Source organism: Euleptes europaea, chromosome 7 (assembly GCF_029931775.1).
Source record: "Euleptes europaea isolate rEulEur1 chromosome 7, rEulEur1.hap1, whole genome shotgun sequence".
Classification (NCBI taxonomy): domain Eukaryota; kingdom Metazoa; phylum Chordata; class Lepidosauria; order Squamata; family Sphaerodactylidae; genus Euleptes; species Euleptes europaea.
Window position 1 is genome coordinate 12,980,976 of NC_079318.1, and position 144,179 is coordinate 13,125,154.

A 144,179-nucleotide genomic window follows, 5' to 3' on the forward strand; every position below is an offset into this window, starting at 1 on the left:
AAGGATAGATGATCTATACTCCTACACTGGAGAACACTTACAGCCCATTTCTGAGAATACAGGTGGGCTTGGGCAGGTGGCTGCGGCATAGCCGCGGCGCAGCTGGGAGGCCTCCTAAGGAGTTTCATGGTGGTGCGCAGTGCCAAGAAAAAGTCAAAAGTTTCAAAAAAAGTGAGAGGCCAATGTGCGGCGCGGAGGCGCAGGAACACTGTGGCACAGGAATGCCGCAGCGCAGCCTGAGGCCAGCCAGGCCCTGCTGAGACCGCAGGACAACTTCTGGGGGAGAGATTTTGCTGGGGGGAGGTGGGCCATGGAATGGGGATGGGAGGGGCAAGCTGCGAGATGGGAGGGCCGCCTCAGGGGGAGGAATGCAGGGGGAAGGGGGGGCTGTGAGGGAGGCAGGGAGAGCAGGGCGGGAACAGGAGGATGGGAGAGTTCCCAGAGGGGCCGGGAGAATGGCAAAAGCATGCATCCAATGGCTCGGAGACTACTGGCGAGTAGTCGACAGAGCCACAACCAAGGGCTGCCGCACACACCCCAAGTTTGTTTGAAACAGTATAATCTCGGCCATGACTGAACCTCCAGGGTTTGGTGGGAGCCACCAGCCACAGCCCTCTGGCCGCCAGAAGTCCGCCACCTATGGGCACCCTCAGTGTGCAGGGGCACGTGCCCTGCCGTGGCTGTGGGTGGCGGGGGTGGGCCGGGCAGGTGGTGGTGGTGGCTCCATGGTGTGCTGAAGAGTTTGCACAGCCCCCAGTAACCCAGCCTGCCACTCAGACATGGCGTGGGTCAGCTCCAGCATCATCATCAGGAGGCCCTGGGAGGCATTCACATCGCCAAGCAAGATCTCCATCCAGCGATCATCCTGTTCACAAGTCTCTCTCCAATCCCGTCTGGTCTCCAGCCAGTCCCTCTCAATGGCATCCCACATGGAGGATAACATGGGGGGGATTGGGCAGGGATGGGCGGGGGCCGTGGGCACGAGGGCCGGGGGTCAGCCCATCTCCCAACTGCTCCTCTGGCCAGGAGTCAGCTCCCACCCTGGGGGCATCACGAGGAGGGTCCAGGAGGGGGGCCCCACGACATCGGCAGGGCACTCCTCTTCAGAAGACAGTCCCAAGGTATTGGCTGGAGGCTGCTGCTCCCATAGCAGGTAGCGAGACTTTGCCATGGCCATGCCTCTTCGAGTGATGTGGCCGGAGTATCTGTGGGCCTCATGGGACACCTCCTCAGGGCATTACATTGGCCCCAGTGTCTCCACCCAAGGTGCGTGCACCTGCAGAGAGAGAGGAGATGCCATCACCTCCATGCCATCCCGAAAGGTCCCTCCTAACTTCTCCTGACAGCCCCAGCCCTTCGTTCTCAGTCCCAGGGCAGCTGGCCTCCATCGGAAGGCTGACGTCTGGGCAGACCTCCATAGGCTCATCCGGGGCGGACTGCTGGATCTTGAGAGAGCAGGTCTCCCGGGTGAGAACCATCTGGAAGGGCTGGTTGCGTGAACATCCAGCTGCAGGCTCAGGCTCACTAGCAATGCCAGCCTCATTTCTGGGAGCCGTCCCAGCAATGTATAGCCCAAAGCATGCTGCTGATTACTTCTTGGCCTCAAAACATATACACAAAGAAAATACACCATGTAAACACAAGGTGAAAGAAATGTTGGTTCCAAACACCATTTTGGAGCCACAAATGACTCCTTGTTAACAAAAACGTCAGCCACTGTTCATTACTAAAACGAACTGGGCGAAAATAATGTGAAGCTTGCCATTGGCTTTATCCTGCACTGATTACATGAGGGTTCATTGACATGGTATGGTTTCTTCTGAGTTTGTTTTGCAAATTTAGCTGCGAGGATTGCTTTACCAAGGAGGCAAATGGTATGGGGAGAGAAGGAAACTTTCAGCCTTTCCTCCCTTGCTGGGTAAAAAAACATAATTGCTGAGCTGCTTTTACCCCAGCTGGGGAATGCAAATGTAAACAAGCTTGGGGGATGTAATGTAGCTCTGGGGTAGGTTTTTTTCCAGCACAAAAATGGTAGTGGAGGAGCAGGTTATATCTCCGCCTTCTCCTGCTCCTCCTCCCTTCCATGCTATTCTCCCCATTGACAAAGCAATCCTGGCAACTACATCTGCATCAGAAAAGCCTTAGTCCAATGAAGTGGACCCAATCCAACTGAGCAATAGGACGTGAATTCTAGATAATTCCAGCGTTTCAATGTTCTTCTTCAGCTATCCTTTGTTGGTACTACACAAATCTACTGCCCGACTGTACCTTGAGTGATTCAATTTTTAAGCACGACCTCCGTGGGTTCAAACTTCATTCTCATCCACCTTGGAGAATGAAGTTTGATGGGCAGGGATGGGTTTCAGGATTCTTCTTTTAGCGAGGGATTCCGGTGCAAGATCTGGGAAAACTTTGATTTTCAACTGTTTAAAAAGAAGAAAACCTTTAGCTCTGGCCTCGTTGTAAATCTTGTTTTTAGTTCTGTTGTCTGATATTTTCACTATAATGTCTCTCCTTAATGATGAGTCTGGTTTAGGAATGGGGCCTGATCTATATGCTTGAGCAATATAGGGAGCTACCCCATCCTCCAAGTTAAATATATTAGCTAACCAATTAGCTATGAATATTTCCAGAGGTTCGGATTGTTCCACCTTCTCAGGGAAGCCTCTAAGTTTCAAATTATCTTGACGCAGTTTATTCTCCATAATGATTATTTTTTCTTTCAAGATGACCTCATTTGACTGCAAAGCTCTGATCTCTTCTTGAGCAGTTATCCCCAGCTCTAATGCTGTTTCTGCAGTTTTATCTGTTTGCTTTAAGTTATTTTGGAGCTCTAGAAGAGAAGAAGAAATAGGTTGGAGTAATTCTTCCATCCTACTTACGATTTTGTGCTTGAGTTGGCGAAGGGCAGTCGTTATTTGATTTTCCAAGGCTTCTGGAACTTGTTCTTCGCACTTTTCTTCCAGCTTAACTTGTTCGGTGGCCATTTTGCCTGCCTGGCTGCCTACTGGAGGCTCTGAAGGTCCTCTACGCAGAAAAGACTTCAAATCCAGCGATTTCAGGTTGCTTTTTCTGTTTCTGCCTCCCCCTGATTTTCCCATAGCTTTTAGGACATTTTTTGGCTTAGCTAGGATTTGACTGCAGCGATTTTAAAGATTGGTGCAGCTCAACGCCCCTCTCCTCCAGGACCTAACTCATTACACCTTATTCTGTCCTCTTTATACAGAGCCCAGACTCAAATTCCTTGGAGTGATTCTAAAGGGCCTAAATCTTTCTCCAGATCCAGAGAAGCTGCTCTTTCTCCTATCAGATGCCAATTCTGATGTTTCCTACAAAGTGTCACTCTTTGCTTTAGCAGCTAAGAAAATCTGAGCTAAAGCTGTTTTTAATCAGGGATCTTAATATATTTAAATACTAGTTTCTTGTGGGTCAGACTGTTTTAAAGTTATTTTAATGTTATTTTATGTTATTTTAATGTTTTGTATGGTAGATTGTGATGGCCTTCAGCTGCAGACAATAAACTTTATCACTATCATTATCACTATACACAGTGGGACTGTGTTAAGCGATTTTGACTCTTCCGATATAATTTCTCAATATTGTCATATTTGTACATGTGGTTTGGTAACTTTGTGTGCATGTATTCTCACTTTGTTCCACCTGCACTTGGTTTTTGTATGTAGCTGTGTTTACTTGTTTGTTAATGTAGTGTTTATGATATTTTGAGCCTCCGTGCTGCTTTATATAGTCTTAACCTCCAGGTAGTGACTGGAGATTTCCTGCTATTACAACTGATCTCCAGGCGACAGAGATCAGTTCACCTGGAGAAAATAGCCACTTTGGATGATGGACTCTATGGCTTTATACCCCATTGAAGTCCCTCCCCTCTTCAAACCCCACCCTCATCAGGCTCCACCCCCAAATCTCCAGGTATTTCCCAACCCGGAGCTGGCAACCCTGATGGAGGATGAAGTGGCAAACGTTAAAGGGACATTCTTACATTGTTTATGTCTCTCAGGAGTAAACTTTGACCCTACAAATTGTAAGTAGCTTAAAAAGAAGTTTGTGGTTCAGCATGCAAATGGCCCAGTTGAAGCACTATGAGATTAATAACACCTATAAAATGTAAATACGAAAATGATTACAACATGATGGAAGAAATCAATAAATGTCTGACCTTAGGTGGCGGATTTGACAATTATTTAGAAGTGCAGAACTGAGACAAAATGTTACAGGGTGGGGGGGAGAAGGCCAGGGCAAAGAGGAGGATTTTTTATTCTCCTTATACTACCCGTTTTCCTTCTCACCCTTACTCCCCATGCTTGGTTCCATTGAGGCAGTTGAGGAAACAGCTCCTGGCACAGCCACCCTCATGTTCCAGATGTTCCCACACCTGGTCAAATCACAGTGGTTACAGGGGGGGCTGACCGAGCCCCTTATGGCTTTAGAGAAAGAAAGCTTGCTCCCTCGCATTTGACTCTGAAGTCATCCTAAGAGATTGTCTTGGGTTTAGGGGATGAACATGACCAGGCAAGCTCATCTCTTGTGCTCAAGGTGCTCAGACCCCTATAATGGCACCAGAGGTGAAGCATGGAAGAAAATTTACCCCCTCTTCCCTTTAACCGCCCCCACAGTGTAAGTAGAATCAACTCTGTAATGACTTCATTTTATTAAAAGAACATATATCCTAACAAACTAAAAGTATCTCTTCATGCTAATCTTATTTACTTATTACATTTTTATACTGCCCACCTTCCAAGTTGTTCAGGGGTGTGTACGTTCATCTCTCTTCTTTCATTCAATCCTCAAAACAACCCTGTGAGGTCCTTAGGCTGAGAGAGACTGGCCCAAGGTCACCCAGTAAGCTTCCTTGGCTGAGTGGGGATTTGAATCTGGCTCTTCCAGACCTTAGACCAACACTTTAACTATTGACACCAAATAGGTTTTAATTAGTAAAAGCAGCTAGTAAAGCATACATACAGAATCTAATTCTTTGCTCCACTTGACCAGTCTAGGTTGAAAGAAGAAGAGAAAGAGTTGGTTTTTATATGCTGACTTTCTCTACCACCCAAGGAAGACTCAAAGCAGCTTACAATCACCTTCCCTTCCCCTCCCCACAATAGACACCCTGTGAGGTGGGTGGGGCTGAGAGAACGTGACTGGCCCAAGGTCACCCAGCTGGCTTCGTGCATAGGAGAAGGGAAACAAATTCAGTTCACCAGATTAGCCTCCGCCGCGCAGGTGGAGGAGTGGGGAATCAAACCCGGTTCTCCAGATCAGAATCCACCACTCCAAACCACCGCTCTTAACCACTACATCATGCTGGTTGTAAAAAAAAAAAAAAAGGACTGGATGAAGAATGATATCATGGTCAGTGATTCTGGGAACACTTTCTGCCCTCATAAATGTCTTAGTTAGTTATTGATGCAAAGTGTGGGATTCCGTAAGACCTAGCCAATTAAAGCCCCTGTCTTTGAACTTTCTGTAACTCAGTATATAGCAATAAAGTGGATGTTCCCAGTGGAGGTTTAGAATATGATGTGCATGATCATCCTGAGGTGCTCTTGATGTCTCTGACACATTTGAAGTATGGGATGTGAAGTATGCCTGCCTTGCTCTGTATATTTCCATTTGACAGCCCCCAAGACTGATGATATGTACAAAGAGTTGGTGTGATACCATCAAATGTGATTCTATATAGGGTGCTCTGGTTATTTCATCCACACTCCCTTCAAGGAAATGTGGTTATATGCTGAATTCATCATTCTGAAAAAGTTTCTGGAAAAAGAGAAGGATCACTTTACCAGGAAATGTAGTTTTGGCTTCCTTAATGAAGTGAGCCCAGATACTTCACTTTTGCCCCACTCTTCGTCCAAAGAAATCTAGGCAGCATACATTTGGACTTCAGGGTGCCTCCTTCCATGCATCTAGAGTTTCCATTGCTATTGCAAATGATTTGTGGAATGTGAATTTCCAAGGATCACTGCTTACTATTGGACAGTGACATTTCTACTGATTAATGGTGCAGCTCCATCCACTACCAATTGAACTATTTTGTGTCCATTAAAGGATATAAGTGTATATAGTGCATGTGTATAAACGCTTCTTCCAGACTGAGTGGTCTCCCAGTGTATCACTCCAGTGATGGAGAACTCATCTTTCTCAAGATGGCATCATTATATGTTATAATGAAAACTGATATGAGCAGTGAGGTTTCCTTGAAGATTTATCACATCATCTATTGACATGTGCTTCAATATTCAAAGTCTGGGGAAATTAATCACTCCATCTACACTTCAAAACAATTAGTGATTGTTTGAAGATAATGATCTGAGGATTGATCAAAAAGTGGCTGCATTTACTACTAAGCTTAGAAATGACTTTGTCTATGCCAGCGTGGTTTGCTATCAAAAGGATGTTGTTTGACTGGGCAACTTTATCAGTGTTTTTATTTTAATTGCCGTTCTGTGTCAAAAACTGTAGTACATGCAGGATTCTATGTACAAGGCATACAGTACCAATTGCCTGCCCTCCAACAGTCCTCCAACATGGTGTTAACTTGGAATTTTAAAATACATATATATTTGATCTAGCTATTTAAAGATTGTGTGATCTTTATCTCTAGTGCTGGGGTTCTCCTCAAAGTGTTTTTTTGGAGTGGGGGCTTTTTAATGTGCTCAATGGCAGTAAAACTAGCCCAGGGCTCCCCAACCTTTTTGAGCTGGCAGGCACCCCTGGAATTCTGACATAGTGTGATGGGTGCAGCCACAAAGTGGCTGCCACAAAATAGCTGCTGCAGGAGGTGCAACCAACCATATGATGGCTGCTATAGCTTACCTTCAGTAACACAGTGAAGATCCTTGTGCTGTAACGGCAGCTGCTGCCAAAGCAACATTTTTCTAAAAAAAAAAAATCTGCCCAGCCAATCAATTCTCTAATGCTCAGTCAGAAGCCTTGCTGGGCAGAAGTACAACCTGGCCATGGTGGTGGAAAGTACCGTGAAGTCACTGATGACTTATGGTGACCCCATAGGGTTTTCAAGGCAAGAGACATTTGGAGTTGGTTTGCCATTGGCTGCCTCTGCATGGGCTGAGAGAGTTCAGAGAGAACTGTGACTGGCCCAAGGTCACCCAGCAGGCTTCATGTGGAGGAGTGGGGAATTGTACCCGGTTCACCTGAGTAGAGTCCGCCACTCTTCTTAACCACTACACCACACTAGCTCTCATCCTGGTCCTACCCACTTTCTAAAAGCAATTGGTGGGAGCCAGAAAAGGTGTTAGCGGACATCATGGCACCCACAAGCACCATGTTGGGGACCCCTTAAATCGCCTCTGGCAGAAAGACAGCCCCACCCATTACTGCAAGCTTGTCTTTGGATCAGGACTTGGGAGACTACAATAATATAGAGAGAAAAGAACACAGCTGAGGTACGCTTTCACAGATCAACATAAGAAAGGCCATGCTGGATCTGACCAAGGTTCATCAAGTCCAGCAAGATCGTCTTGACAAGAGCCTCCCACTCCATCTCATGAATGCATGAAGCTGCCTTATACTGAATCAGAACTTTGGTCCATCGAAGTCAGTATTGTCTACTCCGACCGGCAGCGGCTCTCCATCAGAGGTCTTTCACATCACCTACTTTCCTAGTCCCTCGAACTGGAGATGCCGGGGATTGAACCTGGGATCTTCTGCACACCAAGCAGATGCTCTACCACTGAGCCACTACCCCTCCCTTCTTTGAAGTCAACAAAGCACAAGTCCATCGGCAGACGCTGTGCTCGACAGTTGTTGGAACAGTGGAGCATGTTTTTTTCAGATGTAGTTTTTATATGGAGATGTGTGGAAAGATATTAGGTCCTCTTTTAGAGAAAAGCACAGGTTTTAATGAAGTAGAGTAGAAAATTTTCTCAATGATGCTTCACCAGAGATAACAAAACAGGTGGCTAGGTTTTGCCCTGACCTGGATGGCCCAGGCTAGCCTGATCTTGTCAGATCTCAGAAGATAAGCAGGGTCTTATTTGGATTTAGTATTTAGATGAGAGACCACCAAGGAATACCAGGGTTGCTGTGCAGAGGAAGGCACTGGCAAACCACCTCTGTTAGTCTCTTGCCATAAAAACCCCAAAAGGGGTTGCCATAATTCTGCTGCAACTTGAAGGCACTTTATACACACACACACACACACACAGGTTTTGCAGACTGGTGTGTATCACTAGGAAGGCCAAACTGAGCCATACTTTTACCCCAGAGCAGGACGGGGACATATGAGATTACTAGTTAGTTTTCTTTTAGGGCTTGTTGTTATGCAGTGTGTGAATTTTAAATATTACTGGATTTGTACATTTTATGTGGGGGTGGGAAAACTGAATGTTGTGGAGTTTTAAAGTCTGTGGTGAATTGGTCTTTTGACCGCAATAAATGATGATTGATTGATAGATGATTGCAGAAGACCTGCGTGAATAGAAGGAGTGAAGTTTCCCAGTCTGTTGCATAACCCAGGAGAGCAGCATCCAATGACTCATGTTCGGTATGAGTCCATCGTCGCCAACCCTCCCGCTCCCTCGCCTCCACCGGGTAACTCCCCTCCCTTCCACCGACGAGTCCCTTCATCATTTCTCGAGCCATGCCTTCACCCAGTGGAAGCACTTAGGGTGAAAACGCACGGGAGGGCTGGCCTGGGCTTTGCCCCTCTCCAGATGCACATTTCCCCCGTCCAAATGCTCAAAACTCAACAGTAAGCCCCCGTGCAGAGGTTTGAGAATCCAGATGGGGGAAATGTGCATCTAGAGAGCGGCAAAGCCCAGGCCAGCCCTCCCGTGCCTTAGGCAAGCCAGCCAGCTTGGAGCAAACCTCGGGGTCCTGTCTCAAAGGAGGCAATTCACAGTGGGTAGCCGTGTTAGTCTCTCTGCAGTAGTAGAAAAGGGCAAGAGTCCAGTAGCACCTTAAAGACTAACAAAAATATTTTCTGGCAGGGTATGAGCTTTCGTGAGCCACAGCTCCCTTCTTCAGATACATCTGAAGAATACATCTGAAGATACATCTGAAGAAGTGAGCTGTGGCTCACGAAAGCTCACACCCTGCCAGAAAACATTTTGTTAGTCTTTAAGGTGCTACTGGACTCTTGCCCTTTTCAAAGGAGGCAGTTAGGACAGCCTTGGCTGCTGGGGGGGGGGTGTCCACCTGCCCTTCACCCACAGCTCGCCGGCCTCGCGCTCGCACAGGTGGAGTTAAAAAGAGGAATCGCCCCGACCCGACCCCTGGCTCCTCCAGCCGGAGGCTCCTCCCCCCGCGCTGATCCAGCCAACTCGCACACGTGTCGGCGGGGTAGCCGGCTGTGGGAACGCACGTGCGCGCGCGCACCTCCGGGGGAACGGGCCGCGCTGGGCTGCTTTCGGCGCGATCCTGCTCCCCCCGCCCCCCAGCTGATCCCGTCCTCCCTTCGCCGCCGCCGCCCCCTCCTTCCCCGGGCCTCTGCAGGCGCCTGGGAAGGGATGCGGTGGGACCCCGCGGCGGAAGGTCGCTTCCTCCCCGCCTTCGCCTCGGAGTGGGGCCGCTTCGCCCTCGGCCTGGGGCGGCTCCTGGGCAGCGGCCGGGCGGCTTCCCCCCTTGTCTGACGCCCCCTGGATGGGACTTGGGCGGCCGGACCCCGCCGCTGCCGTCGGGAGGAGCGCGCCCCGCGCCTGCCTCTCCAGCACCACGGACAGCTCCCCGGCCGCCTGCCTCTCCAGCACCACGGACAGCTTCCCGGCCGCCTGCCTCTCCAGCACCACGGACAGCTCCCCGGCCGCCTGCCTCTCCAGCACCACGGACAGCTCCCCGGCCGCCTGCCTCTCCAGCACCACGGACAGCTCCCCGGCAGGCAACCCCGCCGCCTGCGGTCCCCGCCGGCCCCTTGGGGCAGACCCACCTACCCGCGGTGATGGAAGCCGCATTCTGGAACCGGAGCGACCCCAACGGCACCCAGCTCCCCTGCGGCGGCCCCAACGGCACCCAGGGGGCAAGAGGGGGCGGCCTGTGTCCCGGGGCGGGGGTCAGCCCTTCCCTGGTCACCGCCATCATCATCATGGCGCTGTACTCCATAGTGTGCGTGGTGGGACTCTTTGGCAACTTCTTGGTCATGTATGTCATCATCAGGTAAGGGGGCACGCCGAGAGGGGGAGGAGCTGCCTGGGATCCGGCTAAGGCCGTTGAGGCAAGGAGACCAGGGCGGGGGTTTAAAGAGGTCCGGTCAATCTGCTGTGGGTCCCTCGGGTCAGGGAAGCTGCAAGGGCAACGGTCCCTTGTCAGCTTCAGGGTCCTCCCTTCTACCAGGGTATTTAGGAGACACTGCTTCGAAGGGGTAGTCATGAGTTTCCTGCATTGTGCAGGGGGTTGGACTTGATGACCCTGGTGGTCCCTTCTATGATTCTATAAGTCTAAGAAAAGGCAGAAGAACAGTGTAATGTGGCTCCTTATGACTGGACTGGAGGGTTTGCTTGGGAGAGGTTCTTCTCCCAGGGTAGCTTTTCTTTTTTCAAACCCAGTGATTCTCCTCTAGGCATGCCCGGTCACCTGCAGAAATACTGCTTCGCTCCTAGGAGGGGACAGGACACATTTGTCTATTGTGGACTAAACCACTGCAAAGTAGTAACCCACCAAAGTCTGCACCTTGCCGTAATCCTTCCTCTCCTGCTTCTTGCAAAAAAACATCGAAACCCTCAGAGGTTGGCTTTTTCTCCCCAATATGTCTGGTGCTGTCAAGGGGAACAAAGATGGAGAGATTGGTGGTGGAAGGAAGAAAGGTATTGAGAAGGCATGTACCTCTTGTTTAGATGCCAGAGGTTTGATGTGAGCACTGACGCCTTTGGGTTGGCAACAAGAGGAGGTTTGTAATCAAAAAGGAAAGTAACGGCAGCAAGCAGATCTGATCATGAGAATAAACTGGGGGTGGAGGGGGAGGCAGTGGGACATGACAGTTTCTAAAGGAAATAAAATATTCTTCTTGATCAACAAAAATAATTTTCTAGTTACAGGTAAGAGAAAAATATAAAGGGATGACTCTGGATCATATTTCTCGTACCCACAGTCAGACAGGAGATTTCCCCATGGATCAAACAATGTTTGAGATAATAACCATATTTATAAATGCATTACATTTTAATGCCAAGATGTTCAGGACAACATGTATAGATGTAGTTTTCCCCCTCACAACAGCCCTGTGAGGTAGGTTAGAGTAAGAGACAGTGACCTAGCCAAGATCACCCCAGAAAGCTTCATGGCAGAGGGGGTATTCTAAACAAGGTCCCTCTGTTTTATGCACAGCTCTCTAACCACTACACCCCGCTGGATCCAAACTGCCTAAAGTAGGGCTTGGTATTCTCAGGATGATATTGACGTAGTAAAGTTCAGAGCAGCCCTTGAAAAGGACAGAGGTAAGGTTTCAACAAACAGTGCTAACTCAAAAGTAAGTCCCAAGGTATTCGGTAGGACTTCCTCCAAAGTAAAAAGACTTAGTAGTGCATGGATCAGTTTATCCGTTTATCTTCCTCTCAGGCAATTTTATATTAGCAGCTGAACATGAACAGTGCAAAACCAAATATTTCCATTAAATCAGCTGGGAATGTTGATTTCTCAAATCACTTTATTCTTCACTCTCCGTTCTGAATTTCATACTAAAATGTTTTCTGTTTCTTTCTAATGAGGAAAGATTCAAGCCTATTAAAACCAAAAGAACGTGTTTTTTTTTTTTGCCAGCAAGTAAATTCCTTTGATAGGTATAGTAAGTTCTGGGACAGAAATTAGTGCATGAACATCTGTCTTAGCTTTAAGGGTGATTTGTTGTTTTAAAAGAAGCAATCGTTTATGTCACATGTAAAATGGTTTTCTTTTTACAGGTGTTAAATTAGATTTATTTAATGAATGTCAGGTAGGAAAGTAATCCAATTTGCTCCTAGCACAAGACAGTTAGGACAGCCTTGGCAGCCGAGGGGGCACCTGCCCTTCATGCTGTTATTTAAGAAAAATGAGATTACAATTAATTTCAATGAGAGCACAGCACCATCTATTGAAATGAGTGATAACAACAGGTGGAAATTGCTTGAAACCACAGTTTCAAGGGCCAAGATGCTTCAAGAAGAACAGATCTGTCTTTTTCATTGCCCCTCCCCCCCTTAACTCTTTCAGCTTAGAATGAAAGAAGGCTTAAGGAAACAGACTCTGTATATTCTAGTAATAAAATAATAGATCTTTGATCTCAAGTAGATGATCTTTGAAGTTTCATGCTGTTATTTATACAGTGCTATAAATGTCTAGCAGGTTGACTTGTATATCTGTGTTATTTCTGTCCCATGATTATTTACAGTTCAGAAATAACAATACTTTTAGTAGGACCAACCATGATTTTATAATGTATGGGGTGAACTTTTGCATTCTGCAAAATTCTTCCTCAGGCAAGACGTTAGACAAAGGAGACAAATGTACAGGAAGGGGGGGGAATGTTAAAGAGCATGCTGGCAAGTGCCATTTACTTATCTTAAGAGGCTATTGGAGGAAGCCCCCTGAAGACACACAGTGGGTATAGATTGGAATTACTCTGTCCAGGATTGCAGGAACAAGATGGTAAATTGCAGGAACATGATGGGGAGGTAGTTCAGAATTTCCTGCATTGTGCAGGGGGTTTGACTAGATGACCCTGGTGGTCCCTTCCAACTCTATGATTCTATGATTCTAAATAATAGAGTGGAAAGGACTCTGACTGCAGAGGTAAAAGCTGGGACTGAAAAGCAAGGGAACCCCCCCCCCCTTTAAATATTATTGCTAGTACTATAAATTATTTGTACTGCTTTTGAGAGCCAGCATGGTGTAGTGGTTAAGAGTGGTGGTTTGGTGCAGTGGACTCTGATCTGGAGAAACAGGTTTGATTCCCCACTCCTGCACATGAGTGGCGGAGGCTAATCTGGTGAACTGGATTTGTTTCCTCACTCCTACACATGAAGCCAGCTGGGTGACCTTGGGCTAGTCACAGCTCTCTCAGCCCCACCTACCTCACAGGGTGTCTGTTGTGGGGAGGGGAAGGGAAGGTGATTGTAAGCGGGTTTGATTCTCACTTCAGTGGTAGAGAAAGTCGGCATATAAAAACCAACTCTTCTTCTTCTTCTGTTTACTTTCTGTTTACCTTCTTTATGAGGGGGTCTCATGATGGCTCACACAGACAATTTTCTATGGAAGCAATGATCAAATCTTTACAGTTTCATTTATCTATACAACTAATTATTCCAGATGTTCCTTTCATCCCGTCATCAAATAATACTCCATTGCTTTTCAAATACGAGATGTAGTAAATGATAGGATATGATATACAAACATGAAGCAGGTTTACAAATTTAAAGTAGGTAACAGCAAAATTGATTTTGGTCTTGAATTAATGTTCCCCCACTGAATCCATGGCTATTTAAGCATTATGTTTTGTCCTGCTGGAATCATGCAGCAGACAGCTAGCTGAAATTCTGTAAATGAGTATTTTTAAAATGAGCTAACTTCCATTCATTAATGCATATCATTTAATAATATTTATGCTTTCCAAGGCATATGAGGAAGGCTACTATAATTTCTGATTGAGCCAGATGAGTACAATAAGAGACAATTAACAGGCCCAGTAAGATCTGATTGCTCTCATCTGTGGGTGTGATATGTAGCAGGCCATTGTTTACAATGGAAACAATACCATGTATTTTAGTGGATCTTGAGTACTCTTTTTTATATAAAAATCTTGAGGAAAAACAAGAGACAGAAAGGAAGCATCTCTAAATCAGCCATTTGTACTACAAGAGAATTAAAAAAAACTAAGATCATAAATTGTCTGCTAGATCCACAAAAATAAAAAGAAACCTCAAGCATAAGAAGCATGTGTTGTGCTAGTTGAGGAATTACAAAATCAACGTGTGGTAGCCACCAGATGCAGAGATTATAGACTGTCTTCAGGTTTGGTTCAATTGATGGAAAAATTGGTATAATTTAGTATAGTGCATTTGGTATGCATTCCTATCTGTGCTTGACTATAAAGTTCTTGGAGGCTTAACATGAGACAGCTGATCATGTGTATCTTTCACCCCTTTCTCCTTAATGAAAAGCACTACAAGCTGCAACCTTTTTGAGCAGAACATTGGGTGGGGTAGAGGAATCACTTGTGTCTTTTCCATCTATTTATGCACTCAAAATCCTCTCCTGAGTTGCTTCCTGTCAGTGAAGACCCTGACATTCTTCATAGTGTGGAGGCATTTCCTGGAGGGGGCTGACGTTCTGTTCGAAGTGTGGACAGACCATAAAAACCTAGAGGCTCTGAAAGGGACTAACAAACTCACTGCCAAACAAGTGCGCTGGGGCGAATTTTTTTCCAAGTTTCATTTCATTTAAAAGCATGTACCGGGCAAGCAGAACCACCTGGCAGAGTAGCTCTCCCACCCACCCCCCCAGTATCAGAGTAAAGTGGACCGTCCCACGGACTTGCTCTTTACTCCAGAGCAGTGGGGGACTTTGCCCGGACTGGCGGTTCTCACCCGTTCACAGGCGGGGAAAACATGCCCCTTGGAGGGGGTACCAGACTCCTTCAGAACTGCAATAATTCAAGCATGTCAGGCAGAGGAAGCCACGAACAGTCTGCCTGACAAAATGGTTCAAAGGGACGGGTGCTGGTTTTGGGAAAACAAATTATACGTCCCTGCGACTCTCTGGAGAGAGGTGATGGGTCGGGGCCATGGATCAAAAGTAGTGGGACATTTTGGGTTCATCAAGACCTTGCACCTTTTGCACCGGCAATTTTGGTGGCCGGGAATGAGGTTGGACTTGGACTCTTTTATTCGCAGCTGTCCCACTTGTGCCTCTGCCAAACGGGTGATGGGGAAACCGCCCGGACTTTTAAAGCCTCTAGAGACACCTTCGGCTCCTTAGGAAGATATAGCCATGGTGTCAGGCCTTTGCTGTTAGCAGGAGTAAACGCTCTTGACATGAGTAGGCCAGTTTCTGGTTACACGTCAAGTCCTTGGTTCTCATGCCTGTAAACTCTGTGTACAGTTTCGCTCATACTGTTTTCCACAGCTGCGCTAATGTTTAGTCTTCCTGGGAATCGCTTATCTCGGGGTTGCTTAGCCATGTTTACCTTCACAGCCTGTAATGCTTTTAAACATGTAACCTGCCTATGTTCGCCATTACCAGCCTCACCTGCCTGTAGGCAGTCAGTCCTTTAATCTGTCTTTTTGCTCCTAATAAAGTATTACTACTTCAGAGCTACCTGCCTGGATGAGTTTGCTTATGGGAAGCTAGGGACAGACGCCTGATACTGACATTAGGCTAGTAATCCTTTTTTGGGCTGCGGTGCCATGTTCTCCCCAACACCATGGGTGTAGCTCCGGACACCAAAGTGCCCGATACCACGAGACCGCTGATTCCTGACCAAGAGCCGGTAGACCCCAAGGTACTGGACGAGGAACCTAAGCAACCGGAGAAGCCAGAGGAGGCCCCCAAGTTGCCGTTGGGACAACTGAGGCCTCGGGGCATGGACGGCACAATGCTCGGACTTCTGGACGTTCATCCGCAGCTCTGGCTGGAGTCTCCGTGGGTGCCTCCACACATTAATACCCGGCGGTGGTGGGGAATTTGCTCCGACTTGCCGGAGGAGGACTGGGATTTTACAGTTGGCTCTTGGATGGGAGCAACGAGGGGTTCTGAGGAACCACCTCTGCAGGGCACAGGATTGCACCAGATGCAGATGAGGCGAGAAAGGGACGAGGACTACCAGCCCCAGTCGCAAAAGTGGCGAGAGCGGGACAAGGACTACCTACACCTCCAGCAGCAAAACCATGAACTGGTCGAGCAGGTAGCTACGCTGCAGGGCTTATTGGAGGGACTTTGGCAAGAGGTGGCCGAAATCCTTCAAGGGCAGCCTGCACAACTGGCACTGCTGTCACCCCAGCAACCGGCTTCACTGCCGCCTCAGCAACCACAAGCCCCGCAGGCGCACGCACCTCTGGGGCAACCCGCGCCCCATCATCTACCACCTGCTCCGCAGAGGGAGTTGCGAGCCTCCTTTGATGGCTCAGGGGAGAAACTCATTCAAGTGGATGGTTTTATGAGAGAACAGGGGCCCACTTTTGCTTCGGAGGAGAGTAGGGTACGGTACGTAGCTTCGTTGCTGGAATGGGAGGCAGTGAGCTGGATGGCCCAGCAGTACGACCTCCGTTCCCATGTGCTGTGGACCCTAGATGACTTGATGTTTGCTCTCTGATGGCGTTTTGAGGATCCAAACCAGAGCGAGAGGGGCCAAGACGGCTCTGCTACAGCTTCACCAGGGTGCCAAATCGGAGTTGCAGTATGCGAGTGAGTTTCAGTTGCTCGCAAGCAAAGTTGTAGATTGGAGCGAAGGCACACGTGTGCAGTATTTCCGTGAAGAACTGAACTCAGAGATTCTCCACTGGGCTTTCATGCAAGGAGACCCCCCTGATTTTGAGGGGTGGATTCTGCTGGCGGTGGAAGTGGAAAACCACCAGCAGTTACTGAACTTGTCAAATCAATGAAAAGCATGAGACTCGGGGCCGCAACCGGAGCAGGCAGGAGCGAGAGGGGGCTCCTGGCCACCAGAGAGGACAGCCGCCTCAACAGCAGAGAAAGCAAGGTGTTTTCAGAGTGGGGCGTGCCTGATTTGTGGCGGAATTGAACATTTTGCTGCCGCTTGCCCTTCCTGGCCCAAGGGTCCACCGGCCACTTTGTGCCCGGCAGCACGAGCAGAAGGCAATGATTGTCGAGAGAGCGCGGCTCCCAGAAGGTGAGAACCCTCCGCTCTCAACCTCACCCCAACTGGCCAAGAGGACCAGTGCCAAGAGGACCAGTGTACTACACCACTCGATCCAACGGGATCGTGGATTACAAATGTGGCAGTGCTGAGCCAGGACAGCTTATCAGCTTTGGAGGAGGAAGAGGCTTGGAATCACCAGCCCAAAAACATGCCAGGTCTGCTGTAACTGGGGCTCCGCAGCAGACCTCTTCCGACAAAGAGCGAGGAGCTCCAGTGATGGTGAGCGATATGGGAGAGGCTTTATTTTTAGATGTTATTCTACAAAGTTCCAAGGGGGCCCCTCATATTTCAGTGGAGGCTTTAGTCAATTTGGGTTACACATGAACTTTGATCAGTGAAGAGACTTTTAACGCTTTAAAAGTGAAAGCAGTGAGCTTGCCCCAACCCATCCACTTCGCTCAAATGGATGGCAGTGACTTTAGAGGGGGTCCGGTTAGCAGACGCACAGGCTGAGTGGCGCTGGGAGTTGGGACTCATTGGGAACAAATCAATTTCACCATCGTTCCCAGCAGCCAGTACCCAGTGGTACTTGGAGCAAATTGGTTACAAGGACACTGTCCCACCATAGATTGGGTGGGCAGGACTATTACCTTAGCCCAGCCACAGTGTGACCACTGCTGGAGGGAGGTGGCCGTCCGGGGGTGTGCTGCCATGGCTTCGAGGAGTCGGGCTCCTATACCCCCCCCAACTACCTGAAGACTATGCCCAGTTTGCAGATGTGTTTAACAAGAAGGAGTGTGATGTTCTACCTCCTCACCGAAAGACAGACTGTGCCATTGAGCTGGTGGGGGAGGGCAAACTACTGAAGGAAAAGGTTTATCCCATGAGTCCAAAGGAGAAATCAGTGTTGCGGGAATTTTTGGATAAAAATATAGCCCATAGGTTCATCCGACTCTCGTCAGCATCTTGCTCCTCTCCCTCCTTTTTTGTGCGTAAACAATCGGGGGATCTTCGCTTATGTATTGATTTTCGCAGACTCACTGCAGTCACCCAGACTAATGCCTATCCCCTTCCATTGATCCCAGATCTGCTCAGCCAACTGAAGGAAGGTCACATCTTTACCAAATTGGACCTGGTCGAGGCGTATTATCGTATTAGAATACGCAATGGAGATGAGTGGAAAACGGCTTTCTCTAGTTGCTTTGGAATGTTTGAATACCTGGTCATGCCCTTCGGTCTTAGTGGGGCTCCTAGTGCCTTCATGCAAATGATTAAAGAGGTGTTACATGACTTACTTTTCAAAGGGGTGACATTTTGATTTATTCAAAAACTTACGAGGAGCATGTGAAATTAGTCAAAGAGGTACTGAGACACCTCCGGGGCAATCAGTTGTTTGCAAAGTTGTCCAAATGTGAGTTTCATCAAGATAAACTGACCTTTTTGGGGTACGTGATTTCGCACAAGGATTTGGCCATGGATCCTGAGAAAGTGAAGGCTGTGTTGGAGTGGGAGCCACTAGCTACATGCAATTACAGCAGTTCCTAGGGTTTGCCAATTTTTACAGAGGGTTTCTCAACAATTTTGCACAAGTGGCGTTACCCATAATGGACTTGTTAAAAATGAAAGGGAAGGGGAGTTCGGCAACTCTGCCTTCGTCTCAGTTGAATTTGACCCCAGAATGTCAGTGAGATTTTGATACTCTGAAAAAACTGTTCACTTCTGAGCCTATACTCAAACACCCTGACTGTGAGAAACCTTTCATTATTCAAGTGGATGCTTCCGATGTAGCAATGGGGGGAGCACTACTGCAAGTGGGGGAAGTGGGGCAGCTTCAACCCTGTGAATATTTTTCTAAAAAGCTTTCGCAGTCAGAATTGAACTGGCCCATTTGGGGAAAGGAGGCGGCCGCAGATAAGTGTGCTCTCACGGTGTGGAGACATTTCCTAGAGAGGGTCGACATCCTGTTTGAAGTGTGAATGGACCATAAAAATTTAGAGACTTTAAAGGGATCGCGCAAACTCACGGCAAAGCAGGTGCGTTGGGCCGAATTCTTCTCTAAGTTCAGTTTTGTTTTAAGGCATGTGCCCGGCAAGCAGAATCAGTTGGCAGATGCGGTTTCTCGACTCCCCAGTATAAAAGCAAGATGGATCGTCCCACAGATTTGTTGTTTACTCCCAAGCAGTGGGGGGATTTGCCTGGCCTGGATGATCCAAATGTGTTCTTATTCGCTTTATTCCAATGGGCAATTTTGGGGGCTACCCCTTCCAGGACCCATATCTCAGAACCCCCTGACCCAATCTTTACAAAACTTGTGAGTTCTTGCAAGAAGGGTCCCCTGAAGCTACACTGAAATTTTGGGACCTCTACCTCCAAAAATGCCCCCCACATGGGAATCTCTCTCACACACAAACAGACAGTCTCTCTTCCTCTCTCCAGGCAGCTAGGCTCATGCACTCAACCACTAATGATTGGCCAGAAGAAGACCCAGCTTGGCCACTGATTGGCTGTGGGAGAATGTTGCTTACTAACTGATGGTTATGCTGCTGATTCTGAGCCCCCGAATTTGCCAAATTTATTCGGTGTGCCCCGAACTCGCTGAATTCGGCTCGTCATTTTCCTGCCTTTTTTTGAATTCGGTTCCATCCGAACTGAAAACCGCTGAATCGGGGGAAATTAGACTATTTTTCAGTTCAGGATGAACTGAATCGACAGCCCTAAATTCAGTGCTAGAATGTTATTTGCATTGCTATGTAAATTACCACCAGGATGATTGCGTGGATCTTTTGCCTTTTGCAGAGTATGCCTATAATAATGCCTCCCATTAGTCCACAGGTTTCAGCCAGTTCCATGTAATATATGGTAAAGATTTCGGTCCCTTTGGTAATGTGGATCTTTTGGGGGAGGGGGCTGACAAAACACTTGGCCCTGGTTGCAAAAGAATTTAGAGCGGGCCAAGCGCAAATACAAAGTACAAGCGGACAAACACCGTTCTCTGGGGTGGAACATCAAGGTGGGGGACCAGATATATCTATCCACAAAAAACCTTCACTCCCTACGCCCATGTAAAAAACTCAGTGAGAAGTATGTGGGGCCTTTCCCAGTCTCACAGCTCATTAATGAAGTCACAGTGAAACTCAGCCTTCCGAAGTCCCTGAGGGGCATCTATCCAGTGTTTCATGTCAGTTTGCTAAAGAAATACATGTGGGAGGGAGGGGGGCTTAGGGGGAGCAGAATGTCAGGCCTTTGGTGTTAGCAGGAGTAAACACTCTTGACATGAGTAGGCCAGTTTCTGGCTAAACGTCAAGTCCTTGGTTCCCAGGGCTTGGAAGCTCCTGTGTATACTTCGTTAGTGCTTGTTATCACAGCTGTGACGTGTTGTGTCTTCATTCATGGGAAATGGCTATCTCGCTGTTGCCTAGCAATGTTTATCTTGCTCTCTTTTTTAAGCAGGTAGCCTGTACTTGCTTTCCATTGCTATCCTTGCCTGCCTGCGTGCAGTTAGTTCTTTTAATTTGCTTTTAAGTTTTACTGCTTCAGATCTACCTGTCTGGATGAGTATGCTTGAGGGATGCTAGAGGCAAACACCTCAGACTGACACTTCCCTACCCTCAGAATAAAAGATAATATGGGAGAAAGGCAATTTGGTTGTGTTCTGCTCAAAATGGTGGCCTCCTGCTGCAGCTTGTCATATTTAAAAAACAGGGAAACATTATATGCAGCTGGATTATCATGTGTAGCTTAAACCTAACTGATGGGCAAATCTTACCCTTCTCTCAGTATAGGACTACTGTAAGAGTGAAACTTGTTACATCCTGAACAACTCTATAGAAATGATTGATAATCCCATAGGGGTTAAGACTGTCTTTCACACAAAAGACTTGCAGACTAGTTTGCTTGCGTATTGAATTGAGTCAAATGGGGCATGTTCCTATAGGATTACAGTCCTTGATTGAACACTGCTGGAGATTTTATGTATTTGCATTTCTGTAACCATCATATGATGTATCTTCTTGCTTTATGTAGGATCAAATATTAACATTTGTGCACTGTTAAAAATTCTAGCGCCTGCCATATATGTAGTAAATGCTCGCAATAATGAGATTTTACATTAATGACACATAGCATTCATGTAAGATTTCAATGGTAAAAATGCTTCACATACATTATCTCATTGTAATCTTTACAACAGCCCAGCAAGGTGAGTCAGTATCATCATTCCCTTCTTTCAGAAGAGGGAGAGAAGCTGTGAGAGATGCCACCTTGTTCATTGGTGGCAGAGAGAACCCTTAGGCCACAACGAAGTAGCCAAATTTGCAGATTACACCAAATTATTTAGGGTGGTTAAAACAAAATTGGACTGTGAAGAGCTTCAAAAGGATCTCTACAAACTGGAAGAATGGGCATTAAAATGGCAAATAAAATTCAATGTGAGCAAGTGTAAAGTGATGCATATTGGGGCAAAAAATCCCAACTTCACATATACATTGATAGTGTGCTGGGTAGCTGCCAACTCCCGGGTGTCAGTTTACAGAGTCTTAGGGCAAAAACGCATGGTCTTGTTTGTGGGCTTCCTAGAGGCACCTGGTTGGCCACTGCATGAAAAGACTGCTGGACTTGATGGGCCTTGGTCTGATCCAGCATGGCTTTTCTTATGTTCTTAATATAAGCCACTTTGCGTCCCCACTGGGAAGAAAAGTGGGGTACAAATTAAATAAATAAATAAATAACTTTTTAAAGAGCACAAGCTTCTCACAGTTGTAAACTTTGCTTCTCTTTTTAGAATGCAGAGAGTGGAGGTACAAAGAGGAAAATGTTTACTACTTCTGTCTGGTAGACTACAAAACAGCATATATGTGAGAAATATCCCTCATTATTAAGCCTTCTCATTTCTGCTCCCTGATTCTGGATGCTTCCTTACCCTCCATGCCTGCAAATTGCTCTAAGTTGTGAACCAGGAATACTCTGGCAATGGGCTGTGGCAGATGTGAGACAGCCATCCTCATGTTGTCAAGCAGGAGTCACACCTTCCGGGGGGTGGTGGTAGCAGTCTGGTTCAGAAGGCTCAGCAAAGATGGTGCTCCTTCCCTATCATCTGCATTCATCTTCTGAATGGTACAGCATATTTGCTGAGAATGGCCCGAAACTGTTTTCTGCATTTCCATAATGTGTTTGCATTGCAACTGATAGAGATTGAAGAGACCAGGAACTGAGCTTGTGAGAGGGCAAGGCCTGCAATTTAATTTTTAAACATCATAATCTGTAATCATATTTAAATGCATTAATCTGTAAAGTGCAATAGGCAAGTCTTGTGTCTATTAGGGAAATTTGATTTTGAAATTATTTAACAAGCTGGAGATGTCACTTTAAAGAAAACAAGCTGCTCAACATTTTGACTTTTACCTCTCTTTTTAAATTGCATAGAGTTCAGGTGCATGCAAAGACCCTGGTTAAGATTTCACCACAAAAGAGCATGTGACTGACTAGGGCTGCAGTCTTAAGCATACATAGTATGGGAGGGCCCACAGCTTAGTGGTGCAGCACATGCTTTCTTTGCATAGGTAAATGTTTCACAGGTTTGCTTCTTGACATTTCCAGCTAAAGGATAAGTTTACTTCTGGATTGCCTACTGGGTAGACCCCACTTCTGTATGATTCACTTGTGATGAATGGCAATTGGACATTAGATTACTGGTGAGAGATCCAGCAATAATATACTACTCTTTGCATAAATATTCTTGAAAGTGTGGATTGTTCTGGAACAGGTTGGACAGAGCTGTATAGTGTTTTATGAAACACCGTCGAAGCACAGGATGCTTGGCAAAATTATATTAAAAGGTAGTATCCCCAACAAGCTACCAGTTGATAATGGAGGATACCAGAAAGGGAGAGGAGGGGAGAAGAGGCAAGTGTAACAAAGGATAGCATGCCCTTTGTAAAGATACCGAAGAAGAAGAGTTGGTTTTTATATGCCGACTTCCTCTACCACTTAAGGAAGAAGCATACAGGCTTACAATCACCTTCCCTTCCCCTCCCCACAACAGACACCCTGTGAGGTAGGTGGGGCTGAGAGAGCTGTGACTAGCCCAAAGTCACCCAGCTGGCTTCATGAGGAGGAGTGGGGAAACCAACCCAGTTCACCAGATTAGCCTCCGCCGCTCATGTTTCTTGAGAAACTTCGCCAGTACCGGTTTCTCAAGAATAAGTCATGTCAGACTAATCTTATCTCCTTTTTTGAGAAAGTTACTACCTTGCTGGATCAGGGGAATGCTGTAGACATAGTTTATCTAGATTTCAGTAAGGCTTTTGATAAGGTTCCACATAGCATTCTAGTTGACAAATTGGGAAAATGTGGGTTAGATCCTATTATTGTTAAATGGATCTGCAACTGGTTGACAGATCGTACCCAAAGAATGCTAGTTAATGGTTCCTCGTCCACTTGGAGACAAGTGACTAGTGGAGTTCCTCAGGGATCTGTGCTGGGCCCTGTGTTGTTCAACATCTTTATAAATGATTTGGATGAAGGAATAGAGGGGATGCTTATTAAATTTGCAGATGATACTAAATTGGGAGGGGTAGCAAATACGGTAGAAGACAGAGCCAAGATGCAGGATGATCTTGACAGGCTGGAGAAGTGGGCTAGAACTAATAAAATGCCCTTCAACAAAGACAAATGTAAAGTTCTGCATTTAGGTAGGAAAAATCAAATGCATACTTATAGGATGGGGGAGACTTGTTTGAGCAGTAGTGTGTGTGAAAAGGATCTTGGGGTGTTAGTAGACAAAACACTGAACATGAGTCAGCAGTGTGATGCTGTAACTAAAAAGGCAAATGCAGTCTTGGGCTGCATCAACAGAAGTATAGTGTCCAGATCACGCGAAGTGATGGTATCACTTTGCTCTGGTTAGACCTCAGCTAGAGTACTGTGTTCAGTTTTGGGCACCACAATTTAAGAAATTGTGTAGACAAGCTGGGACGTGTCCAGAGAAGGGCAACAAAGATGGTGAGGGGTCTGGAGACGAAGTCCTATGAGGAAAGGTTGAAGGAGTTGGGTATGTTTAGCCTGAAGAGGAGAAGACTGAGAGGGGATATGACAACTATGTTCAAGTACTTGAGGGGCTGTCATACTGAGGATGCTGCCGAGTTGTTTTCTGTTGCCCAAGATGGTCGGACCAGAACCAACGGGTTGAAATTAAATCAAAAGAGTTTCCGTCTAGACATTAGGAAGAATTTTCTAACAGAGCGGTTCCTCAGTGGAACAGGCTTCCTCGGGAGGTGGTAAGCTCTCCTTTCCTGGAGGTTTTTAAGAAGAGGTTAGCAATGCTGATTCTGTGACCTTAGGCAGATGATGAGAGGGAGGGCATCTTGGCCATCTTCTGGTCACTAGGGGTATGGAGGGGGGAGGTAGTTGTGAATTTCCTGCATTGTGCAGGGGGTTGGACTTGATGGCCCTGGTAGTCCCTTCCAGCTCTATGATTCATGATTCTATGATTCTTGTGGAGGAGTGGGGAATCAAACCTGGTTCTCCAGGTCATAGTCCACCACTCCAAACCACTGCTCTTAACCACTACACCACGCTGAGGACTGAACCCAAAAAAGGAGGAATTATTGGACAGATATAAAACAAGACCAGGAACCAACCAAAAACACTGACAACAGAAACTGTAAAGCCTACATGACAGTGTCTTTGCTGCAATAATCGTGTAATGTATGAATTGTCCCTTTCAATAAAAGACAATTTCTGTCAATCCAGAGATTTTCTGACATGCCATTTTGTCTAAACTGTGCTTTGCTAAGCTATTCTTCTTTATAACACTCCCATTTTAGTATAAGTGCTGCCAAAGCTAGCATAAGGATTCCTACATTATAAGGCTGATAAGGTAAGCTTTCTAAGATCTGATCTGTTTTCATAAAAACAAGCAATTTGCAAACCATCAGACTAATTACAAATGTTGCAAAACCTGAACTATCTCAAAGGAAGACCTTTTTGCTTTGTAACGTAAGTACAGTATTTGTGCAAGTTAAACCAGATATATTTGCTAAACCTGACTTACCTTTGTCAGTGAGTCAAGCAAGGAGCATTGGAACAAAATTTAAAAATAGAACAGAATGATAAACTTGAGATTCTATGAACTAAGTATATGATTGGAAGATAACTATATTCTTGGTTTTAAGTCAGAATTTCAAGACAGGAATGACTTGGGATTCTCAAAGATGCCAGGCATGTACATTATTATCTGAACTTAAGAATGTACTCACTGGATCAGACCAAAGGCTTATCCAATCCAGCATTGTTTCTGACAATATCATATCAGATACTTTTGACAAGCCCATAAGGAGGGCATATAGGTTATATTTCTCCCCTTCCAACCATCAGGGCACACTGCTTTTGCATATGGAGGTTCAATTTTATTAACATGGCTAACAGTAGTCAGTACACCCTTCCTCCCTTCTGTGAATGTGTTTAATCCTTTGAAGAGCCATCTGACTTCGTGATTTCCACAAGTTAGTTTTATGTTATGTAAAGATACACTTGCTTTTGTTTGTCCAGAAGCAACTGCAAATCAACTTGAATTTGTGATCCCACATTCCAGTATTATGAGATTGGGGGGTCCTTTCCATTCAATCTGCAGAATATTAATACACCATAATAAATTTACATAATCCATGCAGAGGAGCACTGAATGGCATTTTGTATCAGATAATTCTAACTGAAATTCTCCCCTTTCCCCACTGTGCAAGTCTATAACAAAGCTCCCATGGATTTCAAGAGAATACCACATGGGGTTTTTCAGCTTCTACAGAAGAACAGAATGGTCTCTTTGCATAACATCTGCACTAGCCACTACTGGCTATACTTGGATTCCATTGCCCAACACAGAGTGCGTTGAAATTGTTTTATCCTAAATGATTTTTACACCTTTATATTTACCTTAACAGACCAGCTGGTTACTCTCTTATTTTTATATCATTATTGAGGCATGAGAAAGCATTTTTATATTTCGCAAACAGCTGCAAAGAACCCAAAAATCAAGGTAGTTGGATGTCAAGAGGCTTGAAAATAATTCAACCAGAAACGTTCAGTTAGTCTCAATGTGTCGGTTTACGAAGCCATTAAAATGATTTTCAAGCCCCAAGCAAATTGTTGGTATGCTCCCCCGTTGCTTTGAACTGTTGAACAGTCTTTGCAGTGCATATTTCCATTTCAAATGAATATTTTTAGGACGAAACTTTCGTCTCCAATTAGAGCAGCCACTGACGTGCTTGCACAGGATCAGGCAGTGCTGTGTACAGAGAAACCCTGGACTGGCTGCATTAGTTGCTAGGGAGGCAATCAGTGACATTGTCTTTGGTAAACTTTACTAAAAACACCATGGAGGAAGTGCACAGTCAAAAGTGACCTTTGCAGCCATTTTCTTCCAAATGGAACGCATGTTTACTTTTAAAAATCAATATTTTGTTGCTAAGCAGGATTATTTATTTAAAATCTTTATTTACCACTTTCTGTGTGCTCACAGTGATTTATATACAACAGTGGTTCCCAACCTTTTTTTGACCAGGGACCACTAGGACTTTTTTGTTCAGTGCAGGGACCCAAAGGTTCAAAATAAAAATTCAGAGAATTTGAAAATAAACTTTAATCATAACTGTTAGTTAAACATTAAACTTAGAATAATATTTGAATATATATATATATATTATAATAGAGAACCTTTAATTGAAAATATTAATATATTATGGGTTTATAACTTTGTTTCGTGGACCTTAATTTAGTTCTCGCGGACGCCTGGGGGTCCGTGGACCCCCCGTTGGGAACCAGTGATATACAAGCATAAAACTTTTCTAATAAGACCTTGAATCCTATGCATCATATTGAGGAGTATTTTGGGCTTCAATTTGAGGGGAGAGGGCAGGAAATTTCCAGAGGACCCCAGCTAATAATTAAACCATGAAACATCCAAAACAAACAGCTCTTTGAAACTCAGTGTAAGCTCTAGCCCTGTGGCAAAACCATAAACAAATTCCAGCAGACGGCAAGTCCACGAAAGCAGTTTTATTTGGTTAGAATCGACAGGTTTCAGAAGCCATATTCAAAAGGACACTAGTAAGGGGCAAAGGCAAGGTGCAGAGGATATATGGAAAAGCAACAGGAGATAACTGGTAACCTAGACAACCCCCCTCCCAGAGGCAGGAAGGAGCACTTGGCAATTCCCACAGTATGGGAATTTATGAAGACTAAACACGGGGCACAGATTGGCCTTGCACAGAACAGCACAACAGCACCTGGGAGCAGCACAATTGCACTACTGCATACCATCCCCCTGGCTTGCTCCTGACACTCAGTGACCAAAAGGATTTGCAAAATAAATAATTTTTCAACCCTTCCCAAAAGCCAGTATGGAAGACTTGTTACTGATCTCATTAGGGAAATCATTCCAAAGATCTGGACAGTTGTTCAAAAAACCCTGCCAACTGATATTTCTTATGCAATTAATATTTGCAGAGCAGGGCCTTAAAAGCTAACCCACACAAAGGAGCTCATATACAAAGAAGCAGTCTCTGAGGGTTGTCAGTTCAAGACCATGAAGAGCTTTAAAGATGGGCACTAATGCCTTGAATTGAGCCCAGAATCTCATACTTCGCCAGTTGCAAAATCAAATAAATATGTCCTTGTCTCTCATTATTCATGCCAAAGCATACTGTATCTGCTGTATCCAGGTTGTCTTCAGAGGCAGTCCCCCAGAGAGGTCAGACTCAGAAAATCATAGATCAGTATGAAAAAATCCCGTGCCTTCAAAAATGGTTGGGGGATGAGCAACAAATGCAGCTGAACAGACATGCTTTTGATCAGGACCACACCCTGCTTACCCAGGGGCAAAGAAGAATCCAAGCAAGGCTGCAAGCTGCTTGTACATATTCTGTCTGGTCGCTGACCGTTTTAATAAACTGACTGGCAAGCTGCTCACATGGGTGAGCAGACATCTATCACAGACAGGATGACTCATTTAAGGACCTGGGACTTACCTGCATCACTAGGGTTGCCAACTCCAACTGGGGAAATTCTTGGAGATTTGGGGGCAATGCCTGGGGAGGCAGAGTTTGGTGAGGGAAGGGAGCTCAGTGGAGAGGTGATGCCACAGCTGCCATTTTTTCCCTGATCTGTACAGTCAGGAGATCAGTTGTAATTCTGGGAAAACTCCATGCTCCACCGTGAGATTGGAGGTGCATCACCTCTGGATCCAAATCTGCTTATTTATTCACCCACAGCATCCAATCTCTGCGGGTGTTCCTGAATGCTTAGTTAACCTTGTGAGAAGGAAGAAGGTAATATTATGCAAAGTAAGAAAGTATAACCTGTCTATAATTTATATAGATCTTACTGCAAAATGTTTAAGTGAAGAGTACAGTTTTGAAAATCTGTCTGTAGGTCTCAGATGAAGTCTTCAATTCCAGTCCTTCCTTCCCTACTACAGAGTTGCCTTCTTGATACCATCCTTTTTGCTTCCACTCACCTGGCCAGAGAACCTGCTTCTGTCCTCAAGAGACTCACCTTATTTACACATGCAGAACAGCAGCAGAATCTGTTTATTAGGAATATGCATATCCCTGCTCCAAAAACCTGTTCTCGGCAGCACACAACTAAAACAATGCAACAAAAAAACCCAGCCATTAAAAACAAACCAGGTCACAAACACAGCATAAACACTGAACAGCATAAAATGCTATTCAAAAAATAGTTCAGGGGCTACAACAGACCATAAAAAATATCTTTAAAATATTAAACCCCTCAGTTAACAGCCTGGCACCTAAACATAGGCACCAGGCGAGCCTCAGGGAGGAGGGAATTGTAATGGTGAGGCATCGCTACTGAAAATGGCCCATCTCTGGTCACTACACTTGTCATCTCTGTAGATGGGGGCAAAGGAAGAAGAAATTTGTTTTTTATATGCCGACTTATAATCTCCTTCCCTTCCCCTCCCCACAATAGACTCCTTGTGAGGTAGGTGGGGCTGAGAGAGTTCAGAGAGAACTGTGACTAGCCCAAGGTCACCCATGTGTAGGAGTGGGGAAACCAACATGGTTCACCAGATTAGAGTCTGCCACTCCTAATCACTACACCACACTGGCTCTGTTAAAAGGATCTTAACAGGTGGGCTGGACAGTATGGGAGGATATGGTTGATAGAGCTGGTCCCATTCCCAACTTCCAAGCATTCATGGGCTCTTCTACCAACCCATAAGCCCTCTCACTCCATCCTTGCTTCCAGCCTCTAGAAAACCACTAGTTAGGTTTATAACTCCAGCTTTAGTGCTCTAGATCTTGACAGTTAAGAGCTTTAGCATAGTGGCTTACCAGTTATTTGTTTTTGTGCTTGAACATTTACTTTCTTTACTTTCTTTTTAAAATGAAAGTCCTCCTGGTAGCCATGACTAAAACTATGATTAAAAGATCACGGTGAGAATTTGCACTGAAGTTTCTTATGAGTTTATATTGAAAGGTAAACAGAGAGAGAGAAAGGGAGGGAGACAAGGGGAGAGAGAGAGAGAGAGAGAGAGAGATCTTTTTGCTTAGTGTCTCTAATAATACTGTTTGGATTACAATAAAGAAACAGAAATAAACAGCATTATATCGACTTTTTTCATTTGGCTCTGGCTTATGTTATCAATAATATGTAATACAAATTCCAGGAACAAAATTATGAGAAGGTGACAGAGGGAAAATAACCTTAAAAATTAATTTTAAAAAACCTCTGGAACTATTATGTATCCCATTTAGAATTCAGCACCTGAGTTCCTTATCTTTTCTTTCATAGCTTTCTTACAATAAAGTAATGACCTGACCATTGCTCTCGCAAGAAGCAAATAATCCATCATAAATAGATATCCACTGTTTTTTCTAGGGAAACAACGAGACAATTTTCTTTCAAATATAGGAGAAAATGTAATATGACCTGCAATATGGACAAGATGAAGAGAACTTTGTTATAATGCTCAGATCAACTGTAGCCTATTATAGTATTTATTCCTGATTAAACTTACCAGAAAGGACAAAGGTGGCTGACTATGGCCGCTGTTTGTATGGTTTTGCCAAAGCAACAGATACAAGAGACTTGTCCAACAATGTGCTGGTGTATGTGCTTCTCTTTCACAGGACTTTTATGAATACAGTTCATGAATGGAATATGTAATCAGAGTAATTAATGGAGTGCGGAATTTATAAGTAAGGGGTTGCATAACAAAATTTCTGAGACAAAGATATACATGGAAATCACTGGTTCGGGTCAATACCATGATTTTTTGGAATAGTAACACTAATCTGACATTCTTGGGTATTATGGAAAACCCTCCAGGAAAAATGTGTGTTATTTTTTGTCTTCAGGTGCTGCTAGCATGGGCTAATATTTTTCTTTGATTTTACTAATTTCCTGAGCAATGATATTTCTCCCTTCCATTCACATCCTTGCAAGGGAGGAGCGGGGGGCGGGGCAGGAGGGCCATTTGGCTGAGGCCTCACATTCACGGAGAGTCTCAGATTTCAAATTTTGATGTTATCTCCAAATCAGGTTATATATGCAGAAGAAGGTTATATATACAGTCACAGAGATACACTGACAGGACTAAAAGATGTTATCATACAACTATAAACTTGTGTCTCATTACCAGACCACACCACCTATAGTACACATTGAGAATTAAAATCTTCCTCAATCAGCTGTGGCAAAGCTTGGAGTTGCACCAGACCCAGTGGTGGTGTAGGAGGAGACCATGATGGGAGGTGGCCTGGGCCTCTCTCAATCTCTGAGGATACCATGGGCCAAAATAGATATAATGGGGACAGCTGTATTTATGCTGTACAAGTCTTCCCATTCATAGATAAAGCAGGGCACAGAGGTACCTTTAAAAAATTATTTAGAAACAGAAATATATACAAAATATAGATCTCTTTGAGTAATTCATAACATTGATTCAGCGAGATAGATAGGATATGAAGAATATCCTGATTCATAATTCAGTGAGATGAGCAGTGTATACATAAAATTTACAAGCTCATTAAATTGTTATAATATAGATGATACATCTTGATTAATATGCCCATACAGATAAAAAATTAATGTTCTCTTATCGTCATAAATTGCAAAAATATCTCATAGCTATTCCTGCTATTTAATAAGGAAACAATAATTTAAAATAAGAATGATGGTATAATTCCTCAAAATGTAAATACCAATAGCACAAAGAGATAGCTCAGAGTAGCTCATAGAAAAGACAAGGAGAAATTCCCTCTATAGCCTTATAATTCCAGAACATTATGCACATAGCCCAAAGTTCCACAAACTTATTTGAAATATTCAAAGAGTTTCTCAATGTTCTTTGGTGATATGTTCATTTAATAAGTGATACATTCTCCCAAACATAATTCAGCCAATCTTCTGAATATAATATTCAATCTTGTGAAGCAATATTGAGTAATAATTTCCATTCCTCTTATCTGTTATTTATCTGTAAATCCCTAACCCATTTATTATGGTCACTTAAAGATATCTCTATATTTTCAAACAAAAGGACATAGATATTCATAATAGATCCTCTAAATATATTATCTGTACTGATTATCACTTCTAACAAGGTTTTAGATCTTTAACAGCTATATTTTCCTACTTGAATATTAAGTATGTGTCTAATTTGAAAAAATTGAAACAAGGAGGGTCTCTTGCCCAATTTAAAGGTAACTTCCTCATAGCTCAAAACCTGTTCATTACTAGATCTTCTATAGTGTCCAACCCTTTCTCTCTCCATAGCTTATAATCAGCTTAAACCCTGATGTGGTGTGATTGCTCATTACAGAAGTGCTGACTCCCCTGATGCTTTTTCCTGTCCCCACCAAAACAAGGAGCAGAATTTAGAGAGAAATTTTGGGCAGTTATGGGAGGGAAGGAGGTAGATTTATTCTTTTCCTCTGAGGGAAATCCCTTCTGTCACTGGAGATCTTGCCTGTAGGGTTGTACAAAAAACTTTTTCGGTAAATTTCAGGTTTGGGTTTATTGGGCCTGATTTTTTTTGGGTAAACCTGAAATAAGCCGAATACTCATACTAGTAAATTTCAGTATTCAGCTTATTTTCAAGTTTACTGAAAAATTCAGGCCCATTATATCTATGTGGATTTTTTCAAAGCTCCTGGGGGGCATTTTTGGAGGTAGAGTCACCAAATTTGCAGCATGGCTGCAAGGGTCTCTCCTTAGACAGTCTTCAAAGTTTGGTGAACTTTGGGACAGGGGGTCCAATTTTATGGGCCTGCAAAAGGGTCACCCCCATCCTCCAGGCATTTACGAGCCAAGCTGTCCATCGGTTTTCAGGTTCAAAAGTTCAGCGTTGCCAAGTACTGGCGGAAAGAGGTGATTCCAGGCTGGCACCTCAAAGTCTGGGGGCTGCCTTTGTTTCTGGGTCACTTTGCATGATGTCCATGCAAATGAGCTTCCAAATCTGATTCCAAGAGAAGGTCACAGTGCAGGGAAACAATATCAGAGACAGCCGAAGTCATGACCAAGGGAACTTATGTTAAGGAGATTGCTCATCCACATGGGTGAGGGAGTCTTCTTCAGAAGACTCATGAGCAGCTGACGGAAACTAATGTTCTCCAGACTGCCCCATCTTTTAAAGTGCAGATCAGCTGCTGTCAGTTGGTCAGACCAAGTTGGCTCCGATTACATGACCCTGACTTCAAAAGGGCCCCAACTATGGGGCCCTAACAAAACCAGTTTTAAAAAAAGAAAGAAAAAGAGAAAGCACAGAGCCATGCTTCTGAGCAAAGGCTAATTTCGGATTTATTTTCGGTTCGGGTTTATCGATATGCACAACCCTACTTGCCTGGGATCCAACCCAATTACTCCATGAAGAGTTCCTACTCCTGAGTCATTAGTCTTGTTTTCATTTGATCTTGATACATGTTTTATTCATCTACTTTGCTGACTTTTCTAGGTACACGAAAATGAAGACTGCAACCAACATCTATATCTTCAACCTTGCCCTGGCAGATGCCTTAGCAACAAGTACGCTGCCATTCCAAAGTGTGAATTATCTCTTGGGAACATGGCCATTTGGTACAACCATTTGTAAGATTGTTATATCCATAGACTACTACAATATGTTCACAAGCATCTTCACTCTTTGCACTATGAGTGTGGATCGTTATATAGCAGTTTGCCACCCAGTCAAGGCTCTCGATTTCCGCACCCCCAGAAATGCCAAAATTGTCAACGTCTGCAACTGGATTGTTTCTTCAGCCATTGGTATCCCAGTTATGATCATGGCAACCACAAAAGAAAATAACGGTAAGTAAGGATTCCACTTTCCATCTGCTTCAGTATATGAGACAGACAGACAGCTGGGCATCACTCACCCACCCAGGTATCTAAATTATTAAGATACTTTCCAAAGCAACTCAAGTATTAGAAACATCCAAAAGTTTTACAGTAATATATCTCTATCAAAGTTAGACCCCCCCCCCAAGCCCATTCTAAAATGGTGTTATTTGTACACTAGCCAACTAGCTGAAATGTGAAATTCATAGCACAAGACCTGCCCACTAGTGGGCACTTCCTGCCCACTAGAAAAGTTTGAGATTTGCAAGCTATGACCAAGCAACATGGGACAATGAGTATCTCCAAATGGTTTAAGTAATTTTAGGGCACCCAGAAAGCTGAAATTTGATTTAGTATTTGATATGCATTTGGCCTTCACGTAAACCATGACACACTGATGATTAGAAAAGTTTTACACTTAACCATCAAATGAGTCATGGAGTTTACCTCATAACTGTGACCGTTATTCCAGCAAGAACGTGCAGACTGGCATGTGAAACAGAATGTTGGGCTCTAAGAGTTTTGTCATGTCTTCACAGACTTCAGTCAAACCTGGATTTGGGGGAAGGTGCTTTCTAGCATTAGACAGAAACATGCATCTATACATACAGAATGCTAGTATCATTTACTAGTATGTGGTCATAAGTATGTATACAACTCTCTGTGTAGGCAGCAACCAGCTGCAATAAACTTATTATTTTGTTTTATTTAAACATTTATATTTTAAAATGTTATATTTAAAACAGCTTTGGTTGATTAGAGAAAACCACTTTAAAACCATACTGTCAAGCGTAAAAGCACACTTGTTTGTTTTTGAGATCATTTTGTATTGAATCTGTTTCTATAGTAAAGAATACAGAGGGGAATATGAAAAATGGCCTTTTCTTATGGAAACAAATGGTACACGTTTCGTATTAAGCTGTTAGTTATCTCACTCTTTTTCTACTGAGACAAAAGATTAGATAATATGAGTGAAGACAGCTATGCATTTTTCCATAATCCTATCCAAGTTATTAAAAATGAATCAGGTATCAGTTGTGAACAATATTACTCCAGTCAGTCTGAAGGTCACTTATAAACCTTGCCTTCTGTTTTCATTGTTTAAAATATTTTTTATACTTATTTATTTGTAGCCCACTTTTCTCCCAATCAATGGGACTCAAAGCAGCTTATGCCATTAAAACCTGCTAAAAGCTCAATCCACCAAGAATTCTTAATCAGAACTGCCACTCTTAGGCACTGGCTCCTATAGCCAATGATGCTTCACGATGTAATCTGTTGGCTCTTTTCGATAAAAGGTATTTTTAAAAGAAAAAATGTAAATGTGTTCAGGTCATTTGACCTGCATTAAAAAAAATTCTGGTGGTTTTCTTCTCTCTCACAAAACAGAACAGCCCGGTTTGCTAGACTGATAACAATTCAAGGACTAATCCAGAGTTGTGAAGTAAACAAATGTCCATAAAATCAGAACTTCATTCTGATGCTAATTTACTGTTCTGTGATGTTCCATCGCTTAATATTTTTAAACTGACTTTATTACAGTTTTCACTATTATCACTGAATACTGTTTGAAGTATTCTGTAGAAAAGAAAGTCAGGGAGCAATCCTAAACAGGTTATTCAGAAATAAGTCCCACTTTATTCAATGGGGCTTACTCCCAGGAAAGGGTTCTTGGTGTCAGTCTCAGGCGTTTGCCTCTAGCATCCCTCAAGCACACTTATCCAGACAAGTAGATCTGAAGCAGTAAAACTTTATTAGGAACTAAAAAGCAAATTAAAAGAACTAAGTGCACACAGGCAGGCAAGGTTAGCAATGGAGAGCCAGTACAGGCTACCTGCTTAAAAACATTAGGACAAGAGAATAAGATAAACATTGCTAGGCAACAGTGAGATAGGCATTTCCCATAAATGAAGCCACAACATGCCACAGCTGTGATAACAGACACTAATGAAGTATACACAGGAGCTTCCAAGCCCTGGGAACCAAGGACTTGACTTGTGGCCAGAACTTGGCCTGAACTCATGTCAAGAGCCCGTCTGGATCTTGCATTCAGTGAAGAACCTGACACTTGTTATTGCATTGACAGATATTTAAATAAACGAATGATTAATATCATGGATCCCAGGCTAATATTCTATAGATACTAACAATGCAAAATAAGATTTGGGGGAGTTGTGCTACCATTGCTGTGTGACTCTGTGGCCCAAATAATCCAGGGTGGGGGGTGGGGGGACTTGGCTAAGAGTGCCCCTTTGTCACCCACAAGGAATCAAAGGGAGTTAAGGAGTAATGAGTCTGCGGCTGCTGCCAAATGGAGACGAGGTACCCCAGAAGCAGTTCATGGGTTCTGGGATCCAAGCATAGGGAGTATTTCTTTATTTTAGATATTTATATCCCATGCTCTCATCCAGCTATGGATCTTGATATGACTTGCAGTAGAAATGGAAAGAGTACAAGTAAATGATTAAAATGTAAACAATGACGAAAGATAATCAGGAAAAAATTCTAAGACGTAATAAAGTTTCAGACATTTTGAAGACTTTAAAAAGGTAACAAGGTATAACATGAAAGAGATATATTGTGATGTTATGCCTCGTTATAATACATGCCCCACTTCCCCAAACACTGATGAGTTCCAAAGGTAGCACTTGTTAGAGAGGTGACATCATATGAGCACAGTTTTATTAATGTAAATACTAATACAGGGCATGTTTACTCCATTTGAACTCTGGGGATAGCTGTACTGTATACTCCCTACTGATCACAGCCTACAAAACCTTGTGTGTCCCCCCCACACTATCACTTGTTGTGCTTCCCCCTCTCTGCCTATAGAATCATAGAAATATAGAGTTGGAAGGGACTACCAGGGTCATCTAGTCCAATCCCCTGCACAATGGAGGAAATACACAACCACCTCCCCACACACACCGAGTTACCCCTACTCCATGCTCAGAAAATGGATTAAAAAAATCCTCTAGGATCCCTGGCCAATCTTGCTTGGAGGAAAATTGTGTCCTGACCCCAAAGTAGTGATCGACATTTCCCTGGGCATGCAAGAGAGGGCCACAAGAGCCAAACACTGATGCAACCCTTCATGCCATCCCTGTCATGATCTGCCTATGTTCACAGAATCAGCATTGCTGACAGATGGCCATCTAGTCTCTGCTTAAAATCCTCCAAAGAAGGAAATACCACCACATCCTGAGGAAGGCTGTTCCACTGAGAAACCGCTTGAACTGTCGGAAATGTTTAGCTGGAAACTCTTCTGATTTAATTTCAACCCATTGGTTCTGGTCCAACATTCTGGGGCAACAGAAAACAGCTTTGCACCATCCTCTATATGACAGCCCTTCAAGTACTTGAAGATGTTTATCATATCACTTTTCAGTTGTCTCCTTTCCAGGCCAAACATACCACGCTACTTCAACCTTTCCTCATAGGACTTGGTCTCTAGACCTCTCAGCATCTTCGTTGCCTTCCTCTAGACACATATCCTTCTTAAATTGTGGTGCCCAAAACTCAACACAGTACTCCAGGTGAGGTCAGTTTTTATTTCCTAGAGATCTCCCTGCAGTTAGTTAATTTTTTTGCAAATACTGCTGCAGTAAATTTTATTGTAAACAACTCTGCAAGTGTAGGAACAGATTACTTCCTCAACTCTGCTAACAGGTTATGAACCCAGACTCAGGACATATTGAAAGAAAGCTATATCTGTGGGTCTATAAGAAGGGAAAGTCCGAAGCTATTCTATGCATAAAATAGGAACAAGGAATGTGAGAAGCATGAATCAAGGTAAGCTTGAAATTGTAAAACAAGAAATGGAACATTTGAACATTTCAATCCTGGGAGTAAGTGAATAAAGTGGACTGGATTAGGACATTTTCAATCAGAAAATCGCAAAATGTTTTATTTGGGGAATGTCAAAAACAGAAGAAACTGAGTTGCTTTAATAGTGAGGAAAGATGTAGCAAAGGCAGTCAGGAGCTATAATGCAAAGTCTGACCGAATAATATCAATCAGACTTCAGGGAAAGCCTATCAACATAAGCATCATTCAAGTTTATTCCCCAACTACAGATGCTGATGAGGAACAAATGGAAAGTTTTTATGCAAGTGTTCAGGAAGAAATTGATCACACACCTAAACAAGATATGCTGATAATCATAGGTGACTGGAACACAAAAGTAGGAAACAAAGCAGAATTAAATGTTGTTGGCAGATTTGGGCTAGGAGCATGGAAAGAAGCAGAACGACTCATAGAATTCTGTGAAGACAAGAATTTGTTCATTGCAAACACAAGTTTCAGGCAACCACATAGACGACTGTATACATGGACATCACCAGACAGCCAGTATAGAAATCAAATAGATTACATAATTGGAAGCAGAAGATGGAGAAGCTCTATTCTCTTGGCAAAAACAAGACCAGGAGCTGATTGTGGTATAGATAATGAATTGTTAATATCAAAAATCAAGATAAAGCTTAAGAAAAACACCAGAACATTCATAGCACCAAAATACAATCTAAGCAATATTCCTGAAGAGTTTAAAGACCATGTAAAGAACAGATTTGCATTACTGAGTTCAAGTGAATGTAAACCCGAAGAACTATGGGTGGAAACTAGAAATATTATCAAGGAAGAATGTGCAAAGACTATTCCTGTAGCCAAAAGAAATGAAAAGCCTCGATGGATGTCTGAGGAAACTCTTAAAATTGCCAAACATAGACGAGAAGCAAAAGTATATCTTTTGTTTTTTTTGTAAATTCTGTTGTTGCAGTTAATGCTATTGGAAACAACTCTGTATGTGTGAGACTGAGAATGGATCACTTCTTCAACTCTGCCAATAGCACTGAGCTGATTTGGTTCTCTGGAGCACTGGAGACATTTGGTGCTTTGTGGTATTTGCCTTATTTACACATTTACAAGCAAAGTGCCTGGGGAGACAAAGATATACTTCTACAGGGCAATATATCTGCCCCTCCACATCTGATCCCTGGAGAGACAGAGATATCCTGCTCCCCATCCCCAGCCATTTCACAGTTGTCTGTTTCTCTGCCAATTGCTTCTACCATTTAAACTGCTCTTCCTTTTCACACAGACACCCAGCAGCTCCCTCTCTTTAGCTAAGAGGGGGAATCACCTCTTCTAAGCCCCTATTGGTACTTGGAAAGTGCCATTTTCTGATATTTAATGCCAACTAAGGGGATTATCTACACTCATTAAGAAACATTACCATTCTTTTCTCATAAGATATGGCTTTCCTAAGGCACACCTCTTTCATCCAAACCCAAAGGACAAAACTGTCAGGACCCCTCCTGGTCCTAACTCAGATGCAGGAGTAGAATGCTCATCAGAGGATAATCCGGATAAACCAGGGACTACCCCAGGGGAAGACTGGGGATCCAGGAGACCGCTGGCACCATACCCGCCCCCAGACCATGAACCACTGGATCCCAAGGTCTTGGACAAAGGGGCTACTCCTGAAGCCTCAGCTCCAAATGACACTGCCAACTCGCTGGACTCCAGGTCAGCCACCTTCTTTGCCAGATCCTAGAACACTAATCCCCCGGTTCTTCTCCCACCCAGCAGGAGAGGCAGAGATAGCAGGCCTGCAAAGCAGCAGCACAATGGCACAAAGTGCCACGCAAGAGGCCTGTGTTCCTACCACTGAGCCAGATCACGGCTCAGGCATGAATTCTTTTGCAGAATTAGGCCTAAATCAAGTTCTGGCTGAAGGGAGTCCAGGAACAGGTGGAGCTTCTCCCTTTGCAAGGTGTTTGAGACCTAGACTAAGCAGAGAGCATTGTTGATTCAACCTGTTCACTTGGTCAGTGACAATGGCTTCACATGTTAATTTAGATGCAGCAAACTCCAGAGTGTGACCTTGACCTCTGTGCTGTACAGAAAGTAGGGTTGCCAGCTCCGGGTTGGGAAATACCTGGAGATTTTTGAGGCAGAGCCTGAAAAGGGAGGGGTTTGGGGAGGGGAGGGCCTTCAATGCCATAGGGTCCAATTGCCAAAGTGGCCATTTTCTCCAGGTGAATTGACCTCTATCGGCTGGAGATCAGTTGTAATAGCAGGAGATTGCCAACTAGTACCTGGAGGTTGGCAACCCTGTCTGAAAGCCAGACCCAGCCTGCATCTGCTGTGTAGAGCTCTGCTCCCAGAGAGCCTATAGTCAACCTTAGGACCCTGCTGCTGAAGCCAGAATAAGAACCACTGACAACTCCCAAGCTTGTAACAACAGCAACAGTTCAAAATGTTAATGAAAACCTACAGATCCAACATGATTTTGAAAATCACTAAACATTGGCATGCAACAAAACATAAACATCTGGCATAAAACAACAGCCAGTGAACAAAATGCCTCAGAAAAAAACTACATTTTAATCTGTCTGTTTAACCCTTTCTCTGCCCGATGTCAACTCAAAATCAGACATCCTAAACTGCTTTCTTCTTTAGAGAGGAAATAGTATGGGAATGTTGAAGGCTGCTTTTCCCAGTTCATCGTCTCTTGGGGCGGGGAGTTCATCTCCGGAAAGAAGGATGCTTCTTTATCTGCTTCCTCCTCCGTCTTTCCCCCATAATCTCTGTTCCAGTGGAGGATAAATCAGGGCCATAACTGGGGTGAGGGGGTAAGGAAGACAGCCGCCACCCCTGTGGCATGCGGAGAGGGTGGCAGAACTGTCCCTCCTACCTGGCCCACTCCTCCTGTAGGAAAGGCAGTTCTGCCGCCCTGTCTGCATGCTACGGGGGCTGCTGGTGCCCTCCTTGCCCCCCTAATTATGGGCTAAGTACCCAGCAGGGAAAGTCTCCTCAACTCTGGCCTGGCAAAATTTAAATATCACCATCTAAATACTGCCATTCGTGTTTTCCTCCACCACCTTCCTGGGGCTTAGCTTGCTGCCTGTCTCTCATTGGGGCCAGATCCCTTGACAGAAGATTTTGTTCAGCCAGGATAATATTGTTGCAAAACAAAATACCAGCATGAACCCTTAGGTTTAGCAATCCTTTTATCAGATTTGCTTTGAATTATAATACAACTACAAACGTGTGTGCAATGAGGAGTGGAGAACAGGCATTTGAGAAAACGCAATCATCCACTAAAAATTACTCTGCTTTTTGTTTTCACAGGATCTATTGATTGCACCCTTTCATTCTCTCACCCAACATGGTACTGGGATAACCTGCTGAAAATCTGTGTTTTCATTTTTGCCTTTGTCATGCCTGTCCTCATCATCACGGTATGCTATGGACTCATGATTTTACGCCTGAAGAGTGTCCGAATGCTTTCTGGCTCCAAGGAGAAAGACAGGAACCTCAGAAGGATCACCAGAATGGTCCTGGTGGTAGTGGCGGTTTTTATAGTCTGCTGGACTCCCATTCATATTTATGTTATCATTAATGCCTTGGTCCGCATCCCAGAGACTACTTTCCAGACTGTTTCCTGGCACTTCTGCATTGCTTTAGGGTATACAAATAGCTGCCTTAATCCCGTGCTTTATGCATTTCTAGATGAAAACTTCAAAAGGTGTTTTAGAGAATTCTGCATCCCAACAACTTCAACAATTGAGCAACAAAATTCCACCCGGATCCGACAAAACACTCATGAACACGCCTCCACTGCCAACACAGTGGACAGGACTAACCATCAGGCATGACTAGCAGTGGAGATGTCATCTCTGGATTCAGGAATTCCTCCTGGTGATGACATGAATTCTGAAATTACAGTCTTTACTGATGTATAGCTTTTAAAATATTTGCAATGCCCTTTTGATTCATCTTTCTTATCTGGGATGTTATAGACAGAAAGACTGATATTATAAGCTTGTTAGATAGCTTCAGTTCCTATCCTATTCTGGGAAACCTAGGAGCTCCCAGTTGCATGATCAGGCCCTGAGTATGTGTATAAATGCAAGAATGACTCATTAGATAAGGACGGAGATGCCTTCATGGTTTTTGCTCACAGAATGTTTGCTGTGGCTCAGATTTCTAGAACTGTATATATTGACATATATATGGGCCATGGTCCATATAAACATGGGCTCTGTCCATCAGCCAGCCTCATGGTTAGCTCTGTAGGTTCTTAAATTGTCCCACTTAGCTCCCTCTTTGACACCTTGATAGACTGCCTAGATATCTTTAGGTATGTCTACATCTTCATGCTCCATACCTTTGAGCAGGCTTTGATGATCCATTTTCTTACCAATGTCATCAAGATTTCCATGGTAACATTATTAAGGTGTTAACTTACTCTGAGGTGCCTATCTGGTTGGCAGTTATTCATATAAACATACAAAAGGGAGTGCTTTGTGGAGAAGCTTGTGTGGGCTGAATATCCAATTTCTCCATTATGTTCACTTGGTGTGTAAAAGCAAATGAGTGTGTCTAAACAAACCTCAGTCAGTCTTACCTATTTTTTAAAAATGACTTCTGAAGGCCACAAAGAGCAATGGGAAAACGCGCCACGGAAAAAGGCAGGGGGAAAGCGGCACTGCTTGAAATGGCCAGAGCAGTTCCGAGAGCTTTGGAAACAGCTCATAGATGGATTGAAATGAGCTGTATGAAACGCCTGTCTCTGTATCGCTTTACTCGGAAACGGGCCAACAATGGATGATGTACAGTTTAGAATGGTAATCTGAAAGGGGCCATAGTAACAGTGCACAAACTGGCTGCAGTAACAGTATTTCCCAGCTACCTCTGAGATACAAAAACCAGTTTGTTAGCTGAGATTGAAATCCCCATTTCTTGGAGGGTTCCATCCATTTCACTAGGATCAAGATTTCATTCACACAAGTATGTGAACTGAAAGGAAGTCTTCATCCATATTCTATGCTGAGTTTAAGTCTCCTCCTTCTCGACTTAGTTAAAAATATTTAAACAACAGAACAATGGAATGTCCCTTTTGGGTAACTGCAATCATCAGCTGGCAAAGTTTTGGTATTATTGGTGATTTTCTGTAGCAAAAGCAGAGAATACCAGTTACATATTGTAAAGATCATTGTGAATACTTGTATAGTGTTAATAGTATAGCAGCAAAATATATGGTAATGTAATGTATTTTTGGAAGAGCCCCGTGGCGCACAGTGGTAAGCTGCAGTACTGCAGTCCAAGCTTGCTCACAACCTGAGTTCGATCCCAACGGAAGTTGGTTTCACACAGCTGGCTCAAGGTTGACTCAGCCTTCCATCCTTCCGAAGTCAGTAAAATGAGGACCCAGCTTGCTGGGGGTGAAGGGGAGATGAGAGGGGAAGGCCCTGGCAAACCACCCCGTAAACAAAGTCCGCCTAGTAAATGTCGGGATGTGACGTCACCCCATGGGTCAGAAATGACCCGGTGCTTGCACAGGGGACCTTTACCTTTACCTGTAATGTATTTTTAAATAAGTACATCCATTAATTTTTCCTATGTCCTTACTTGTTTTGAAAGCTCTTTGCACATTTCAGTGATAAGACATAACATATTATTTCACTAGTCAAAGAAGTACAATAACTTATGTAAATGTGTTGGTGTGTGTGTGTGTAATACCATCTGTAAAATAAATAAGCATTACTAAGTATATTTAGAAAACTGATTTACGACTTAAGCCACAAGAAATTATTAATTTATTTGACAATTAAAGTTGTATTTATATGCAAAGTCATCCTATAGAAGGTTTCTGTTCCATTTAACAATGCCTTCAATTAGCTAGCGTAACTAACAACTTATGAAAGCATATTCTGTCAAAATAAAAGCTAACTTGTCACTGGCATAAGCAACAATAATAATCGTATAGATAATTTCTAGCTATATCTTATTTTAAACTTTCTGTTCACCAGATGCTCTGTAATTCAATGGTCAACAATTACCCAGAAAGCAAAACGTTTGTTTAAGCTTCTAGCACTGCATTTGCCCTGTTGCTTTGGTGTTAAATTATATAGATAATGCTTGCCTCATGTACACACGTTTGTCATGACAGAAATACACTCTTCATCTGGAGTAAAGTGGTAAAGCATGTTTAAAGGTAAATAAGTGACATTTTTACATTTTGTATCCATGTGTACAAGAGATTTGTAAAATATGAAAAAGTGCCTTATGTCTCAACGTTCTCTCGAAATCATGCATTTTTGCTAACTATTAACCATTAATCAGTTGTATTATGAGGGGTTGATTTTAGTAACTTTATTTTATTCTCCCCACCCACCCATTTTAACAAAATCATCTATTACAACCAAACCATGCCAACAACCACTGGCTCTCCAGCCAGCATCTGGCCTAAACATTCTGCACTCTCTCTTAACTAACCCACCTGCAAGACCTTTCTTAGAGGAAGAACAACAGGAAAACTAAGTGATATCTACCCAGTATTTTTGGCCCAAAGCAAAAAGGAAGGGCTCTGGGGTGTTCCAGAATGTGCTGGAAACAAGTTGGATTTGACCTATTTGAAGACACACTCCAAATTATTATCATTACACTTAATGAGTTTCAAGTACTTCATACTTCTAGTCATACATACTTATAACCTTTATTGGCATAGATAGTTATGGTCATGAGATCAGAAATAACAAGTGTTTCACAAAAATTACAATCAATTAATATTCAGGATTGAACCTTAACCTTAACCACTTCCACCAAAAACTCTGCTACCTTCACCGTAACCTCAGGCATGAAGTCATTCAGCAGGAATTGACATATGGTTGTTCTGTAAGGGGCCATCAATTTGCTAATTAAAGGTAATATAAATTTTTAGCGGGGTTCCTCATGTAAATGGCAATCTAGGATAATATGTTGTAGGGAATCTGGCTGGCCCATTCCACATGGACATAGTCTCTTGTTAAAGGGAGTTTTTGTAAATCTCCCATAAAGAACCTTGGATGGGAAAGAGTTAAAACGAGCTAACATAAAAGCTCTCCATTGGAGGGGTTCCTCCAGTGTATGGAAATATTGCTGTATCTTTCCAGGCAATGTTAGCAAATCCATTTTAAGTGGGGAACATACTGGCGGATTGAGTGGACATATTTTCTGGTATTCATGGTCTAACAGCCATTGCTTAATTATATAGAATGCTGCTTTTTCATCTAGCATTAGTAATTTGTCCAAATTAATTCTGATTTGGTTAAGGTTAGCTAAAATTGTGGAGAACCAGCTCACCCTATAGGAGTCCCTCAATAGATAGATAATTAGGTCTTTCAAGTTAGCTCTATAATGGATTTTAATCCAATACTTGAAAGTCAGTATCCAGGCTCTCGTCACTAATAGATTGTGGCCTATTTCCAGAGATATAGTTGAGTATGCAACACATTTGGGGATTCCTAATATTTGTCTTATAAAGTTCGCCTGGAGGTTCTCTACGGTATTGTTAAAAGCCCCTACCCAAATTGGGATACCATAAAGGATTTGGCCACATATTTTGAGGTGGAAAATTTTGATAGCTGCAATGACATTCTGATTGCCTTTAGAGAAGAAAAAATGTTTTAATTGTACCGTTGAATGTCTGGCCAGGTTTACCATCCTATTTCTGTGCTCGGTCCAAGATAAATGATAATTAAAAGTAATGCCTAAATATTTATAGTTTTTAACTTGTTCTATTGGGGTTCTATCAATACTCCATTTCATTGGCTGCCAACTTTTTCCAAAGACCATCACTTTGGATTTGGAGTAGTTAATTTGCAGTTTATTTTCCAGACAATACTGATGGAAGGTATTTAGATATGCATACTTCTAGTCAATGGCAGCTCCTTTTTCTTCAATATTTAGTAGTCATTTCTTGTTTCCTGTGTGAGGATTTCCCTGTCCTTTTGAGAAATTACCAATGGGGAGGCTGTTCTTGTCTCCTGTATGGAGTAGGGTTGCCAGCATCCAGGTGGGGCCTGGAGATCTCACACACACACACACAAACACATGAAGCTGCCTAATATTGAATCAGACCCTTGGTCCATCAAAGTCAGTATTGTCTACTCAGACCAGCAGCTGCTCTCCAGGGTTTCAGGCAGAGGCCTTTCACATCACCTACTCACCTAGTCCCTTTAACTGGAGATGCTGGGGATTGAACCTGGGACCTTCTGCATGTCAAGCAAATGCTCTACTACTGAGCCACAGCCCCTCCCATGTGTTCTTTTAAATTCTATTCTATGGATTTTCATGTTTCACACTGTTTTTGTTTGTATTGTTTTCTAATTGGGTAATCTTCATCCCATTACATATCTCTGAGCCTAGCAAATTAATTCTGGAGGTTAGTCAAAGCACAAGACTTTGAAATATTCATTTTGGTTCAATAGAAGAATCACTTTCAACACATTGTTCAGCGCATCTTGTTGAAAACATTTGTGGGAAACCTTAGTGCAAAGCATAAACAAACATTGAACTGTGCTTTTCCGAGAAGGCATGAATATTAATTGTAAATACATTACCATAAATGGTAACATCTTGCTTTTTTGTCCCTTCATGTGCTAATAAAAAGAAAACTGAACAACCATGGTTGTCATTCATGTTGTCATAGATATGGCTAGAAAGGTAGTAGAACAGTTGCTGGATTTGACCAAAAAGGTCATAGAAGATGTTGCAGCGCACATAAATAGAACAAGCCTGGCCTCTCAGGGAAGAATGACAAGAAGGGAGTCTAGATTCCTAGAATAGAGTAGCCTTGAAGATCAGCAAGAAGGCAGAGTGGAAACAATTATACGGCCTTGTTTAGATTAGAAGCCATCTAACCCATTATCAAAAAATGTGATTTGTTGAAACCCAGGTACAGAAGAGTCAGAGAATTGCAAGGATATCCAGCTGTGAGGCCTGTGGGAGGCCTGCTTTAGCATACAGGTGGGTCACTCTTGAAACAGGTTCAAATCAGTTTGGCTTAGGCGAGAGGTATCACATGGTTTGGAACCACCTGGGATCCTCAGCTTTGCCCAGTGTCAACACTCAAGGCATTTGTAGAACATTAGGGCTTCAGCCTGGGACACCTATGTCAGCAAAAGAAGTGATGTGGTACCAGTTTCTTGACCTTTATATGGCAGATTCTGGTAGATGAGGGGTTTCTGGTATATGGTTTGGGAATCCCTTTTAAGAAGGTGGCATTCACAGCCAGTTGGCAAGGAATGCCAAGACAAGCAATCCAGCAGATCAGCAGCTGGCATCCACAGGCCTTATATCAGATGAGCTCTCTCCATCCCTCCTTCCCTCTCTCTCTCCCCCCCACCCAATTGGGAGCAATACAGCAGATTGATGGATGATGAGATATAAGGGGTCCTTGACTCTTATATTCGATTATTAATATATTTTGTTTTTTGCAGGTGTTGGCATATTGAGGAGCTCCATCAGGGTTTGATGATGAACCATTCCATTGTCTTCTGGGCAAACATGGGAGCAGCTGCCCCAGAAACAGGGATACAGTTGGGCCTTTATCCCTGGCCCTGCATACAGTGGCAGGGCCATGCAGAACATTGTGGAACTGCCTCCTACCCTCTCTCCACCAGGTTTTGAGAGAGAGCAGTCCTCCCAAGGTCTTCATCCTGCATCTGGGTGAGAATGACCTGGTGTAGACAAAAGGGATGGCTTCAATTGGAGGATCTTCAGGGACTTAAAAGATCTAATTCCAGGGACCATTATAGTGAGGTCATATTTCTGGCAGAGAACAGTATGGAGGGAGTCCAGAAATCAGCTTGCATATAGTGGGCTAGGGCCACAAGGAACAAATCAATTTGAATAGCAATTTTGGATGGAGGAGGTGTATGAATTACTACATGATTCCATCAAACACAATACGCTGCACCTGTATAGGGATGACAGTGTGCATCTCTCTTCTGAGAGATCTGTTTATTTATTTATTATTATTAATAATAGTAGTAGTAGTAGTAGTAGTAGTAATAACAAATCATTTATTTTTATCTATTTAGCGGATCTGTATCAGGTAGGGCTGTCAATTCGGTTCAGTCCGAACTGAAAATCAACCGAATTTCCCCTGATTCGGTGATTTTCTGTTCGGACGGATCCGAACTCAAATCTGGCGGGCAACCGGGGGGGGCGAATTCAGCGAGTTCGGGAGTTCGCGAATAAATTCGGCAAATTCGGCCCCCCTTCAGGGGAGCCCGCTGAAAGGCGCGGGCTGCCCTTTAAACTGATTTGAGCCTCCCAGCTGGGAGGCGCAGATGACTTTAAATGACAGCCCGCGCCTCTCCAGCGGAGCCCGCTGAAGGGGGGCGGGCTGTCATTTAAACTCATCTGCGCCTCCCGGCTGGGAGGCTCAGATGAGTTTAAAGGGCAGCCTGCTCCCCTTCAGCGGGCTCCGCTGAAGGGGGGAGGGCTGCCCTTTAAACTCATCTGCGCCTCCCAGCCAGGAGGCGCAGATGAGTTTAAAGGACAGCCCGCCCCCCTTCAGCGGGCTCCGCTGGAGAGGCGCGGGCTGTCATTTAAAGTCATCTGCGCCTTCCGGCCGGGAGGCGCAGATGAGTTTAAAGGGCAGCCCGCCCCCCTTCAGCGGGCTCCGCTGGAGAGGCGCGGGCTGCCCTTTAAACTGACCTGCGCCTCCCAGCTGGGAGGCTCAGATCAGTTTAAAGGGCAGCCCGAGCCTCTCCAGCGGAGCCCGCTGAAGGGGGCGGGCTGCCCTTTAAACTGATCTGCGCCTCCCAGCTGGGAGGCTCAGATCAGTTTAAAGGGCCCCCGCGCGCCTTCAGGGAATCCCTCTGAAGGCGCGCTGGGGCCGAATTTTCCCCCGAACTCCGGATCCCCCCGAATTACCGGGGATCCGAAGCGAGGGAGTTCGGACTTCGGCACGTACCGAACCCACAAGGGTCAAATTCGGCCGAATCCGAACTGTACCGATTTTTTTTTTTTGACAGCCCTAGTATCAGGGCCTGCAGAACATTACAGTCAGCAGGTGGGGCAAGGGGTGTTAAGCTAGGCTTGTGTGGCAGGGTTGGGATGGGCTGATCATGATAGTTAAGGATGATAGGCAACCACCTGGAGACATCCATGTGGTGGAGGAAGTGTCCGGACCGGAACAGCGCCTCACTGGCTGTGTGGTGCGGCTGGGTAGGAGCAGCCCTTGTTGCTGAGCAACATCTTTCTGAACATGGTAGTGGCTGTGTGGCGCATCACGTGAGGGGGCAGGCTGTGCTTGAAGTCAGGGTTGATCTGCCATAAAGGCAGCTAAGAGCAAGTTGCCCTAACATGACCCATATGTTAGCACATTTAAATGGCACAGATGGATTTAATTATTTAAATAAACTATTTAAACCCAAGCTCTTGTCTTCTATGAATGGGTGCCTGGGGCAATAGATTTTAAAGTAAGTACTTCTAATAGTCCTAATGAATATAAGCTGCATCCCAACTAGTAGAGAGAGAAAAATAAGCTAATATACAAAAAAGATCAAATAGACTTTCTCTACCACTTAAGGGAGACTCACCTTCCCTTCCCCTCCCCACAGCAGACACTCTGTGAGGTAGGTGGGGCTGAGAGAGCTCTTAATAGAACTGTAACTTGCCCAAGGTCACCCAGCTGGCTTTGTGTGTAGGAGTGGGGAAACAAATCCAGTTCACCAGATCAGCCTCCACCGCTCATGTGGAGGAGTGGGGAATCAAACCCAGTTCTCCAGATCAGACTCCACCACTCCAAACCACCACTCCAAACTGCAGCTCTTAACCACTACACCACGCTGGCTCCCAAGAATGAAAACACCAAGCGGATGGGATGCCAGCCTCACATTGGAAGTATAAATGTCTCCTTCTCACCCACTACTGAGCCAGCTCTTACAAAATATCAATAATTAGTTCTAGATAGCTTGTTACAGGCTGCATTTTAATCAGCAATCATGCTAGCTGGCAATTAACACAAAATGCAGGGATTAATAAGCAAAATTAGCTTTCATGGTGAGCTCGGTCATTTTGAAAACAATAGAGGAGGGGATCTTCGCACTTGAGTACAGATTTGATGAGCATTAAATTTATGCTATGGAAGAAAGGTTTAAATGTTAGGGGAAAGTGGGAGAGCTGAAAAAGAGGGTTGGGGATGGTAAACAAGGGAATGGGCAGGGAAGGCAAGAAAGTAGATGGTGAATCCAAACAGAAAGAGAGTTTGGGCAGAAGACAATTCCTTCCATTATTGTGAAGGAGAACGCTCACAGCATGAGAGGTCCTCCTTCAAGATGACATCAGTCAGCATCAATCAAGGCAGGAAGCCAGGGTTGGCCATATACTTCAAGTAGGCGTTTGGTCTTCTTATTGGCAATTCCATTGTTTGTTTTCATGGGATTCAACTTTTCATGAGCTTCTCTTTATCATATTAATGTCTCCCTTACTCAATTTTAGTTTAATCCCTTCTCTCCTATTGATGGTCCACCACACTGGAAATGAAGTGTTTGTACTGACAGAGTCTCCGGAGGAAATACAACTTTGTAATTGACTTCTTCTCTCCACCCGCCACCCACCCCCAATGAGTCCTCACAAACAGCTGCATGGAGACTGACAGCACTTGCTGAGGAAACATGCATTGGATGACTCAGGCCTAGCCTGACCCAGCCTACACCTTACTTCCTGTGTGTGTGTTAAGTGCTGTCAAGTCGCTTCCGACTCATGGCGACCCTATGAATGAAAGTCCTCCAAAATGTCCCATCTTTGACAGCCTTGCTCAGTCCCAGCAGGGCTGGGTGAAGCGTTCTTCCCTGATTAAAAAGTCATCAGCCTCAGAAAGAAGTGGCAGGTCACATTCCCAATTGGATTGGCCCTTGGCAGCCTCCCCTTGCCAACCCATAATGCCACCCCTACCCCACCCGCAAGTACACCGAGGCCTCCATTAACCCTTCGTGGCTGTGTGGCAGATTCTCGGTTCACTCACTCAGCCCCTTCGACTCATCACCACAGTGCCCACACCAAATTTGACACTGATGCAGCAGCACCCAAACCTCAGAAACCTACAGAATGGCAACAGCATCATGAAGGTCATCAAGTGTGTTATGTACCCCTAAACTGTCTTCTTTGCGGTGGGTGGGAGGTGGTATTAGGGTGGCCTGTGGATTCTTGAAGTGTGTTGTGTGCCTTAACTTTCTTGTTTGCAGGGGTGGGAGGTGGAAAATGGAATAGGAGAGCCAATGATGATGAAAGGCGGCTGCAGCAGCACCACAGTTTCCACCTGGTGGACTGTGTGATGGTGTGCGAGACTGCAGAGAGTGTGATTGTCTGGGTGTGACCAATCCCCTCCCTCTCACCGTCTGAGGCCTTCCTTCCATGGGGAAAATGTGGGTTTGTGTACCTTCATGGCATGGTCTACTATTGGGTTTCTCTGTCTGTTTGGGGGGGGGGGAGGGAGGTAGCCAGCTTCGTGCAAAGTACTTTGCTGGCTGTGGGGGAAACCCTGAGACTGAGTTGACAGATTGCTGGTGAACTGTGCTTGCTTCCTATTGAACTCTTGGCTTGCCTCGCCAGTGTGATTCCCGCCTGTGGGAGGGATCCAGTGTACTTTGGTTGAAGTTAACTTGGGTACCTAGAGTGTTGTGTGATTCCTGCTTGCAGGGGGGGATCCAGCCCATCTGCCTCATGGCAGTGATTCCCTGGTGTGAAATCAGGCTTCAGATTTGGGGGGGGGGCTTCTGCTGTGGTTGTCTTGTCTTGTCTTAGGGTTAGGGTAAGGTTTTTTGTAGTTTTTTGTAGTTGGTTGTGTTAAGGGTTTTTGTTAAAGTCTAGAGTTGTCAGTGACAGTGTGGTTGTGCATGTTGTCGATCTGCTTCTAGGTAGCTGCCTTGTTTGTGATGTTGGTGGTTAACTTTGTGTAAGGGTGCACTAGTTATTAGGTAGGGTAGAAGAAAATTGCCTAAGTTAGTTTTAGGCGATGGGTTTTCCCCCCCATGCCTCTGGGGGGCATTTTTGGAGGTGGGGGTCCCAAACTTTCAGGGTAGTTTGGGGGGGATCCTCCTTGCAAGAACCCCTGAGTTTAGTGAGGATTGGGTCAGGGGGTCTGGAGTTATGGGGTTTGGAAGGGGGCAAGCCCCCTTCCAGCCCCCCCGACCCAATCCTCACCAAACTTGGAGGTTCTTGCAAGGAGGGTCCCCAAAGCTACCCTGAAATTTGGGACCTCTACCTCCAAAAATGCCCACCCAGAGCCATGGGAAAAAAACCTCCCTATGTTTTCCTATGATAGGAGAATTCTAATCAACCCACTTCCTTTTTTGCGGTTATACTGTAACTCTGTTTACAGAGTTACAGAGGTCCCCCCTCTGCCCACTGCATGAATAGCAGCCTGCTGCTATTCATTCCAATGGGCTGAGGGGGGGACCCCTTCCAGACCCCATAACTCCGGACCCCCCTCACCAAGGAGGTTCCCCCAAAGCTACCCTGAAAGTTTGGGACTCTCACCTCCAAACATGCCCCCCCAGAGCCACGGAAAGCCCCAAATGTGTTTTAAAGGGCTTTAAATGGCCAAATTTGTTCGGGAATGCTGAATTTCATGCCGAATTCGGCATTCCTGAACAGGGGGGGGGTTGGAATTTGGCCGAATATGACCCAAATTGGGCCGGATTCAGCTGAATCCAAACCAAGCCAAAAAAAAATTTCAACAGCCCTAAGGCAGTTGTATAATTGAAACGGGTTTTATTAAAGAATAAAAATGATAAAAACAAAAAATATATTTCAAGCTATGAACATGCACATGCAAAGCATACAAGAGCTGACAAAGAGAAAAGGGAGAAAGCTGGATAGGGTTTCAGGATGCTAGTCACTGTTCTCGAAGGGAATAGTGCTAGTCACTATTCTCGAAGGGACGTCCAGGGAAGCAACACAGAGGAGAAAAATGACCAGCATTTCCAGGAGCAAAAGGAAGAGGAAAGCCCACACGCACGTGTGGTAGGTGAGTGCACGGATCCAAGACACGCAGAGTATGAATGGGCAACAGATCAATATTTTTACCCCAAAATGGGTCCTGAGGTGATATGACGTAAGCTGGCAGGAAAGCCAAAGAATTGAGCGCTTTTCTGGGATTCCAGCAAAAGGACAGGAGAGGCTTAATGGGTTGTCAGGACCCAAGAGAATGCCTGGTCTATTCTTGTGAATACTGATTGATAGCTGTGATGGGTGCAGAGAGGTGTAAGAATGGCAGCCTCATCTGAACTGTTGCTGCCCACCCCGGAACACTGGCCTCAACAGAAGCTCTCCAGCAGCGCTACTGAACAGGAGCCTGGACGAAGGAGACTCCATTTTCCTGCAGAGGAACGATTCCTCTCTAAAAAGACAACCAGGACTCCATAACCCAGTCTGTCAGAGACGCGTACACACACACCCTCACTCTGCATATGAGGCAACCTCCAGATGTGAAACAAAGCAGCCGATCGTACCTAAGCGATGAGAGAATGACCCATCAGGAATACCTTTGATGTAGACGGAACTCCAGTCCTCCTGGGATCTCCCAGGATTGTGTCAAACAAAAGTTTAGCATAGAAATTCTAAATTTAGCCCTCTTCCTGTCCCCAGACCGGCCACCTAGAGCAGTAAGCCAATCGTTAAAGATCTTGGGAGCCATGGGGGGGTGAAGCCCCCACCCCCTAACCAAAGGGTATCTAAGAGAGGAGCAAGCGCAGTAAGACACCTTTTTGAGTTTCCCTACCTTTCTCCCCTTTTCGGATTTGGGTCTTGCGCAGCCCACTCCAACCCCCCCTTTTCCCATTCCCCCCTTCTCACATAGAATTCAAGGACCTCTCTACAGAACAGACAAGTATCACCCATCTGTATCTCTGCTATTATTTCCAACTTTTATTTCATAGAATCTTGTATGAAGTTTTGTGTGAGTACATACTAATTTAAGTAAAAACCTTTTAACTAAATCCACTGCCTGTTCTATTTTGAGGGTCACTGTAGGGACTCTGGTATACATAGGTTAGATCCTGCAGTTACGTCATTTGCCAGTTATTGATTTGCTAATTCCCCATATAAATATTCATAACTGAGCAATTTGGCTAACATAGGATAAGTAATGGTCTGCTCAGAGAGCTGATTCAATCACCTTAGAGTGACACAATGGGGATTAGCTAATCCCATTTTCGAGCCAGGCACACTTTAGGGCCAGGGGGAAAGGTTCAGCTGCCAACCGCCTTCCTGCCCAAGCTTCACACACACACACACACACACACAAGATGGATCCCAAGACACTCTGAGGCACAGCCATTTTGGGTGGAGCAATGTCTTGCTCTGATGCCAGTCTTTGGCCCCTATGCCTTTGTGGCACCCCTTAATGGGGGGAGGGATCTGACTGCTTACAGTAATTCTGCCAGAAAGCAGTTATGACTCTTTGATTGTGTAGAGAGTCAAAAACCTGATGCTTATCCAAGTTTAGGTAAATTGTGTGCTATCCTCTTACCAAATGACTGAATAGGCATGACCTTATGGGAAATTAGATGTAAAGGCCGGCGCTTTAATAATGAAAGGTGGTAGAGAAGCTTTTAAACTAATCCCAGGGGAAAAGCCACCAAGAGCTGGGGAACCTCTGGTTCAGGACAAGCCAGTCCAAAGGGATGATTGTGCAAACAAGGTAATATTGATTGGCGCATAACAGAATTTGGGATTGAGGGTAGGATGGCAGAGGAGGGAGGAGGGGAGGATGTGTTGAAACAAAGGGGTGGAGGGAGGCAAGGGTTGCTGTTAAGGGTAACACATTATAAGTGTCTATAGGCCAATGTTAGAATGAGCCAAGAGGGGGGAGCTGGAGTGCTTGGTGCTAAATGACAATGTAGATATACTAGGTATCTCAGAAACATGGTAGAATGGGGGAAATCTATGAGATAAAGTCACCCCAGGGTATAAGCTCTATAGGCAGGACAGGGGAGGTGTTGAGTTGTGCATCAAAGAGGGCATAAAATCAAATAAGTTAGAAAACATAACAGAAGCAATATGGGTGGAAATACTGGACTCTGAGGGTAACTTAAAAGTGGGGGTGTACATCACCCACCTGATCTAGAGCAGGAAACCCTGCCCAGCTGCTTCTTTGGATGACCAAGGAATAAAGGGATTGCTAAAGGAAGATGGGGAGATGGCAGAGAAGCTCAACAAATTTATTTATTTATTTTGCTTCTTTGTTCACCGTGGAAATTGTGGAGCATGTACCCATGCCACAGCCACTATTTTCAGGAAGGGAGTCTGAAGAACTGAGTCAAATTGAGCTGACGAAAGATGACATTCTACACCTATTGGGGAAATTAATAGGAGAGTCAGCATGGTGTAGTGGTTAAGGTGTTGGCCTAGGATCTGGGAAACCCTGCTTCAAATTCCCACTCTGCCATGGAAACTTTAGATCAATCATATACTCTGAGTTTTGACCCTGGCAAGTATTTGGATGGGGAACCTCCAAGGAATACCAGGGATGTGACACGGAGGCCGGCAATGGCAAATCACTTCTAAATGTCTCTTGCCTTGAAAACTCTACAGGGTGTCCATATGTCAGCAGTGATTTGATGGCAAAAAAGAAAAGAAAAGAATAAAAGTAATATCATGATCACCCAGCAGGTGGAGGTCGGGTACCAGTTTTATCTATTTTAAAGCTCCAGCACTGTTGTAGTATTTCATTTACCTTAATTTTAAAATCCGGAAGGATAAGAGAGGGACAAATATTCCTAATTATTCTAATATTTATATTTTCTATTAAGTCAAAGTATTCTATCCCTCTTTGACACCATATCCATCTTTTCTGCCCCCTGTCATTGGAGCATCGAGTTTTGAATTTTAAAATTGATTCAAATGAAAACAGCAGATGGTGTGCTTTTCATCCTCTAAATTCCTGTAAAATGAATTGTTTTAATTTAGCGAATTAAGTCTTTTGTTGTGATTACATTAAGTAATAAAAAGGAAGTCGCTTTGAACTAAAAGTGTAATCTTAAGAATCCTTACCAGAACCATACTCAGACATCCTTCAAGATTAATTGAACTGATTTCTACTGTTTTTATTGCTACATAACAGCCAGGGGGGGGGGGGTCAGATTAAGACTATGACATGAAAGGGTGGGTAAACTCGTCCCATTTTCCCCACATTCAGACAGCCCTCTGTTGCCCCTGTTCTGTGGGAGGGGTGATGAGAAAAGAATTAAACCTCCTTCTCCCCCCACCCATGTCTTGGCTTTATTTCCCCCTACTATTTGGCATTAAAAATATATTAGACATTTGTTCAGAGATCTTCCAACATCTCCCCAAGCTTGATCCGGAGCAACCATGAAGTTGCCGGTTTGATTCTAAACTCTGTCATGAACTCACTTGGTGGCTTTAGAAAAGACCCTACCACACACACAATACAGGATGTGTTGTTGCTATCATCATAAACTGACGCTAAACCAAAGTGCTTTTTGTAAAGGCAGGCTTCTAAGGGCCCATCAGAATGTGAAGTGTACATTTCCAAACAATTGCCTCGATATCCTGCTGTATGGAAGTCACTTGGAGACATGCTGCAAATTGACCAAAATAATTACTCCTCACTTATCTTAATTGTTGCCTATCCCTTTGAAGTGATAAATTCTGCAAATCTAGGCTCTTTAATCTTGGAAGGACCCACAGCTGGAGAATCTTTTTAGCATATTTATGGAAGGCTGGTTCTGCATTTGATTATGTGAACCCTGCGAACATTAGCTAGGGCTGAAATTAGAATCTAAATTGGTTCCAAGTCCTAGTATCTGATTGCGTCAGCCTTCCAGAGATTAATCCTCTCCCTTCCAAGGATCTCCTTGGAAAAAGGAAGCAGAGCCCTGCTTTTTCTGGAGAAATTCTGTTCATTTGAAAATGTGAGTGTGTTTACCTACCATAACAACTTGTTAAGATTAGGGGACCTGCTTCTAGTAATTTAAATACTGTTCTGTATTCAAGAGTTGGAAACTGGAGAACTTTACTCCCCCTTGCTATCTGTCTTCAGGGTTTATTGAACTCCCTCCAGCCTTCTACAGATAGTTTCCTGTCCTACTTCCACAAGACCGCCCCCTCCCCACATTCAAAGAATTGAGGGGAGGGGCGCATTTTGTCTGCGGGCGCGAAAGGAGAGCCAGTCCTCTTGCATCTTTGCCTGACGTGGGGAAGAGGGCGGGCCTGGGGGAAAGGGCTTAAGAGCGCCGGGGTGGAAATTTCCTCCCTCTTTTGGAAGCGGACGGAGCAGACAGGCAGTCGGAGGAACAGAGGAACTCACACCCGGACACGTGGCTAAGTATCCGAGCGAGGGAGAAAGGCGGGGGGGGGGCATCCGCGTAGTACAGTCCTCCCAAGGGGGTGGCAAGCATCTGCTTGTGCACGGAGGGTATCAGCAGCTCCCGCTGTCCGCACGCTGCTTCGCTCCTTTTGTTTCCTCTGCTTTTAAGGGTCATATCCTTTGTCCTGTTTAGGAAGCCGGGTTGCGGACGGGCTGCCCGGCAACAGGGTCCTACTGCCCCCATTGTTAAGGGGCTGGTGGCTTAGCTTTTGTTTCTCACTCACGCACGTTTTAGAACAGAAACTTTTGTCGGCTGCAGCATCTGCCTCCTGCTTCGCGCACGTTTTTGAATCGGAAGCCCCTGCATTCCTTCTCTGACCCCTCAACCTCTGGCCTTACCAGCCATGGGATCAAGGAAAGGCACACAGTCAAATGAAGCACTGCCTGCCTTGGGGCCCACACAGTTCTCTGGGCGGGGGCGGCAGCCTTCTCGCCAGCCTGCTGCCACTGCCCAGGATCCAATGTCTGTGGTCAATCAGGTTTGGCAAGGACAGCAGGCCACTTGCCCCCGGGGGACGCTGGACGGGGGAGCCACAGGGCCCGCTACAGTGGCTGGGCAGCCTACTGCTGCAGCTACGCTTGGCCAGGGCCCTCAACCTCAGTTGATGGCACATGGGGAGATGGGGCTTCCTTTGGGATCCCACCTTCACCAGGCCCTCACAGACAAAATACTTAGAGGGGAATATGTGGATATGTTTTCACTCCTGAATGGGGATGAGGAGCCAAAAGGGAGAGACAAGGAAGGGCATAGAGATGACGATAAGTGGCGGAGGAGGAAAGTGGACCGCACTTGGCCCAACTGGCTGGTAGGTTACCTTATCTACCAGGGGGTGATTGTGCGTGAACAGCCATCCAGGGCCTTGGCCTTGGTCAAGTATCTGGACATCATTAATCGTGCTTATAGCGAGTTCACGGGCCAGGCTTGGCTCCAGTACGATGAGAATTTCAGACTGCGAGCGGCTCGTAATCCGGCACTTGCTTGGGATGTCCCGCAGGGTGAATTGTGGATGCAGTGCATGATGCCTGCAAGGGCTGTGCAGGGTGAGAGGTCCCACAGCGGACACCTCATCGATCACGCTCCGAGCTCTAGGCCCCCTGGGGGCCAGGCGGTTCAACCCCGCTTGCTCTGCTGGGATTTCAGTTCCACCGGCCGCTGTGATCATCGCCCCTGCAGATACAGACATGAATGCCCCATCTGTAGGGAACCCCACCCCGTCACTTCCTGCCCCAAGGGCCGACCCAATAGGCGGGGTCGAGGGGACCGGGGCTGGGGTCAGAAAGGAGGTGGGGGAACTGCCACAGGTGCTGCTCCAAAAGGCGCCCAGTCCAATTAAAGTTCTCGAACTCCGGCGCCTTTTAGCTGCCTACCCGAGGGACTTAGACGCACGGTATTTGCTGGATGGTTTTACATATGGTTTTCGGATCCCAGCGGTGGGCCCTAGGGCTCATAGCATGGCCAGGAACCCGAAGTCATTAACTGGGATGGAGGGTATAGTTAAAACGAAAATTGATAAGGAAGTCAAGGAAGGCAGAGTAGCAGGCCCGTTCAGTGACTTGCCCTTAAAAAACCTGCGTATTTCACCACTGGGTATAGTCCCAAAGAAGGCTCCTGGGGAGTTTAGGCTGATACATCATCTATCATTCCCAAAGGGCGGATCGGTGAATGATGCCATTCCCCAGGAGCTTTGTTCGGTCAAATATTCATCCTTTGATAATGCAGTGCGTTTGATACGCAATTTTGGAGAGGGTGCACTGTTGGGGAAGTGCGACATTAAGTCTGCATTCCGCCTCCTCCCCGTCCATCCACTTGACTTCGATCTCCTAGGTTTCTCATTTCAAGGCAAATTCTATTTTGACAAGGCATTGCCTATGGGCTGTTCCATATCATGCGCAGCATTTGAGAAATTCAGCTCCATGCTGGAGTGGGCAGTTAGGGTGCTTTCTGGTCTATCAGGTGTAACACATTATCTAGATGACTTCCTTTTTGCCGGCCCCCCCGATTCGCAGAAGTGTTTGGAGCTCATGCAGCGATTTCATACATTGTGCCAGGGGCTGGGAGTGCCCCTGGCCCACGAAACGACTGAGGGCCCATCCACCAAACTGACCTATCTAGGTATCGAACTGGATACCGTGGGCCAGCTTTCGAGGCTGCCAGTCCAAAAGCTTGCTGAGCTACGGGGCCTCGTGCTTAAGGCTAAGCGGGCAAGGAAAGTCACGCTGCATGAGCTCCAATCCTTGGTGGGACATTTGAATTTTGCATGCAGGGTAGTCACGCCGGGGCGTGCCTTTTTGCGTCACCTCTGCCGGGCCATGGCCGGCGTGCGGGCCGCCCACCATAGGATACGGGTCACTTTTGCCATGCGGCAGGACCTTTGCATGTGGGCCCATTTTCTGGAAAGTTACAATGGGGTATCTTTCTGGAGGGAAGACCTTTTGCTCGAGGCAGAACTTCAGGTGCACTCTGATGCAGCGGGGGCCCATGGGTTTGGCGTTTACTTCCGGGGCAGGTGGTGTGCCGAGCGGTGGCCAGCAGAATGGAAGGCCAGTGACATAATACGGGACCTCACTTTCCTAGAATTTTTCCCAATGGTTGTGGCAGTTCACATCTGGCCGGAGGCTCTAGCCAATCATTCAGTGCATTTCTGGTGTGACAATCAGGCTGTGGTCCACATCGTTAACACACTGTCCTCCCGCTCCCCTAGAGTCATGTCTTTGGTGCGGGCTTTTGTACTACAGTGCCTCAAATATAACATCCTCTTTTCAGCTCGCCATGTTCCTGGAATAACAAATAATTGCGCTGATGCACTATCCCGTTTTCAGATAGAGCGCTTCAGGAGCCTGGCCCCTCTAGCCCAGGAATCACCAGAGGAGATGCCCGTGGCACTGTGGAGTCTTGGAGGGGTGAGGCCTGGCGTGCCATAAACAACTCTTTGGCTCCGCGTACTCGGAATGGCTATGCCAGGAGTTTCCGGGCTTTTGAGGAGTTTAGGGGGAAGGAGCAGCTACAGCTGGCTTGGCCTATACCGGTGGACCACCTCATGCAGTACTGCGTCCAGCTGCACGACACAGGGTACACGGTTTCCACTATATCTGGCCGCCTGTCAGCTTTGGCATTCTACGCAAAGGCAGCCGGGAAGGCAGACACGACAGGCGACTTTAGGGTGCGGAGGATGCTAGAGGGGTGGGCCAGAGTAAAGCCAAGGAAGCCAGATGCCAGGGCCCCTGTGTCCCCTGAGTTGCTAGCAGGCCTGTCGCTGGGCCTAGAAGCGCACTGCGCCTCAGCTTTCGAGGTCAAACTGTATCGTGCAACTGCCCTCCTGGCCTTCTTTGGGGCCCTGCGGATTAGTGAAATGTTAGTGCGGTCCAAGTGGGATCGATCAGGCAGGGCACTGCATATGCGGGATGTTTCCGTAACGGCCACGGGTTTGGCGGTCACGCTCCGAGCATCTAAGACTGATCAGAAGGGTAAGGGAGTGGTATTTCAATTGTACCCCTGTGCATCAGTGGCCATTTGCCCCGTGCAAGCCGTGCAGAGCTATGTTGCAACACGGGGACAGGGATCTGGGCCTTTTTTCCAGCATGCCGATGGCAAGCCACTTACTAGGTACCAGTTCTGGGCGGTGGTGAAGAGAGTTTTAGCCAGCCTGGGAGCCCCCCCTCACCTTTTTGGTACTCACTCATTTCGCATTGGGGCTGCCTCCACAGCGGCCACTCTGGGACATGGGGATGAAATGGTTAAGGCAGTTGGCAGGTGGCGATCAGCAGCCTTCAGGTCTTATGTCAGGCCTTTGGTCGCGGTGGCACAGCTACAAGGAGTGGGTCCGGGGCAGGGATCCTCTTTGCCGGCACACTGACATTTTGTCTTTACAGGCTGCCAGCGCAGGAGGAGGCGGGTGCTCATCTGTGGCCACAGCATTATCTTTTGGGCTAGCCGCAGGGCAGCCACAGGGGGTTTCGGCACGCAGCTGGGTTTAAGCGAAACGATGCTGATTGCATGGCTGGGCAGAAGGGGCATGCAGTGGGAACAGTTACTGCCAACCCTCCACGATCACCTGAAGGCGTCTCACCCACCTCAAGTAATCGTCATCCACTTGGGCGAGAATGACATGGGAAAGCGGCCTGGAAAGTCTATTGTTTTGCAAGCCCTGGCAGATTTTGAGCACCTGAGGGCCCTGGTGCCCGGCGTACGGTTGGTTTGGTCAGACATGCTCCAGAGACGGGTCTGGAAGGGCGCATTGGCCCCAGGGCACCTGGAAAGGGCTCGGGCAAAGGTGAATGGTGAAATACGGCGTGCAGTAGTCTCGGGGGATGGCTTGCATATTGCGCATCCGGAAATCAAGCATTGCTTTCCACACCTATACAGACCTGATGGGGTCCATCTTTCAGATGCAGGCTATGACATCTTCTTGAGGGATCTGCAGCGGGGCCTCCTGGCAGCCTAGAGGGCAAGTGGGGGCTGGGGGCGGACCAAGCATTGGGCTGATCCGCCCCCGTGGCGGGAGCAGTGCGGGAGAAAGGTGGCTTCATGGTTCATTTTACAACTCCGGTGAGCACCCTGAGGCATCACTTGGGAAGATGAAGGAGTAACCCTCAAACCAGGACTGGGGCCTCGGTGCCTGGCAGGGAACTGGGACAGGAACTCCTTGAGGGGTGCCGCTATCCTTTACCTATAGACCTCGCGGCTAGGGTGGATTGGACGCGGCACACCTCCCTCGAACACTAAAAAGGCTTGGCAAGGAAGAGCGGGAGCCGTACCACATGTGACGGCTCGGAGCTCAGAGCCAGGGTGGGTCTCGCCCTTAGAGCGGGGATGCAAAAGCAAGAGGAGGCCTGACTCTTCAGCATCCCCACAATGGCCCGCACTGCAGTCAGTTATTGGGGATATTTTGGTTTTGTGCGCTGCAGATCCCTATTGAATGATTAAATAAAGTTGGCCCTTTTATTATCCCAGCTCTGGTGTCGGCTCACATTATTTACGCATCCGCGGACAAGACCGCCCCCTCCCCACATTCAAAGAATTGAGGGGAGGGGCGCATTTTGTCTGCGGGCGCGAAAGGAGAGCCAGTCCTCTTGCATCTTTGCCTGACGTGGGGAAGAGGGCGGGCCTGGGGGAAAGGGCTTAAGAGCGCCGGGGTGGAAATTTCCTCCCTCTTTTGGAAGCGGACGGAGCAGACATCCCACCCTCCCTCTCCGTGTTTCAGAGTAGGCGTAAGCTGGTCGCCCGTCTGGGGGCCGGGTAGGAATTTTTTACCCCCCAGGCACCATTGGCAACTAGCCGAAGGGGTTTTTTCGCCTACCCTGCTCTGAAAGTGGTAGGTAGCATGCGGGAGCAGTGCGGGAGAAAGGTGGCTTCATGGTTCATTTTACAACTCCGGTGAGCACCCTGAGGCATCACTTGGGAAGATGAAGGAGTAACCCTCAAACCAGGACTGGGGCCTCGGTGCCTGGCAGGGAACTGGGACAGGAACTCCTTGAGGGGTGCCGCTATCCTTTACCTATAGACCTCGCGGCTAGGGTGGATTGGACGCGGCACACCTCCCTCGAGCACTAAAAAGGCTTGGCAAGGAAGAGCGGGAGCCGTACCACATGTGACGGCTCGGAGCTCAGAGCCAGGGTGGGTCTCGCCCTTAGAGCGGGGATGCAAAAGCAAGAGGAGGCCTGACTCTTCAGCATCCCCACAATGGCCCGCACTGCAGTCAGTTATTGGGGATATTTTGGTTTTGTGCGCTGCAGATCCCTATTGAATGATTAAATAAAGTTGGCCCTTTTATTATCCCAGCTCTGGTGTCGGCTCACATTATTTACGCATCCGCGGACAAAAAGGAGGTGTCCTTGCAGGGGTGTTTGAGAATAGGTAGATTCTCTATGGGTTCTCTGAACTGTGGGTCTTTTCCATTCCCCTTGTTTTAAGGTCAGCAGTGTGTGTTGCCAAACAGCAGGCTCGTGGCTGGATTCTGGAACTTGTAGATTCACTCCAGTTTTCATCACCTGAATACAGGGCAGTGTTTTAAACTGTTGTCCAAAATCAAGAACTGAAATAAAGCTAAATACACTGCAGTGCTATCCTTCTACTTTAGTTCTGATCTCTTTGTAAGAATGCCCTCCTGAGCCAGGTGGTACATATGCAGTACAGCTGGGGTCATGGGAACGTTTGCCCAAATGATTGGCCGTCACTGTTGCATGATAGTAGGAAATACCAAGGGCAAAAACCTTGCAGGCAGTTTCCCTCCACTTGGAACAATGGCCCGATCCAGCTGTCTTCAGAGGGCAACATGGAGGTCACTGCAAAGCAGAATGTGCTACCCTCAGTTCCAAAGATGTAAAGACATGCCACCCTTAGTTCCAAAGGTACCTGATGTACTATCAGTCTATTTGTCATTACTGAGTTAATAGCAACTTGTGCTTCTTACTACTTAAAGATTAACATGGGGAGTTTTGTTTTGTTTTGAGAAAGAAGAACTTGCAAAATTCCAAGGAACAGCTCAGAAACCATACTAAACAAATAAAAGTGGAAATGTATGCTGTATATGAATGCTCCACACCATTGTAGCTATCATACCACGAGAAAGCCACTTCCTTTCTGTTCTTAGAAAAGTCACCTCTCCTATAAATTAAAATACCATGTCTTATAATGATAATAACGATAATAAAGAGCTCCATGGGGCAGAGTGGTAAACTGCAGTACTGCAATCCAAGCTCTGCTCACAACCTGAGTTCGATCCCAACGGAAGTTGGTTTCAGGTAGCCGGCTCAAGGTTGACTCAGCCTTCCATCCTTCCGAGGTCAGTAAAATGAGTACCCAGCTTGCTGGGGGTAAAGGGAAGATGACTGGGGAAGGCACTGGCAAACCACCCCTTAAACAAAGTCTGCCTAGGAAACGTCAGGATGTGATGTCACCCCATGGGTCCGGAATGACCGGGTGCTTGCACAGGGAACCTTTACCTTTATAATACCTCTTTTTGTTAAATCTTTCAAACTAATTGCAGAGATCTTGCAAGGTACTTTTCTGGGACTCAGAACTAAACCAAAAGGCCATTATTATTGTTATTACTACAACTACTATTTTATTAGCAGATTTTTATAAGCACCAAAACGGTCTTCATTTTGGAAAATGTTCATTTGAATTTTGGTTTAAAATGTGTTAGTTGCTTTCATTGACATTTCCATGTAGCCAAATGTGTCTCATTGAGCAGATCCACATTTTTTTATTTACTGACTTCCTTTGACATCATCACATCAGATGGAATAGCACCCTGTTGTCTATATGATCATTGATTGGATGATATCACCTAGGAAAAAGCAGGTGCCACAATGGCATCACTCAATCTCCAGCATGTTTGAGTTTTCCAAACTCCTGTTGCCCAATTACAGAATGTATGCTAGAAGGGCAGGGCTAAGCTGAGGCACTGTGTAGATTGCAGGTCATAGTGACATCTAGCTGTGGGAGTCTGAAATATGCAACTGGAAAGTATGCAGAGTCAGGTATGAAGTACGGTAAAGAACAGAATGTACTCATGGCAAAGAAATTCTTGCACTTAGTAACTGCCAATGTACATGCTTTTTATGCAGAGAATATCTTATGCATCTCAGTGAGCTCATAGGATTTGAAGCCAGATCTCGCTGGTTCAAGTCCCGTGCTCCAGCAAGGAATAAAAGGCCATATACGTAGAGAATGCCATGACTTCTTTTATCTTCCTCACTGTTTCCTCATTAGACTCGCATTAAATCATTGCCCTTGCTCTGTACCATCTCATAGCCCAAACTGATTGGCTATCATCACATTGACTATGAAACCATTGACTGGAAACATGTGGTGAGGAGCTAGTGCTTTGTTTTTTTACAGCCCATTCCTGAGCTGAGGAGTTCAGGGATGGCAGGAAAGAGGCGCAGTGGTGCCTCTTCCTAAGCCGATCCCCGTACGCCATTAAAAAAAAAAAAGGCCATCTCTCAGCTTTTTTTTGTTTTGTTTTGTTTAACCAGGGCCTTTTGCCCCATAGGGAATAGCGAGGCTGGGCCTGCTAAAACACAGCTACCTGAAACCAACTTCCGTCGGGATCGAACTCAGGTAGTGAGCAGAACTTGGACTGCAGTACTGCAGCTTACTACTATGACACCAAATTATTTAGGGTGGTTAAAACAAAATCGGACTGTGAAGAGCTCCAGGAGGATCTCTGCATACTGGAAGAATGGGCATTAAAATGGCAAATGAGATTCAATGTGAGTAAGTGTAAAGATGCATATTGGGGCAAAAAATCCCAACTTCACATATACACTGATGGGATCTGTGCTGGCAGCGACAGACCAAGAAAGGGATCTTGGGGTGGTAGTGGATAGCTTGATGAAGATGTCAACCCAGTGTGTGGCTGCTATAAAAAAGGCAAATTCTATGCTGGCCATAATTAGACGAGGAATAGAAAATAAAACTGCTGATATCATACTGCCCTTGTACAAATCTATGGTGAGACCACACTTGGAGTACTGTGTACAGTTCTGGTCACCACACCTAAAAAAGGATATTACAGAGCTTGAGAAGGTGCAGAAAAGAGCAACCAAAATGATTAGGAGACCAGAGCAACTGTCCTATGGGGAGCGGTTAGGACGCTTAGGGCTGTTTAGCTTGGAAAGAAGGCGAATGAGGGGAGACATGATAGAAGTCTATAAAATTATGCATGGTTTGGAGAGAGTGGACAGGGAGAAGTTTTTCTCCCTCTCCCATAATACTAGTACATGGGGTCATCTGCTAAAGCTGGAGGGTGAGAGATTCAAAAGAGATAAAAGGAAGTATTTTTTCACACAATGCATAGTTAAATTGTGGAACTCCCTGCCCCAGGATGTGGTGATGGCTGCCAGCTTGGAGGGCTTTAAGAGGGGAGTGGACATATTCATGGAGGAGAGGGGTATTCATGGCTGCAGACCTATTCTCTCTAGTATCAGAGGAGCATGCCTATTCTTTTGGGTGCGGTGGAACACAGGCAGGATGGTGCTGCTGCAGTCGTCTTGTTTGTGGCTTCCTAGACTCTAGAGGCACCTGGTTGGCCACTGGGTGAACAGACTGCTGGACTTGATGGGCCTTGGTCTGATCCAGCAGGGCCTTTCTTATGTTCTTATGTACTCTGCACCACGGGGCTCCTCGATAAACATTGGGGGAGCCGAAAAACATGGTTTCCATGAAGAAAATGTTTCCGCGTAAGTATTCAGCACACCCATACTTTTCCTGGCACACTTCATTAAAATTCAGTTCCCAACATTGCCTTGCACAAAGGACAGAATGCAGAGCGGGATTATGCAGCTTAGAGCAGGCTAGATCTTTAATGGCTGGTTGGGACAAAACTAACCATTCAGGAAAACAGGGGAAAAGGCTGTCAAGCGACAGTATCAGCTTCTCTGGAACATGTTACTCAAATACCCCCGAGCACAAACATAACACCAGTTTATATGTTTCACACAGACATTTCTGTAGGGTGTATTTTAAGTGCTTTTTTGGTATTAGTTATTGAGTTCCCTGCTTCATATAACAGAAACAAAAAAAATTATAAAGTGTGAGCAATGGCAAGGAATTTTTTCATGGAAAAGAGCTCAAATTTAACCTTTCCCACATGACACAGAGGCACATCTTTGCTTTGGTCATTCATAAATAGAGATTGTTTATTATCTCACAAGATGTCCACCAAACAGCATATAAAAGGAACAGGCACTGTCAATATTATTATTGTTTCTGTGCTTCAAACAGTTGATCATAGTGAGGAGTAACTTGATTTTACTGGCAGCCATCTTTAAAAGCCAAGCTTTTTTTTACAGCTTAAACCATTATTTCATGTGGAGAATCCATGCTTTACCTAAAGGAACTGATGTGGGCAGAACTTGGCTTATCCTCTATGCGTGCATGTTGCCCTATTAAAATATCGAAGAGAGCATCGTAAAGTTTCCACCAACATACTTGGCCATCTTAGCTTTGAGGCGAAGCTCTCAAATGACATGGCATGGTCAACATTTTATAACAACATTCTCATTCGCTATTCCAGCATGAATGATTCACAGGATGTTCATATCCCAGGTTTTACCATGCAGGATTGGGTATTCAGGTGTGATGCCACATCCGATGGCAGATGATCTCCCAGTCTAAATTTTCGCCCTGCTTTAAGCTGTTTAATAGGAACCATGAAAGAGCCCCCTATCTATCCAACATTTCTGCATTCAAGCTCAGAGCTGCTTTTATGTCAATAAGATTTCAGACCATGCCAACAGTTATGTTAGCTGGACACTATGCCCAAACCCTGATGGCTTCTCGCTTATGTATTTGCGGATCCTCAGAACTCGAGGACCTCCCCCATTATGTGTTGCATTGTTCTTTGTACCATGAACCCAGTGTGAGGGTCTCTGTCTTTGTGTCTCTGCTTTCCATCACCTGCTGTGTTATCAGTGAACTCGTAAAAGCAGTTCACACCTTCTGGTCTCAGGCGCCAGGCCTGATGGCCCATGTATCTTCCCCCCCCGCTGTTCTTCCTGCCAGTACTCCCTCAGGCCGATGCGGCCTTGGAAGTGTGATAGCCGCCCAGACTTCCTGGGATCTGTCTGATGTTTTGTATTATGCCAAGCTTGTAACTTCCCATAACAATAAGTGTGAACCCCAGTGCCCCAGTGCCCTGGAGTCAATATATTCTGTAAACCCGTATAGCCCCTCACTTGCAACTTTCTACCTGTGCCTGTCTCATCTCCTGAAGGCTTCAATAAATCGATTGTTTCTGTATCAACGTCTGAGCAACTGATTTGGAGAAGCAAACTCAGAGAGGGGGATCTCTCACATTAAGTTGCAAGTCCTTGCCTCTCGGACTGCAGCTGTACCGCTTTGGACAGAATGTCAGCCGACGAGGACACCACCCCTAACCCCGATGCCCCCAAGGAACCGGACGAGCCGGAGAAGCCGGACCCTAAAGAGGAGGGAGCCAAGCCAAAGAAACCGAAGGGTCGCGCCCCCGACCAAGATCGGGACGGACGTCCCCGGGGGCTCACTTATTGGCTGGACTCTCCCAAGGGCTGGTCGCTCTCGCGGACTGCGGCGAAGGATCGCCGGTTGGCCTTCCCCAGCACGGGACTCGAAGGGGACCCGGCCCGCAAAGAGGCCCTCATGGAGGAAGAACGAAAACAGTGGCAGGAAGACCGCCGGGCTATGCAGGAGCAGATGGAGATCATGCAACGCGTAATGGGTGAGATGGCCACGACCCTAGATGCGCTGAAATTGCAACCTCCAGCCGGTGCTCCCCCAGACGGGGCGCCAGTAGTTCCGCCCGCAACCCCTGCCCCCCCGGCCCGTCGGGACCTGAAAGTCACGTATGACGGGTCGGGAGACCAGTTGACCTTTTTTATGGTCCAAGTAGACATTTTTATGCGGGAACAAGGCCGAACCTTCGTTTCTGAGGAGTCCCGGGTGCAGTACGTGGCTTCCTTACTGCAAGGGGAGGCGGCTGCCTGGATGGTGTTGCAGTATGAACTCCGCTCGCCGGTGCTGCGAACCCTGGACGAGTTCATGGTAGCACTCCGAAACCGTTTTGAGGACCCGACTCTAGGTGAGCGGGCTAAAGCCTCCCTGATGCAACTGCGCCAAGGGACTAAGTCGGTGGCGCAGTATGCAAGTGAGTTCCAGTCACTGGCTAGCCGAATTCTGGACTGGAGTGAGGCTACCTTGGTACAATGTTTCAGGGAGGGTCTCAACCCAGACCTCCAACATTGGGCCTTCATGCAAGGGAACCCCCCGGATGTGGAAGGTTGGGTTCGCCATGCTGCTGACATCGAGAATCGCAAACAACTCCTGAACTTGTCCAAGCAACGGATTGGGCGAGACCCCAGGCCCCGGGGTGACCGTGGCCGGGAACTCCGGCAAGGGGGTGGCGGGGTCCTCTCGGCCGCGGAACGCCGCAAGCGGTTCGAGGCCGGCGTCTGCCTGATCTGCGGGGGAAAGGGTCACTTTGCATCGCAATGCCCCTCTCGCTCAGGCCGTCCGACCCCTCCCCGCCAAACCCAGGCCGAGCCGACGAAACCGGCCGCCGACAGCCAGCCTCGCCGCAGAAGTGGACCACTGAGCCGGCGCTCCGGCGCACCCTCCGCTCTCCACGCACGTCCCCAGGATGGGGCATCCGACTCTACGGTCCCATCGGGGTCCCGGATTACAAATACCGTCTTTGATTCGGACGGCTCCCCGGAGGCCACTACCCCGTCCCCCTCTTCCAGCGAGGAGGAAGAGTGGGAACAGCCGGCAAAAAACGCCGTCGGTCTGCTGTAGAGGGGGCTCCGCAGCAGACCGTCCCTATCGTTGTGCAAGGAGCTCCACCGATGGTAAGCGCCCAAGAGGACAATGTATTTGTGCGTGTCCATCTGTCCCTACCCAAAGGGGGTCCCCCGTTAGAGGTCCCCGCGTTGGTCGACTCGGGGTGTGCCCGCACCATGATAAATGAGGAAACTGCCAAGAAGTTGGGTGTCCGGCGCAAGCGGCTTCCGGGACCCCTCCGTTTTTCCCAAATGGACGGGAGTGACTTTAAACGGGGCCCGGTGACCCACAGAACTGCAGCCGTGATTATGTCCGTGGGGGAACATTGGGAACGGTTGTATTTCACTATCGCCCCTATTGTAACCCCTGTGGTGTTAGGGATGAACTGGTTAAGGGGGCACAATCCCTCCATTGATTGGGTTAAACGGGTGCTTTCCTTCCCCGAAAACCCCTGTGGGTTGCATGACAAGGAACGGGTACTCAGGACTCCAGCCGCCGCACTGGTAGGGTCCCCCGCCCCAGTCTCTCCTCAATTACCCTCTGAGTACTCGCAATTTACTGATGTTTTTGATGTTAGAGAGTGCGACGAACTGCCTCCCCACAGAGAAACGGACTGTGCCATCGAGATTGTAGGGGAAGGCAAACTGTCTAAGGGAAAGGTTTACCCCATGAGCCCTAGTGAAAAGACAGTGTTGCGAGACTATCTGGATGTCAATCTGGCGAGGGGTTTCATACGCCCCTCCAAGGCTCCTTATTCAGCCCCAGCTTTCTTTGTAAAGAAAAAGACGGGAGATTTAAGACTGTGTATTGACTTTCGCAGACTGAACGCAGTCACCCAGTCTAATGCTTACCCCCTCCCTCTTATTCCTGACCTTCTAGCACAATTAAAGGAGGGCCGAATCTTCACCAAACTGGACTTGGTAGAAGCCTACCACCGCATTCGCATCAAAGAAGGAGACGAACCCAAAACGGCCTTTTCCAGTTGTTTTGGGATGTTTGAGTACCTAGTCATGCCGTTCGGACTTTCGGGGGCTCCGAGTGTCTTTATGCAATTAATTAATGAGGTTTTGCATGATTTGCTGTTTCGGGGGGTGGTGGTATTTCTCGATGACATCCTTATTTACTCTGAAACCATGGAAGACCATGTGCGCCTAGTGCGAGAGGTGCTCCAGCGGCTGCGGGAGCACAAACTGTATGCTAAGGTGTCCAAATGTGAATTCCACCAACCCTCCATTACATTTCTGGGGTATGTGATCTCCCACCAAGGGTTGGAAATGGACCCCGCCAAGGTCCAGGCAGTGCGGGACTGGGAACCCCCCACTACCCGCCGCCAACTTCAGCAGTTTTTGGGGTTTGCCAATTTTTACCGGAACTTCATTCCTAACTTTGCCCAAGTTGCGCTTCCCCTCACTGCCCTGTTGCGTACCAAGGACAAGGGGGCTAGCGCCGCGCTTCCCTCAGCCCGTTTGCAATGGTCCCCCCAGTGCCAGCTAGCTTTTGAACGTTTGAAGCTACTTTTTTCATCCGAACCCGTTTTGGCTCACCCAGATTGCACCAAGCCTTTTGTGGTGCAAGTGGATGCCTCGGATGTAGCCATGGGCGGGGCCCTATTGCAGAGGGATGAGGGGGGACGGTTGAGACCATGCGCCTACTTCTCCAAGAAGTTTTCCCAGTCTGAAATCAACTGGGCCATTTGGGAGAAGGAGGCAGCAGCGGTCAAACATGCCCTTACCATATGGCGACACTTCTTGGAAGGGGCCGAACTGCCATTCGAAGTGTGTACCGATCACAAGAATCTTGAGGCCCTCAAGGGGGCTAGAAAACTCAATGCCAAACAGGTTCGGTGGGCCCAATTTTTTGCTAAGTTCCGGTTCACTCTCAGACATGTCCCTGGCAAAGAAAATGCCCTAGCCGACGCTTTGTCACGACTTCCCCAGTATCGCAACGATTTCGATCGCCCAGTCGACTCCCTGTTCACTCCCGAGCAGCGAGGGGAAGTTCCTAGCTTAGCCGTCACCACCCGGTCCCAAGCCCGACCACCGGAGACCCCCCCTACACTCAAAGGCATCCCGGAAGCCTTCCAACAGCGACTCCGGGACGCCTCCTTGCAGGAGGAGGAGCATCATCTCCTCCCCACTGGTCTGGAACGTACCAACACTTGGTGGGTGCAAGGGGGGAAACTGTACGTCCCCTCCTCTCTTCGCAAGGAAGTATTGGGACTTGTACATGGTGCCAGGCTAGCGGGTCATTTTGGTTTCATAAAAACGCTTCACCTGGTTCGAAGACAATTCTGGTGGCCCGGTATGAGATCTGATGTAGAGTTGTATGTGCGCAGCTGCCCCACCTGCGCCACAGCCAAGAAACGGATGGGAAAACCCCCAGGGCTTCTCAAACCGCTTGAGAGCCCCTCCCGTCCCTGGGAAGTCATCGCCATGGATTTTATCACCGACCTACCTCCGAGTCGGGGAAAAACGGTTCTTTGGGTTATCACAGACCTCTTTTCCAAACAGGTTCACTTCGTTCCATGTGCAGGCCTTCCTTCAGCCCAGGGCTTAGCTAAACTGTTCATCACACACGTCCTCAGGCTACACTCGATCCCGAGGAAGGTCCTCTCCGACCGGGGGGTCCAGTTTGTTGCCAAATTCTGGCGGGCCTTCCTAAAGTTAATGGGAGTGGAAGAGCAGGGCCTTTCTTCCGCCTATCACCCCCAAACGGATGGTCAAACAGAACGAGTAAATGCGGTGGTAGAATGTTATTTGCGTTGCTATGTAAATTTCCACCAGGACGACTGGGTCGACCTGCTGCCATTTGCCGAATATGCGTATAACAATGCGCCTCATTCCTCTACCGGCTTTAGTCCCTTCCAAGTTATATACGGGACGGATTTCGGCCCTTTCGGTTCTGCCCCCGTCTCGCCAGAGCTCCAGTCTACCCCTGACCTTCAGGAGTGGATTCAGGTGGTTAAATCCACCTGGCCATGGTTGCTCAAAAATCTGGAAAGGGCAAAAAGCAAGTACAAGGAACAAGCAGACAAACACCGGTCTCCGGGATGGGGACTCAAGGTGGGGGAGCAAGTCTATCTGTCCACCAAAAACCTCCGCTCTCTTCGCCCCTGCAAAAAACTGAGCGACCGTTATGTGGGACCTTTCCCCATTACCAGAGTAATCAACGAGGTTACTGTGGAACTGGACCTCCCAAAAACTCTGAAAGGAGTCCATCCAGTCTTTCATATAAGCCTCCTCAAACCCTATGTGGCAGCCCCCCAGTTCCACCCCCCTCCCGCACACGAGATTCCTACCGTAGTAGGAGGGGACACCCATTTGGAAATATCCAAGGTTTTAGACTCCAAATGGAAGAAAGGGAAACTGTTTTACTTTGTTCGCTGGAAAAACCTTGGCTCCGCTCATGACGAATGGGTGGCCGCACCCCACATGGCGGCTCCTCGCTTAGTCCGGGAATTCCACCTTGCTTATCCCGATAAGCCTCGTCCTCTCGGGGACCCCGGGGGGGGGCCTTAAGGGGGGCAGAATGTGAGGGTCTCTGTCTTTGTGTCTCTGCTTTCCATCACCTGCTGTGTTATCAGTGAACTCGTAAAAGCAGTTCACACCTTCTGGTCTCAGGCGCCAGGCCTGATGGCCCATGTATCTTCCCCCCCCGCTGTTCTTCCTGCCAGTACTCCCTCAGGCCGATGCGGCCTTGGAAGTGTGATAGCCGCCCAGACTTCCTGGGATCTGTCTGATGTTTTGTATTATGCCAAGCTTGTAACTTCCCATAACAATAAGTGTGAACCCCAGTGCCCCAGTGCCCTGGAGTCAATATATTCTGTAAACCCGTATAGCCCCTCACTTGCAACTTTCTACCTGTGCCTGTCTCATCTCCTGAAGGCTTCAATAAATCGATTGTTTCTGTATCAACGTCTGAGCAACTGATTTGGAGAAGCAAACTCAGAGAGGGGGATCTCTCACACCCAGATCCAAATTTCTGGTCTCATTTTTATCCAAGATTAGTTGTTTTAGTGATCAGGAGAAGCTTTTTTTTCTCCTGTCTGATACTGACTCTGCTGTTACTTACAATATGTCGCTTTTTGCCCTAGCGGCCAGGAAAATTCGAGCCAGCATTGCAGTTAAACAGGAAGACATTTGTATTTGATTTAAATTTTTGTACTTGATTTTAACTGTTTTTGTATTGAATGTGATTTGATTTTGTCTACATAAGAACATAAGAAAGGCCCTGCTGGATCAGACCAAGGCCCATCAAGTCCAGCAGTCTGTTCACCCAGTGGCCAACCAGGTGCCTCTAGGAAGCCACAAACAAGACGAGTGCAGCAGCACCATCCTGCCTGTGTTCCACAGCACCCAAAATAATAGGCATGCTCCTCTGATACTAGAGAGAATAGGTTTGCAGCATGACTAATATCCATTCTAACTAACAGCCATGAATCTACTTGATTGTAATGGGCTTTGGCTATATAAATAAATCTGTACCTGTACAGCTTATGCCTTTTCCTTCAGTCAACCAAGTTTTTATTTACAATATGTATATAAACTTTAAAATATAAATGTCCAGGTGCTGAGTTTACTTAATTGTTCCTGCTCTCAAGTTCAGCCATTTTTAAAAATGGAAATGCGATTTCCCTCCACTGTATAAATGTTCTCCTCAGAACTTCACCAAGACTAATTATCACAATGTGACCCTTTGGATGGCAGCATTCTCACTTCATGAAATACTAAGAGAAGAAAGAATATTTTCGATCGTGGGCTGAATTTTCCATAGTAGAGAAGCGACAAGCTCTTAGAGCAACAAAACCTGAAACAGTAGCAGCTTAAACTTTACACAGGTAAAGAGAAACACCGACAGAAGAAGTAATATACTGTCCACTGTTCTCAGATAGTACTTTCGATGAAAGAAGGTTGCAGCGGCACCTCTGGCTCCTTGATATTTTCTTCAGACACATTCAGGACATCCTGCTGGGGATAGATATCTTCAACCAACATAGAGTTTGTGTTCTTCCACTCCCTGTACTTCCTTGCTGTTAGCTCACTGTCCTCCAGCAAATGGTTAATGGCAGCCAGGTCATATTCTTTGCACTGGCAGATAAAAACAAAAAGTTCATGGAACAGAAAACATTAAGCAATAATGGACCCTCTTATTTCTGAAATTGTCCAAATTGCTTTTTAGTTTGGAAAATTCAAGTATTAGGTAAATATCCAGGCGTTAATTATAAGCATGGTTTCATTAAGAACAAACAGTTTTCAAGGATGGCTGAAAATCCCATGAGTCACAGCAAATAAAATGCATTTCCCCATTTCTTGGCTTGAGTTTAATACCTCCGTAAAACCTTACCTTTAATGTACTATTCAGTGCTCGAATTTTGTGGAGTTTCTCGTTAACGGATGGGTTTTTACTTCTTTTGATAAAGGATTTTCTCAGCTCTCTTTTAGTCGAAGGTCGGCGATCCCCAATAGCAGATAAACTGGCTTGCTCTAAAGATTTGTAAAGCTTCTCCATTTCATCTATAGGGCATTTCCCTTGTCCTATAAGAAAAAAACATAAGCAACAGCATATATAAATAACAAGGCGCAGCAGTTGCTGCAATAAAATCAAAGTGCTGTTCGTCTTGGTTGTCAGATAAAGAAGAAGAAAAAGAGTTGGTAAAAAAATATGCTGACTTTCTCTACCTTTTAAGGAGAATCAAACTGGTATACAATCTCCTTCCCTTCCTCTCCCCGCAACAGACACCTTGTGAGATAGGTGGGGTTGAGAGAGTTCAGAGAGAATTGTGACTGGCCCAAGGTCACCGAGTAAGCTTCATGTGTGGGGAAACTAACCCGGTTCTCCAGATTAGAGTCCACCGCTCCTAAGCACTACATCAGGAGGAGAGACTGAAAAATGGTGAAAATGAAAAATGGCTTGGCAGCACTTATTTTCCATTTTCAAGTTTTGCTGTATGTGTTATTGGAGGTTGCTGAGATATGGTTCCAGATGGAACTCCTTTGCAATGGCAGTGCCTGTGTTATGGAATACCGTTCCCATATTGTCCTCTGGCACCTAGCCTTTCACGTTTTAGGTGACAAATGCAAAGTTTCGTCTAGGGCAGGAAATGTTTCCTCAGTTGTGCAGCTGTACTCTATCCTTTAATTTAATAGTTGTTTCCCCCTCTGCCCATGTTATACTTTCTTCTGATTTTTCCATCACTATATTTTCTGTTTTTCTTGATTGGTAGGTTTGCATTGTGCTTATAATATGTGTGACTGCTGGTTATAATGGTTTTGATGGTTTAATTTTGTTTCTGTTTTATGGTTTATATTGACATGTCTTTTTTTCACCTTGCATGGAAGCCACCTCAAGAGCATTTTGATAGGTGGTAGGGTACATGTGCTTTAGGTCGAAAACACACGGCCATTTTGCCCCACGATTCTCCTGCAAATGTAGCGAATCTCCCATGTCCACACGTATGGTCATTGCCCGCCTGCGGGATCAACCCACCCACTTCTGGAACTCCCTCAGGTCCTGCTTTGTCCTGATTTAAAATGAAGCTTCGCTGCAGTCGTGGGTGTTTGCTGGTGCATTTCAGCACTCGGGTCAACTCCTCACTGGAAGACACCACTGCCCAGCCCTGGCAGCAACAGCAGCAGTGGCACCTTTCCACCCCTCCGAACCCCTCTCTCCCCCCCTGCATTAACAGCCTTAAATGAATAGATCTGGATGGATGTTATGATGGAAGAGTCCATACCAATGCCATGCATTGGGCTTCTGGTATGCAGATTCTCTATGCAAAAGGACTGAGCTATATGCCAAACCACTTCATTTGTATCAATGTTGCTGTGTTGTGCAATCACCGTGGGGAAGTGTTTCTTGGCACTCTCCTTGAGACTGCTACAATTTATTAATAGTCTTGATATCCTGTAGGATTAAGTTTACTTAACTACACTGCAGCGACGTTCTGCCACCATTAAAGAAAAAAGGAACCCAGAACAATAACTAAAGAAAAATATTAGTGTAAACAAAAACATGTAGGATGCCAATCTATTTTAAAAAATGGCACCATCATACCTTCATTAGGACTAACTAAAAATTACATGCAACTGCTTTGTGAATATTTATTTGGTCCTAATAATGGCATAATGTTGCCACGATCATAACATATTGTGGTTTCTCAAGAGCTGGGGGTTCTTGAAACTGTGTTCTGGGGAACATCAAGACAACCTGGCAGCTTCAGGCCAGCGGTCCATTTAGTCGAACATCCTTTTACCAATGAGATGCCCCAGAAAGTGCTCGTTAGGGCACAGAGGCCCAAACTTTCCCCTACTGCTTCAATTAGCAGCTGCATTCAGATATATATGGTCCCTGGACATGAAGGTCCCCTTAAAGCCACTGATTTATCTTTCTTCCATGAATTTTCCTTTTTAAACCCAGGTTCCTCAGACATTTATCACAGAAATGACTGCAGCTGCCCATGTGAACAGGCAATGCTAATTCTTCTCCGTGTAACAGTATACCCAAGCACCTGTTAACATACCACACCTCTCATTAGCATATACACAGTGCTTTCTGCGATCCCTATTTTTCCCCAAACTCTTCCTGTGTGTGTGTAAAGTGCCGTCAAGTCGCAGCCGACCCCTTTGGGGGTTTTCATGGCAAGAGACTAACAGAGGTGGTTTGCCAGTGTCTTCCTCTGCATAGCAACCCTGGTATTCCTTGGTGGTCCCCCATCCAAATACTAACCAGGGCTGACCCTGCTTAGCTTCCGAGATCTGACGAGATTGGGCTGTACCATGCTGCCTTCCCTTCTCAACTCTTTCTAGGTCTAAGTAATTTGTTTTATATTCTTTCCCCTATACATTAAGGCTTTGTCCTTTCCGTAACAAAGCTTCAGCTATATTTAGACCTATATTTAAAAGCTCTAATGCCTGATGTCTCCTTTGAGCTACTGTAAAGATCAGATAAACCTTTAGAGGAAGGAAATGACAGCTCAAATACTTTATAATACTGTTTAGCACTTCTGCAGTGCACCAAAGAGCCTTGTTCCACCACGTAACCATGCTGACTTCCCTGGGGAGTCACTGGGGCCCCAAAGAAGGAAGAGCAAAGGACTGACATCTGACTGCAACCAATTAAATAATTCTCTCAGATCCAGGATCCCCACATGTCCATATGCTTCTTCAGAACTTCAAGAAAGGAAGGATTTATGCCCAAACATGGCTAGTGCCCAGGGTTCAAAGAAAGAGCAACAGAACATTGACCAAAGGAACATCTCGGGTTCAGTTTGTTCTGGCCTAGCTTTTAAAAATGGTGTTAGAGTCTCCTTTTGAAACACAAAAGGTGGCACGGAAGACACGGTGCAAAATTCCGTGGCCCACAGAGGCATAAATTATGAGCAGGTTCTCCCTCATCCTATTCACAATAAGCTTATTTAAATGGGATTAATCTATTGGATGTTCCTTGCATGTCTTAAATAAACCCACATTTTAAAAAAGGTTCGCTCCCAAATACCAAGACTTCTAGGTCCTATCATTCTGACAAAGGGAGTTTTGACTCTTGAAACCTTATAAACCCAAAATCTCATTGATCTCCAAGGTGCTACTGGACTCGAATCTAGCTCTTCTACTGCAGACCCTCTGAAATTAGGCCCTATTGTGCTTCCAAAGAGGCAATCAGGAGTTCAATGGGACCCAGAGCACACCCCTCTGCCATAATCTTGCCATCCTCCAGGTACTAGCTGGAGATCTACTGCTATTACAACTGATCTCTAGCCGATAGAGATCAGTTCACCTGGACAAAATAGCCGTTTTGGCAATTGGACTCTATGGCATTGAAGTCCCTCCCCTCTCCAAACCCCACCCTCCTCAGGCTCCACCCAAAAACTTCCACCGGTGGCAAAGAAGGACCTGGCAACCCTACTGCTGACCCCTGTCCAAACTTCCTGAAAGTAAGAGGACATCAGGGAAAGCTTGCAAGAACTATAGTGTCTCTTCTTGTGTGTGTGTTAAGTCGCTTCTGACTCATGGTGACTTTATGAATCAATGTCCTTCAAAATGTCCTATCGTTAACAGTCTTGCTCAGGCCTTGCAAACTGAGGGAAAACTGAGGGCTTCCCTTATAGAACTAATCCATCTCATGTTAAATCTGGTTATTGCTATGACCATGCACAACGAACTCCAAATGCACCAAGCAGCATGGGAACTACATTTCCCACAGGGTCAGTGGTTATAGCCTAGATACCCTACAAATACACACAATAGTTTCCAGAAATGCTAGGAAGCATGGGAAATGGGATTCCCTAGATGCTTTGTAGATGTGCTTGTAGCAACTTTTAGGCCAGGGGCAGAGTGGGGCAAGGTCTGCCCCCTTTCTATGCCACACGCCCCAGCTGCATTAAGGGGAACAGTCTCCCCTGTATGCATGTAAAGCATGTAAAGCATGAATACTTAAGGTTTCCAACATTGCCTCATCAAATGCCGGGAGATTGAGGGCTGTGCTGGAGGGGTGGAATTTTGGGAGGAGGTAACATCACTTCCAGGTGATGACCTAAGAATTTCATCTAATCTCTATCACACAGACCACAGAAGTATGGGGAAAATCCTAGAGCATCACCATGAAGGCCATTTTCCGGCCATTTTTTTCTCAATTTCTGAAGGGTGGGTGATTGGGACTAAGGGCCTTTGCCATCATCCAAAAAAAGAAGATGTTGTGACTGATGTTTGGTTTTGGCTACAATCTACTTTAAAAAGGCCAGAGGCACAGCTTTTGTACCTTTAATAGACATGTAGGCTGGAATTTCAACAGGCTCTGCTTCTTTCATTACTGCAGGATGATGAAATCCATCAAAATTATCTCCTCTGTGCAGCTCTCAAAAGTACAGGAGCCCTGTCCTCATTTGCATGCAATTGTTTTATTTCATCAGGTCCAGGAGTTTTGTCACCCCCTCATCATTTTAATTTCTCAGCATTTTAATTATTCTTGCCTCTTCTCATTGACCTTTCTTCATTCAATGCCCTCCCCATTCCACTGAGATAATGAAAGGATTATGGGTAAACACATTAGCCAGATGTGGCTTTGCCAAGGTCAGTTAAGGGTGCAACCCTATGTTAGTTTCTGAGGGTAGCCGTGTTGGTCTGCAGTAGAACAGATTAGAGCCCAGTACCACCATAGAGACCAACCAGGTTTTTTGGGTAGAAGCTTTCGAGCGTCAAAGATCCCTTTGTCAGATACTCTGGATGCCATGGGAAATGTCTGGCCAAGAGGCTTCTGTGAAGCAAATGTGAGAAATCATGATTAAGAATTCCTGAAGTCATTCCCCACTCATAAAATGTTTCTCTACTGACTGAAGGAAAAATATAGAAGAGATGTTAGACTATCAGATAAATTGCCTTGCCTATGGCCAAGAAACTCCAACAGGTCCATAAATGCCACAGGAAGGAGGATGTTATTGCTGTTGTTGGGGAGAGGAACTATCATAATATAAATAAAGTCCCACTCTGTTGCAGCCGTGTTGCATTATCTACAGCTTCCTTTTTTTGCCTTCTGTTATAATCAGGCGTTTTGCTCCAACAACTGCCAAAGGAAATAAAAATGACAGCGGCTGGCTGCTGTTTGTGTCTAACTGCCCTAGGACTTGCGAGAAAAGCCTCTGGACTGAGAGCACGTACTCAAACCCCCTATTTATAGTTCCAGTCTCAAATTACACATTACATAGAATTCTGTGCTCCCCCACCCCACCCCCACAAACACACTTTTTTTTTTTCAAAAGCCAATTCAACTTCAAAGATATGCAGATCTGGGTAGATGAAAAGAAATTGTTTAACCTTTTCCTCTCTGGCTGTTTGTTTCCCATCCAAAGGGACTGGGCTAGGATTCCACTGATCGTTCACTCATAGACTGTTTTTCAACTTTCAGCTAAAAATGGAAGATAGCTTGCAAAACAGTAAAATACACTTGATCGTAGCCAAAAGGCCCTTTCCATAACCTCAGAATAGCTCCCTCCGGTTTCAAACTATGCCAACGGCGTGGATAGCTGGACGTTACTCCCGAATGCCATGGGCCTCTCGCCTGTGCATTTGTGGAGCCACTCCAGAGGACCTAATTCGTTACACCTTATTCTGTCCTCTTTACAAAGAGCCCGGACTTAAATTTCTTGGAGCATTGCTAAAGGGCCTAAATCTTTCTCCAGATCCAGAGAAGCTGCTCTTTATGGCCGCTTTGGCTATTGAACTCTATGGCATTGAAGTCCCTCCCCTCCCCAAACCCCGCCCTCCTCAGGCTCCGCCCCCAAAATCTCCCACCAGTGGCAAAGAGGGACCTGGCAACCCTACTCCTATCAGACGCCAATCCTGATGTTTCCTACACTCTTTGCTTTAGCAGCTAAGAAAATCCGAGCTAATGTTTTTAATCAGGGAACGTAACATATTTAAATACTAGTTCCTTGTTGGTCAGACTGTTTTAAAGTTATTTTAATGTTATTTTATGTTATTTTACTGTTTTGTATGTTGGATTGGGATGGCCTTTGGCTGCAGACAATAAACTTTATCACTTATCGCTTAAAAAAACAACAGTAAAATACAATAAAAGTCAGTAAAAGATAATGAAATACAAAAATATGAAATTATAATGAAAATAAGTTAAAATACAGTAAAAAAAATAGTGCCACTCTCACCAGCACATGCTTTCTTATTGAAATTCAAAAAGTCTTTCAGAAAAGCCAGGTCTTCAAGTCTATCTGGAAGACCTTTAGGGAAGCAGCCATTCATAACTCATGAGGCAGGGAATCAGGGGAGCAACACCTCCCCCACCTCCAGGTTCCCACCAGACAAACTTCTGCTAAGGCTGGATCCTAGAAGAAGGCTCCCTGGGCCAACCAAGTCTTCAGTTGGCTGAATCAAAAGAATCCTGAACGACAGCAAGGACAACATTGACAAAATGAAACCAATGGTTTCTTTATCCCTATTCTGTAAAGCCCACATTTCCTTTTATATGCCTTGTATAAGTCTTCCATTGCATACGACTGCCAGCAATCTTTTTGGACATATAGGTTATGGTTTTCTATCTTTTAGGAACATTTATATTTGAGTTGCTATTCTCAAGTGGCCAAATGTCATTTTCTCATTATGGATTTACAATCCTCTCTCATTCTCAAGGGATCATGGAACACAGAAGATTCCATTTGGAAAGTTAGTCAGGTGCCTGCTCAAGATATGAAGCAGACTGACGTGGTAATGAGGCAGCACGAAGCTGAGGTGATAGAATGGGCTGTATCCCTTCAGACTCTTCAGGAGAGGGATTACATTTTTCAAAGTCCCCCTGCATTAATTGCAACCTATACATTATAAAACACAGAAAGGGCTAGGCTAGAACATTTTTGTATGGAGGAGCTTATTCTCCCCTGTGCTTAGTCTTAGGACTGAAGGAGCTGGGTTGATGAGAATCTCTTCCTCAGGAACTACAGGAAGCAAATTTAGTCTTGGAGCCATGGAACAGCAAGGTCAGATGTACAGATGAGCTGTTATGGCCACTATCTTGCTTTTCGACTGTGTATATGTTGCCACAGAAATCAGTTTCAGTCAGCCTCATTTTCTTTGACATCATTGATGGGGAGGGGGTTGCTGGTTTTATCCCAAGTATATGACATTTAAACTATATGAAACTGACCCCAACATTATTTAGCAATATGTTTTGATATGGTACAAGGAAAGAGAAATTGATGCATTAAAAAAAAACAACTTTAGGCTTTGTCTCACACAAGGAAGAATAAAATCAGCAAGGAGATATTCAAACTGCCAAGGGAGACCCAGTTTGGTGTAGTTACAGCCCATTCCTGAGCTGGTGGTGGCCGGGGACAGTGGGGAGGAGGCGCCACTGTGCCACCTCCTAAGCCGTTCCACGCCCGCCAAAAGACCAAATAAAAAGCCTTTTAGAGGCTTTTTGGAAAATGGGGCCTTTGAGAAAAGCAAGGCTGTGCCAGCAAAAAGCTAGTGCAGCCTTGCTTCTCTCACCGCCGGCGTACCTGGGGCAAACGGGGACAGGAGGCTGCCTAATGGCAGCTCCTCCCCCCGGAACGCCCTGGGAATGCCTCCTGGGATGCTGGAATGCCCCCTGGGATGCCAGCGTGGGCCTTTATGCCAGTGGGACGCTGGACCAGCATCCAGCCCTCCCCACCAGCGTTGGGGCCTCTTATGGGGATGTAAGTAGCCCGGACGCCGGCATGGAGGGCCCCAATGCTGGTGCAGCATCTTCCTGGCCTCCTAAGGGCTTTTGCCCTTAAAGCTCAGGATTGCGCTGTTAGTGTATAAGACTAAGATCTAGGCAGCCCAGGTTTGAATCCCCACTCTGCCATGGAAGCTTGTTGGGTGACCTGGAGCCAGCCACACACACTCAGCCTAACCGACCTTACAGGGCTGCTGTGACAATAAAATGGAGGAGAGGAGAATGATGTAAGCTGCTTTGGGTCCCCACTGAAGAGAAAATAAAGTAAATAAATAAACCTTGCAAAATTCATCCTTGATCAAGTGACTTTGAAAAAGATCATTACAATAATGTGTAATGAAAACTTTTTTTAAAATACCAGTCATTCTAATTTAGCTATTTTTATGCAATTCATATGAAATTCTTGGCCCAACTTTACTACATCCCAAAGGAGTTTCACCAGAATTTACCATACCATAGAGATATACTATGGAGGTTAAATATATGAACTGATGCAACCATGGCAACAAAGATTATTTACTAGTAGCAATTTACATGCATGTGCCATGTGAAGGCCTGGTTCAGATGTTCTAAAACCTTCCTTGCAGAATGTCCATGGGCATCAAGGACATGCAGTGGAAACAGTATTTGACCTGACGTAATCATACTGACAAGGGCCACTTCCCAGCTGTTGTATTGCATTGGGCCCCTAATTCACCTAGCACAGTTTTGTCCTCTGTGACTGGCTGTCGGTGGTCCCAGATCTTTTCCTCATTGGTCTTTCCCAGCCCTACCACTGGAGACCCTTTTTATTAGACCGGCCAGGGACAAAACCTGGGATCTTCTGCATTCATAACGTGGGATCTATTAGGAGGAGGAGGAGTTGGAGGAGTTGGTTTTTATACCCCAATTTTCTTTACCTTTGAGTCTCAAAGCAGTTTACAATCACATTCCCTTACTCTCCCCACAACAGGCACCTTGTGAGGTAGGTGGGGGCTGAGATAGTTCTGAGAGAACTGTGACTGGCCCAAGGTCACCCAGCAGGATTCATGTGTAGGAATGGGGAAACCAACCTGGTTCCCCAGATTAGAGTACACCGCTCCTAACCACTATACCACTCTGGCTCCTATTACATTGCTATGGCCCTGCCTGTGATTCACAGGAAAGGGGTGTGAGTTAAAAAGTTGGCACATTATCAAACAATGTCTAAATATCCTTGATGGCAACTCAAACTTTATTTGTCAATATTGTTATTTCAAATTGTTTATCTAAACCGACAGCATTGCAGGTGTTGGGTAATTTCTCAAATAACTTATCCAAGTGGATATGCTTGATGCAAGGACAGCCACTATGTGATCTTTCTGCATACCAAAATATACAGAAATCATAAGCTCACATCTCACAGATAAAGCAGGATAAGCATGGATGACCAATGGATCTCCTCCTGCTTGACTTACCTTTAGGGGTTTTCAGTGTTGTTTTCCCAGGCTCAGCAATGCTATCCTTGCCTCCATCTAAAACAGGTGTACCTTTGCTTAAAGAGTTCTGAAAGCTGTCCTCCAGTTCCATGATATCACTTCCCATTGTTTTGTTACAGTCTGGCATTACCAGGCAAACAGTATCTTGAGGCTGATCAGTGACAGCTGAAGGTGGACTGTCTACTTCTTCCCCAGTGGAAGAGCTGTTAATAAAGTCAAGCCATGATTGTCTCTCGGGATGCAATGCTTTGGACGATGAGGAAGAAGAAAAGCCTTGTGACTTCCTGCTGTTTTCAGGGGAGGATAAAGAACTGGTTACATGGGATGTTGAGGAAGGTTCTCGCTGGTCCTGTTTTCCAGAACAAAAAAGGCAAGGAAAGAAAAATGAGTCAAGTAATAAGGTAGTACTGCAAATCAAATCATGCTAAGAAGAACACTGCCTTACCCACCTTGCTCTTATCTATCCCTGTTAGGTAGTAGAAGTCCATGGCCAAATACAATACCCAGCAAAAATGCTTGTCTTGGCTGATTACAGGAACGCAGACAGGACATACTGAAGGCCTAAGGCAAAACAGTTCACCTCCTTGACTGATAAACTTGGTACAATCTACCTCAGTTGCACAATACCCCCTTTCTGTGAGACCATTTCAAAAAATTTAACCGTCACTAAGGTAAATTATGAAGGAACTGTGCGGAGGGGAGAGGGGTCCACAAGTACTTTCACCTAGGCAGAAACAACATAAGGCACAGGTACAGGATGGGAGATAGTTGGCTTGACAACAGTACATGTGAAAGAGATCTGGGAGTCTTAGTGGACCACAAACTGAATATGAGTCAACAGTGTGATATGGTGGCTAAGAAGGCCAATGCAATTCTGGGCTGCATCAACAGGAGTATTGTGTCTAGATCAAGGGAAGTAATACTACCACTGTATTCTGCATTGGTCAGACCTCACTTGGAATACTGTGTCCAGTTTTGGGCTCCACAATTTAAGAAGGATGTTGACAAGTTGGAGCGTGTCCAGAGGAGAGCGACCAGAACGGTCAAAGGTCTGGAATCTATGCACTAAGAGGAGAGACTAAAGGAGCTGGGTTTGTTTAGTCTGGAGAAGAGAAGGTTAAGGGGTGACATGATAGCCATGTTTAAATATTTGAAGGGATGCCATGTTGATGAGGGAACTAGCTTGTTCTCTGTTGCTTCAGAGATTAGGACACGGAGTAATGGATTTAAACTAAGAGAAAAGCGATTCCATCTAAACATTAGGAAGAACTTTCTGACGGTGAGGGCGCTTCGACGGTGGAATGCGCTGCCTCAGGGGGTGGTGGAGTCCCTGTCTTTGGAGGACTTTAAACAGAGGTTGAATGGCCATCTGTCGGGAGTGCTTTGATTGTGGGATCCTGCATGGCAGGGGGTTGGACTGGATGGCCCTTGTGGTCTCTTCCAACCTTGTGTGATTTTGTAAAAGAGTTCTCAGGAAAGGCAACATAAAAAATAAAACACTTTAGGCTTTCAATGTATGTAGCAGTGTTCCATATCACAAAGTAAAACGAAACAAAAAAAGATTGAAACTGAGGTGCTTTGCCTTGGATTATTTTATTTCTTGTAGGGATATAATCTTGTTAACAGAGAGAGCATTTCTATGCCCCAATAAATTTCCAAGAATGAATAATAAAACATGCAGATGTTTAGCCTCAGTAAAAAAAAAAAAGAAGAAAAAAAAAACTTTCCTTGAGAGATTAAATAGTCCTTAGGGACTATTTCAAACAGCAATTGCAAGCATGATATACCTTGACAGCCCCTCTAGGAATCCCTGTGTAAACAGGGCTGGGTTTTGTTTTGTTTTGAAGCAGATAGGGAAGAGTTTGCAAGGAAGCTTTGTTGTTAATATTCAAGAGAATGATGTTAATTAATCCCCCCCCAAACACTAATTTCCACTTGTTTTCTCATACCATCCGGTTGGTAGTTAAGCGAAATCACAAGATCTACCCTCAAAAGTTATTATCCAGCAAAACAGACTATCTACCCTTTAGATACTTCCGCTGCCAGCTTATCTGCACTTTTGAAAGAAGAAGGAATGTTCAGAAGAGCAACAAGCTGGTGAAAGCAAAAAGCATCATCAAGCTGACAGATAATTTTCAAAGGCGCTCTCAGCACCTCTTGCTTTGCCCTTCCTTTTGCTTGCTCAGGTGCCAAGGCCCCAGGGCCAAATTTGTCCACCTGGGGTGCATCAGTCACTCCCATGGATGCAACAGAGGGGGAAGAGGGATGTGGGGAGAGAGTAAGGGCTACAACAAAGTGATTTGCTACCAAGACAGGCCCTGGCCTAACAGTTCCATCTCTCCATTCCTTTTGTCCAAGTGGCCTCACCATAAATGTAGGTGTTGGCAAGGGTCTTCTGCATCCTGGTCCTTCCTGCATGGTTAGGGTTGCCGCTCTGAGCCCTGCATCTGCAGGGGAGGGCAGGCTATAAGTCCAATGAAATAAATTAAATAAAACCTGGAGACTTTGTGGAGGAGCCTGAGGAGGGCAGGGTTTGGGGAGAGGAGGAACTTCAATAGGTAGGGTTGCCAGGTGCCCGCTGGTGGCGGGCAAACCCTCAGCCATTTACCCCTCTACCCACCGACCACCTGAGGGTCGGCGGGCAAACATGCATGCGCGCGTACATACCGCGCTTGTCACTTCCGGTTTAGAACCAGAGGTTCCGCCTCGCGAGGGGCCTTATACCTCTGAGTTTATTCTATTGCATGCACTTCAAGATTTCCTCTCTTGGTTTCTTCTCTTGATGCCTCTTGCTGGTTACAGTGCAGCTATCAGTTGATTATCCACCAAACATTTGCCCCCTTTTTCATCAAACTTTATAGTATAATAGTCTTCAATCAAAACAAATCAACAGCAGCCAGCTTGGGCAAATGCTGGTGTACCCAGAGAACAAGCTACTCACTGGATGCTCAAAAACTGAGCCATTTTATTTAGCGATTACCGGTGTCCCAGCATAAATTCTTGCGCTCTGATACTTACAACTTTTACAGCATGTCTGACTCTTCATTTTTATGGTGCATACATAATCATTCGTTTTATGTTACTGTAATTCATTTTATGTTATTATGCCAGCGATTCTTTTTCCTTTCCCCCCACCCGAGAACTTAAGGAGGATAGAATGAGTAGTGATTACCTTATCTTGCTGAAACAGAAGGGAAAATTTAGAAGAGGATATTGGTGGCAGCATGGCTCGCTATCCAAACACTATAAAACCCAAATGAGCGCTAGGAAAATCTGTCACACCAGACAGCTACTCCACAAGCTGAGCTATCCCCCCCAAACACACCAACAACACCCTGTTTATTCAAGTGCTTTTATTATTTAGACTGCAAGTCCTTAAGTGTGTGTCTTAGGAAAAAACGCTGCTGTAAACTGCCTTGGGCTTACCAGAGAAGATGAGCTGTACCACAGGGTAATAATAGCAAAAATATATGAAATGATTGGGCTCAAAAAGGTTACAAGAACAAGACATCATGAAATCACAGAACGTTCATTGCCATGGAACGAATAGCACTAAAGCACATTAAGGAGATAGTACAAGCAACAAAAGCAATCATGGACTCTCAAATTTCAAGTCAGATTCTCCTTTGAGTCGAATTAAGCCGCTGTCCATCACAGACTCTATGGGCTACATAGTGAGAGTCTGTCATCCCCCCCCCCCCAACAGAATAACTAAGCAGGATACCTGAAAATATCTTAGTCGCTTCTTTGGACTGGTATCTAAACATTTCTCTGCCTTCTACTACCAGCCTGGCTGGCGTGGTGTAGGTGCAGTGGCAGCTCTTTCTCCCACCCCCTTCCTTCTGGTCTGCCCTCCTATCCGCCTACCCCACACCATTCTGCTCACCCACCCACCCCTTCCCCCAACCCACCTACAGTGCCATTGCCTCTGCCATCATGCAGAAGCTCTGGCTCCAAAGGAAGTGTGATGTCTAAGGTTGCCAACCTCCAGGTAGTTAACAAACAAAAAAAGAACACCTCTATACAAGTACCCAATGGGTTTGGAATTCAGTACAGACACAACATTAATAAAATGCAATTCTATAAAGAATGGATCAATTTTATATACAATTCACGAGTGCAATATTGTTACAACTTGTCTTTGGTATCCTGGTGAGGAACCTGTAAACCATTCTCAGACAGAAAATTGTTGTCAAAATGCTTTAATTATACAAGATGGATAACAAGCATTAAGAACTGGACTAGAAGTGGGACTGAAGAAGACTTCGAAACGGCCGTATCCCCTTCTACTGTGGAGGCACCGTTCTCCTCTTCTATCATTGGAAAAATATTCTGCCTGGGTTACTATATATGGACCAGCTTTGAGATTGGAATTGTATAATGTACATGTGATCCATATGGACATTTCATTATTGCATATCAGAAAAATTTTAGGGCTCCCGGCTTGCGTACCCTATGCGGCTCTGGAATTGAAACAGAGACGTTTAATAACTAAGGCTTGGGTATATTGTTGTTGTTTTTCTATCTCTGTCTTTTGGTATGCCAATAAAGGTTAATGAAATGAAATGAAACTAAGGCTTGGATGACAACGATTAAATTCTGGTTACGTCTTCATTTTAGGTGTGACACCAACTGCCTGATTTCTATCATGCTTGCCGAGCACCATAGATCTAATATTGATAAGAAAATTTCAGCCATTGGCCTTAATATAAACGACTTGACCTTGCTTTCTGAAAATAGTGCCTTTGCGCTGATTAAACAAAGACTTATCGATATTGAGATACAAGAATTGAATAGCCTTGCTGCTGGCCATTGCTCCCCAACGCTTTGGGGCTTTTTTCCTGAGCCCTCTCTTCCGAAATATTTTTTCTGCTTGACTGAACCACTTCTCCGTAGGGCATTTATGTTGGTTCGTTTTAATGTCCATCCTTCCAAGGTGTTATATGGAAGATTAGAGAAAATCCCTTATACTGAGAGACTGTGTCCTTGTGGGATGAACAAAATTGAGGATAATGAGCATGTTTTGCTCCATTGTAAATTCTATAAGGACCTTCGCACTATTTTATTTACTATTTATCTAGCTTGCAATTGCTCGAGGGGCAATCAGATTATGGTAAAACCCATAAGCTTATTGTAACAAAGGATAGGATTATTATTGACTCGGTTGCAAACTTTCTTTATTTTGCTACTAGGAGGAGATTTGCCTTTGACCACTGACCCTTATGTAATTTATGTTTATGCCAATAAAGGTGTTTCTGATTCTGATATTGCATATCCTATTAAATTTGTCATAGTCAGTAGTTAGTTTAGGCCAGCATATTGCACTCATGAATTGTATATAAAATTGATCCATTCTTTATAGAATTGAATTTTATTAATGTTGTGTCTGTACTGAATTCCAGCCTCCAGGTAGTAGCTGGAGATCTTCTGCTATTACAACTGATCTCCAGCCGAAAGAGATCGGTTCACCTGGAGAAAATGGCCACTTTGGCAATTGGACTGTATGGGATTGAAGTCCCTCCCATCCCCAAACCGCATCCTGGTGATATGAAAGAGCTACCTCAGACTCTGAAAAGATGCTTGTAAGTCAGAATAGACAACACTGACCTAGAGACCAATTGTCTCCTTCAGTCTAAGGCAGCTGCCATGTGTTCCGTTACAACAATATATTCACCAGGATGCATTTTATGTTTCTCTTATTTTTTTATGTTACCAATCTTATGGCAGGCCTTCATAAGCACGCAATAAATTTTCAAGAAAACACAGCAGATGAACAACTGACAACCCTTCAGTGCAGATCATTTGTCAGAGAGGTACCTTGTGGATGAGACAGGACAACATTTGTACCAGCTATTTAGCAAGTGGAAACATGCTAATTGCCCTGACCTGGATGGCCCAGGCTAGATCTCAGAAGCTAAGCAGGGTTGACCCTGGTTAGTAATTGGATGGGAGACCACCAAGGAATACCAGGATCACTATACGGAGGAAGGCACTGGCAACCCACCTCTGTTAGACTCTTGCCTTGGAAACCCTACGGGGTCGCCATAGGTCGGCTGCGACTTGACGGCACTTTACACACACACACAACATGCTAATTACTATAATACATACCAAATGAGGCTGCACCGGCTGGTCGGAATATGGAGGGGGTGGTGTCTCCATGTTTATTTCTGGTTCTTCATGATCACTCTCACTATAGCACTCTGAAGCAAAACCACAACATTTAAAAAATGCATTGTATTCCCTTTTCAATGCTTTGCTTACTAAAGCACACTCCTAGCAGTTAAATGCAAAAAGTTATTTTGACCCAGTCGTGCATACAGGGTGATTTCTATTCAAAACGGTATTTTCTACACCTCCCAGTTTACCAAGCTTTTGCAAAAAGACAGCATGGTTGAGGGTAAGAGAATGAAAATTTTAAAATATACATAAATTAGCTTGTGTACATGAAGAACAGGGCTCCACTGATCAGGTTATTATATTTATATCTCCTACAGATAAATAAAGATAATTTATATTCATAAACTGAGATATGCCGATAACTTCTAATCCCATTAAGGGATATACTGCTTGAAGAAACCTGTCAAAGCATTAAAAAGGAATTGCAAAATATGTCTAGTGCTAGCAAAGGAGAGGGTTCGCCCACAGTAGCATCGAGCTTTCTGCCAAAAGATGACCCGCTGCTACAGTATATTTTTAACAGCCTTTCCCCAGCTTTATAATTGGCAGCATTTCTTCAGCAAATTTGGTAGGGTTGACCCTACCGAGATCCACTGGGGTGGATCCTGGCGCTCTGCTAAACAACATTTGATGCTTTCTAGCTCCTGTCCTACTCTCCATTTGGTGCTTTCTGCATCTGGCGTCCCAGGACAGCAGAGGACTGTCTCCTATCTATCTTACTTCCTTCTTACTGTTTAGTTTAGCAGGGACACATTTGGCCTACATGGCCATAGAGGAAATACCCAACGTATGTAATTTTTTTCTGTTCCTTTCTATATTTAGCCATTTCCCCTCCTCTTGTTTTGCTACAGTAGACATTGTACAGTACAGCTCAGTGGCGGCAGACAGCCAAAGTATGAAGATACCAAATCTTGGGTATAAAGTCATAAAGCCATTACAAGTTTACAAGACACATTAAATGGAAGAGAGGGCTTACACCAGCCTTACAAAATGGCATTTATAGTTGTCGATCCTTTAAATAGACAAATTCCATATTTGGACCAAATTTCTAACCAGGCCAAGATTGTTCTTCATTAAACTGGTCTGAAAATCTTTCACTGACTGTATTGTTTGCAAAACATCACAGTGTCCTATTGACTCAGGTTCAAACCCCCACTCAGTCACAAACCTCAGGGAGGCTGCTGCTACACAGGGATCATTCCCTGCATCATGGAAGGCAACAAGCCCACAGATTAAAAGATAATATTTACATGGCATCGTGTTTATTCCAAGCATGAGTTGCTTCTGCCCAGGACTTTCTCCCCTGGTATAGAAAAAAAGTGTTGGGGTTTTGTTTCTGTTATAAAGGGGAATCTTCAGAGTGACTGTAGGGGGAGAGGAAACACTGTCCTATGTAATCAGTATGGAGAGGGGGCACTTTCAGCCCTTTCAAAATGATGGAGGACCACATTATTTCCCCAATTTAGCCCTTTAGGGGTTGGTGCCCCCCCCCTTTCCTTGCTAAGCCACACGATAGCATTACAGTGCAGCTGCATAGTGAAGAGGAAAGTGAAGACTACAGTGTGTGTGCGGGGGGGACACAGACATGATGATGGGAAAGGACAGAACTGGGGTTGTGTGCAGCAGCAGCAGTCAGCAGGTCAGGAATGGGTGCAAGTGGATGCCATTACCCGTGCTGCTGCTTACTGCCAACAGTGTGGCAGGGGAGTGATTTTGCACTATGGTGTGGAAGCAGCCTGGGCGCCCATGGGCCAGTCACTCTCTCTCAGCTTTTTGTACCTTACAGAGTTTCTGCAGGGTGGCCAACCAAAATTTGGGAAATTCCTGGAGATTTAGGGGTGGAACCTGAGGAAGGCAGACTTTGGGGAGGGGAGAGAGTAGGTAAGGTTGCCAAACTCCAGGTGGTGGCTGGAGATCTCCCAGGATTACAATTGATCTCCAGGCGACAGAGATCAGTTCACCTGGAGAAAATGGCTGCTTTGGAAGGTGGACTCTATAGTATTATACCCCATTGAAGTCCCTCCCCTCCCCAAACCCCACCCTCCTCAGGCTTCATCCCCCAAAATTCCAGATATTCCCAACCCACAGCTGGCAACCCTATCAGTGGGGCACAATAGCAGCAACGATTCTACATAAGTCAGTCTCCCCTGCTGGACCCTTCTAGTGCCGTCTCTGCTGCTGTGGCTTTTGCGGTATCCCTTGTTGGGTTTTTTGCTTATCCATAAGAGGAATTTATTATTAAACACCATCTTTTAATTAAGTTTAGACAGTTCTAATTAATCTGGGTTTTAATTGTTGATGTATTGTGGGATATTGTTTCTAGGAGTGGTTTTTAATGATTTACCTATGTGGCTGTTAGCTGGCCTGAGCCTGACCTTTGTTGGGGAGGGCAGGATAGAAATTGAGATAAATAAATAAATAAATAATCCTGCCCTTCAAAGAAGCCATTTTCTCCAGAAGAACTGATCTTTGAGGTCTGGAGTTAAGTTGTAATTCTAGATCTCCAGGCCTCTCCTGGAGGTTGGCAACCCTAGATGTGGCAAGGATAACTTAGAGAAAGGAAGAACCATGAACATTTCCCTGAGCTTCTTGGAAAGCCAGCATAGTATAGTGGTTAGAGTGCCAGAGTAGGATTTGGGAGAACCATGTTTGAACCCGCAGTCTGCCATGAAACTCCCTCAGGGCCAAACTAGAAGATATGGCATCTCTGCAGAAGCCACCACAGTTTTACTACTGGAATTCCCTCACTTTACAAATGCCACTTGGGCCCAAACCTGTTCAGGATTGCAGCAGGGGCTCTTGTTCCGTCCACGCTGTTTTCAAGAGCCCAAACCATCCAAGGAGGGAGACAGGATGAACCCCTCCTCTTCCTGCACCATTTTACTGAACTGGATCAGGCCCCAGCTGCAAAATGGTGGCAGCATCCCAGGTCCATCCCCAGGGATGCCGTATTGTCTAGTTTGGCCCTCAGTGACCCTGGGCCAGTCACTTTCTGTCTGCCTAACCTACCTCACAGGATTGCTGTTGTGAGGATAAAACATGGGAGGGGAGAACAATGCTGTATTCTGCTGCGGGTCCCCAACGGGGAGAAAAATGGTGCAGAAATCGCTAAATAGTAATATAGACATTAAGTTTACTAGATCACAGGCTGTAAAAGAGAACCGGTATAAGATGTTTTACAGATGGCACTATGCCCCGAAAGATTGACAGAAGATGTACAAAGCAAATTAGGCAAACTGCTGGAAATGTTCAGACACAGAAGGGGCATATTTCCACCAATGGTGGACATGCAAGAAAGGACAAACTTTTTGGAAAACAAGGAAATACAAGACTTAACGAACACCAATTTTCAACCAGAAGCTAAATACTTCTTACTGGGTGTTATTCCACCTCAAATCCCACCTAATCAGAGAGAGCTGTATCAATATGCTACAACAGCGGCGAGACTGTCATTGGCGCAAAAATGGAAAGATAAGGAGATACCAGATTTAAACATGGGGAATACAAAAATGCATGAATATGCGACGATGTCAAAACTCTCTACCTTGTTACATCATGAAATGTATGAGCATAAACAGAAATGGCAATCCTTTTATGATAAATATGACAGTTCATAAGTACATATTTCAGAAGACATTATTATGACATAAGTGATTGTTTTTCATAACTGATCAAAGTAATATTAGAGATATCAAATATAATATTAGAGAATTGTTATATGAATGTTACCATAGTAAGAGAAAAGAAAGTAAGATTATGATAGAGATAATGACCTAGAATGTTTGTACGCTGGTGCAATAGAAATGTAATATGAACAAAGATTGATTATCCCTTTCCCTGTTTTCCTTTTCCCATGTCTTGTAATAAAAACAATATTAAACAAAAATCTCTAAATAAATAAACAGAAAGTAGATGGATAAAAAATAGATAGATATGGGATTCCATCCTCCAAATGATCATTTGAGCATACCTTCTTCATTCTTTTTGTTAACTTGCTTGACAACCGCTAGACCTAGTTTATTTAGCCATCTGTGATTTAAAAGGGAAAAAAATGCATTGGTATACAGTAGAATTTCAAAACAGTGTTAAACCATGTTTGCAGATGACTAGCTGTTTGACAACTGTCCACATTATCTTAAACTGAAAATTCAGCAAACAACATTAACAATCTGAACTAAAGCAACCCTTGAATCATGTACAGTACATTATCCACATGCATTTTTTCAAAGCCATATAATACCTTTTATTACCAACCCAAGTAACATAAGCACATTTGAGTCAGGTATATATTGAATGCAACAGGCCTTACTTGATTAAGTGTTACATTTGGAAAGCTTTGTGTTAATTATGGTTAATTATGGTCAGATTAGAAACAGATTAGAAACATTTTAGAAATGTTTGAGTTTGCCACCAGTTCATTATTTCTGTATATGTAGCTGATCTTAAAGCTTTCCCCCTTCAGTTCCTCTTTCTGTGTTGGTTTGATGGAGGACATTTCCATCACCCCCTTTTTTGTCTGCGTTGCCATTGACTCTGTATCTAGTGCATCATCTAAAAACATACAGTGACAGCCTTGTCTGGGAACATGCCTGTCAGAGCAGGGGCTGGGAGACCTAGGTTCAAATCCCTACTCTGCCAGGGTAGCTTGCTGCGGGGCCTTGGATCAGCCACTCTCTCTCATTCCCACAGAGTTGTTGTGAGAATAAAACGAGGAAGGGAGACTCTTGTGAGCCATCCTGGTCTCCTTGATTGGATGGTGGGATGGAAACATTGTAGACAGAAATTAATCTCCAGAATTGGGAGGGGGAGGGTTATGATAATAATCAGAAACATCCTTTTCCTCTCGCCTGCCCTTTGAGTCCGGATGACTCAACATCTGCACACTAGTTTGTGTTATGTTGTTGGTTCTAATAAAAGGTATGGCACAGTTTTCTTTTTGGATTTTGAATTGGGAAATGCATCTACCCCCAAGATCTGTCACATGTGTCACAATGGGTTCTTCTTGTTACCCGTGCAAACCATCAGTAGGTGTTCTATGCTACAGTCCCGTGCATGCTTACCTGGCAGTAAGTCCTATTGAATTCAGTGAGATTTACTTCTGACTACATACATACGATTGCCCTGAGAGTCACCTTATTATTTCCCATCATGCCTATTTGGCATTGTTTTCAAAATCTATGGCCCACTATAAATAGAATGGTCACAGGCTGTATTCTTCTATCAGATACAGCAGTCCATTTATGCAGAATCCTCCATCACTGAGCTTTCATAATTAATTAATCAGACAACAAATTGTGTATACCGTGTGGTCTGGGAAATCTATTGTGACTGCTCAGCCGTAGAGGACACTGAATAAATAGACATCCGTATATGTCAACAGACAAAGGCAAAAAAAAAAAAAAGGAAACTTAAGGTTGACACACGGATCAATTGACTAGTCAACTATTGTCAATTGACCACCTGTTACCAGACTGTGGGCAAATACTGTCAAGTATTCCATGAAACTTTACATTTATCCTTCACATTAGAGTGTTATAATAATTAATTACCATTGTTTGGAAGGTTTAGTCATTGTCTCACAATAATAACAAAATTTGTTTCTTTACTTGTTTTTTGTAACTACCAGAAGTATCAAACCTACATCCTTTTTGTTGTCCTGATATTGTTAATGTTTTAGAAATACTTGAACATCATGTGGTTATATTAGACCAGTCGCTTGGCCAGATATTTTCTGACTAGTTGAAGGCCCAATCTTAATGCAACCAAAGATACAGGTCTGGAACCTATTAACAGCCACAAACAGAGCAGATATGCAGAAGGGACTGTTGCTGCTTCTGTCACCCCAATATAGCCCCCTGCCCCAAAAAGTGATTCCTGAGTGTCCAGGAACCTGCACGAACAATGTGGGATATGGCTGTATTTTGCAGGGTTGGGGGTATAGACAGAAGGGAGAATTGGCATCAGTTGCCCTCCATCCTGCGTGAGTCATGGATCAGATGTAGGGTTACCAGGTCCCCCCTGACCACTGGTGGTGGGGATAGGGGGAAGGATTGCCAGATCCAGGTTGGGAAACTCCTGGAGATTTGGGGATGGAGCCTGGGGTGGACACAGACCTCAGTGGGGTACAATGTCATACAGTCCACCATCCAAAGCATCCATTATGTCCGGAGAAACTGATCTCTATAGACTGGAGATGAGTTGTAATTCCGGGGGATCCCCAGGTCCCACATGGAGGCTGGCATCCCTAAACAGATGGTGGTGGTGTGATTTTTGCTGATCTTCTCTTCTAGCTTTTTACAAGGGTTTCTGGGTTCTCAGTAGCAACTGAGTAGATTATGGGGCTGGAGCAGAAAGAGGGAGATGACAAAAATCCGTACTGTTTACTCGCTCTGTTCATAGCAGCATAGGCTCCAACCCATGTTTCTTCTTAAAGCAACAGAGAGGAGAAAAGATAGATATTTGCTGTTACTTACATAGTCATTTCCTCTGCATTCTCTGCTGCAAAATAAAATGTCTTGATCTGTGGATGGGTGATTTTCATAGCACTTCAAGAAAGAAAGAAAGAAAGAAAGAAAGAAAGAAAGAAAGAAAGAAAGAAAGAAAGAAAGAAAGAAAGAAAGAAAGAAAGAAAGAAAGAAAGAAAGAAAGAAAGAAAGAAAGAAAGAACACGTTCAACATGTATTCATATAGATGGGAACAATTTAATTTTTTTGTAAAGGTGAGTGTTTAGGATCATTTTAAAAAATGTATTCCAGTAATTTGGCCAATATTTTATTTTCTCACATTAAAAAAAAACTATTTAAAATACAAAGTGACATTTTGAGAATTCTGATGAGCCAATCTGCATCTCTTTGGTATTCCTCATTTGAAGAAGAATCCCAAGTTTGCCCAGGACAGGCCTGGTCTTTTGAGGGTTAAGGGATTGTGAAGTAGGAGTTGGTGCGAATTTTGTAGACATGCATTTTTTCCATAAAAGTCATAATGGAAAGCAGTGATTAAAAATGTACAACATATGACAGATTTAAGAATTAATAGCCCTGTCTCTTCCCTCCAACTCTGGAAAGCAGTATGCAATCGGTTTTGCAGTGAAAAATATTCCACATTAATATCATTGATTTATTTTGAGCTACCAAAGGCCAGTTGTCCTGCACATGTGAGTTCAGACAATCAAGACTGATAGAAATTCTCAAAACAATGATATTGCAGTTCAGATTACAGTTAAATCCTCTCTCTTGGAAGTCAAAGAGAACCATTACTATTTATACTTCAATATATGTACATAATTTTTTAAACTGCTATAAATCTCAATCCTCCATACACCCCAAATGCCCTCTATTAGTTTCACATGTAGAATTTGGCTTGTAAATATTTATTTGCCCAATGCTCTAGGCGGAATGACAGACTTACTACTTTTTTTTGCATTCCAATGCTTGATCCACTGAGAAGTTTGGAAGGCTGAGGAATCCTTCAGCTTTCTCTGCCTGTAACAAAATAAATCAGCATCCATTGTGAAGTATATCAAATTATTTATCAAAAATGTGCACTGGAAACTGACTGAAATTTAAGTAATATTTCTAGCTAGAAGGAGTTAGAAATATGCAAAGAAACATGGTGAGAAAGATTCGCAGCCTCGGCTGCATTCCTCTGAACTTCACCAGTAGAGTAATCCGAACACTGCAGAACACAGTAGTGTGCTTAATGTCACCAGCAACCACACAGTGCTGGTGATTTTGAAAAAGCCATATGTACAGTGGTTAGGAGCCCCGTGGCGCAGAGTGGTAAGCTGCAGTATTGCAGTCAAAAGCTCTGCTCACGACCTGTGTTCGATCCCAACGGAAGTTGGCATCAGGTAGCCGGCTCAAGGTTGATTCAGCCTTCCATCCTTCCGAGGTCGGTAAAATGAGTACCCAGCTTGCTGGGGGTAAAGGGAAGATGACTGGGGAAGGCACTGGCAAACCACCACGTAAACAAAGTCTGCCTAGTAAACATCGGGATGTGACATCACCCCATGGGTCAAGAATGACCCAATGCTTGCACAGGGGACCTTTACCTTTACCTTTAGTGTGGTTAGAGTTCCTACCTCAACACATGGAAACTGAAGCTAGGATACATCTGGATGTGCATTTACCACACTTATAGCTGTGGTAGAGAGGAGCTTGTGTATAACAACAATTTCCATCATAGATCATGCAGATAGATTGCATCCAGTTATGTAACATGGTTTGAGGTAGTATTATTGGCAATGTAATTGCACCTCTGTGCATGGAAATAGTGGAGATCATTTTCACAGGCTAGCTGTAGATATACTGAGGACCTGTGCAGATTCAAGCTTTGAGAAATGTTTCCCAAGCTTCAAACAAAAGAAATCATAAATTGAAGAGCTTCAGGTCTAAATACAGGTTTCCTCTTATACCTATTTCCCAAATTACACAGTAGGATAATGTCACTGTGCATAGTAGCCATCCAGAAACAAACACCAGAGCTTTGGGTTCTCAATTCCATCCTTTTTAGAGGTCTGTTTCTCAGCCACAAAACTGGGCCAACAGGGTCAGACTACTGACAATATTTCTGATATCTCACATCTGCAAAGATCTGCTTGACTAATCAGTTTGTCCCTGCCATAAAAATCAAGGGAAACATCTCTTGCACCCAATACAGTGACACAGTCTGACTGGAATTGCAGACAACAAGGAAACATCAGCCAAAAGAAAGAATTGTGGCTATGCTAGAAACAGCCTATAAAAAAGTGCAACAACACAGAAGGAAAGAAACAACTACTCACTAACAATGAAAAATGTATGAAAAGTCTACTTTGAAAACCAGTTACATAGAAGAAATGCATATATATATATATATAAAGAACAAGACAATCCAACGGCTATTCGCAAGAAAATATGAATGAGAAAACGACACAAGAAGAACTGACATCATTGACCTTGCATTGAGTGAGTCTGTTAGAGGAAAAACTGTTATCTTCAGCTCTTTATTTGTAATATATAATATTCATTAGGCTTCCAGCCTTTTGATTTGTAGCTGATTCCCCAATGGTGTTGTTCTGTTCTTGTGTCATTTTCTCATTTGTGTTTTCTTGTGAGTAGCCATTGGATTTTCTTGTTCTTTATGTATGCATTTCTTCTACATAACTAGGGTTGCCAGCTCCGGGTTGAGAAACTCCTGGAGATTTTGGGGGTGGAGTCTGAGGAGGGTGGGGTTTGGAGAGGGGATGGACTTCAATGCCATAGAGCCCAAGTGCCAAAGCGGCCATTTTCTCCGGGGGAACTGATTTCTATTGCCTGGAAATCAGTTGTAATGGTGGGAGATCTCCAGCCACCACCTGGAGGTTCAATAAACACGATGTGTATTGATATAAGGTATGCAATCCTAAAGGAAATAATACTCAATACACAGCCACTGATAATTACAAATATATTTACTACTGTAATTACAACATAAACATCAATGTGTATACAAGTTACCAACTTTTCACATTCAATAACCTATCTTTGGTTGTCAATTCAGTTCACGGTGATCCTGGAATCAGAAAACACTGTTGGTAATAAGTGAAGTGTTCCGGAGGGATGGTTAATGTTTGTTCAAGCACAAATTGCCCTGTTGCGATGGAAAGATGCACACAGAGTTGCGATCAGCTGGTTGGTGCTAGCCATTCACGTAGCTGAAATCCCGCTTGCTGGATCTTCTAGCTAGCCTGGATCTCTCATCTGCTGTATAAGCTAGCGTTGGATTTATGAGTTGCTGGTGCTGTGCATCACAGACAATGATATTTGCACGTAGATATTACAAGATTCTGGTATATACTTGTTTCACATTGACTTGCTTCCTCAGACTGTGCAATTAAATCTGACTGCAATATTGCAGTTCATAAGATGACTCCTAGTCCTTACTTCCTCCTAAAGGATTGTGAATAGGGGTATAAACTGAGCAGATAATGAAGTGATCTTCTTTGGTATCCTTGTATGCACACAGAGAGTACCAACACATATCTGCTTCTTCACTGGGATTGCCAGGTCCCTCTTCGCCACCAGCAGGAGATTTTGGGGGCAGAGCCTGAGGAGGGTGGGGTTTGGGGAGAGAAGGGACTTCAATGCCATAGCGTTAGGGTTGCCAGGTCCCTCTTCACCACTGGCGAGATGTTTGGGGGGCGGAGCCTGAAGAGGGTGGGGTTTGGGGAGGGGAGGAACTTCAATGCCATAGAGCCAAATTCCCAAAGCAGCCATTTTCTCCAGGTGAACCGATCTTTATCAGCTGGAGATCAGTTGTAATAACAGGAGATCTCCAGCTAGTACCTGGAGGTTGGCAACCCTACATAAAGTCCAATTGGCGAAGCGGCCATTTTCCCCAGGTGAACTGGTCTCTATCGTCTGGAGATCAGTTGTAATAGCAGGAGATCTGGAGGTTGGCAACCCTATCTCCAGGTGAACTGATCTCTTTCAGCTGGAGGTCAGCTGTAATAGCAGGAGATCTTCTGCTATTACCTGAAGGTTGGAGACAAACAAGGCTCAGTGCTGCAATGGTAATGGAAAAGATCCACAACAGCACTTACAACTATAATAATAAAGTAAGGATTTTTATAAAGTGAAAAAGGTGCAAAAAAGTGAATATATACACATTAATACAATAGGGTACAATAAGATACAAATTATCAAAAGAATCCAGCACAGATGGAAATTCAATTGAAGGATATAAGCATCCTGTAAGGCAGGTAAGTCAATATATATTATACACAATATGTTGTTATTTCTTCTCTGTATATGACAAGCTGGACGGTAAACAGCGATGGCGAAGCCACAATGAGGAAGTATCAGGACGTGTCGTCTAGATCAAAAGCACGTTTCGCACTTGGCTTCATCAGCTACATGTATCTAAGAGAATTCATAATAGTCATAATAAATAAAGTCTCAAACAGGACCAAAGTCTTCCTTGTGAAGGAAGAATTCTCTTAGATACATGTAGCTGATGAAGCCAAGTGCAAAACGTGCTTTTGATCTAGACGACACGTCTTGATACTTCCTAGTTGTGGCTTCGCCATCGCTGTTTACCGTCCAGCTTGTCATATACAGAGAAGAAATAACAACATATTGTGTACAATATATATTGATTTACCTGCCTTACAGGATGCTTATATCCTTCAATTGAATTTCCATCTGTGCTGGATTCTTTTGATAATTTGTATCTTATTGTACTCTATTGTATTCATGTGTATATATTCACTTTTTTGCACCTTTTTCACTTTATAAAAATCCTTACTTTATTATTATAGTTGTAAGTGCTGTTGTGGATCTTTTCCATTACCTGGAGGTTGGCAACCCTATTCTTCAGTCTAATTCTGAAACACATGCACTTTATAAGCCTTGGATTGAATAATGGTTCTATTCAATTGCAAACTAATAGGTGGAATCCTAGGTTCTGTGAAAAGAAAAATCCATGGAATTGATCTTTCCCCTTCAGGACACGCCGCCCCCAGCAGAATACAGCAAGGGGGAGGCTGCAGCAAGAAGGAGAAATAAGCAAGAAGCATCCCACATACCACCACCACGATTACTCTTGCAGAGTCTCTTGCCCCATTTGTGAAAATGCTTGTGCAAGAGAGAGGAGGCTGATTCCTGCCCATATCCTCGCAAGCTACAGCCTCCACTTCCTGCAAGCCATCCTGTCTCCAGGGTCCCTCCCCGATCCTCAGGAGCAGCTTAAGGTGTGCAAGAGACCACGGGGGATGGGGAGGGGAATAGATTCATTGTGTGAACTTCTTCTTGGTGTGTTTTGTTATAGGCACACACACATCAGGGAATCCATGGGTTTCAACAAGGGAAACCTAACCCAGCGTAGGCTGAATGACCAGTTCTTCTTTTCCTCTTAAATCTTACTGAAGAACCGGTTTTCACACCAAGTTGCTGTTGCTATGCTACGGGTCCCTGCATCTGGGAAACGGCAGATTTTGCTTCAAGATGAACCAAACTCTTGCTTTACAAAAAACATGACCCATCACATAGAAGCATAAGGAATGGGGGGGGGGGTGAAGCTAGTTTCTTTGAACAGAGTCTCAGCCCCCACAGTCGCCTCACTGCATTGAGTAACTTCCCTGCTTTCGTTCCCTGCTTTTGTTCTCAGAGAGAGCCCTGCGCTTGGCTATTTCAGTGGGAAGGGGCATTCCCCGGTCCTTTTTGCAAAACCAAAAACGCCAGCCAACCCCCCCTTTGCTGCAACCACAGAAAATTGCAAATGATGCAGGTGACAAAGCTTCCTCTCCTTTAGAGCACTGGACCCTTTTGAGCTTTTAAAGTGAGGCCGAAGAGGGAGATCAGCACTGCAAAGGAGATCAGCACTGGCCTCTCTCAACTATTTGGTTTTTGTCTGGGTGTCAGGCTTGAAGGCTCCAAATATAACTGGAGCAGTGGGGAGAGGATACTTAACTCTTCCCCACACACTAATTCGCTGGGGGGGAAACACAGCTACCGCACTTATGCCTGTATTGTCACACACACACACGCACAGACACACACACCAGGAGCAAATAGCAGCAAGAACACCTTGTGGAATGGTGATTTCTTTGTGAATCTGCAAGCCGTTTGTGGACCTGCCACCGAGGGATTCATTGAGAAACCCAAGGGTCAGACTATTTGGGCTTTAAGCAGTCAAAAGGGAGCGCCCTCAATTGTGAACACAAAGGAAATGGCACCCAGTGCAGCTCTTCCAGAGAGCCAGAGTGGTGTAGTGGTTGCGAGCGGTGGTTTGGAGCGGTGGACTCTAATCTGGAGAACCGGGTTTGATTCCCCACTCCTCTACATGAGTGGCGGACGCTCATCTGGTAAATGGGGTTGGTTGCCCCACTCCTCCACATGAGCGGCAGACACTAATCCGGTGAACCGGGTTGGTTGCCCCACTCCTCCACATGAAGCCAGCTGGGTGACCTTGGGCTAGTCCCAGCTTTCTCTGAACTCTCTTAGCCCCACCTACCTCACAGGGTGTCTGATGTGGGGAGGGGAAGGGAAGGTGATTGTAAGCTGCTTTGATTCTTCCTTAAGTCGTGGAGTAAGTCAGCATATAAAAACCAACTCTTCTTCTTCTTCCAGTGCTAGAGAAATACAATCCCTATAACAGGCAAACAACTCCCATTTCTGATAGATAATCCAGAAAGATACTGTGTTTGACGGTATCAAAAGCTGGAAAGGGGCCAAAGATGAGGAACATAATCATGCCCCCCACTATTTCACAGCAAAGGTCATCCATCAAAGCAACTAATCCCAAACCAAATCAGAATATAGAATGAAGTGGTTCCAGATAACCAGTTTCATAAAAGGATGTCAAAGAGCAGGTTCACTCACTGCTCAATCATTTTGTCCCTGGAAATGGAGAGTAGCCTAACATTTCCCAAACTGCACTGGTCCACTGAGTGTTTCTTTAAGAAAAGCTTTACTACAGCAGGATCCAGCCGCTCTGTCAAGGAGGAACCAGTTCCAAGACTTTTCTAGTTAGTCTCCTTCAGCTACATATTATTTACTGCGCTTCTGATATGGAGGTTCATGTTCGGTTCATGCTAAAATAGATACAAGTGACTATCTACAAAGATCAAAAAGGACAGCTAGTTAAGTCTTCCAGCTTATCTGGGGGTCTTGGCTGTTCTTTAGACACTCAGAAAAGATCTCCCCAGTGGTGCTGCACAGATGCAATAGTGGTGAAGAGCAAGGATTTTTGTCATCACCAACTCTGCCAGGTTACTAAGGCACTAGCTCATGTTCATTCTAGCACCAACTTTGCTGCAGATGTTGTCCCCCTTGCTTTATTATCCACAGCTAGCCAAAACACCACAGAGATACTTGGGTATTTTGGAGCAAACCTCTTTACTTCCTGAATCATCTCTCTAATCAAGAAGCTGACTAGGACTTTGACAGGATATGTTACAATATCATCTAGAAGCTCACCGAGAGAAGGTACAAAATTCCCGGGGTCTATAACTTCAGGGACCCAAATCACCCTGGGGATTCAGGAAGCCAGACCAGATGCTAAGGACAGGTGTTGAAACAGCATCCTTGAGCTAATCAAGCCTCTTCCATGTGCTCTTCTGAATGAGAGAAGCAGAGGAAATCTTTGTTTGGGAGCTCATGTTGGATTTTGGCAAATTCAAGGAGAACTGGAGAGAAATCCACAATGGTTCCTGCAAGAACCATTCCTGCAAGATGGCAAGAAAAATAAAACTGCTGCTCCCCCTCCCTAGCTAAACAGCCAGCAGAGAAGGATTGAGGGGTATTGATACCAGCCGTCAGCTAGAGGAGCAACTAGGGGAGCATCTGTGGGCATACAGCTTCTCCCAAGAAGTAAATGCAGGTTATGTATGCAGGCTCAGCTTATCATCAAAACTCAGCAAAGGTATTATTTTTTTTCAATGCAAGGATAAAACTATATAAACAGACCAAATGACAGACCAAACTTCTAAATGCTACATTATCTGGAGCAACAAAGAGCAGAGGAACAAGCTCTTTTCTTCATATTTTTTAGACCTAACCAACAGAGGTGTTTCCTTTGCTTACCAACTGATTGCTGTACCAGTATAATGAGGAGCCCTTCAGCACACACCAGTACTTTTTCCATTTGTTGCCAATAAAACTTCCTTTTTCCTTTTTCTTGTAAAGCCATCCCTGGCAATCAGCTAGTCCCAGATCCTTACAAGAGATCCTTCGGCGGCTCATTACACAAATTCCTGTACAGGTGAAGATGTGAGAAAACGTGATTTTTTAAAAAAGAAAAAAGTGCATGTAATAACACACACACATTTCCTCTAGGAACAGTCAGCAAAGTTAAATCAATCAAAACAAAGCGTTCAGGAAATCTACTGTGAGAAATATAGATCACGAATCAATTATTAATATTCTTCTTAAGGCAACTGTACACAGCATTAAGCCTTCAGTGCCCACAAATTACAATAAATTCATGTAAAACTTCAAAAACAACGACATAACTAAATTATTTAATGTCATACACAGAAGAGGATTCTAATGACTTAAGAAGGAAAGACAGTCTCTCCCTCTCAAACACACCAGCTCCCTCCAATACTGAACATACCAAACCAGCTTAGTCCATATGAACAGCATGCCGTCATTTCGTTTCCCCCCCCCCTCCGGATCAATGCAAAACTGGGCTTGAAGAGGAGCCCACTACCAACTAAACAACGCTCCAAAACCCTCTTCGTCTCGTGGACAAGATGCCACACTGAACAAAAAGAGGAACAAAAGGAAGACCTCATTACCTTGACTTTTCTTCCTCGTCTTCTGACGCAAGGGAACCTGCAAGAAATGCAGGAAGGAAAGAATAGAGGAAATTTCAAATTGTGTTGTAACATTTGTAGAAAAGGGAGGGGGGCTCTGGAGGAGGAGAGGAGGAGGGGGTGGCAGGGCTGTCTCAGCCTCGAATGGAGTCATTCAAACACACACACACACACCAGTGCTCATGGGGACGCAAGTAGGTGAAGCAGAAAATGCTTTAATTAAAACCGATGCATGTTCCACAAGAGCAAGTGGAACAGCGTTATGCCTCTATCACTTCAGCTTCCTGTTTCACACCCGCAGACTGTTCTGCTTCTTACGGGCTGCTCATTATATTAAATGAAAGCAGAACCAAAAAAAGCTGGTGCTGAAGTTTCACTGCCCGTGGCCAGCTATCCGAATGGCCCACTGGTACTCAAAGGGTCAAAACGTGCATGTTGGGCACCGGTGCAAACTTGCAGCCTTCCCACGGAACAAGGTTGCAAACAGCCAGAGGAGCGGGGCAGAGGTGGTGAAAGAGTTACATCCGCTTCACAGTCCAGCCCATTTAATTCCACTGTGGTCAGGAAGAGGAAAGGCCAAGTCACACGCACGTGTCCATCATCAGCATCACATCGCTTGATGATTATAGATGAAGCAGACTTGCGTTCCTTTGATCCAGGACGAGAACTGATAGGTGCGAATTACAAGGAAGCAGATTTCTGCTAAATAGCAGGGGAAACTTCCTAATGGAAGGAGCTGTTCAACAGTGGAGCAGACCACCTTGGGAGGGGGACTCTCCTTCAGTGGAAGTCTTTAAGCAGAGGCTGAACGGCCATCGGCCGGGAATGCTGTCAATGCCAATTCCTGCACTGAGCAGGAGGTTGGACTAGATGGCCTCCAAGATCCATTTCAACTCTTAACAGTCAATGACTTCTACTCCTGATGACTAACAGCTGAATATGTTGAGCAGCCTTCAGTGGAAACATTCAGAATCAAGAGACTACGAAAGCCCTTTCTGTGGTGCGTGACCTGTCACAGGTGTTTCACAAGTGCAAGTCAGAGCTTGATGTGGCACGCATGGAGCAATGAATACGCACCACATATTCAGTCACTTTCCTGACTTCCTATTTCAGTGGAGGGCATACCACAAAGCTAAAACTACTTAGTGCAGCAAAAGGAAAGTCCAAAAGACTACACTTCAAGCAAAAAAACTGGGAAGGTGCTGTCAAAAGAGCAGGGCAAACCACTCCAGCAAAGAGGCTTCAGGGAGGAGGCAGGCATGCAGTAGAACTTGTTTTGAAGTGTATGGCATCTACTGTAACAGTGAGGAAGGGACTTTCCTTCTCTCTGGACCTTTTTCTGACAGTCTTTCATTCCTCCACCACAGCCAATTTCCAATTATCCAATGTCTCCCCAACTCCTTCTCACCCACTGATCCACGTATCAGCTACCAACTTCTTCTTTCACACTGAAGTGAGGCCTCCACATCACAACAGGGGGGAAAAGGCAGTACAAGGAATCCAAGGGGATTCCAATTGATTTAATTTTATATTCAATAAAACGTATCCATCTGGATGAATCAGATTCAGTTAGCGTATAATGAGTGAAACTGTTCGTTTTAGCCTTATAGTGCCATCGTAACCAGAGTTTTGTTTTTACAAGCCAAGCTCTGGTTTCCAAATGTCTTTGGTTTGTTTCTAAGCACAAGACTGTATAAGGTACACAGGATGGTGTTCCAAGAATTTTTCGTAGGAATTTGGATTGTATTTTTTCGAAATCCTCGTTTAAGGCCTGGATCCAGATTGGGATTCTGTATAGAAGTTGAGAAGTTAACTTAGCATTGAAGACTTTAAGAGCTGCAGGTACATACTGATGTTCTTTAGTATAGAAGAATTGTGTGATACCCAAAATACTGTTTTGCGCAGCTGCTATCACCAGTTTCCTGTGAGTTACCCAACTGGCTCTATAGTGGAAGTATATACCTAAATATGTAAACCATTTCCCATGTTCAATCGCATTACCCCTTATCCTCCAATTAAAGGGCTCCACGTCACAACATACCTGCTCACCCTAAGGCCCAGTCCACACAACCACCTGAACATGTTGAACCCATCTTGTGACTGGTCCAATACATATCTACATTGCATCTTGCCACCACCTGAGTTTCTTCAAAAGGGAGCAACAAAAGACATGGGAAATTATAGTTGCTTAGAAGATGAATTGAACAAATTGTGATGGACAGGATTCATGTTTAATTTGCATTCTGTGAATGCTCAGGGGTTCGGCTAAAATAACCTTCCTAGGCAGACCAAAGAGTGCAGATGAAGTGCATCTTCTAGACTGCAGTGTCAGGCTAGCAAGGAAGCATTTTACAAGTTTGTGTGGACAGACAACAGAACACCACTGACACTTGACATTCCAGTAATCAATGGAGTACTAGGGACTATTTGGTATCTGGCCAATGGTTTTCCAGGAGGAACAATGGGAGGGGTCTGAGAGCCTTAAAAGGAAGATTTATGCCCTTTGTTAGGGAGATGTCTGAGAGAGATTATGGGGAACAGAGTTCTAGGGAGAAGAGAAACAGAGAGAGCCATGGCTGGAGTGGCCAAAAGCATTTTGGGGTGCAGGTTCTCACTCTCTTTGAAGATCTGTTATGGGATAGCAGACCTGTTCCTCTGGAGGAGTGCCTCTTTGCATCCACTTGTGATCTACTTGCACTGGCTGCAGATGGAGTACCAAATCAGGTTCAAGGTTTCGGTATTAACCTTAAAAACCCTAAATGGTCTGGGACTACTGTATCAGTGGGATCACAAGCATCCACTTGTGATCTACTTGCACTGGCTGCAGATGGAGTACCAAATCAGGTTCAAGGTTTTGGTATTAACCCTTAAAGCCCTAAATGGTCTGGGACTACTGTATCGGTGGGACCGCCTCTCCCAATATACCCATCAGAGAACATTATGCTCTGCTGGTACCAACTTATTGGAGATCCCTGAGCCCAAAACTGTCCGGCTGTCCTCAGCCAGAACTTTTCCCACCCTGGTCCCAGCCTAGTGGAACTCTTTGTCAAATGAGACCTGGGCCCTGCAGTACTTAACCCAGTTCCGCAGGGCTTGTAAGACAGAGATGTTCCCCCAGGCTTATGGTTGAGGAACAAGGGGAAGAGAGGCTGGCTCTGCATATGCAGAGCCAGCCTCTCTTCCCCTTGTTCCTTCTTTCTTCCCCTTTCTCTTCCCTTTACAGCATGGTGTAATGGTTAAGAGCAGTGGTTTGGAGCAGTGGACTCTAATCTGGAGAACGGGGTTTGATTCCCCACTCCTCCATATGAGGAGTGGATGCTAATCTGGTGAACCGGGTTGGTTTTCCTACTCCTACACATGAAGCCAGCTGGGTGACCTTGGGCTAGTCACACCTCTCTTACAGCTCTCTCAGCCCCACCTACCTCACAGGGTGTCTGTTGTCAGGAGGGGAAGGGAAGGTGATTGTAAACTGGTTCGATTTTTCCTTAAATAGCAGAGCAAGTCAGCATATAAAAACCAACTCTTCTTCTTCCCTTCCCTGGGTCCTGTCCTTCAATTTTCCTTAAAATTCCTTCCCTTAAACTTTTCCATCTCCATCCCTCCCCCCTTGGGGTTGCAAAACTTTGACAAAGGGGCAGGGAGATAAGAACACGTTAGATAACATCCACCCTAAATGGGGATATTTTGGTGCCGTTGGGTGGGATTATATTTAATAAATTTTAAATTGATTATCCTTGATGGTATTTGTTTTATCGAATTGTAATTGTGAAATTTTACACGATGTTAGCAGCCCTGAGCGTTGTTTGCTGGGGGAGGGCAGGATAAAAAATAAAAGTTATTGTTGTTGTTATCATCATTATCATTACCATTATTATAATTCCCATGTTAAAAGGCATAAGTCTTTACTGCTCTTTCCTCCAGTGAAACAAAACCAGGTAAACACTAATCCCTGAAACTTCTCACCATTCAGAGACGATGTCCAAGGGTCACAATGGCCTTTTATGCATAGGTGTTTCCCCCGCAGTAACCCCTAAGACTACTTCAGGGTTTTGTTTTGATTATGCACGCATTTTCCAACCATCAGAGGTCGCCTTACTCTTCCCGTGTGTTTCCATGCATTTTGCCCATATTTTCTGGATGCTGGCTAAAAAAAGTTTTTTTAAAAAAAGTTTACCTGAGCTGACTTCACCATGTACAATATAGTGGGATGGATCCTACATATCCTTTATGCTGAATGAGGAACCTTGCAACAAAGACAGAGATCTTTTCCTTCAGCACAAGATTTCTCACTTAGTGGAAAGGAGTCATCCCCTGGAGCAAGAACCCTTGCTTACTAAGGAGTCACAGGATCCAAGTCAATTTCATAAATCAGTCCCAAAACCAGCATAAATGAGAATCCTTCCTGTTTAATTGAGTCATAACTTGGGGCGCTAGATAGAGCCAAAGAGAGAAATGAGACATCATCTCTGCCCCATAATCTATGTGGAAAGGGCAACGCTTTTGTATCATGATGATGATGATGAGTAAGCATCCTACAACTTCGTCATAAATTTAAGACATCCACAGGGTTCCAATTTTGCAGTGTCATCGCAGGAAATGGTTCTTGTAACCCTCGGCTTATACGCGGGTGCCTAATTTTTCCCCATTTTTGGGGTGAAATTAGGCACCTCAGCTTATACGGGGGTCAGCTTATATACAGTAAATATAAACGGGTAAATTTAGAAAGCTGTTTTTCAGAAATCATGACACCATGTCCTCTTTCAAGACTACAAATGAACTACCATTAAGAACTGATCTACACAATTAGAAAAAACATATTTTACAGGACCGTACCATTTTAGCATACTGATGAAGGATAACAGGTTTGGATTCTCATCCACTTGTTAAGGAATACGTAGGTTGGGTCTGGGGTCCAACATAATGTCCAACATAACACGGTCGGTAACACAGGAGTTGTGGGTTCTCCTCAGTTTCTGCATATGAAGCACCCAATAGTTCATATACACCATATTCCCAACCTGAAACAGTCTGGGGAGGTGCTATTTGAGGAAACTCATCTGTTCCCTGGGATACATGTGGGTTTCCTCAACAGGCTAAAGAGCAACCTTTTGGTACCATTTCAGAATGGGGAAATAGCAAGAGGAGAGCATAATGTTGAGAAAGGCCCCTTCTCCACACACACACTGTGACCCTGACGGGAATCATGGGGACTGAGGAGTAACCAAAACTCCCGTGTGACTATGTTACTTCTGACAGAGGGTTGGGACCCCAGACCCAAACGGTGCGCTCTGCAATTTTGTGAGTTGCCCAAGCCAAAAACCCCTTATACATGCAAATGTAACAGGGAGAAGAGCAGAAATGCCACATTTTAGGTCATGTTTTTATAGGAGGGAGTATTCAGACATGTGAATCTCCTGCACCACATAACTTTTCTGAATTTGTAGATTAGTTCTGAGACTGTAGCTCATCCCTAGAAGTTACTAGCTGGTAATATGGTGATTTAATGTCACTGAAATAATTGTCAGTTTCAGTCAAAGTATTTTGAACTAGACTGGCTAGTGGTGAGACAATATACAATTCAACATTATAAGACATGTTTAATTCATGGATTCCCTTGTCAAAGTAGTAACAGTCTCAGATGGTTCATCCAAATAGTCTCCTATGGCTTGTTTACAGATTACTATCACTTCTATGTACAAAAAAACCTATGTACAATGCATTTACACTGGCAACAAATATGCATCATGTCTACATGCAGCATATGGAATATAAACTGCTCTAGACTTGAGCAATGTTAATGTCAGAAAGTCATCACATATGAAGCAGTCCTTATTCTTGATACACATTATTGTGATACAGACATCCTTGGGTGTGGACATATTCCATAGTATTCAGGCACTAGAGAAATTCCATAGTATTCAGGTACCAGCCTGTTGTGTATATGTCGTTTGTCTCCTTAGGTGCATTGGATGGGACTACTAGTCACATTGTCTAGAATACTAGTCATTGTCTAGAATACTGAAAATCTTTTACAAGCCTCATAAACTAATTCTTGCAATAATTTCAGTATCCATTATTAAAGGTAAATGTAAAGGTCCCCTGTGCAAAGCACCGGGTCATTCCTGACCCATGGGGTTATGTCACATCCCGATGTTTACTAGGCAAACTTAGTTTAAGGGGTGGAAGGATGGAAGGCTGAGTCAACCTTGAGCCGGCTACCTGAAAATGACTTCTGTCGGGATTGAACTCAGGTCATGAGCAGAGCTTAGATTGTAGTATTGCAGCTGACCACTCTGCGCCACGGGGCTCTTATCCATTATTAGCTTTTTGAAAAACATATCACCTTCCAAGGAGACAATAATTGTACAGCAAAGGCTTTATGCCTTCAATATAATCATTCCCCTACACACACACACACATACACACACACACACACATATACCACAACTAAGGTAAACAAAGATACTCACAAGAGCTTTACCATCAGCTGCCATGCACAATATTGAGATTGATGGAGAAGCTGGAAAGGAAAACATGTCAAAATAATTATATTTTTAATACCTTAATAAAAGGGTTATCTAAATGTGTGAATTAAAAACACTCTGGGGATACTTTAAAGACAATTTTTGGGAATATTTTCTGTCACATCTTCTCCTTTCCTTTCCTCCTGAACAAGATTGCAGTCGGCTTTAACCAGAAAACCTCCTCTTTTGAGCCGACTTTGTTAATCTATAAAAAAAATCCTAAATGTTCTTTAGTATTACTTATCAGTGCCTGTTTTAGGCAAGTGCAACATATGCCTTTCTGTGCCATCCATGCTGGACATCTGGAAACTGGCGAATTTAACCAAGTTACAGCATTAAACATTATTTCTGTTAGTCCTGGGAACTATTTTCCTGAATTAGACATAATGTGAGGACTGAGGGCAAAACTTCATGTGACTGATGTGCATTTGAGCTTCAAAAAGCAGCTGTATGGCAAAGCAAGACACACAGATCAGATCTACAGTTCTATGGAAGTAAGGTTGCCAACCTCCAGGTACTAGCTGGAGATCTGCTATTACAACTGATCTCCAGCCGATAGAGATCAGTTCACCTGGAGAAAATAGCTGCTTTGGCAATTGGACTCTATGGCATTGAAGTCCCTCCCCTCCTCAAACCCTGCCCTCCTCAGGCTCCGCCCCAAAAACCTCCTGCCAGTGGCACAGAGGGACCTGGCAACCCTATATGGAAGGTAAGTTAACTCTCCCCATTTTCCCTAGGGTTACCAGGTCCCTCTTCCCCACTGGTGGGAGGTTTTTGGGGCGGAGCCTGAGGAGGGTGTGGTTTGGGGGAGGGACTTCAAAGCCATAGAGTCCAATTGCCAAAGTGGCCATTTTCTCCAGGTGAACTGATCTCTATTGTAGTGCCCTAATTAACTTAGTTTATAGAGAAAACATATATGCTGTCACATATATGCATATTCACATAGCATAACACACACACACATATATAGATTCGTATGTACAGGTCTAGAATCACTTTGCATTATGGGTAACGTACTTTGGTCAAGAGACATTTAATGCTGAGGAGCCTGGGTCAGAGTGACCTGTTTGCAGTCAGCTGAATGTGAGATCATTCTCGCATGGTACAAGCAGGCTTCTTAATTAAGCCTGGAGCTTTGATTTAAGACCAGAAGTGTCATTTTGGAATGTAAAGCTGTGCTTCCTCATTAACCATTAGGCAACGCCTTGAAGAGCATTTTCTATTGGATATGCAAATAATTGCTTATACGTCCAAAAGGTTTATTGGACAGTTCAGTCTGACGTGTGTATTACGTGCCTGTAACCACCCATCATCAAAGTCTATATCCATGCTTGCAATCCTTTGATGTGTGTGGAAATTGCTCTGTGCTTTAGGCAATTTTCACCAGCATTTTATTATATTGGCCAATAAAATAACCTGCTTTGAATCTTCAGCTTCCAACTGTTTTATTGTGATTGAATATTAATACAATAAGGCAGGAGACATTACACTATCGGCTGGAGATCAGTTGTAATAGCAGATCTCCAGCTAGTACCTGGAGACTGGCAACCCTGTTTCCCTTAGACCTTCCACACACACACACACACACACACACACAAAGACCAGGTTGATTTATGCCACCAAAGGAAAGAAAGATCGGTACCAGTATTCTATTTATTTTTACTCTTGGGAATCAAAGGTTTATTCACAGTTACCTTTGGATTTTGTTCCTCTTTCTTAACCATTTTTTTCACACACAAAAAAAAATCAAAGAATCTATATATGGCCTGATCTTTGAAAGAAAATCTACCCTTTAAATCATCAGTGGCCAGCTAGAAGCCCTTAGACCACATCTTGCCCAGTCGTTAGAGATCAGTTCACCTGGAGAAAATGGCCGCTTTGGCAACTGTACTCTATGGCATTGAAGTCCTTCCCCAAACCCCACTCTCCTCAGGCTCCCCCCCCCAAAAAAAAAAAAAAAACCTCCTGCTGGTGGCGAAGAGGGACCTGGCAACCATATCTCAGCCTAACCTACCTCACAGGCTTGGTGTGAGAATGAAATGGAGGAAGGGAGATTGATGTTGTCAGCTTCTTTGGGTCTCCACTGGGGACAAAAGTAAAGTGTAAAGATTTAAATGAATAAATAGAATCCAATTATCACTCTTTTCAATCAAGCGTCCTTTCACAAAGAACACTGCTGATGCTAAACAAGATCACAAATCTTTTAAATTAAATGTTGCATGCGTCCAACCTAATAGTTCCATAAGATTCCAACCAGTCCCCCCAGCATTGAGTTTAATAAGGCAGCTGCTCAGAAGTTGTTCTGACTTGACACACAGCAGGAGAGCTAAGAGTCAAGATTTTAAGAAGAAAAAGATTAAAATAAAGTTTTCCAATTGATATTTAGGAAATTATAGAAAAGATTTGATTGTCAGATCCTCCACAAGACATTGAGTCAATATGCCCTGCTGGGCACTGGCCTGCTGGGGCCATTTTAAAACGTCTGACCCGTTTTATTTCACAGAATAATCATGCTGTTATAGAGAAATAGGCAAGCAACACAAGAGAGGAGGGACTTCAATGCCATAGAGTCCAATTGCCAACGTGGCCATTTTCTCCGGGTGAACTGATCTCTATCAGCTGGAGATCAGTTGTAACAGCAGGAGATCTCCAGGTGGTACCTGGAGGTTGGCAACCCTAATGTAGACACAGAGATGATTGATTGATTGATTGATAGATAGACCGACGGGTGGGCGGGCAGACGGATGGATGGATATCCCCACAAAGCACAGACTCAGTCGTTGTTTATACACATGCTGCCTATAAAAACATTAAAATCTTTGAATCAAATTATGTTATTCTTAATTGCATTAAGCCAAAAGACTTAACAATACGCCAGAGTGCTCACATTCTGGCCTTCAACTATTAGAAAATAAAAATAAAAAGAGAGCTGCTTCTAAAAGTAGCTAGAAGTATGAAAATAAAAGCTGAGACAGGATCCTATAAAAGAAAATTTCTGTGCTGTTTGGAAGTTATATCCCAAATGTAAACAGCAAGATAGGAAACACCTTTTTCATCAAGCAAATTATTAGGAACATCAAAAGTGAACCAGAAAGCAAGGAAATAGTATAGCATAACAAGATCCCTAATGAACTACAGGTATGAGGAGAGCCTTGGGGATTATAGTGGGAAAAGTAGTTATTAATCATGATGGAATTGTCAGTTTCCAACTTTTTCAGAGGAAAGTAGATAGCAGTTCTCAAGAGAATAACCTGCTCTTGTGCATAATGTATTGTGCTCATTGTTATTCATTGAATGTATTTGTCACATCGCCATAGACGGAGCCAGACTCAAGGCAAGTGATACCAAAATTTAACTTTAGATCTTTTTGATGAAAAAATATGTTTTCTTCCTTTGGAGCACTCTCCCCACCCCCTACAGGGCTACTAAAGATGAACCATTTTCCCCATTGTTTTCTCCTTGTTCTTGTGATCCCAGACAACAGATATCCCACAGCAAACTTGATTACACCAGTGAAATTTATTAGAATAAGAGCAATGCTTTCTGGAACCCTCACATGGGTGAATCTAGGAGTATGCTGTTTCTCTTCCAAGCAAGGATGCCAAACGTTGGGGTCTAGATGTAGGGTTGCCAACCTCCAGGTAGTAACCCAATAGGAAAAAAAAACCAAAGGGTATATTGGGAATAGCTCGAACAAAATAACAACCTCTGGCTCAATATAATTGTCAAACACAACGTATATTGTATGAGAATAACAACATCCAAAAATAGGTTGTATTACATTTTTGGATGTTGTTATTCTCATACAATATACGTTGTGTTTGATAATTATATTGAGCCATGTGCTGTTATTTTGTTTGAACCTCCAGGTAGTAGCTAGAGATCTCCCGCTATTACAACTGATCTCCATCCGATAGAGATCAGTTCACCTGGAGAAAATGGCCGCTTTGGTAATTGGACTCTATGGCATTGAAGTCCCTCCCCTCTCCAAAACCCGCCCTCCTCAGGCTTCCCTCCCAAAACCTTCTGCTGGTGGCAAAGAGGGACCTGGCAATCCTATCTTGATGTGCAAATTCTAGAAATGCTGGTCATCTGGGTCCTCCAGGTGGGGCCCCAATATCTCCCAGAATTAAACATTATCTACAGACTGCAAAGATCAGTTATCCTGGAGGAATGGCAGCTTTGGAGGGTGGACTCTGTTGCATTATATCCCTGCTGAGCTCCTGCTCCTCCCCAAACACCACCTACCCCAGGGTCCACCCCCAAATCTCCAGGAATTTACCAAGCTGAAGCTGGCGCAACTCTAGGCCCAGCCAAAGTGCTGCTATTGTGCCACATGACCTCAGACCCTTGAGCTAACCTACCTCGTAGAACTGATGTGAAGATAAAATGAAGGGACCATGCATATTGTCCTAAGTGCCTTGGATAAAGGGTGGGGTATAACTAGGGTTGCCAACCTCCAGGTGGTTAGGGGAATAAATAGTAACAGGCTCTATAAATTACACACAAACTGATATTCTATAATAAAGTGAATTTTAGTGCAAACGGTGATAACCTCAAAAAAAGCATTCAAAAAAGGAAACTTAATGGTTGCTAAGAATACAAGGGATAAATCTGTTTCTATCTTATCACAATCAATAGCTTTTAGTCCCTTAGGACTCTTGTAAAGTTCTTATGCTTGTGAATCCCACAGGTGCAGGAAGAAAATGACTGGCAAGAGGTGGAGGAACGCAGTCCGGATGCTTCGCGTTTTCACTACCCCGTGGGCAGCTTCATCAGCTCTCCGTTCAGATTGGAGTCAAAGCTCCTTCAAACAAGATACAATGTCTTACAAAATATAGCTGCAAATTTTCCGTGCGCTCCGCAGATTAGAGTGGAGCAGCCTAGATTTTGAAAGAGTGTATAGAGTGACAGGATACCAACATGCACAGAAACAACAGTCGAAGCCACAAGATATCATTATCTGCTTTAATCGGTTTACTCTTAAGGAGAGACTCTTTAATGCCCTGAAGGTTAAAGAACAAGCCCAACAATTACAGCATAATGGGTCCCAGCTGCGAGTGTTACAAGACTTAGCTCCAGAGCTTTTAAGGAGAAGATTTGAATGGAAGTGTTATACAGACATTCTGAAAGAAAACAGTACAAGATATAAATGGGGTTTCCCCTTTGTCTTGTTAATACACAAGGAAGGGAAGACCCTATATGCTTCAAACCTTAAGCAAATTTCCAACCTCTTCAAAGAACTGGGATTACAGGAACCTATGAAGGAAAGGCTGGAGAAGGTGGAAGAAGGTAGCGGCAACAACAGACATGCAGAGAAGGCAGCAGAAGAGACTGACAGTGGATGGCATGCAAAGAAGAAGAAGAAGAAGAAGAAGAAGAAGAAGAAGAAGAAGAAGAAGAAGAAGAAGAAGAAGAAGAAGACAAAACATCAGACAGACAGCTTCGCAGTTATTTAAAGAAATAACTTAATTAAAACCAAGAGCAATTATCTCCACATTTATTAAAAGTAATGAATGCTTGCTTGCAGAGTGAATCTATTCCTCAAACCTGGAAACAAGCAAATATAGTATTAATACCATTAATACCACACAAGTAAAGTGATGCTCAAATTTTTACAACAAAGACTGTTACCATTTATGGAACAAGAAATGCCTGATGTTCAAGCTGGATTCAGAAAAAAGAAGAGGCACTAGAGATAATATTGCAAATTTATATTGGTTATTAGAGCCTAAAAGAGAATTTAAAAAAAAATCAGCTTGTGTTTAATAGATTACAGCAAAGCCTTTGACTGTGTGGATCATGAAAAGCTATGGCTGGTTTTCAAAGAAATAAGTGTGCCACAACAGCTGAATGTTTTGATGTTCAACCTATACTCTGTTCAAGAGGGTACTGTTAGTACAGAATATGGAGAAACAGAATGGTTTCTAATTGGCCAAGATTCGGATGTATTTTATCTCCTGTCTGTTCAATCTATATGCAAAATATGCAGGAAAACTGGATTATATTTAGATAAAGGTGGAGAGAAAATTGGTGGAAGGCACATTAACATTTTGAGATATGCAGATGACATCACATTACTGGCAGAAAATACTGACGTCCTGAAATAACTCCTGATGAAGTTTAAGCAGAAAGTGCCAGAGCAGGATTACAGCTAAACATCAAGACGACAGAAGCAATGTCTACTGGGGAATTACACAACTTTAAGGTTGACTATGAAGAAATCGAAATTGTTAAAGATTTTCTATTTTTTGGCTCCATCATCAACCCAAAGGGAGAATGCAACCAAGAAATCAGGAGATTGAGACTGAGAAGGGCAGCCATGAAGGAACTAGAAAAGATCTTTAACAGCGCATTCCTGAAATGCGCCGGCGGCTTGACCCAAAGGCCTTAGGAGGCCGACGAAGGCCTTCGCTGGCATAGGGGCCCACACTGCCAGCACCCGGAAGGCGCACGCCAGCGTGAGAGGCCCCAGTGCTGGCGTGCAGGCCCAGACACCGGTCTCTGGCCACTGCCGTCTCCTGCCGGCCTCTGGCTGCCGGCCCAGGCCGTGGCCGCGAGCTGGGAGGCATTCTGGCGCCACGGGAGGCGTTCCCAGGGCATAATGGCATCCCAGGAGGCGTTCCCGGGGTGTTTCGGCTCCAGCCAGGGGGCAGGGCTGACATTTTTTTGTTTTTGCTGGCGTATCTCCCATGCAACCCTATGAGGGTTGCATGGTTTTTTTGCGCCGGGCGGAGGTTTCGGCAGTGCCGAAACCTCCTTAGGAGGCAACACCGCTAGTTGGCCTCCTAAACCCAGCACAGGCATTCCTTTCAGGAATGCGCTTTAAGGATGTGTCGCTGGTGACCAAGATCAAGAAAGCTCATGCCATAGTATTCCCTGTTACTGCGTATAGGTATGAAAGTTGGACAATGAAGCAAGCTGATAGGAAGAGAGCGGATTCATTTGAAATGTGGTGTTGAAGGTGTTGAAGGAGAGTTTCACAGATACTGTGGACTGCCAAAAAGACAAATAAGTAGGTTCGAGATCAAATCAAGCCTGAACTCTCCCAAGAAACTAAAATGACTAAACTTAGCCTATTATACTTTGTTCACATTATGAGAAAATAAGACTCACTGGAAAAGACAATAATGCTAGGAAAAGTTGAAGGCAGCAGGGGAAAAAGTTAAGACCCAACATGAGATGGATTGACTTAATCAAGGAAGCCCCAGCCCTCAGTTTGCAAGACCTGAGCTAGGCTGTTAACAATAGGATATTCTGAAGGACATTTGTTGATAGGGTCACCATGAGTTGGAAGAGAATTGACAGCACTTAACACACACGCATCAAGTCATGTTTTGGGGTTGCGGTATGAAGGGAGGATTAAAGAAGAAGAAAAGACACAGACATCAAGGATGGGCTGTGAGGATACTGCAAAAGCTGGTCCGCTCCACTGATTCGATCTCTCTGCTGCATATGTATTCACGGGGGGGGGGGGGGGGAATCGCTGAAAAAAGTGTCCTCCCATTCCAGCTCATTTCTAACAAGAAAACAGCAAGATAAACAGCAAGGTTAAAACCATTATTAAACAACTAACTTCTGCAAGGCATGGGGAGGACAAAGAAACTAAAGAGGGTGCTAAAACCCCATCTCTTAACCCTGGAAACCCTCCCTCTACCATGGCACATGAATTCTATCATCTGAGGTTTCAGCATTTTCTCACAACTTTTCAAGCCTCACTCTTCATCTTTAACAGCTAGAGGTAATCCACTTTTAAAATTCAAAGCTGGGATTCTCAAGAGCACATTACCGTGGTTGCCTTTAGAAACAGGCTTCTAAAAATGAATAATTGACCTGTTAACTGGAATTAAATTATCACAGACCTCTCACACCTGCATGATGAGCCTGCAAGACATCTGATCATAAATGTAGTCTCAAGGTTTGTTGGGAAGGTTTGAGCATTCGCTCACAGAGACACCCAAACATACATGCAACTAGCAACTATATGCCAAAAGATAATTAATTAATTCAGAATCTTCTTAAAAATCAAACTGTGCAATCCACATTTGAACTTTGAAAAAAATCGTATGTTTTCAAATGTGAGCTTTCTTACAGAAATTCAAAATTGAAGTATGCATGAAAGTTGCCTAAAAATTAATTCCAGCTCTTGTCCAGATGGTAAAGTTCGTAAAAAGTAAAGTAAAGGTCCCCTGTGCAAGCACTGGGTCATTCCTGACCCATGGGGTGACGTCACATCCTGACGTTCCCTAGGCAGACTATGTTGACAGGGTGGTTTGCCAGCGCCTTCCCCAGTCATCTTTCCTTTATCCCCAACAAGATGAGTACTCATTTTACCAACCTCAGAAGGATGGAAGGCTGAGTCAACCTTGAGCCGGCTACCTGAAGCCGACTTCCGTCGGGATCGAACTCAGGTCGCGAGCAGAGCTTGGACTGCAGTACTGCAGCTTACCACTCTGCGCCAAGGGGCTCATTAAAAAAGGTAAAGGTTTTCCCCTGTGCTAGCACCGAGTCATCACTGACCCATAGGGTGACATCACATCCCAACATTTACTAGGCAGACTTTATTTATGGGGTGGTTTGCCAGTGCCTTCCCCAGTCATCTTCCCTTTACCCCCAACAAGCTGGGACCTCATTTTACCGACCTCGGAAGGTTGGAAGGCTGAGTCAACCTTGAGCCGGCTACCTGAAACCGACTTCCATTGGGATCGAACTCAGGTCACAAGCAGAGCTTGGACTGCAGTACTGCAGCTTACCACTCTGCACCATGGGGAAGGGAGATTCTATTCTTTAAAATTCACCTGGATCAACTGCAGCCTTTTCACTTTAACAGCGTTTATTACAATTACATATACTCCATCTTTAAATAAGTCTTCTCATTAGGAGACATCAAGATCTAGTTCTCTTGTTGTTGCTTTTAATATGGTAAAATGGTTGATATCACTCGTCCGATCCGTCCCTTGTGGTGAATATTTCAGCTCACTGTGCCCTCGTGTGGCAAGAGGAGGCACTTCCCACTGCAGGAACCCTCATCTTCAATGTGGAGAATGGTGAATTAAAAGACCAACTAATTCATTGTAGCGTGTAAGGAGAGGTTAAAGTAAGTCAGTACAGGCCAGTGCAGAGTACTGGTAAGAAAGTGGCTGTAGTGGTACCTCCCATCTTCTGCTTTGAGTCCCCTCCTCAAAAGAGACAGCAGTGGTAAGAAATTAAAATTACTCTCACCCCTGGGCATCAGCTTTTGAAAGAAGTTTAATTAGATACATGAAATGGCATGCTTTGAACAACTCATCCCAAGTCTCACCACACAAGGGCATACAATTGGAAGAATCTATACCACATGGAGTTGGTATCATAGTATATTTGCTGGCTTTACCAAGTCAAAGATCTAAAATGAGAAAAAAAATCTGGTTTATATTTCCTGAAATTCATTGGAATTTGTAGGTGCAACTGAAATACACAACTGCAGTTCCAGGGATTTCATTTTGTAGCAGGTAAAAGAAGAAGAAGAGTTGGTTTTTATATGCCGATTTTCTCTATCTTTTAAGGAGAATCAAAGGAGAATTACCTTGCCTTCCCCTCCCCACAACAGGCACCTTGTGAGGTAGGTGGGGCTGAGAGAGTTCTGAGAGAACTGTGACCAGCCTAAATTCACCCAGAGGTTTCATGAGAAGGAATGGGGAAACCAACCTGGTTCACCAGATTAGAGTCTAACGCTCATGTAGAGGAGTGGGGAATCAAATCCAGTTCTCCAGATTAGAGTCCACTGCTCTTAACCACTGCACCACAGTCACTGGTAGAAACTCATAACATTTTTTTCAAGATTTCTTTTGCAATGGCTTTTCTACAGTGGCTCAGAGAAAACTCTTTAGAAGAGTAATATTGCTTACATTATACACATTTATTTTTGTGTCTTGCCATGATCTCAGTCAAACTTACCGCCTATAAGCTTAAAAAGAGTAAGGAATCCCGGTTTTCCTACTAATTGTGTAGCATATTCCAAAACGGTATGCACATAGAAAAATCTGTGTATTGCCCTCTTCACTCCAAGTGGCAACCGCATATATCAAAAGCATTACAAGTAGTATGTACTCCCACCAGTAGGCTCCTGGTACACATCATTGTATTGTCTGAAAAGGGCTGTTGTGAACTATTGTGGGCACCCCTTGGATAGTTCTCATGTCATGTAATACACTCCCCTACTGTGCCTGAAGCAGTTAAAGAGTAGTATAACAAAGTATTAAGAGGTTTCTCCAAACTGTACCCAAAAGCAGTCATTCCTGGATTTATCCTCTCTGCACCAGGAAAGCAAAAGTGTCATAGGGGTATTCTTCGTGGATATTTGCTGCTGTTTCGACGCTGTTTTGCGTCGGAGGCAAATTTTGGTTATTCACTGCAGAGCCGTGTTTTCCCCCACTGAGCAAAATAAGCCGGTTTAAAAGAGAGGCAATCCAAATCACTTCTGAGCCGTACTTTCCAGTAAAAGAGCATTTTGTTGCTAGGATGCCCATGAAGAAATGTTTGCTTCGCTCCCCGGGACGTCTCCTTTCTCCTCCCCCAAGAACGGTGATTGGCTGGGGGAGTTGCCAGTCTAACAGCATCGCACCGGCAGGAGGGAGACCCAAAGCAGACTGGCTGCCCCTCTTCAGAAGGGCGACGGGGGTTTTGGCTTGGATTTGCCGCTCTCAGGATGCCCCTTCCCAACACACACACACATAGGATCGGACCGGCAGGAGGGAGACCCAAAGCAGACTGGCTGCCCCTCTTCAGAAGGGTGACGGGGGTTTTGGCTTGGATTTGCCGCTCTCAGGATGCCCCCCCCCAACACACACACACATAGGATCGCACCGGCTGGAGGGAGACCCAGAGCAGACTGGCTGCCTCTCTTCTGAAGGGTGATGGGAGTTTTGGCTTGGATTTGCCGCTCTCAGGATGCCCCCTCCAACACACACACACATAGGATCGCACCGGCAGGAGGGAGACCCAGAGCAGACTGGCTGCCCCTCTTCAGAAGGGTGACGGGGGTTTTGGCTTGGATTTGCTGCTCTCGGGATGCCCCCCCCCCAAACACACACACCCAGGATCATGGGAAGAGTGGGTGGGATTAGGCGGATTTGGTGCGGTGAGTCATGAGCGGCAGCAGATGTCAGCAGCGCAGAGAAGTGCGCTGTTTCTCCCGTGAAAAATTGGGATGGGGGTTGAATCTGCACTGCCATGAAAAAGCTATTTAAATCAGTTTATTATTTGCTCCGATTCGAAACCGAAGCAAAATCCACCGTGAAGAATACCCCATAGTGACCACAGGATATTAGCTTAGGGGAGGTGTCACAAGCACTGCTCACTAAGTGCTGGAACTGTCATGCAGCCACTTTCCACACAGTACTTCAAATGACAGCTAACTGGGGAAAGGATTGCATGTGGCTGTTTGAGTGCTGGGGTAACGCAATCGTCTTGAAACCGAATGCTCCCGTGAATGACAATGTCAGCCTGTCATGCAGTAAATGAACAACACTTGCTGCAATATAAACTTGTTATCTGGAATGGCCCTGAAAGGTGCCCATACAGACGAAAAGAGAACTAGCGCTATGAGTTACATTCGGAATTGTCAGGGAATGGTGGAAGTGAGAGCATGCAACGTGAAGCAATCCAAGAAACCTTACTGCTTCCAGAAATAGCCAGCAGAAATTTCCTGTGGCTGTTTCCACACAGGTTATTTGCCCCAGGGTCCAGTGCTGTTCATTGATGTCATTTTATTTGTTTACATCATTTATAGTCCACCTTTCTCACTGAGACTCAAGGCGGATCGCATTGTATAAGTCAAGCACAGCCAACGAGATGGGACATCCAATAAACAGTGCAATCGGGTTGGGGCTGCAGAAATTCGAAGCAAAGCCTAAGTATTTAAACATGGCATGTTAAGCAATACAAAAATTACATAGCAGGAGCATACTTATAGTGACAGACAGAACATAGTCCCTATCTCTTTTACCTAAGCAATTTTCTCAACTACCGTATTTTTCCGTGTCGCCACCATGTATAAGACGACTCCTATTTTTTGAACCCAAAATTAAGAAAAAAATAGGGGTTGCCTTATACATCTGGCATTCAAACTGGGATTCAAACTGTTGCCGGACACTGGCCAACCAGGGCGACAGGACTCTTTCGCCTCTCCTTCTCTTCCCCGTCTGTCAGGTGACAGGCGGGGAAGAGAGCGAGCAGGGAAAGAGGCCGGTTACCCTGGCCGGCTGGCATTCGGTGATCAAACCAGTCGCCGCCCACCAGGCCCAGTTGGGTGGGTGGCGACCGGTTTGAACGCTGGACACCAGCCAGCCAGGGCAACAGGACTCTTTGGCCGCTCGCTCTCTTCCCCACCCATCAGAGAAGAGAGCGAGTGGGGAAAGAGGCCGGTGGCCATGGACGGCTTCCGTGTATACGATGACCCCCAATTTGGGGGCAAAATTTTAAAGAAAAAAAATGTCGTCTTATACACGGAAAAATACGGTATTTCATTACAGTACAGCTGTATTGCCTGTGTTTAAAAAGCCCTCCTGGATAATTCAGCTTTGCAAGGCTTGCAGAAAGCCAGTAGAGTAGAAGCCTTCCTGACATCGTCAGGCAGGCCGTTCCATAACATGGGGGCCACAACAGCAAATGCACATATACAGGCAGTTGTTGATTTTGCCCATTTGCAGAAAGCCCTGCTCAGATGAGTGAAGCTGTCATGGCAGATCATATGGTCCTGCAGAACCATGAAGCGATAGCCAATACCTGGAATTGAGCCTGGTAATTGATGGGCAGCCAGTGGAGTGATAGCGAAATGGAAGTCATATGCATGCTTTTCCTAGCTCCCAATAATAACTGAGCTGTGGCATTCTGTACCAAACAGAGCTTCTGAACTGACTTCAAGGGAAGACCTATGTAAAGTGCTTTACAGTAGTCTAGTCTTAATGTTACCATGGCATGGATCCAGGTGGCCAGATCAGCTGTGTCAAGGCAGGGTAAACTGAGTTGGAAGAAAGTGGGGATTTTTTTGCAGCTGTATTAACTTGCTTTTCCAGAAGCAATGCTAAATCCATTATAACCCCTAGGTGCTTAACTAAGTCAGCAAGGGTCAGCTGAACCCCACTGAAAGCGGGAAGGAAAAAGCCTTTCATTATATCTGCCTTCCCAATTAGCCTCACTTTTATCTTATCTGGGTTCAGTAACAATTTATTCACTTTCTGTCATTTGACCACAGCAGTCAAACAGCATCTCAAGACCTCTACCACATCACCAGGGGATTTGGATAGAGAAATATAGATCTGAACATCATTCACATATTGTTAACATCCAAGTCCAAAGCTTTTCATAGAGGATGAATAACATAGAGGATAAGATTGTGTTCTGTGGAACCCTGCAAGATAGCTCCCACACTGAAGATAGCTTGTCTCAAATTGCATCCGTTTGAGTCTGATCCATGAGGAATGATTTAAACCAGTCCAAGTAACATCCCCTGATACCTACTTGTGTCTCCAAATGCCTCAAGAGGATGGCATGATCTACTGTATCCAAGGCTATAAAGGTAAAGGTCCCCTGTGCAAACACCGGGTCATTCCTGACCCATGGGGTGACATCACATCCCGACGTTTCCTAGGCAGACTTTGTTTATGGGGTGGTTTGCCAGTGCCTCCCCCAGTCATCTTCCCTTTACCCCCAGCAAGCTGGGTACTCATTTTACCAGCCTCAGAAGGATGGAAGGCTGAGTCAACCTTGAGCCGGCTACCTGAAACCGACTTCCGTCGAGATCGAACTCAGGTCGTGAGCAGAGCTTGGACTCAGTACTGAAGCTTTACCACTCTGCGCCACGGGGCTCCTATCAAAGGCTGTAGATAGATCCAATAGAAGCAACCAGCAAGCATGGTCTTTGCCTACATTCAGATGGAGGCCATCAACTAAAGCCAATAAAGTCATGTCTGTCCAGACTCAAAAGGGTCCAGAGCGCATGAGTTATCCAAGAAAACCTGGAGATGGTCTGCTACTGCTCTCTCAAACACTTTGCCTAAAAGGGACAGATTAGAAACTGGACGATAATAGACCACATCATTTTTGTGTAGGGATTTTTTTTTCAAATAGTGGATGGATAGGTGCCTCTTTGAGTGGCAGAGGGGAGATGCCCTGAGTTATTACCTGATTTATGATAGATATCAAGGGCTCATAAATGTTGTCTTTACATATTTTAGCAGCTAGAATGGGCAAGGGTCCAGTGCACAAGTGGTGGCCTTCACAAACCTCAGGACCCTGTTAATATCCATCCCAATAAATGGGTCAAAATGCCCCATAAGCAGACCAGACAATGTATTAGGCATCCAGATCAGAGCACATTCGTGTTATTGTATCAGCAAAAAATGTCGCGAAGATGTCATAGCTAATTTTCTGTTTCTGAGACAGTAACGGTTCAGATTTAGGAGTCAGAAGATATTGAGATACATTAAACAATTGAGAGGGTTGTGAACTGGCTGATGCAATGGTTGCAGACAAATAACATTTCTTGGCTGCTGTCACCGCTGCTTCATAAGTCTTCCAATAGTATGCTCGGTTCGATTCAGTGCAAGTTTTCACCAACATCTTTCTAGATGTCTTCTGACCCTTTTCAGTTTCCCCAGTTCCGTGGTAAACCAAAGAGCTAGCTTCTGCCCCATGAGCAGGAGAGGTCAATGAGAAGCAATCTTGTCAATAGCTTTGAGGAGGTTCACATTTCAAGTTTCTACCACAGTCTCAACAGAGCACATATTTGAAAGCCTAAAATTCCCCAAAGCATTTTGGAATCCAGAAGGATCCATGAGTCTCTGTGGGCAGATCATTTTAAGTGGGCCCACTTTTTTGCGGGTGTCACTTTTTTGGCCACATGGTTCAGGCTGAATCTCAAACCCCGACATAAGACCTCCTCTCAAAGGCTCAGTGCAAAAGAATAAGTTGAACGTATGGTCTCTTTCATGGGTTGGGCCCGTCATGATTAGGGAAAAGACCAGACCAGCCAAAGAGATTATAAAATCCTGGGCTGGCCCTGGCAAGAAGCATTCAGCCTTAATGGTGAAGTCATCCAGATCAATCAGTCAAGATATCTCCAGCACATCTGTGCTGTTGGTAGGGTTGCCAGGTCACTTGAGACCAGCTCAAGAGTGGGGATTGTGAGTGCACAGCTGCGTCTACGTGATTACGTTACTTCCGAGTGTAAACCAGAACTTATGTAATCGCATCAGTGTGGCCACCCACGTGTAATCCATGCCCTAGCTCTGCCCCAAAAACCTCCCGCCAGAGGAGAGGGGGGACCTGGCAATCCTAGCTGTCGGGAAGTAAGTTTTCCCCTGCTTGCCCACACCATCTTCAATCTTTCCCAAATTTGCTATGCTGTGAAGTTTTACGAAAGAATGCAGCAAAGCTTGGCTGCTGCATGGATTGGAAAGTTTGTATCTTCTCCATTTGGCCCCCATTTTCCCTGCTCCCGTCCCCACTGCAGCCATTTTCTCCCCATGCCACCAGGGTGTTTTTTTAATCAGCAATGGAATATCATTAACATTAAAAAAAATTGTTAATCAGGTTCTCTGAACTCCCTATTTCCTTTAAAAAACACAAAGTGTTCCTAACTCCTTTTGTCACAGAGATAAGGGGAAAGGAATATCTCTGTGATGACTAGAAATTACTTTTTTCTATAAATGCAAACTGGGATATGATATGATATATAATATATAATGATATTCAATTGCCAATTAAAAATACAGCCCTGAAAACCTCGGTTGTGTAGGAAAATTGCAAAGAAAACTGCCATGTGGAGGCCCCGTTGCTGCTGTGCTAAAGTAGCAGCTGTAGCAGCTATGGGGAAACCACACAAACCTGTCCCCATGTGGAAAACCTGTATGCGTTCTTCATGGCTCATTAAATACAATACTAAATTGCTTTGATCAGCAACTGACATCAAGTATCTATCCCAATAATACATTTGATTTTTTTTTTGCACTAGTTATGTCACACTCCTTTGAAAGAGGAGCAAATGTTTCTAATAAAAATATAGCAAGGCAAAGAAGTGGTTTGAAACAGACACCCAATTTAACTCTCGCCTTTCCATTATAACCAATGTAACTAGACAAGATAGTGAAGTGCCCACAATAAAGGTATTTTACCTGTGGCACTATTAACTGCCCCTGTGTACATAAACAGGTGCAGGAATCCTCCTTTTAGACATGACACCCGAGTAGATAAATGCGTGTCAAGAACCACCACCCCTTCCTCACTCTTCTCTTTCTCTCAATTTAGTTAGTTTGCATAAAGCTAACATTCCTCAATGTTGCAACCTCCCAAAACACAGCAGTTTCCTCTACTTTGCTAGCACGTTATCTGTTACAAAGACCTTCATGTCCAGGCAAAAGACTTTGCTTTGCAGAAATGCTTGTTGATCTCAGTAGCCAAGAATGACACCATGGGAAAAATGGGAAAGTATCTATATTGTTAGAATCCTATAAAGGTTGCTGAATGTTAAGCGGCAGTGTTCTTCTTTCTTTTGCTTGCGGCTGGGGAAACTTGAAACCAGTCTGTATTGTTGAACTGGTATACCATTAAATAGCAAAGCTGTAAAAGTACTTCCTGATCTCCAGTGCGTTGTCCTTGATCAGATCTACGTTTTCTAGGCACAACATAATGGGGGATTTCTGATTCTCAAGAGCTCACCAGGCCATTTGTCTGGGAGAATCCAGCTTTTCCTCAAGGATGGCGGATCCAGTGAAGGCTTTTCCGACTGCCTGCCAGCAACTGGAGATCAGCATGACAGAAGGGGGAAACTGATTTTGTGAGTATATTGTGAAAAGAAAAAATACTGGGACACACAGATATCTCTATTCTTTGAGTGCTTGAGGCGGCTGTGTGATCACTGCGCGAACTTCCACTTCAGAGGCGCTGACTGACGGTTGTGGTTGAGAATCTGGGTATCCCGCGAGAGAGCCAGCCTGCCATGGCTACTGATTGTTGTTCAAACCCCTGTTCTTCAGTCTGACCAAAGAGACCCCATACTCTGCGGTCCTCCCTTTTCCCTTGTGTGATCTTGTCTGTGTGATTGATGAGTGTCCTAATGTAAGCTCTAGCCCTGCGGCAAACTGTTAGGGTTCTGAGGGATTATTAATTAATACTGCTACCATTCAGAGGGATAGGATCGTGGTTATGGCTTATTGAAAGTAAAGTGCAGTGACACACACGCACAAAAGAAACAAAGTCGTTTGTCTTAGTAAAAACAATCTTTACTAGCTAAACTCAAAGGTAGGGTTCACTGGGAATAAAACAAATAATCCTTTCTACATTGCTAAGTTTCCTAACCTTGCCAGAAGCCTCTGGCAGGTGCTAAGATTACCCTCGAGTAGGCATTCTTAAAGGACAAGATTGCCTCTCCATCCTTCTAGGCTGGTATCGAAACTCAAACTGGATACTGCCTTCGCTTCTACACAAAGGAAAATATGAAAGCAGTAAAATGAAGATTGCTTGTGCACGTGACAAACAAACACGTTTTCAATGGATACTCTGCTGACCACTTGGTTAATTAACACATTACATCATTTCCTTGAACTGGTCAGTATCTGTACATTCAACATTAACCCTTGACTATCTGACATGTAACAAAGCTCGCCACTTAATACCCAACACAAACCCATAAACAGATTCCAGCAGACGGCAAGTCCACGAAAGCAGTTTTATTGGTTAGAATCGACAGGTTTCAGAAGCCATATTCAAAAGGACACTAGTAAGGGGCAAAGGCAAGGTACACCACATATATGGAAGAGCAAAAGGAGATAACTGGTAACCCAGGCAACCCCCCTCCCAGAGGCAGGAAGGAATACTTGGCGATTCCCACAATATGGGAATCTATGAAGACTAAACATGGGGCATAGACTGGCCTTGGACAGAATGGCACAACAGCACCTGGAAGCAGCACAATCGGACTACCACATACCATCCCCATGGCTTGCTCCCGACAGTAAGGGTTAAAAGTAACTGAAAGTAAGACCTTAGATATGTGTGTGTGTAAGTGGGTGCCAAGTTTGCTTCTGCGCTGCTTGTTTATACTCTAATTTAAAAGAAAATAGACTTGGAAACACTGCTCCTGGAACTTCCTACTACATGGGGAGGCTATAATCCCAATAAAACACCTAGTCAGATGTCGCTAAAGAAGAAAACCAAACAGACAAAGGAGGGTGGTCAGCCACTGCGGCATGCAATAAATGCATTTGTGGAAATACAGGGCCCACATACAATTCAGCTCCAGTTTTTAAAGTAGTTCTTTATATGCAAAAGTAGCATCTCCTCTGCTAAACCCATTTGGACTGCAATAGGCTGCAGTGTTTTAAACAGTTTGTTCTGAATGTCAGTTAAGTGCATCACTGTCAAAAGCCCACCATTACATGCATTCAGTTTCAGCTAAATTACCTGGAGCTTCATACTTTGCTTTCTGATTTAGAAGTAAATAATGGGTAGTTTTTAGAAACAGAAACAGACATAACCCAGCCAAAATTAAGTACTTGTTGTATTGATTTCAACAGGAATGCTACACGCTTAAATCTCTCCCTTTGAAAACAGTGGAACTTAGAAGTGCTTAATGTTGGCTGGACTGGGCATTTTGTTGCAATCATTCATCTATGCTGGTTAACCAAAGGAAAATGGGAAGGAGGAAGTAGTACAGATCATTGCCAAACAGAAGTCAAACTGTATTAGACACTTCATGTGCATAAACCAAGCTGTAGCTTCTAGACAGCTACATTTCAAGAAAAGGTAAACCCTGAAATAAGAGTTAAATGTAAAATTTTAAAGAGATCAAATTACACGTACCCAGAAGCCAGGAATTCAAATGCCGCCACCTTCTTTACCCTCTCAAAAGGCAACAGGAAATTCTTCTTACTCAAATTAGTCGCAATGAGAGATTACCCAAGAGGAAACTGGTGGAAAAGTCATGAGTAGGTAAACGAAAGGAGAAAGCTCGTTGGCATAACAACAACCCAGAACCAGTCTGATCAACAGCCTCCAAATTAAGACCAAGAGAGAGACTGGAACCAAGAGCTCAGTCAAGATTTGACAGAAGCTGCTAGTGTACATAACCTACCCATAAACCAAGTAAACTCAAACTATCATCATTCATGGCAATAGTTAACACAATTGGATGTATACATTCTGTAAGCCACTGGTGGGAGATTTTGGGGGTGGAGCCTGAGGAGGGTGGGGTTTGGGGAGGGGAGGGACTTCAATGCCATAGAGTCCAATTGCCAAAGTGGCCATTCGCTCAAGGTGAACTGATCTCTATTGGCTGGAGATCAGTTATAATAGAAGATTTCCAGCTACTACCTGGAGGTTGGCAACCCTACTGAATGTTGCTTTTTTAGAGATCTTAATGGCACAGAAGACCTATCCTTCCTTCAGATATGGTCTCCATTATAATATATGTTCAGTTGTTGCTACCTAATTGCCTAGCTTAGTTATTTTTGGGGAATGTCACTGGGCATGCCCAAGAGCGGTGTGTGTATTGCAGGGCTGTTCTAAGATGAAGGCCTAGCTGAGACCTTATGATGTACATCAGCAATAAATATAGTTTACCCACTCTGCTTGGCTGATTCGGACCTCCTACATTACATCTGTGTTACTGAATCAACTGACTTACCCAGTTCTTGGCAATGGCTGTGAAGCCATACAGAGCTCTTACTTGCCTAGGATTCTATCACCCCAGCTTGGGAAATTCCTGGAGATTTGGGGGCAGACCCTGGGGAAGGGAGGGACCATGACAGGATATAATGCCCTAGAGTCCACCCTCCAAAGCAGCCATTTTCTCAAGGGGAACTGATCTATGTAGTGTGGAGATCACTTGTAATTCCAGAAGATCTCCAGGCCCCATCTGGAGATCGGCAACCTTAGCCTTGCTCTAGCGTTGAAAAGTTACTTTATCATTGCAAGTTACACAAGCATGAGTCAACCTTAGCCTTCCTTTAGCGTTGAAAAGTTGCTTTATCATTGCAAGTTACACAAGCATGATTTACTGGTTTAAAAAATCCTGGTAATCCCACAATCAAAAGGTTGTAGTGGAAATAATGGTGACTGCAGATGCCAGCCAAGGCTCTCTGCTGTGCCTTGCACAAAGGCTTCAACAACGTTCTTGTTTCTTTTTTTAAACAACTTCTCTTTTACTCCACGTTCAAGTGTCATGGTGACAAACAAAGGAATTAGTTACATGACAGAGGAACTTCCCTACTGCTGGATTATATTTATTAACTAGATTCAAATCCAGTAGTACCTTAGAGACCAGCTAGATATTTGAGACCAACAAGATCATAACACTCATACACCAGTGCAGGAACATTTTAATCTTCCAGATAATTCCGTTGCTGACCTAAGAGAGGCAGTCCTCAAACAGAGAAGCTTCAAGGTGAGATTACAAAGGGAGATTGCTGAACTTGAGTTCATTCACAAGTTCAGAACAATGGGCATCATTATAGATGCTAATTTTCTGCTGTTATGCATTTCCCCTCAGCTCTGATCAAGCCAATTACTATGCACATTTTTTTGCATTCTGAGTTCCTTCTTTGCAGTACCCTCCCCACCTTCTGCCTGGGATATAAGGACTCATATCGGACGAAGGGAGCTTTCACTCTTAAAAATTTACACCCTGAAACTCTTCTTGGTCTCAAAGGTGCTACTGGACTTGAATCTAGCTGTTCTACTGAAGATAACAAAGCTACCTTCTGAAACATTATTTATTTGCTATCACATAATAATTAGAGGGAAATAAATGGTAACCTGGTAAAATTACATTCAGGAAATGTATCTGTTAAAAAGTTTATATTTGCATTACTAACAGTGCAAACCTATGGAGAGTTAATGCAGTATAAGCCCATTGACTTCATAGTATTGCTGAAATTTCTATCCTATTGTCATAGAAGGTTAGGAACATATTATGTTAAAGTAGAAATGTTACATATTTCTTGTTAAATTTGTATGTCTGTGAACTAGGACAAGCCCAGACTTTTCCTGCCTTATATCCTAAGCCAGGGAACATGATGAGGGATCTGGAGACCAAGTCCTACGAGGAAAGGTTGAAGGATCTGGGTATGTTTAGCCTGGAGAGGAGATGACTGAGAGGTGATATGATAACCATCTTCAAGTACTTGAAGGGCTGTCATATAGAGGATGGTGCTGAGTTGTTTTCTGTTGCCCCAGATGGTCAGACCAGAACCAACCAAAAGAGTTTCCAGCTAAACATTAGGAAGAACTTTCTAACAGTTAGAGTGGTTCCTCAATGGAACAGGCTTCCTTCGGAGGTGGTGAGCTCTCCTTCCCTGGAGGTATTTAAGCAGGTATTTAAATCCAATTTCTCTTCCACCCAGTAATTCAATACAAGATGCTATAAGATTTTTAAAGAAAACTACAGATGAAACTGCCCTGACCTGGATGGTCCAGGCTAATCTGATCTTGTCAGATCTCGAAAGCTAAGCAGGGTCAGCCCTGGTTAGTGCTTAGATGGGAGGTCCAGGGTTGCTATGCAGAGGTAGGCAATGGCAATCCACCTATGTTAGCCTCTTGCTTTAAAAACCCTATGGGGTTGCTATAAATCATCTGGCACTTGATCACAGTTTCCACTGCCACATATGGAAGCAGTAAATTTGGCATATTGATCACCTGTAAGGTTTAAATTGACACATACAGATGTAGATCTCTCCATCAGCTGAATTTCAGAAATGACATCTGAAAATACTCAAGAGTTTAACAGAAATTCTAAAATTCTCTAGTTTCAAATATCAATTGTATTCCTGCTCAAGAACCTCTCTCTTCTCAGCCTGAGCAGATGTAGTACTTCTCAGCTCAAACTTTCAAAAGGTCAAATGGTACAGCCTCATTATATCCATAAGGACTGAGAAATAAGGGATTCACAGCCCTAAACAAACAAAAGCCAGTTCAGTCCAAATCTGCTCTAGTTTTATAGTCCCCACACATTGAATTTAGTGGATGAGTGAGCGAGGTCCATTCCTCTCAGAGGAATCTGTGAAGGTGGTACAATGATTCAGGCAGCTCACAGTGAGGAGAATTGCAGTCTGGCTTTCCCTAAGAGGCCTGACCTCATGCTCCCTCACAGCCAATCACCCCCACCCTTCTAATGCAAACAGAAGCCAAGTCCACCCACCAGCTTACCAGGTGGTACCTTCAAAGTAAGACAGTACTGATACTGAAACATCTTTTCCAGCATCAGTTTAGAACTCACTCTTTCCAGTATCAGCTGAGGAAAACGTTTCACACACAACTATGGATCAAAGACTCGAGTCAGTGCTGTAACAAGGGTGCACAAAGCTGTGGGATGCAGAAAAAAATTATATACATCTACCCTGACCTGGATGGCCCAGGCTAGCCTGATCTCGTCAGATCTCAGAAGCTAAGCAGGTCAGCCCTGGTTAGTTTTGGATAGGAGACCACCAAGGAATACCAGGGTTGCTGTGCAGAGGAAGGCACTGGCAAACCACCTCTGTTAGTCTCTTGCCATGAAAACCCCAAAAGGGGTCGCCATAAGTCAGCTGAGACTTGAAGGCACTTTACACACACACACACACACACACACACACACACACACACTGTCCCAAGATACCATATCATTAGGCTGCATTTCTATAAAAGTAAATGGAACCAATCATGTTATGCCAGGCACAGGGGACTCCTTTTATTGGGGGAAATTAGCTAGAGACTGACAGAGCTTTGCAAGAGGCTGGCATGGGGATCTTTAAACCACTGTATGCGCCAGATGAGTGCCCCAATGGAAAGGTTCCCAATAAAGAGGTTTTAATCAATTTTAAGGGCTTTATTAAAATAGTCAATTTAGTTTGCACATACACACAAAAATCCCAACACATACAGAATTCAGAAAGTAAAGGTTTGAGGGGTTGGATACATGGATATGAGGTTCCCAGGGGGGTTATAATTACCTCATCCAGAAAATGAGGTCCAGAATGGCAGCTTCAAGAACTGCACGCAAGTGCAGGGCTCACGTTTTGGGTCCAAGGGGAAAACGTCAGCAATTTGCTAGGGCAAATGGAGATATATTTATACCCAAAGAGGGGAGGAGGAGGTATGATCTCCCTGCTGTTGGCAACATCTGGTGATGGCTGGTCATTGCCAGTGACAAAGGCTTGATTGCTCTAGATTGGAGTAGGAGGAGACAGTAGAATAGAGCCAGATTGTAAGGCCATCAGAAATGATGTCTAGATACTTGAGATTTAAGTACCCAAGCATTGAGTTATAGAATTGGAAATTGAGGTAGGGTCTAGAAAAGTGAGTCAGAGGGCTTGGCTGGCTACAGGATGAGATTAGGAGTCCATCTGAATGGAACTGATGAGATCTGGCAGGGTGTGTGTAGTCTACTGCAGGAGAATTGTAGAAATGCTAAATGCTTGTCCATTTTCTCTTTGTTTGGGAGAGTGAAGTGAAGAGTTGCTTTTTAAACCCCATAGAGTCTCAAAGAGGCTTGCAATCACCCTCCCTTCCCCCCCCCCACTCACACAACAGGCACCTTGCGAGGTAGGTAGGGCTGAGAAAGAACTGTGACTAGCCCAAGGTCACCCAGCAAGCTTTACATGTACGGGTGGGGAAACAAACCTGGTTCACCAGATTAGTGTCCGCCATTCATGTGGAAGAGTGGGGAATCAAACCCGGTTCTTCATATTAGAGTCTGCCTTAGAGTCTGTTCCTCTTAACTGCTACACCACATAAAAGACAATAGATTTAGGAGACAGAAGATGAAAGTTGTAACTTATCAACTGAACAGTCATTCAAAATACAAATAAAAGCTGTATTAGCATATATATATTTTTAGTTAAACTCGAGATATGAAGATTTAAATGAGATATATTCTGATTTTGATTTTATTTAGGGCAATTTATTTGTCAAAATGGATACTGATAAGCAGCAGTGGATTTAAGTCTTCTTAGACTTCCGCTAGGGCAGCGGAGTGAAGCAGTCGTCTCCCCCGGGGCTCCGGGAGGGGAAACCAAGAACGTCGTAAATAAGGGGGCTAACGTGCCCCCCCGATTCCTAAACAGTGGAACGGGTATCAGGAAATCTCCTGCAGCCTCGTAGTGCAGTTAACTCCTGGAATCTCTGAGATTTACAACTTGGAGACCCAGTAGCAGTTCCACCCGCTAAGGAGTAATAAATCGCCGAAGACGTCTTCTAGGAATTTTGGAATTAATTGGCTTCACTCCCCCCTATCTATCTACATCTGGCAACTATACAAGTAAATATACCTGCTGTTCTGAAATCTGAGTAAGTTTGAAAGAACTCTTTTTTTTTTACCTGGATTTGGAAGTCCCAGGAAATTGCTAAGCTTATTTGTTGAATCTGTATCCCCCCCCCCCACTCAATCTTTAAATGACTCTTTAAAATCAAGAAAGGATCAGATAACTCGGCAGGAACTTTATCAATTTGATCAGTGGGAAGACATAACAACTAAGATTTTTGAAAGACGCCTCAACTACCAATCAGGAATTATTACGTACTAAGGGGAGGGAGAAGTGGAAATCCCCCCCAACTCAAGGGCAGTCTTTTTAATTAAATAAAACCTTCCTGCCACGTCCTTCCTGGAAACAGTTTATCATTGCGAGAAAGTCAGAGAACTTGGAATCGGAAGTCTGTTAGCAGTGTGTAACCAGTAAATGATTCCCAAGCTCCTGACTACAAAGAAGGAAGGTTTATGACTTTGATTCCTGCAGTACCTCCTCATTACTCATCTCGAATCTGCCTGGATTTCACTAACTGAGCTTTAACAGGAAACTTTGGAGGTGCAATCATGGCATTCATGGCAAGTATGATTAAACAGATGGAACAATTCGTGGATTTGATGAACACTTCATTTTAAGGTCTTATTCAGAAACTGGACATCATCTTAGAAGAAACTAAAGAAATAAAAGCCCTATTCACATCAATGAGATCAGAGGAGGCACCAAAAGGCTTTCTGGCTGATAAGAGAGACAAAGAACAAAGGGATCCTGCAAAAGACATGGGGAATTTTACAAAGCAACCTGCAGCAACTCATTGGATAATAATGGACTGGAAAGGAATTGATTTTGACTTTTACCAACTGGATTTGTCTGATGATCTTTTCAAAGTGACCGATTTTGACTTGTGCTACCTGGATATGTCTGATGGATTTTTCAACAGCTGTTTGGAGGATTTGAGGAATAGAAAAACTGGGTCGGTTAGGATCTCCTTTATTGAATTTGGGATGGAAGATAATGCAACATAGTTCTACTACACTCCATCTGCAGAAAAGTATTCACCAACAATCTCCAAGGATGCTCTCCGTCAATTACTTCTAATGTGGAAAATAAAGAAATGCTGGAAATTTAGGATAAAGGGACTAATTTAAAAGAGTCTGGTTTTTCTGCTGGTTAAGACTGACAAGCAACTGATTAAAAGGATTGGCTATAATGGAAATAGAATTACATAAAATATTAATCTACTAGAAATGTTATGCATTAAATGAGTGTTAGGGAGAAATGGAGGATTTACAAATTAATTAATTTTCAATAGAAATAATTATATGCTTTTTACTATACTAATCCATTTTTACTAGGGAGATTTAATATTTCTTTCCTTTTTTATCTTTTTTCTCCTTTTTATGTGATATTATTAATTACATTTTTCTTTCTTTTTTTCTCTTTGGTTCTGTTATAGAAAATATAATATTTAAGTGATTAATGATTAATGAATATTAACAATGGTATTAGGATTAGAAATTTATGCAAAAGAGATTGCAAGTTCATTGTAGGATGGAGGGAGAAGCAGGGGAAGTCTAATTTTTTATTCTACATATGTTATTGTTAAACTTTTTGATTAATAATTTTGGAAAATAATAAACATTTTATTTAAAAAAAGGATTTAAGTCTTCAATATGACAGCAATGTGAATGCCTCAGAAATTTTATCAGAAATTCTGAATTTTATACATCAGGCATTAGCATTGTTTCCAGGCATTTCATCTGGAATTTGGACCTTCTCCAGTTCATTCCTGAATATAACCTGTCTGAATGTTACCCAAATTTAGAAATTGCTCTTCGAATATTTCTCTGCTTGCCAGTAACTGTGGCTTCTTGTGAAAGAAGTTTCAGTAAGTTTAAAATAATTTAAAACTACATTCAAGCATCCATGGGTCAGGAGAGGTTAACAAACATGTCCATCTTGTCAATAGTACACAAGGTAGCAAATAATACTATTTTTGATTCAATTATTGAGGAATGTGCCTCATTGAAAGCACAAAAAGTACGACTGTAAAAAATTATTATACCTCATGTAATTTAATTATGGATTTTAAAAAATAATAAGTTCTTACTTATACATTATTTGTGTGCAGACCTCATGATTAAAATCAATGCTGTGTTATTGTTATTCTTGTTTCTTGCTATTTACATATTTACCATTTCACCAAAACAACTACTATGAAAATATAGGGGGGGGCAGTTTTATATTCTTGCCTCGGGTGCGAAATTAGCTAGTTACGCCTCTGACTAAACTTTCTTACAGCTCATTCCTGAGCTTTGCAGCGGCTGGGGACAGCGTAGCCAAGGCGCCGCCACAGCACCTCCAAAGAGATTCCCCGGCTGCCGAAAGGCTAAAAAAAAGCCTTGTTAAATTTAAAAAACAAAAATGGGGATTTTTCCTCATAGAGAACAGCGAGGCTTTGCAAGGAAAAACCTGGGGCAGCAACGCTGTTTCGAAGGGGGGTGTTCCTGGGCTGGAAGGGGAGGCAGTCTGGCAGCAGCCCCGCTCCCCAGAACACCCCGGGAATACCTCACTGCTGTCCACCTACTCCCCCCATCCTGAAACTCAAAAACTGCTGTTTGTTGCTCGCCCACCCATTTGCCCACACCCCTGCACAACCTCCCTTCAGCCGGGAATCTTTAACTCTTCACTAACTCTTATTAGCCCTCCTACTTGTTTGTGTGTTGATATGAGTTTATGTTTTAATTATTTTATGTATAAATGTATTTTAAATGCCTTCTTAAAGTTTGACATTTTTTAATGTTTTCTGCCCTGGGGTCCCTGAGTTGGGTTGAAAGGTGGTGTAGAAATGTTTTAAATAAATAAATATTCACTTTCCCCAAGCTCTGACAGACACTTGAGCTAGGGGGTTACCAATCTCCAGGTAGTAATGAAAATTGACACCTCTGTGTACACAATAGATAATACAATACAATAACGCATAGACTGGCACAATGCAGCAGATTAAATAAATGTAATGAACACAAATTCAAGTTAACCACCACTGGTCTGATTGTGCAAAAATGATGTTCCTTTCTTCCTGACAGGAGAGTATGCCAGTCACCAAAGAAGATGATGCCTTTTCTCGAGAAATCCTCGTTTCGAATATACAACTGAGTTTCGAACTGAGGAAGAATATTTATAAGGAAGAAGGAAACTTCATTTATACTGAGTACCTATTTGGACTCTTGGATGTGATATTGAATGTACTGCATCGTTATTTTTGCATACTCAGACCAGTGGTTGTTAATGTGAATTTGTGTTTATTATATTTATTTAATCTGCTGCATTGTGCCAGTCTCTGTGTTGTTGTATTGCAACCTCCAGGTAGTAGCTGGAGATCTCCTGCTATTACAACTGATCTCCACTCAGGGTGGGGGCTGGAGTTCTCCCAGAATTACAGCTGCTCTCCAGACTACAGGGATTGGTTTCCCTGGATAGGGTTGCCAGGTCCCTCTTCAACACCAGTGGGAGATTTGGGGGTGGAGCTTGAGGAGGGCGGGGTTCGAGGAGAGGAGGGACTTCAATGCTGTAGAGTCCAATGGACAAAGCGGCCATTTTCTCCAGGTGAACTGATCTCTATTGGCTGGAGATCAGTTGTAATAGCAGGAGATCTCCAGCTAGTACCTGCCAATCTCTTTAACTTACGTTATTTCGGCACAGGTGTTTCTTATTATTGTAGTACCTGAAGGTTGGCAACCCTATCCCTGGAGGAACTGGCAGCTTCAGAGGGGGGAGGGGGCTCTATGGCATCACATGCCCACTGAGCTCCCTCCCCGAACTCCACCCTCCCCAGGTACTGCTGCTGAATCTCCAGGAATTTCCCAAGCCTGGGTTGGCAATCCTAACTTGAGCAGGGTCACTGAGGAACTGCTTCCTAATAATTAGCTCCCTTGAGCAAACATCCACAGTTAATAAGGAACATTAACACTCTTTAGTTACAGGCCCTGTCTCCAGTCTCTTAGGCCAGATCCATTCAAGCTGATCAAACAACAATTTCATCAGCTTCCCTTAACCCCATCAGCCTCCTGAATCCACCCCGCACATCATGTTAAGTATGGGACAGAACAGGATGCCCCATCCCTGTTATACATGAAATGCTGGGGGCCATTTGTCAGGTCTCAGCAACACATTGCATTCCTAGTAATAAAGACTTCTCTCCAGACGGTGCAGCGAGTTAAAAGTTTTATTTCAGAAAGTCAGCGAGTTCAGCAGATCATAGAAACTTAAGGCTAGAGTACAGGCATGGGGAAGAATCGGTACATATATAGGGTAAATAAATACAATGGGGTTGATTAGATTTTGAAGACAAAGAAACAATACAGAATATTGTCGAAGGCTTTCACGGTCAGAGTTCATTGGTTCTTGTAGGTTATCCGGGCTGTGTAACCGTGGTCTTGGAATTTTCTTTCCTGACGTTTCGCCAGCAACTGTGGCAGGCATCTTCAGAGTAGTAACACTGAAGGACAGTGTCTCTCAGTGTCAAGGGTGTAGGAAGAGTAATATATAGTCAGAAAGGGGTTGGGTTTGAGCTGAGTATTGTCCTGCAAAAGTATTGTCCTGTAAGTATCAAGATAATGTGCTAATGAGGGTATGGTATGTTAATATGGAACCATTGTATCCTGAAGTGATCTGTTAATGTGTGTAATCCAAAACTAATCTGTATGGCTATTGTTGAATGTTGTCTTTGTCTGGAGGTTTTTCAGGGCAGGAAGCCAAGCCTTATTCATTCTTAAACTCTCCTCTTTTCTGTTAAAGTTGTGCTGATGTTTATGAATTTCAATGGCTTCTCTGTGCAATCTGACAAAATAGTTGGTAGAATTGTCCAGTCTTTCAGTGTCTTGGAATAAGACCCTGTGTCCTGTTTGTGTCAGTCCATGTTCAGCCACTGCTGATTTCTCAGGTTGGCCCAGTCTGCAGTATCTTTCATGTTCTTTTATCCTTGTTTGTATGCTGCGTTTTGTGGTCCCGATGTAAACTTCTCCACAGCTGCAAGGTATACGATATACTCCTGCAGAGGTGAGGGGGTCTCTTTTGTCTTTTGCTGATCGTAGCATTTGTTGTATTTTCTTGGTGGGTTTAAACACTGTTTGTAGGTTATGTTTTTTCAAAAGTTTCTCCATCCTATCAGTGACTCCTTTAATAAATGGCAAGAAAACCTTTCCTATGGGAGACTGTTTTTCTTGAGTTTTCTGATTTTTGTTTGGTTCAATGGCCCTTCTGATTTCATTCTTGGAGTAGCCGTTTGCTAGCAGTGCGTGATTTAGATGGTTAGTTTCTTCCTTGAGAAACTGTGGTTCACAGATCCGTCTTGCACGGTCCATTAATGTTTTGATTATTCCTCTTTTCTGTCGGGGGTGGTGGTTGGAGTTTTTGTGTAAGTAGCGATCTGTGTGAGTTGGTTTCCGGTAGACCTTGTGACCTAACTGAAGGTTTGATTTACGGATGACAAGGGTATCAAGAAATGGGAGTTTACCCTCAATTTCCTTTTCCATGGTAAACTGAATGTTTGGATGGATATTATTAAGGTGGTTTAGAAAGTCCATTAATTTTTCTTCACCATGGCTCCAAATGGTAAATGTATCATCTACGAACCTGAACCAGACTGTAGGTTTGTAAAGTGCTGATTCTAATGCTGTCTTTTCAAAATATTCCATGTAAAAGTTTGCTATTACTGGACTGAGTGGACTTCCCATAGCTACTCCATCAATCTGTTCATAAAATTCTTGATCCCATAGGAAATAACTTGTTGTCAAACAATGATGAAATAAGGCTGTTATATCTTCTGGAAAAATCTGGTTAATCAATGAGATTGTGTCTTTAACTGGAACCTTGGTAAAGAGGGATACAACATCAAAACTGATTAATATATCCTTTGGATTGAGTCTTAACGGACTGATTTTGTTGATGAAGTGAGTTGAATCTTTGATGTAAGAAGTGGTTTTTCCAATGTGGTCCTGTAGGAGGGTGGTCAAATATTTAGCTAATTCATATGTTGGGGAACCAATGGCACTCACGATGGGTCGGAGTGGAACGGAATCCTTATGAATTTTAGGTAGTCCATATAATCGTGGTGGTTGTGCTTCAGTCTTGCATAGTTTTCTGTGTGTGTCGGGATGAAGAGTGGAATTCTTGATCAGAATGCTAGTTTTCCTGGTAATTTTGCAAGTTGGATCTCGTTTTAGTTTTTTGTATGTGGCAGGGTCCAGAAGTTCCTCAATCTTCTTTTTGTATTCTTCTGTTTTCATGATCACTGTGGCATTGCCTTTGTCAGCTGGTAGAATAATGATTTCTGGATCTGCATTGAGGGTCTTGATGGCGTTTCTCTCCTTGCGTGTTATATTGCTAGCAGGGGGCTTTGCTTTTCGTAGAATTCTTGCTGTCTCTCCTCTTATTTCCTCAGCATCTTCTTCAGGTAGATTACGAATGGCAGATTCTACATTTGCAATGATGTCTTCCACTGGAATTTGGGTGGGAGTGACTGCAAAGTTTCCTCCCTTAGCTAAGATGGAAGTTTCTTCAGGTGAGAGTTGTCGGTCTGTCAGATTGAAGATAATCCGTTTGTTGTCAAGTTTTGGACTGTTCTGTCTTCTTTCCTGTAATTTGTTAAACTTTTGCTTCTGTCTGGAAGTATGGCTGGTTAACCCCTGTTCCATTTTTCTGTAGGTGAGATTATCAATCTTGTCCCAATCATGGCTTCTCATTTTGTGGCTAGTATTGATATGTAAGGAAAACAACTCCTTGTCTGTGGCAGCAAGTTCTCTGCGGGTAGTGTGAATTCTCTCTCGTAAGAGAGCCCGTTCTAGATGGTCATATATGCGGTTAGCTCGTGAAGTTTTAAAGATTCTTTTACTTGTGAGAAAAGATGGAATGGTTCCAGTGTCTCTGCATCGCAGTAGAAAAGTTAAAGAACAAAGTAGATGTGCTTTCTTGTTCCGAAGTGTTTCCAATCTCCGGGTCTGTTGAAATATTTCCTCCCCGTAGAGGCGTTCAAAATATTGTCGAAGGCTTTCACGGTCAGAGTTCATTGGTTCTTGTAGGTTATCCGGGCTGTGTAACCGTGGTCTTGGAATTTTCTTTCCTGACGTTTCGCCAGCAACTGTGGCAGGCATCTTCAGAGTAGTAACACTGAAGGACAGTGTCTCTCAGTGTCAAGGGTGTAGGAAGAGTAATATATAGTCAGAAAGGGGTTGGGTTTGAGCTGAGTATTGTCCTGCAAAAGTATTGTCCTGTAAGTATCAAGATAATGTGCTAATGAGGGTATGGTATGTTAATATGGAACCATTGTATCCTGAAGTGATCTGTTAATGTGTGTAATCCAAAACTAATCTGTATGGCTATTGTTGAATGTTGTCTTTGTCTGGAGGTTTTTCAGGGCAGGAAGCCAAGCCTTATTCATTCTTAAACTCTCCTCTTTTGCTGGCGAAACGTCAGGAAAGAAAATTCCAAGACCACGGTTACACAGCCCGGATAACCTACAAGAACCAAACAATACAGAAGTTAACTACTGGTAAAGACTTAAGACAACGCATATAGGAAATAAACGGGTGCGTTAACTGGCTGATCTTCCCGGGCTTCCAGCATTGTTTTGCGGGACCCGGTATCAGATCAGTGATTACTCGGGCGGGTCTCCATTGAGGTGCAGATCTAGGGCAGGAGACCGGGTGCAAACGGGGAGGAACGGAGTGCACAAAAAACTCATTTTGTCCGTGGGGGGAACCATCTTGTTTCATATCCTGAGCCGACAGAGAGCCTATCTGACACCGTTTAAGGCCCGCAAAATCATTTGGTCTGGCCCTTCATAGGTCTTGGCAGATCTCTAGCTCAGAAAGATCTAAGACTGGTGATCTGTCCCCTCCCGCAGACAGGAATAGCCTCTACTCAAGGCAGATGTGAGTTTGTTTTACAGATAAAAGGAACCTTTTTTTCCCCTTGCAGAAGAGTCGTTAGCTATGGAGCTGCTAGGACCGCCCAAGGAACTGTGTTAACCCTTTCCCACCCAGGCCATGGAGAAACGTATTCCCTCTGTACAAGAGGGCTGGGGGCAGGAGTGGCAACAATGGAGGGGTTAAAGGAGGCAGGGCCACAATGCGCTGGGGGAGGGGTGAGTTCTTATCCAGTGAGTCCTCATATCCTCCCTGCAGGCGGAGGTAGCAGGAGCCAGCTGTAGAATCCGGCCCCGACCATGCAGAGCAGGAGCAACTCCGGCGTGCGGCTGGCTGGCTACGCCCGGCTGGTGCAACAGACCATCCTGTGCCACCAGGTGGGCAAGTGCGCCACTGGTTGGATGCCTGCTTTCCCGCTCGGGGAGAAGGAGGTCATCTGGGGCACCTGCCTGCTTGGGGCTTGGTCGGCTAATTTTTAAGTTGATAATTTCATATGGCCTGTGAATGATGTTATAAATATCCAAATGGCCCTTGGCGGAAAAAGTGGGCTAGAACTAATAAAATGCACTTCAACAAAGACAAATGTCCTGCATTGTGCAGGGGGTTGGACTTGATGACCCTGGTGGTCCCTTCCAACTCTATGATTCTATGTAAATATAAAATCTTACCTATAATCTACTTCAAGTGACACCTGCCTTCTAGCATCTCCAGTCTACTTTGTGTCATATGTTTTATATAGTGGGGGACCATACTTTAGAAGTAAACAAGCAAAGGCGAGCTCTAACCTTTGCTAGAAAACTCCCAAA

The 144,179-nt window shown here is 44.4% G+C and overlaps 2 protein-coding genes across 2 annotated transcripts; one reads left to right on the plus strand and one right to left on the minus strand.

Annotated features, from left to right (window-relative positions):
* The first annotated feature begins 9,919 nt into the window (after nucleotides 1-9,919).
* On the plus strand, nucleotides 9,920-40,782 carry OPRM1 (opioid receptor mu 1). Its single transcript, XM_056852426.1, has 3 exons — nucleotides 9,920-10,134; nucleotides 32,739-33,091; nucleotides 40,256-40,782. The coding sequence occupies exons 1-3, from the start codon at nucleotides 9,920-9,922 to the stop codon at nucleotides 40,780-40,782; spliced, it is 1,095 nt and encodes a 364-aa protein (XP_056708404.1).
* A 32,589-nt stretch (nucleotides 40,783-73,371) lies between these two features.
* On the minus strand, nucleotides 73,372-111,236 carry IPCEF1 (interaction protein for cytohesin exchange factors 1). Its single transcript, XM_056852756.1, has 10 exons — nucleotides 111,141-111,236; nucleotides 104,653-104,689; nucleotides 103,937-104,106; nucleotides 96,801-96,874; nucleotides 95,867-95,938; nucleotides 93,364-93,422; nucleotides 89,325-89,416; nucleotides 83,193-83,562; nucleotides 73,900-74,090; nucleotides 73,372-73,643 (listed from the first exon to the last, which is right to left on the minus strand). Exons 1-10 carry the CDS (start codon nucleotides 111,204-111,206, stop codon nucleotides 73,440-73,442), a joined length of 1,335 nt encoding a protein of 444 aa, XP_056708734.1. The 5' UTR covers nucleotides 111,207-111,236; the 3' UTR covers nucleotides 73,372-73,439.
* Between the last annotated feature and the right edge of the window lie 32,943 nt (nucleotides 111,237-144,179).

Excerpts from the sequence above, each read along its gene's own strand:
- OPRM1 (XM_056852426.1), top strand. The coding sequence starts at position 9,920 with ATGGAAGCCGCATTCTGGAACCGGAGCGACCCCAACGGCACCCAGCTC. Across the intron at positions 10,135-32,738 it reads GTCATGTATGTCATCATCAG|GTACACGAAAATGAAGACTG; the intron begins GTAAGGGGGCAC and ends TGACTTTTCTAG. Across the intron at positions 33,092-40,255 it reads AACCACAAAAGAAAATAACG|GATCTATTGATTGCACCCTT; the intron begins GTAAGTAAGGAT and ends TTGTTTTCACAG.
- IPCEF1 (XM_056852756.1), bottom strand. The coding sequence starts at position 111,206 with ATGTTTTCCTTTCCAGCTTCTCCATCAATCTCAATATTGTGCATGGCA. Across the intron at positions 104,107-104,652 it reads GACGAGGAAGAAAAGTCAAG|GAATTTGTGTAATGAGCCGC; the intron begins GTAATGAGGTCT and ends TCACCTGTACAG. Across the intron at positions 83,563-89,324 it reads AGCCGGTGCAGCCTCATTTG|GACCAGCGAGAACCTTCCTC; the intron begins GTATGTATTATA and ends TCTGGAAAACAG.